Source organism: Tiliqua scincoides, chromosome 4 (assembly GCF_035046505.1).
Source record: "Tiliqua scincoides isolate rTilSci1 chromosome 4, rTilSci1.hap2, whole genome shotgun sequence".
Taxonomy (NCBI): Eukaryota; Metazoa; Chordata; class Lepidosauria; order Squamata; family Scincidae; genus Tiliqua; species Tiliqua scincoides.
The window spans coordinates 97,778,754-97,922,932 of NC_089824.1; the positions used below are offsets into that span (position 1 = coordinate 97,778,754).

The 144,179-nt window shown below is 42.8% G+C and overlaps 1 protein-coding gene across 1 annotated transcript; it reads right to left on the bottom strand.

Moving 5' to 3' along the window:
- Positions 1-1,840: 1,840 nt before the first annotated feature.
- On the bottom strand, positions 1,841-44,117 carry LPCAT1 (lysophosphatidylcholine acyltransferase 1). Its single transcript, XM_066626160.1, has 14 exons — positions 44,037-44,117; positions 27,950-28,092; positions 23,308-23,522; positions 20,350-20,462; positions 18,119-18,179; positions 13,471-13,529; positions 12,775-12,809; positions 12,058-12,112; positions 11,826-11,908; positions 9,726-9,851; positions 8,222-8,375; positions 5,837-5,935; positions 3,945-4,083; positions 1,841-2,412 (listed from the first exon to the last, which is right to left on the bottom strand). The coding sequence occupies exons 2-14, from the start codon at positions 28,081-28,083 to the stop codon at positions 2,228-2,230; spliced, it is 1,458 nt and encodes a 485-aa protein (XP_066482257.1). The 5' UTR covers positions 28,084-28,092; positions 44,037-44,117; the 3' UTR covers positions 1,841-2,227.
- Positions 44,118-144,179: the final 100,062 nt, after the last annotated feature.

Genomic DNA, 144,179 nt, shown 5'->3' on the forward strand with positions numbered 1-144,179 from the left:
TCCTATACATGTCTACTCAGATGCAAGTCCCATTATAGTCAATGGGGCTTGCTCACAGGTAAGTGTGAATAGGATTGCAGCATCAGTTTTTTTTTTTTAAATAAAGAAGCTTTCTTCCCTCATGTTACTGTAACATTAGGTCAGGTCACCCGAGGGCTGACTACTTTGTAGCATAGGAAGAGTCCTGCATGGTGTATATGGGATAGAGGAGTGACAGGAAAAGGCAAAAGACACACAGGATGAAGGTGATGCACGGTAGGGCAGTTGGTTGTGAAGTCTGACATATGAAAGTCAAGAGCAGAGTGAAGGATCTTGTGGAAGTGAGGTATGATCAAGAGGAAGAGCAGGCATGTACTGAAGTAATGGTAAGTGTCAGACCAGGTAAGGGGGAAAACATCAGTTCTTACAAGGATTTGAAAGACAGTGGATGAAGTAAAACTGCCTCTTTATATGTAGTTTAAAGACTCTAGAACAAAAATATAGAGCATAAAATATGTACCATAAAACCCTAAGACACTTTTTGGCACTGGGACCCACTTTTTAAAATTGGAATCCACCTAGCTTTACAAGACTTTTTAAAAAAAGTTTCATTTTGCCAGCCACTCAAGCCTTTGTTTTTATCCTTTTCACTATGGCGGGAAAGGTGGGAACCAGTATCTGGAGCATTTGCTGAGCTCCTGGTTCATCAGATCAGGCCCATTCTGATGGTCTTGCAGCCTGGTGGTCTTGTGGGACAGAAATGCCTGTATAAATAAATATCTGTAAAATACTATCTAACCAAGTTTTTTTTGTTTAATGCACAATGAACTATAGAAAAAAGTCACAACACTATAGGTAAACACATATAAAGGACAATTTGAAGAAGTAGGATGACTTGAGAGACAGTGCCCTGGAATGAAAAACTATTACAAAGGCAAGAGATGGTACAAGAACAGTCTGGTATGATGGTCTGGTATGTTCAGAATTTTCTGGACATTTGGGCAGCAAAACTATGACCTTTGCGGATGCCTGAGAGGGAATATTTTCAATTTCTTACGCTTCAAAAAGTTTATTTTCTGTCTGCTCAGTCTATATTATGCAATATTGTGTTTCTGTGCAAAAAGCCATGTCTATTGAAGTCGCTTTTAAAATGCACCTTTTAAAACTATTCTCCTCCAGACAACACAATGGAACCATGACAGGAAAGAGGGAAATAGTTAGGGCTGTGTGTATTCTGTGATCATACCCAAGAGTGTAGAAATTAGGATTTAGTGCAGAATTCAGTGTCCTGAGAATTCTTTTTTTTTTTAAAAGCAAGTTTCTAGCCCTTAAGGCTGTGAAGATGTATCTAAAAGTAGACAGGTAACGAAATATCAAAACTCTTTCTTTGGCAGATAGGGCATAATCTGGATTTCCAGTGACAATTATTCCCAGTCCAACACAATTCTTTGCCCTTCCCCATGTTGAACAAAAACAGAATTATGAAAAACATACAACTGTACCTAATCTGTATGATTTATACCAATCTTGGATTTTTTTTTTTAGTGCAGAATTTGGATTACCCCTGGTGCCGAATTTAATATTTTTAGTTCACAGTGCACACACCCCTGGGAAAAACTCTCCTTCCACATTTTGATACTACCATGGACTGAAAGAAAAGAAAGTTATGTTACAAGGAAAATAATAAAAAAACAATTCTTATGTTAAAAATAGGTTTTTTTTTGCATATTTTTTCCTTGAACTTACTGAAAAGAAAACAAAAGGGCCAAATTGAGCTTGCCTTGGTTAGAAGACCAGTGCCAAAAGTCAGTAGTCAACAGACCTGTCTTCAGGTAAATAAGAAAAGCAAAACTTGTCCCAAAAAACAATTCCCTAAATAGGGATAACACTAATCACCGAAGTGCACTTGACACCATAGGAGCTACAGTATTCTTTATACATGCACACTTTGTAGGACATTTTGTACATGAAACTAAACAATGGTATATAAATATACAAGCATCTTCTTTGTAAGTACACAAATTAAAGTTCATTTACATTCTTTATTTTCCATGATGCTGATGGAAAAACTAAATCTTCCCAACAGGAAGCCTGAAGATGCTCATCAACGTGGTAAAATCTTACACTCATACACATTTTCCTCTCTCTCACCCCTCCTCCCCCTCCAGGTTATATCATTGTGTGAGTTTGAAGAACCCAACACAGGGCATACTCCTCTCACCAGAAGAGGATGGTGAAGTTGTTAATATTAATTCAGTTTCTTCTGTAGGCGATTTCTTCTGTCTCCAATCATTTCTGGGCTGAAGTCTGTACAGAAACCATTAGGAGCAGGAGGAGCTGGTGTCTCCAGACAACTTTCAGTATCAATTTGATCAGGATATAGATACTCTTCAGCGAAGTTTGGGTACATTTCAGCAAACTTGTGGAAATCATCTAGGAACATACAAGGATGAGTTACATTTTAATCACACAGAGTAACCAAATAAAACTTCCTCTTTTTTAGGTATGATTTTGAAATGATAATAAATTCTCTACCTTATTTTTCAGACTTTCTGCTTTCAGGAAACACTTACCATAATGACTTGCCTGCTAAGGAACTCCTGAGCATTGCAGAAGATTTCGGGAATATGTTGTAGTATGTACATTCAATTAATGTGGGGCACTGGTCAAACCTTTTAAACCTTGCTTTGAAAGTGGTTTTGCTTCCCTCTGGACACATACATTTTTATTTTGATCCACTGGTTTCTTCTTGTCAAGTTTTTAAAACAATTAAAAAATCTGCACAATCTGTACACACCACAAGTAGCAACCTATCTTTCAAACTGCCTTTTCTAGAAAAAAATCTCTCTCAAATGGGTGATTGCACAAGTGAGTTAGGGGCTCAAACCCATGCACGGTAAGACCTGGAAATATCTGATATGGCTTGGATTCAGATGCATCACTATATGAAATCTTGTGGGAAAATCTAATGTTAAATACTGTACAAAATCCAATCAGTTTAGGCAGAGAAATAAAAATGATAAAATAAACTCTTCCTATATACTCACTTGCTAGAATAGCATAGAGGCTAAGAATAGTGAGTCAGAATCCATGGCTCAGATCTCATCTTAGTCATTAACTCACTTGGTGAAACTCTCAATTTCAGCTTACCATTTACAATCCAAGGATAGGACTGGTCTACTCTGCAAGCCTGCTGTAAGGATTACTCAAATAATCGTTTGACCTTTCAAAATGACCAGTATAAATTTGTATCACCATTTTAGGTTACATTGAGAAGTAAATATATCTAAAGAGTTTGTGCATGGGATTTGGAATTTGTATCTCTCTTGAGTTCCTGCATTGTTCTTCTTTCCTTCACAGGTAAGTGCTTACATTAGACCACACACTATAGTTAAGAATGCAAATTCTAGTTACTAGTGATAATGATATGGGCTACGACTCATTTATTTTCTACATTTTTATACCACCCTTCCTCCAAGGAGCTCAGGGTAGTGTACATAGTTCCTCCTCTCCTGTTGTCCTCACAGCAATCCTGTGAGGTGTGAGGCTGGGGGGGGGGAGGGAGGGAGGGAGAGAGAGAGTGAGAGAGAGAGAGAGAGAGAGAGAGAGAGAGAGCGATTGGCCCAAGGTCACCCCGGAAGCTCCATGGCAGAGCATGGATTTGAACCTGGAAATTCTAATAAGACCAGCTCCCAAACCACTACACCATCCTGGCTCTCTACCCAATTCCAGTTATATGCCACATACAGTTGTTCCTGAAAGCCTATTACTGCAATACTATTCACAGCTTTGATAGCATCTAAAGTAATGAAGCACAGACTGAACAAGGCTGAGAACCTGTGGGCGCTGCATAATATTCAAGGGCAGCTGCTCACATTGTGCTCATCAGCATGAGAAATGCCTGATCCCCATGCCTAATGTTCCCCTTTGTCTATGAATTTTCAAAACCATTTCATGGGACTTACCATATGTGATTTTCCCCCTCTCACTGTTATCTATAGCTTTAAAAAGGTTTGATACATTAAGGCCTGAAACACCCATGGCAGTCTTCAGAATGCAAGTTAAGTCTTCTTCTCTAAGAGCTCCAGCTTCTGACTGATACATCTGAGTGGGGGAAAATGTAAACACATGATTGTTCTTTCAGCAAACCAACACTAATGTTAAAGTTAAATATAGACCTAAAGTCAGGTTCAATTTTCAAGACATGCAGTCCAACACCACACAGCTTCTCCTGCCCCCAGTCCTTTCCCTCCCTCCCTCTGCTGCAAAACAGAACTTTCACTTTCTTGACAGCAACCATGCTGGCATGCAGTTACCTCTTTTCCCTTTAGAATTAGTGAATGAAATTCATGAGAATGAATCATTTATTTACAGAACGTTTGTTACAAGTAGTGATCAAGAATTACAATAATGATACCAAATACCAGTTAAAGTATCACTGTTTCAATATTTGATAGTAGAGACTGACCAATCAGATTAACAGTCTGATGAATAAAAGATGTGTGACTTGCTGCTTTAATTCTAGTAAGGGAGGGAGGGAGTGTCTTCTGGCATGACATAATCTACAACTTTAGCATCACAACAGAGAGCTCTTAGGCCAAATAACCAGAATAAAGAGCATTTGGGTGTATGGTTAGCCATTTTCCCCCAATGATGCATATATGCAACAGGGGCCAAACGTGCACACCTGTGGGCCAGGCAAAAATAGGTTAACTAAGTATGCCTTTGAGTCTGTTGATTTACTGCCTGTGTTTTGTATTAGCTATGTTTTGATATGTGAATTGGGGTGTCCAAGTCAATTGCCTAAAAGATAAGGAACAAGTGTCTTCTCTCTCAGTTCCATCTTAACCCGTGGTTCCCAAACAGGGGGTCACAACCTCCCCAGAGCAGCAGAAAACACAGTGTTCCCCCTTAAAGGGAGTGGCAAGTTGGCAGTGAAAGCACTCTAGGGTTTGTAGCACAGTGACTACGGAAAAAAGGGGTTTCAAGACTTACCCATCTGTGGTGGCAGCAGGAGACACTGGAAAACCAGGGTTCTCCTTGCCACCAGGTAAATCCCGAAACCCCTTTTTTCCTTAGTTGAGATGGCAGCAGTGCAAACCTGGAAATGCTGCTGCCGCTGTCACTGCCAACTTGCCACCTCCCACTACTGGCCCCCGCATGCACTCAGTAGTTCCCTTACCTTTTGGTAAAGGTTGGAAACCACTGATCTAACCACTGAAGTTGCAGGAAAAAAGAAGGATGCATGGGAAATGTGAGTGCAGAAATAACCACTTGAACACTACTACCTGCATGGGGCATAGAGTAGACATGCAGTAGAAGCTTTTCTCATCTGGGTTGAACAGATTGTTGGCTAGACAAATGTTGAATCTTTCTATTAGACACAATAAAAACAAGCTTCCGAGCTCTGGAGCTCTGTTAAAACTCTGTTTTTTTAAAGTTGGCAGGACTGGAACTTGGGAGAGGCTCCTCCCACTGAACTGACCATGCACCATCATTTGCATAGCCCTGCCTCTGAAGCAAGTGGAAGTACTAAGCATGCCTAGGTTGCCTCAACTGAAAAAGGCGCTGTCGCCTGCACAGGCAGTAAGTTGCGTGACATCATGCTCCAACTGATTTACATAAACAGGGTACATCAGACCGCTGTATTTCACAGGCAAAAAAACCAGACATGAACAGACCTTTAGAAAAGTAGGCTTCACTGTAGAAGCTATAATTCAGTAGTGACTTCAAATTATTTACTACACAGTGACAAAGGTTGTACTGTTGGGTGCAATATCAATTTGCCAATTTCACAAAATCAAATTATATTTCTAAACCGCTTTAAGAAAAGTGTTTTAATAGAGTTGTTACTTGCCTTAAAAGCTAACTGTACTGTCTGTAATGTTTTGGATGGCCTACAGACTACTGACAAAGCAGTTACATATTCTCGTAAGTCAATAAGACCATCTTCTTTCTGTAAAGACAATCAAAGTTATGTTACCAGTGTCAAAGAAAATAGTCATTAAAAAAAAAGGAAAGCTTTGAGGCTTACACATAACAAAAACCTCAGGTGATGCTTTCTACAAACGGGTTCTCAAAGACTATGGTTAAAATTACGTTGGATTGTATTCCACCTCTGCCTTCCATGAATGAAAAGCACTTCTGTTCATGCAAATGATGAGGTGCAATCTTCATAGATCTCCCCTGAATTCCAGAGCCTTCTGTGTCCCACAGAACTTTACTCTGGAGGTTCCTGCCCTATAACACTTTTTCAGTGGTGCAGAGGGCTACTGAGTCAAGGGAGGGGGTTTGCTTCTGCATATCCCCTTGGAATACAACCCCTGCTGATATTCAGTTAAATTGGGGATAAACAATATTTTTTTGGACTTTTGAACACTCCACATAATTACAGTTGTTTGACAGAGCAGGAATTTAGAAAATGGTATTTGAAAGATGCAATATGACTTATTGATTGCCTCATCAATATAGGCAATGGATGGAATGGTGGAATGCCTCATCAAAGATAGGATCTCAAAACACATAGACGAACAGGCCTTGCTGAGGGAGAATCAGCATGGCTTCTGCAAAGGTAAGTCTTGCCTCATGAACCTTATAGAATTCTTTGAAAAGGTCAACAGGCATGTGGATGTGGGAGAACCCGTGGACATTATATATCTGGACTTTCAGAAGGCATTCGACACGGTCCCTCACCAAAGGCTACTGAAAAAACTCCACAGTCAGGGAATTAGAGGACAGGTCCTCTCATGGATTGAGAACTGGTTGAAGGCCAGGAAACAGAGAGTGGGTGTCAATGGGCAATTTTCACAATTGAGAGAGGTGAAAAGCGGTGTGCCCCAAGGATCTGTCCTGGGACCGGTGCTTTTCAACCTCTTCATAAATGACCTGGAGACAGGTTGAGCAGTGAGGTTGTAAAGTTTGCGGACGACACCAAACTTTTCCGAGTGGTGAAGACCAGAAGTGACTGTGAGGAGCTCCAGAAGGATCTCTCCAGACTGGCAGAATGGGCAACAAAATGGCAGATGCGCTTCAATGTCAGTAAGTGTAAAGTCATGCACATTGGGGCAAAAAATCAAAACTTTAGATATAGGCTGATGGGTTTTGAGCTGTCTGTGACAGATCAGGAGAGAGATCTTGGGGTGGTGGTGGACAGGTCGATGAAAGTGTCGACCCAATGTGCGGCGGCAGTGAAGAAGGCCAATTCTATGCTTGGGATCATTAGGAAGGGTATTGAGAACAAAACAGCTAATATTATAATGCTGTTGTACAAATCTATGGTAAGGCCACACCTGGAGTATTGTGTCCAGTTCTGGTTGCCATATCTCAAAAAAGACATAGTGGAAATGGAAAAGGTGCAAAAGAGAGCGACTAAGATGATTACGGGGCTGGGGCACCTTCCTTATGAGGAAAGGCTACGGTGTTTGGGGCTCTTCAGCCTAGAAAAGAGACGTCTGAACGGGGACATGATTGAGACATACAAAATTATGCAGGGGATGGACAGAGTGGATAGGGAGATGCTCTTTACACTCTCACATAACACCAGAACCAGGGGACATCCACTAAAATTGAGTGTTGGGAGAGTTAGAACAGACAAAATAAAATATTTCATTACTCAGCGTGTGGTTGGTCTGTGGAACTCCTTGCCACAGGATGTGGTGATGGCGTCTAGCCTGGATGCCTTTAAAAGGGGATTGGACAAGTTTCTGGAAGAAAAATCCATTACGGGGTACAAGCCATGATGTGTATGCGCAACCTCCTGATTTTAGAAATGGGTTATGTCAGAATGCCAGATGCAAGGGAGGGCACCAGGATGAGGTCTCTTCTTATCTGGTGTGCTCCCTGGGGCATTTGGTGGGCCACTGTGAGATACAGGAAGCTGGACTAGATGGGCCTATGCCCTGATCCAGTGGGGCTGTTCTTATGTTCTTATTAAAAATGTTAATGGAACTACAATAGCAACTATTTTCTGCTGCAGAAGAGTTCTGATGCTACCTTTCATTGTAGTAAAGATGGTGATCAGATAAAATGCATCACTGAAACCTACAGAACACTAAAGGCACAAATATCAGAGCTTTGGAAAGAAATAGTCACACTTCTAGACATCGTTGCTTATAATACAGAACAGGCAATTTTTTCATTAGAGTTACATTAACCACACTCACAGTTGCAGAAGCAGCCTAGGGTTTAAATCAAGTAATAAACACAGTTTCAACCTTGCTAACTAGTTGCATTTCTTACTTACCTCATCAAAAAGTGCAAACATGTTTCCCAACGTGTTTGAAACTGGAACTTCCAAGTATTCAGCAAACTCCTTGAGACTGACCCTTTTCCCTTTCATTTTCTTAGCATTTTCTGAATATACATCAAGCTCTTTTTCAAGTTTTTCTGGCTTTAACCTAAGAACAAAAAAGAGGGATGTTACCAGCATGCACATTTCTGTTTGAAAGTAAGCCCCTTTTGAGGAGGACCTCTCCACTAACTATTCTTTGCACTGGTTAAAAACTGAGTTTCATGAGTAACTTCAATTTCAAATTAAACAGTTCATTTGCACAGCTCACCTCTCACAGATGTAGAGAATAGCAAGGTAAGAACCATTTCTCCCATTTGCTGATTTGCCTCCTATGGTAGAACATTCTAACAGTGAGAGGCCAAAGAGATCCTGGCACTCTCTTTGGCCTCTCAGTGTTAGAATATTCCACCACAGGAGGCAAATCAGAAATGGTGCTTCTCTGACTGCAACTCTCCTCCCACTCAAAAAAGGAGCTGATGACAGAGCACTAACCTGCTAAAAGTTTGGATGCTGTACAGAGAGATACAGAGAGCAGCCACTGCAAAATCAGGATAAAAAAAGTCAGAAGCTGCCTCAAACAAAAAGATCTTCTGTATGCATCTGAAAGCCAATGCAGATAAAACTGATATTTTTTAGGAAGTCATTTTATAGGTGGAGTGCCATCAGGAAGAAGGCCCTCTCTCTAATCAAGGCACACCCGATTTCTGTCAGTGGTGGGTAAGAGAGATCTTAAAACATGAAGATGTTAATATGAACAGAGGTGGTCCTTAAGGTAACTAAAACCTAGGCCAGTGCTTCCTGAACTTACTGGTTCTGTGATGACCTGAATGCTCCAGCAGCAGTACAAAACTCCTGGAAGCAACTGCCGATGACATCACCACCAGTTACTTCCAGGTTCAGAGACAATGCATGCCGCTTCAAACAGTAAGGAGGTCAGGGTGGGCAGGTGGTCTTATGTCAGCATGAAGTTTTCGTCAAGCCTCCTGCCACTGTTTGTAGTGGTGTGGCACGGTCTCCCTGCCAGGTTGTGGGCATCCTGAGATGCTGCTGTTCGTTGTGATGCCCTGGAAGCTTCACCTCACAGATTGGGGACCACTGCTCTAGGACATTTAGGACTTTAAAATCAACACAATGTATTAAACTTGGCAGTACACCGGCAGTCAATGGAGCCGCAACAAATGATATGCTACATATGGTTTCTTGTGGATAGTAACCTGGCTGTTGCATTCTGAACCAAGGGAAAATGCTAAACCATTTTCAGAGGCAGTAGAGTGCATCACAGTAATCCAATCTGGATGCAATGAATCTGTGGATTGAAAAGCAATCCAAAACACTAAGTGGTAGCTTTTGTTTCCTTGCCCCAGACTGTTTTACTTCTTGAACTGTGATTTTATAAAGTTACAATGCTTTTAAATTATTCAGTTGTCAATTTTTACACTTTTAATAATCTACTCACCCAAGACTTCTCACAAGTTTTGCAAATTCTAAGAGAGAAGTGTTTGAAGGGAGGCGGAGTTGTCCTTCAGCCAAAGCTAGCTGGCAGTCTTCAAAGGTATAGTCTGTTACTGAAACTCCCAAGGCCCTTATAAAGAAATAAAGAAAGCAGTCATTTACACCACTACAACACATGTTACATATACCTAACATATTTAATATATTTATTCAATTTAACATATTTAAAATATTTAATATAAATAAATCGTTAAAATATTTAATATACATACATGAATAACTTTACACACACACATAGCATATAAAAGGGACAATTGCTTTTAAGGGACAAAATCTAAAGCAAGTTTCCACCAAGGCTATTCCAAAGTTAAGGTTATGGTACAGCAGGGCATTTCAAAAGTAGCTTCCATGCACTGAAAAACTGGGTGTGGGGGAAAAGGAGCCAAGAGTAGCAAGAGAAATGCATCCACCCATCTAGGGGCATACCGAAAATCACCATGCCTCTTTTCAGAACATATAAATGTATTTAAAATGTGGTGTCCAAAATTGAACACAGTATTCCAAGTGACGTCTGACTAGAGTAGAATAGAGTAGAACATTGATTTTCATGATTGGGAATTCTCTATATATAATGGTGATTGCCATTACATAGCTCTTTTTTTTTTTTTTTTAAAGCTGAATCACATTGCTGGTTAAGTGTTCCAGGGTGATAGCAATCCTGAGCTTTTAGCAAACTGCAAATTTGGTAAGCATCTCTCTATGTTTTCATCCAGGTCATTTATAATAATGGTCCAAGAAGGACCTGTAGCACCTCACTTGACACTTCTCTCCAGACTGAAGAAGAGCCATTTATTAGCACTTGTTGGGAACAGTTCTTCAACCCACCGAACAGTAGTACCATCCAGCCCACTTTTTACCATTTCATCCACAAGGTTATCAAGGGAGACGGTTAACTTTTTTTCAGAAAACTAAATAGGTCTACACCAGCAATCCCCATGACCTATTAGATGAGACACTCTATCAAAAAGGTGAGATTAATCTAGTACAGTATTCCTCAACGTTTTTCTTCTGCCGTACCACTTCACATGGTTCACCTAGTCAAAGTACCACCAGAAGTAAGTGGCAGAAGTTACTTCTGGGTTGGGAAGCCAGATGCAATGCAACAAACACCAGTAAGAGGCCCAGGGAGGACGGGAGGGCTTTTTTGAGAACTGAAAAGCATGCTTGGAGCCTCCTTCTGCTTTGTTGTGTCATGTTCCTGGTTTCGCTGCCAGGCGGCAGGTGGCCAGGGGTCCTGCAAGTACCATCGGACACCACCTCAAGTACCACTGGTGGTATCCATACCACTGGTTGAGAAACACTGCTCTAGCATGACTCTTTTGTGATAAACTCATGTTGGCTCCTAGAATCACCCCATTGTTTCTAAGCACTTACAGCTTAATAATATATTCCAAGATTTATTCAAGAATTGACATGAAAGATGACTAGACTGTAGGTTCCTGAATTCTCTCTTTTTAAAGGTAGGGACAACACTTGTTTGTCTCCAGTACTCTGGAACCTCAGCTTTTCTCCAAGAATTCTCAAAAATTTCAGTGGCTCCAATTTCAGAGAGTGGATCACATCTGTGTGCTCTTTCAATGTTCTGGAGTGTAAATCATCTGGTTCTGGAAACCTATATTCATTCAAAGTAACTACCAGTAGATGTTTCCTTATCTCTTTATCTATTTTGAGCTGTGATTCTCCAACTTTTCAGAGCCAGAATGTCACAGCCACTATAAATGTCTTAACTGAAGCCATTTATTGCTAGCCATTTATCACTGAAGGCGTTGCAACTGTAGCAGAGCGGCAAGATGAGATCAGCTTCTTCAGATCATGAAGGAGGAATGGGTTTGTGAGGTGGTGATGAGCTGAACTGACAAAATTACCAAACACTGTGCCCCTCAACATTTCAAAGGCATTTTTTTTACATATTGACATTACAGTAGGGTAAGAGAAAGAACTTTCTACAATACGTCATACTTGTATAATATACGAAGGCACTTAAAAATGGGTAGGAAAAAAAGCAGACACTACCACTGAGTCACAGAAGTGACAGCTAACTTACTTTGCCATTATACGTCTCACATTATTTGCATACAAAGATGGGTTTTTCCTTTCTTCTTCAGAAGGTACGTATACAGGTAGAAACTGCAAGGAGAAAAATTTTGACAGCTTTTTAACATAACTTTTTCATCATGTGGGACATATACCCATGTTGCTTTTATGGTAAAAAAGGACCAAATCACATGTTGTTATAATCATGTATAACCCTGCATGTTTTTAACAAAAATACTAACCTCAATTTCCACAAAATTATGAAACTGACATAAGGTAAGCCACAGAATTTCCAACCTTTAAAAAAAACAAAAAAAAATATTTTAACCTATAAGAATAGAGTGTGTTATGAATCCTGCAACCAACATTTTATTAAGAATGCAAACCAAAGAACTTTTATACATTATTACTTCTGCAAAGTCTGTCGGATAACACTTATTCCAAAATTTAATATTAAAAATGGTGTGCCACAAAAAACATTATATATGCTGCAAATATGTATATGGATACTTTAATCACATTTGAAATTGTACGGAAGGAGACAAAGAAAACAAAATGCTCAAATACCTCCCAATGCTATTGCTATTTCAACCACTTGGGAATTACCACTCAAAAAGAACAGATAAGGTAACAAAAATTGAAAAGTCAATTATTGTCAGGCCAACCTATTCCCTCCGCTGAAGTGGGGTTGTGTAAAGCTATTCTACAAGAATAGGCAACAAATAAGAACTTATTCAGTCCTGGCTAATTATTTTTCCAGTTCTCCAGGAAAATAATCTGAGAATTGTGAAAAAGGCATAATTTCACAAATTGGTCTTTACAAATGCTATTATCACCACTTAACCCCACATGGTCCAAAATTAATCTTGCTTTTGAGCAGTTTTGCTGTTTATCATTACGCTAAACTGTATAACAAAATAATAAGAGCAATGAAATAGAGTAATTGGTTGCCAACTTACGCTCCTGGACCTTGCCATGTCCATGTAATTGTATCCTACAAAAAAAAAAAAGTAAGTGGTAACCATTTCCACTGTATAACAGTCAACATGTTAAAACTTCACAAAAATAGCATCACTTTAATAAGTCTGACACTAAGTACGAACAAAAATTGAGCTATGAAAGTGCTTTGTCTATTACTGCACTCTGCTGTGCATAGAGATGTAAGAGAAAAAAAGTAGGTGAATTTTTTTTCAGATTAGCATATAAGCTAGGAATTCCTTTAGCTACACTGAGAAGGAAATTCTCAGTGCCCTCTAGTGACACAGATGCAGCATTTCAAATATAGGAATAAGAGTACAACTTCACATGCACAGTAGTGAATGTTGCTACTTTAGAAAGATACTACTAAATAAAGATTGCATTTTCTAAGGAGACACACATTCCTGGTTGCTATGGGAAATCGCTCAGCTGACTCAAAGTGTGTAAAGAAGGAAAACAAAAACTCCCAGTTCAACGTTCTGTCCCATAAACAGTTTCTGCTTGCTTTGTGCTGGAGCGCTGATCTTTCTTATGAGATAACTGTCATGTTCCAAGCTTTAGTCATTAGATTAAAAAACAGGTAGTGTGAATTTTTCTGTTCTGCTTTTCAAAAGACTGACTGATTCTCAGTTTATTAGTTAATAGCTATGTCCCACGTACTTAGGGTGGAAACTTACCAGTTTGTTTGGATAACGTAAAATCACTGGCTGGACAGGTACTCCAGGGATAAATGCTCCTACATAATACACAATACATTAATACATTACAATACATAACACTTTCTAATTATAAACTATTATTATTTTATGTGAGCAATTGAGGTGTTGCTTGTGTTGTATATGTAGCAGTTTATTTTTTAACTGATGCGCTCTGAAGTTAATTTGCAAGTGGCCAACACCTATTTTTCTTGCCTCAAAAGAGTTTTCTTTTTAAATAGAAACAATTTGCCTTGTAACCTCTGTTGTATATTAGAAGTCTAGACATAAAAGCCAATAATTGGTGAAAGTGATCTACACTGTTATTGCTAATGCAGCTGAAACAGACAGCATGTGACGAAACACAGTGGTAACATCAACACAAATCTCTCACTTAGAACTAGAAGACCATCACCACTGAACCAACTAACATTTCTCCTATCTTTATCCACAGAGTTTCAGCTACAGTTGAAAAATTCAAAATCTTTCTGAAACACATCCTACATCTATGCCACTATTTTTACCTTTGTTCATAGTTTTCTGTTCAGAAACAGTATTTTCTAGCTCTTCTAGGCTGGAATGTTAACCTCTCCAACCATGTCAAACTATTTTGTCAAGGCTCCAATAAAAAAAAGTCCATCAGGATTTTTGTTCTAATGCTGAACAGCAACCTTGTCTCCCAACCCCTGTTCAGCAGATACTACTGACAATGGCATCCATTGTTTACTCACGGATGAGTGAAACCTGTTGAACCAGAAAGCTAAGTCTAGGGCCCTTTCACTATAGAGTCCACAAACTCTTTTGCTCTCCATACTCTGGCATTGGGGAAAGTTACACAAAACTAAGTTACCCAGGGAAGGTCCATGAAATGCAGACTTACTGTTGAATGTAGGCAGCTTGTCATAAAAAACTAGATTAGACATGCAAGCAATTTAAGGTAATTTTTTCTAGAAGCCTATGTCCTAGCAGCACTAGAAATTCTATTCCACAAAAGGTCAAATTCACCAATTACTGATTATTAAAATGCTAACAAAACTCTCATTACTGAGGTTCAGAATGAATGTACAATTTTTAAAACAAGTTTTATTTATCCAAGTTGTTACTCTTGGATGCTTTTGCTCACTATTCTCACTGACATCTCCTATTATGAAGAATTCTGATTTTCCCTTATTTTGGACCCTTCTAACCCTCCAGAGGCTTCTGAAATCTCCGCATCCTAAAAAGGTTGTCAAGCCATCCTGCTGCAGTAGTGATTGTCCTGAGATGCTTCCTTAAAATTCTTTGTAAGGTCCACCCTCCACCAATACTTGCTCTATAGTGCTTCCTTTTCACCTGGAGACTGGAGGATCAAGGTCAGGTTGAACTGACCAGGTGATCTGTCTTGTGCCAGGAGGGTCTCTGATCCTGGCAAGAGTAGACACTCATCCTCTACTCCCTTTGTTCCTTAAACTAGTGCAGGAAGAGGGTTTACTTTTTGCTTCCTCTTCCTCTCCTTGGGGACAGACTCCCAATACTTCTACTCTCCCCTCCAGAGACTTCCACAGATCCCTCAGCAATACATTTTCTTCTCATCACATGTAAAGACTTGCCTTTAAATTTCTTTAATTGCCATTGCATGAGCTCTGAGCTCCTCCCTAGCACATGCATCAAGTGGTCTGATGCCCTACCAACAGGAAAGCTGGCTTGAGACACCATGCAAGAAGCAAGGGTTCCTCACTCAGCCTTTTTGTTTCCACCGCTAGCAAAATACTGGACCCCCTCTGAAATCAGTGCCATGACAGAATGCCCATATAGCCAAGTAGACTAGTTTTTTTGTGGATTTGCTGTCATCCTTTCTGGCTCCCACCCTTCCAAAAGTCTTTGCCAGCCAACTTGCTAGGATAGGTATGTGACAGTTGACTGGACAGGTAGTAGTACCATCAGATGGACCTTTGATCTCATCAACCCTAGGTTTAATATTGCACACAAGTATGCTCAAAAATGTTGCTCTGGTTCATCACAGAAAGCAGCAGCTGCTTTGGGAAAGACATATCTGTACAATACATGAGCACAGGACTTGAAACAATGCAACTAGGGTATGGACTCAGACACATTAGGAATTTGTTTCATTTTTGCCTTGTCTTTTAGCCTCTATGCCAGCCTTTGCCACCTATCTTTGATTTTTTTTCTCCCTATATTCAGTGATCAGTGACTTCTAAAGCTAAAGAAGCTAAAGTTCACAGGGAAGCAGGTTAGCCACACTTCTAAGACCATCACACTCCACTTCTGTTTGCCTTTTAAGGCAACTCTCCTGGATTTTAGACCTCTTTGTTAACCTGGGAGGGAGCTTTCCTAATCTCTTTCTGTCTGGTCTTCCTAGCTTGGATGGTGGCAATGAAGAAATTGCTATTTTCCTCGTAGATCTCGGTGCTATTTTCCACAGTTTCTCCGTAGAACAGAGGGCAGAGAGTAGGGTGACAGTTGCTACCTACCATCCACTGCACTTGTTTTGCTCTTTCGTTTTCACATTTCTAAATATAAAAGCCTGTTCTGCTACAACAAGATAATTGTATTCCCAAGAAACCTTGTGTTATCAAAAATCATGTTATAAAAACAATTCTCTCAATGAGAAAAACGGAATGGAGTTTCAAACTCGCATTTCCTATCACCACCAGCACAGCACTGCTTACACATTCTTACCACCTTTATCACCCACTGTTAAGAAGGCAGAAAAAGCACAAAATAAACATGAATTGCAGTTTACAACAGCCAAAGGTGAACAAAGAATGTGACACCACCTGAGCAGCCAATTCTACACAACAGCTGTGTGTTCCTATGAAGCATGCACAAGAGCTTTGCTCCCACTCACAATCACACTATAGTATAGCCAATAGTGTATTGCATTAGACAAATTGTGTTCTCCGTGTTATTGACTGCACTATATTCAAATTGCATTATTTTAAAAAAATGTGCTATAGAAGAAATACCTGTATATGACTCCACACAAGGTCTAAATATTTTGGCTGATCTTAGTACCCAAGCCAAGGGGCTGGAACTGATTTTGGCAGTATCCTCTGGGGTAGGCAAGCAGAATCACAAAAATAAAACCCATCCTCCAGCTAGGGGGAATAATGCACCTCTTCCAATCTTGGCTCCAAGACTGGGAGATATCCTAGGGTCCTCATGCTCCAAAGGCCATTTGAACATCTACCATGCCAACTATGACAAGTGAAATTGTAGAAGACTGCATGGGATAGCATCAGCATGAAATTATTTGGCTTGAAAATGGAATTGCATTCATCCAATTAGGATATATCAGGGCAAGGGCAATACAGTACACAGTTGTCATCCTGGGGATACAGATTACAGATGCTTCCTTATTTACAAACATTAAACTTATCAATGTTTACCTCAAGAACACTTTCAGCCCCAGCTTCTGGTCTGCAACCCTGCTGCTGAGTTCAGAAACTGCTTAGGAGCATTCCCAGCAGCCTGTAGCGCAACTGACAGCATTCTCAGTGAAACTGACAGCACCCCAGTGATTCCCACAAGTTGGGATTGAAACTGACAGCACTGACAGCTTCCCAAGTGAAATGGACAAGGGAAAGGGGCAAGCCCCAGCAGCCCCTCCTCTCTGGGTGCTATGGACATGCCTTATGGCACTTTTTTGACACCCAGCGCTGGAGTTCAGCATCGGTGCTCAGGGAGCTTAGGATAGGGCCCTAAGTAAGACTTCTAGAATATTCAATTCCATAAGAAATGTTCAGTCTTTTGAGTTAATGGCATTAATCTTCAGAAGTGATTACATCACTATAGCAACATTTTAAGTTTGAATGTTTTAGGCCAGATTATATGCTCATATGGCCACTTATGCTGGTAACAGATAAACACACATATTATTTACAGTATGACCCATCTTGAAACAGATCATTTCCATCCAGTTCTTGTACTGACTTGCAAACATGACAATGATGAAATACTGAATGTACTAATTATTTTCTCCTGAACCAAACAGGTATAACTGTGTGTTTCTTAGATGGTAAATCTTTCTGAGCACTTTTTGTTTTGTTTTTACAATGTGTCACCACTGTTCTCCTGGCCTAAATAGCAGTGTGCATGGCATTTTAGATGTCCTTTGCACATAAGACACACCCTTGATACATTTTTCACAGACTAAACAAATTAAAAAAGAAAGCAAATCTCAAAAAGAGAACATTTGCTTTTTGAAAATGTGTTTGACAATCCACACAACTAAAAATTACACTCTCAATTCTACAATATTTTGAATTAAGATTATTTAAGAGCAAGGTAATAATACAAAAGCTACTTTAAGTGTTACAGAAAAGAGTTTTTACTGTGGGGCTGGGCCATATTTTTATGTAACACTTAAGAGTTTTGAGCTTCTGAAAATACTCAGTAAAATGTGCCAGAGAGCCCTGGTTAACTGGGCATCTCCGCCTAACATTTGCAGACATACAAATATGCATGTGTAACGAAACAGACATACGTAAACCATGGCGAAATAAAACAAAGAGGCATTTGCTTTCCTCGTATTAAGTGACCCTGAATAATAGCAAATGATGAATTGCACATTTCAACACGTGATTGTACAAACATTGCAGAGAAAAGGAAGGAGGTACATCATACCTACCAGGCTTAAAGGTAATTAGACAGGATCGATTAGTGCAGGTTCCTTCTGGGAATATCATTATCTTAAAAAGAAAGATAAACCTTCTATTAAAATAAATATTATAAAATTATTTAAGATTACTTACTTAAAATAATGTATTTCAAAATTAAATACTTTAAAATCTTTTTTAAAGGATATTTAAAAATAAAATTTAAGACACACATTTCAAAAGTTAGAATAACAAGAGCAGTAACAGCAGGTATTTATATATCACCTTTCTGGCCACTGGATTGCTCCTTTGGCTTTATTCAAGGCAGTTTACATGGGCGGGCTTTGTCTAAAACCCTGAAGGAGTGTTTACAATGAACAGAGAAGTTCTGTCTTTCAAGAACTGACTACATTTCAGGTGGATCTTCTCATAGTCTGGTCACATTCTGGCTGCCATCTCCTCCCACTGACAAAGAGCTTCAGAGCTGGCTTCTTTTGGCTCTCACCCAAAAGAACCTTGCTCAGCTTGTCAAGGTCTTGCCACTCCTGGGGCTTTCAGTGATCTTGAACAAGTGACCTTCAGATGATATCTTCTGGCATAACAGAAGCTCTACCCTCTAGACCAGACCTCCTGCCCAGATCAGACCTCCTGGGCAGGAGGTTTGGTCTAGACTAGAGGGTAGAGCTGCTGTTGAATTTGTAAAGTCTTCACATTTGCTTTCCCATAAAATGCCGCTAAACAAAATATTTATGACAGTCCTCTGATTTCAAGGATACTGCTGACGCACTCCACAAGTGGAAAATGATCTGTGAAAGAATGAGTAGAAAACTATCCAGGCAGCTTTGAAGTGAAGAGTTCTCATGTCTGGAATTGCAAACTCTGAGGATTAAAAGCCTTCCTAGCAGGCAAAGCAGCAAGCATTACAGAAAGCTTCTCTCCCATGCGTCATATTGAACAGGATAACTATTTTGTCCCCTATGAACTGAATACACTCATGAAGCAACCACTGCTCTGCCTACTTCCCCACTCACTGCCTTCTTATCCTTACCGCCATTTTATCATTACATGTAATTTCTAAGCCTTCTTTCTAGTCTAGTTGGCATCCTTCAGTCTCAGAAGACTATGGTATCGCACTCTGAATAGTGGTTCCGGAACAGTGTCCTCTCCAGTGCGCAAAGCCTGGGTAAGGTAGATATGGAGGATAGACTGTTACGCATGCAGCAAATCCCCCCTCTCCACGTTGCTGAAATGGTCCAATGGAAAGGCAGTGGCCAATACGGTTGGTTCCAGCGATGCAGGAGTTGCCAGAACATGACTGTGTTCAGCCATGAACTGCTTTAGGGACTCTGGCTCCGGATTTTGCCTCGAGGTTGACTCCTGAAGCCTTTTCCGTAACTGGATGTAGCCACAAGGCAGTGGAGGTTTGGGATCAGAGTTTTCATTCTCTCAGATGAGCTGCCTTCTCAGGCTAACCGAGTCCCATCTACCTGGTGGCTGTTTAGTCGACAAGTACAGCCAAACCGAGGGCCTATTCTTATCCCAAGCCCCCAGGGGAGAAGTTTTCTTTATTAAATGTTAATTTATATAAACATAATTTTTTTAACCTAACCTGCAAAAAACACTGAACTACATGTCCTCCTTCCTTGTGGATCCCCAAAAAACTGTCGTTAGGACTGCTGGACTAAGAGCCCAGTCCTATGGTTTTCTCCACCATAGCATGTAGCTGCACCAAAATAGGCTGTGTTGCATGCAACTGTGGGTGGGGAGGCAGATGGGGAGGCTTGGGAGGGGAAACAAATATTTTCCCTTACCCCTCCATAAACCTCCTGATAGCCAATGGGTTTCCTAGACCTGCACCAGTTTTTTATCTGGAGCAAGATCAAGGAGACAAAGGGGTGTGTTGCTGCTCTGCATGCTTTTGGAGCACTGTTTACAATGGCTGTAAAACGTTTACTACTGCCAGAATGCTACTTCTGGCAGTAATAGAGCCTACTGGGCCTATTTGTGTTATACAGCTAGACAATATTTTTTATGTTGGGGACACCAGTATTAAGGGAATAAGGGAGAACTGACAGGTACTAATGGAATATTATTATGAAAAATTCAGAACTCAGATGGAATTTTGAGCTATACTAGATGTGATATACAAAACATAGAGGCAAAAAAATATATATATTTCTGAACAGCTTCTCTTAGAATAAATAACAGATTATATTTTTTTACAGTCATAAATATCTTTAAATCATAAACATTTTACCAGTACCTGTGGCCATTTGCCATTAGATTGAGCTCGTCGTTTTATCTCCTCAACAGTTTTCCTGCGGGAATCCTGATCTGATCGAGATACAAATACGGGTCGAATGTATTTGATTAAAGCTGGAACGAAACACAGAAATGTTCATATTCCTAAGGACATGCATTTTTGTTATGTTAATCTAAACAATGGGTACTGAATCTTTTTTACTAACAGGAAAATCAGCAATGGCTTGTTTATAAACATATTTCAAAACGAAACAAAATGAAGTCTTTAGTATTAGCTACTTTCTTATAAACTGAAAAATGTCTCCAACAAAGAGAGTAAAAGAGCCCAGCTATTATTGATAAAGGTATCCATCTTTATATTGAAACTAAACATGAAAGCAACAGTTTAAGTAGTTATTTGTTCTTTCCCCCCTTCCCTTTTCATTTTCTATAATTGTTTCAGAGCCCAATACTGAACAGTGCGTGCTGGCGCACTGTTGCAAAGGTGCTGTAAGGGATGCTAGCCCAGTGCTGGGCTAGGGCTGGCCTCCGTCGTTCAGTGGTCGCATGGACTGCCGAGCCGTGGCACGGTAAGTTTTTCAAAAGGAAAAGATGAATCCATTTAGGCCACTACCCAGCAATATTAAAAATAATCAGCAATTCCATTCAAGCTAGAAGCGTCTTCAAAAAGTAGCCACTGTTAGTCAAACTCTACTAGAAAGTACCTGTCTGAAACCAGACATTTCCTGAACACCTATGAATGCTGTCTATTTAGTCAACCCCATAGGATTTGCTGCGTATTGTAACATGACAGGTACAAACCCACTTGGGAGTAAGAACCTTTTTCCCCACAACCATACTAATCTGTCAAGGTTATTTTAACTATACTATGCTGATATTATTTAGTTTGAAAACCTTGGATAGTACCTTGACATAAAGGAGGAACAACTTAGCTGGGAAATGTCCTTGTGTTATGAGCTGGGATTGGGGAAGAAGAGAACATGCTGGAAGAGTGGCAGGGGTTGCAGAAATTCTTTGTCAGATTAAGAAGTTACATTGTACATCCCTGACCTACTTGAAGTTAAATATGAGATGGGAGGGGTATTAAAGATTTCAAGTGTTATGAATAATTATGGGAAAGATATCCTACAGTAAAAAGAATGAAATTCATTTTCTTTGAACAGCCTAGTTCAGGACACCCAGCAACAGTTCTATCACTACCCCAAATAATAACCCAACTGACATTAGATATGTATGGAAATATTAGTTCTTTGTTGGACCCCTCTTTCTAAATACCTTTAACACACATAACAAGCGATCAAGACACCATTCCAACCCAAAGCATGGTCTTTCAGAATGAAATTCTGTAGCAACTACAGAGTAAAGACATAGAGGATTGTTTCACATGATCAACCATTGTTTATTTAGGGTTGGGAATGCAACCTTAAGTCTAATGAATAGGTACTCCTTTGCCTTATCTCTTCTACTGGTGTAGACAGAAATCTGATTTTTTTTTTAAATCATTACTGTGTGGCTTGTGTGAAGCTAGAAATTACAATTTAACTCTAGTTAATAACTAGGATGTGAAACAAAAGTTTGAAATTGCATACAAACCAGGATATTAAAACCACAATTCCTTGCTTCCAACAAGCTGTACTCTGCTTTAAGAAATCAAGAAGTACATGTGTCAACATGTAGTTTCAGTTCCAGCCAACCATAGTGAGCTGGTGTGAACCAATTCAGAATGAAAATCAAATAATTTTTTCAAAAAAAGGAGTTTCACCAATTAAAAAAAAGCAGGTTAAACACACAAAATCTACCCATTCACACACATGCATTCACCCTGAAAAACAAAAAATTAGGGCAATAGCTACTAGACAGAGGACTGGTTCAAATGATACCGTTCTTCATACGAGTACAATGAGAAATTTAAACTAGTATTTGGATGATGTGTGAAGGGATGGTTCGGATGAACCTCCCCTCCACGCAATGAAAAAAAGGTGAACTGGGAGAGGAGTGGGGAACATGCAATCTTGCTCCTCAAAGAAGATCTGGTTCAGAAAGTATCAGAAATGATAAAAAATTTAAAAAAGTAGAATTTTATTCTCTTTCTTCTCGCTTTTAAGCATTTTTTAATACAAACTTTTTGAAACCGAGACGCTAATTACGTGTTACATGCTATTGTACATAACAGACTCTGATAAACTTTTTCTAAAGCAAAAACACTTCAAGCGTATTTAAGTAGGAAGGAGAGAGAGAGAGAGAGAGAGAGAGAGAGAGAGAGAGAGAGAGAGAGAGAGAATACTTAATTCGTTCTTACTCCCCCCACCCCCCCGGGTTCAAAACAGCAGGCTAGAAAAGGGTTCTGCCTTGCCACATGTTCTTCACTCTCAGGTGACCCCATCCTGAAGCGGTTTTGCTTTAGAAAACAGACATTAAGGCATTGTTACATGCATTAGCAGATATACAGCTACTTTTCCCCTGATCGTATGCAGCTGGGAGGGGCGGCAGCGGCAGCACTGAAATCTGGAGCAGGGCCATGTTAGCGGTAAAGAATTAACTCCCTCTCCATTGGAGCCACAATTCAAATCCTCCCACTCCCCCACCATGTAAACCATTTAACAAAGGGGAGGGGGGAAGCATGCAACTTATACAAACATGCACGTAAAGTAATGCCTAGTTTCACCCTCAGGGTATCAGATTTGACTTTTGAGACTCCAGTTGCTGATCCCTGTTCATCAACAGTGTTAAAAAGAACCATCTTCTACACTTCAAGAGGTTCTTTAAAATATAATTCTTATTCTGTTCATTGCAAACAAAACTTTATTCAGTGTTCTCTCAAATTCATCCACTTCATATTAGCTTCTAGTTTAATTGGTAATGTATTTACAACTGTTTTTTTTTTCAATTATCACAACTATGTGCAATCATGATAACTTACGGTTGTGAATGTTAGTGGAAAATAAAGATAGAGACTTACTTCCCCACACAGGAATATCTTTGCTTTCTGCTTTCATAACAATGGAGGCCATTGTCATTGTTACAGGTATAGCATCAAAGTACGAGGAATGTGGAGCCAGAGTCAATATGGCTGCTTCGGTAGGCAATGCCTGTCTGCCCTTCACATTTATCCAATGGAATCCACCTGCAAGCCACATTGTTCTCATGATTACCTTCAGCAAGACATCCACAACCCTGAAAATAATTAGATACCACAGAACTATTAGCACAACACTGTCACTTTAAAATGGCACACTAATCACAAGAACCATTTCCTGGTTAACTGGAAAATAAGCGTCTAGCTTATTTTTGAAACTGAAACTAAATTTCTGAAACTATTTTCATGTTATGTTACACACTTACATTTAATTACATAGTATTGGTTTAACCCAGTGATCTTCAACCACTGTGCTGCAGCACACTGGCGTGCTGTGAATGCTTCACAGGTGTGCCATGGGAGTTTGAGGAAGGGTCATATTAGGGAATGTGAGCCCTGGCCAGCAGTACGGTGTGCCTTGTCAATCGACAAAAAACAGATGGTGTGCCTTTGACAATTTTACCGCATTCTCAGTGTGCCACGAGATGAAATACCGTAAACCAGCGGTACTTCTGAGTAGACCTGGTTAGGCTTGTGCCCTTAGTTATATTAATTAAATTAATTGTAACATAATAATGTAATTAAAAACTAGTAGTGTGCCTTAACAACTTTAGTACCTTGTCAGTGTGCCGTGAGCTGAAAAAGATTGAAAATGGCTGCTATAGATATTCGCCTATAGTATGCAAAATTTTTGGCAAGTAATCACCTCCAATTCTCACTTCGCCTTATCTCCTGGTCAATCAGAGGGCAGAGCCTTTCAACTCTGAAAAGTTTCCTCAAGCACCAGGCAGGCTACTGCAACTTTACTGGGAAATTCCAGCCAAAGTTAACCTTTTACTCTCCTTTCTTCGTTCCCTTTTGCAAATGCTGCTGCAGCCTGGTTCTGCTTTGCAAATACTTGCAAAGCAGGTCTGTTTTTTGAATCACCAGGATGGGATCCACTTGAAACAAAGTCCCGTTCAGTGCACCATTATTTAAGAATAACACCCATGGAAAGCAGTGGGTCTACTTCTGAGTAAAAAGGGTTGCAAATATATCTCATCTCTCTGCTGTGAATTGAATTGCACACTCTCAGTTATGTGTTATGGGTTGTATGCTGTACGTAGAGCTTCTGGCTTAACACACCAGACACCTTAAGGGTGGATTTGATTCATGGATCTCCTGCAGTGGTTCCCAACTTTTTTCACTTGCATATCCCTTGGCAGCCCATTTCCATAAATTGTACCCTTCATATTAGCAAAATGTTTGTAATAATACAAGCCCTCATCTCCAATCAGACTTCATGTATTCATCACATACTTTCTCTTTTCATCTGTTTGAAGAACAGAAGACTCTGCCTTTGCACTGTTTTGCACCAGAAGTGTGCTGAGAAATTCTGGCTGATTGATCATTTTCCATATTATGTTTCAGCTTTTTTACTGTGCTGGTTTTCAATCACTGATTCATGCATGAACTGATGACCAAAAACTAGCTATTGGTGGGGCTTTCACAGCCAACTAGCTACCTTCCTTCCTGTTTTGCTGGTCCTTGCAATACATTCCTGCCTTGCAAGGTATTCTGGAGCACAACCTGCCTTTTCTTGCCATTATTCCATTCTTTCTCAAGTACCCCTAAAGGTCCTGTTGAGTATCCCTGGGCGTACGTGAATACCAGGTTGGGAACCACTGCTTTACTAGTATGTTGTTTACAGTGCACTTACTCTGATAGTGTTTACAAAAAGGTGGTGAAGACCAGCATTTAAAAAGAATAAAAATGTATCTTATGATCTTTTACTATGTTTTAAATAAATTAGAGACTACAGTCCTTAGGTAACAATTAGTGGTAAGTTATTTTTCAGGATCTGGCCTCAGGTAAAATCAGACAAAACTGCAGTCAGACATACCCCCTAAGTTTAACCCCAACTTATTCAAGGGTCATAGAAAATTCCGTGATTGTTGGCTCAAAACCTGCCCTCGACTTATCAGTGGGATCGACTTATAGGCGGGTGTCTGCGGTAGGTTGAAAATTGCTGGTTTAAGCCATTTCAGCCCAACATTGCATAAATGCAACAGGGATCAAATGTGTATACCAGAGGACTGGGCAGAAATGCATTAACCTATCCTCTCAGAGACCCATAAGACAGATTATATCACAGTTTCCCCCCACCAGATCAGAAGGTTTCCCCAACAGAAGGTGGTGACAACATCACAAAAGAACAGGTTCCACTGCTTCTTTATTGCATGCAGCAAACAACCATGCTGCAGGAAAAGTTTAACAAAGCCATCTCCCCCATTTGCTGGTTTACTACATGAAAATTCTTTTCTCCAGGGAGGAGGTTTAACAAAAGTTATTCCCCACCCACAGTCTAAAGTTAAACAATCCAGAATTCTTTTACTTCAGCTTACAACTTTAGACTCAAACAACACGTTATGTTTACCATATGATGCAGTTAAGCATTTGTCTTTACTCATGTGTAACTGTCACATTAGATTGCAGTTCAGACTGGGGCTGCATTGTGCAACAGAGTATTGAACCCCTTTCCTCTGCACTGTTTTCCTGCAGCAAGTCATGGTCCTGAAGCAGCTATTTAAAAGTTAAAGTGCCTCCATCTCAATGCATTGGCCCCAATTCAAAGTGCAGCCTTAAGTAGCTGTTATATAGTGATCCTTTCTTGTTCCAAGATGTGCCTTTCTATCCTTATTGGTTGACTATTAAAAGTACCGAAACAAGGAATAGATTTTCCAATAATAATACCATTTCTACAACACTTCACATACATTGTTGTGTTTCAATCTCTACAAAATCTCTGCATGGTAGTTTAGTATTAATCATTATTATATTGTAGATGGGAAATGAAGTCACAAGAATGGCCAACTAGTGCCTTTGGCAGAAGTGAACTTCAAAACAGGACATTTCCTGGTTCATAGCTTAGCCACTATGATGTAATAGTAGGCTGTTTCTAATACTATACAGTATCTGAATTTATGAAGCTGTTGTCCATAACTATGAGAATATTCTAAGATGAAGACAATATTCAACCTTAGCTCTTCCCAGCCATGACCACAATTTTGGCTTTCTATAATTACAAAGAAAATTTACTTAACATTGTATGCCTATCTCTGAATGCCAGATGAAAAGGAATGGCAAAAGGATCCAGGTATCTTGTTGTCTTAAGTGCTCCCTAAGGCATCTGGTGGGCCACTGAGAGATAAAGGAAGCTGGAGGAGATGGACCTTTGGCCTGATCCAGCAAGGCTCTTATGTTCTTATGAATATGACCCAAGGCATTTTCCTTCTTTGTACTTATGAGCTCTTACATGCAAAAACCATTTAAAGTTTAAATGCTTAGTCCAACTAATGATTTGTCCAAAGCATAATTACCTTAAATTCCCATCAGTTTTGCTTCCTTACAATGCTACACTTTTGCAACTAATGAGTAGAGACAGCCTTTCTATTTACTAACACTGGTTTTAGTATTCAGTGTGCTATAATCTCCTTGCTAGTTTATATATGGCCTGAATTAGTAGTGCCTTCTTTTTTCTTTGCCCCTCAAAGCAAAGCTTTGATGAGGAGAAAAAGAAGCACACTGCTAAGGAAGTAATAGTAATCTTCATAATTTCTGATCATGGCTTAAGGAGCAATTCCCAAAGAATGAGGACATGTGAAGGGCTGGATTTCTCCTCTTTAAGACATGCCTGCTGAGGTACATGTCAGAAGCAGACATTAGCCAGCTTCCTTCCCTTTAATAGACCCCCAAGCCTGGCAGATCACTCCATGTAGAGAACAGAACCCTACTTCCTATATTTTTCAATGACGAATTCATGGGTGAGGATAGGCGACACTGATCAGCAATTCTCTTGCGTTTCTAGCCAATCAGATGTACCCTGCGTTAATCCTGGGATTATCATTGCACAGCACAACATGTAGAGATAACAAACATAAAATGTTCTAGAAGAAGCAGCACAGTCAAGATCTTGTAAACACTTCTGTCAACACATCTTTGGGTACCAAATAAAGCAGTTAAGCAGTTTATGCAAACAAAGATACAATCATAAAGAATCAGGACAGACTGAAACATACGTCAAGGAGCAAAAATAGAGTGTTAGTATCAAATGAAAGACATATTAACTCCCACTGGCTTCATCTTGTAATGAAAAGTTGCTATAGAAGGAGATAATCTTCAGTGGCAAATTGATGATGGGGAGTATATAGTTAACCCTTTCCCCACTGCGACTTCTCACCCGCCAGCAAATTTCTCCCTGTTGGGTATAAGGCATGTTTATTCTTGCAAACATGCCTAGAACCCCTGGAGGAAGGGAATTTCAGCAAAGAAACAGGCAGAAAAAGGGGTTAAGCATTGCCTCTTCCTTTAAAACCTGCAATGAAAAGCTAGTCTCTCCTGAATCTACCTTTTGCCACAGACATTGGCAATTAGTGCTTAAATATATATGTTTCTATGCAACAAGTAGTTTGTTCCTTAGAAAGAACAGTGCTTCAGGCACCACACTTCTGGGTACATTTCAGCAAACCAGTGAACAGGGACTTACTTTCGCCACCAGGAGAGGGGCTTTTCTAATTCTTTCTCAGCAGATCCCATTGAAGCGATGAATGCAAAAGGCCAGGCTAACAACATCATAAAAGCAGCAAAGAACAGTCGGATGGGGAACAGGGTCAAAGTCATGAAGGCAATCTGCAAAAACAGATAATTTGATTCTTTTTAGATTGTTTGGCAGAAAGATCCAAGTCATCCAAATAGTTACCTTTAACTTACAGCAATGCAAAACAATATTACGGTGAAGATATTAGCCACAGAAATTGCACACAGTAACCAGTGAGTTTCAAGTCTCCTATACTCAGCAAGGGCCCAGTCCTATCCAACTTTCCAGCACTGATGCAATCATGCCAATGGGATGTGTGCTGCAGCCTGTGGGTGAGGGACAGTCGTGCACACTTCCTCAAGGTAAGGGAACATTGTTCCCTTACGTTGGGGCACCATTATAGCTGCAACAGCACTGGAAAGTTGGATAGGATTGAGCCCAAAGCCAGGAAATATGCAACAAAATATCTGTGGTTCTGTTTGAGTTCTCAACACTGGTTTAGATAAAAAAAGCTATATTCTAAAGACAACTTTGTTAGTAAGAGCGACAACTGAAAGATTAACACTGGGCATAGGATACACAGTCAAATTATGTCAAAAGTAGCTTCCTAGTGTGGATCAAAAGAACCAGGACAGCAGTGCAGGCACACCCTTCATTTCATAAGGTTCAGTTCTAGAGAGAAGTAAGTTGCAGAGACACTCTGAAATGCACCTAAATTGAACAGCACTGCAACCATGTTTTCCATATACAGTTTTCCTAAGTATATACAAGTCACTCTGAGTGTGAAAAATTTCCAGGAGAGTGTTACTTAGGAAAATAAATATTAAGGAGGGGAAAGCCTCTCTTCAGAGCACTCACACATTTTGATCACTACTCTGATCAGGGATGGAAAATTTCAGCAGATTGGGGAGGGGGAACAAGGATGATCATGTAAGATAGCGAGGGGAATTGTGTACATTTCCCTGAGTTCTTTGGAGAAAGAGCAGGATAAAAATGCCAATAATCTTCTATTTAAGGGCTTTTTGTAGCCCTGGTGCTGAAGCTCTGGACCCCACATTACAAAAACATTATGTTTTAAAATGCATTTTTGTCTATAATATTACTATCCCTTCTGCATATATAAAGTAAATTTAAAATATACATTGTTGCTTGAACACTCATATGTATCAGAATCTGACAGAACTTTGTAGGAGTTTTCTTCATTCCTGGGGTGTTAGCAAAATTCTCTGCAGATTATATAGTAGCCTGTGCATCAATTTTAGCTGAGCATTCCTAGGTAAGACTATTTCTAGTGGGAGGAAATACTAATTCTCCTAAAGCCGATGGAACATTTGACACAGACTTAGGACAGTGAAAAGGAATTACAATTCTGAGATAAAGACAAAAAATAATCCAGGCTCTTCCACAAGTATCCCAATTCATATCAAATGTCATGATGAAGATGATGACTGAAAAGAACAGATCTTAAATGTAACAATTCCACATGTTATTGCTATAAATGAAATATGGGGCAAGTGCAAATATTTTGGAATTTGAATTTCATTTCTCAGTAATGAGAACCAGAAAAGTCCCCCCCCCATCTCTATTAGTTCCCAGAACATCAGAATTTGTGTTCTTGTTGGCAGATGTCATAAGAACATAAGAACAGTCCCACTGGATCAGGCCATAGACCCATCTAGTCCAGCTTCCTGTATCCCACAGCGGCCCACCAAATGCTCCAGGGAGCACACCAGATAACAAGAAACCTCATTCTGGTGCCCTCCCTTGCATCTGGCATTCTGACATAGCCCATTTCTAAAATCAGGAGGTTGCACGTGCACATCATGGCTTGTAACCCGTAATGGATTTTTCCTCCAGAAATTTGTCCAATCCCCTTTTAAAGGTGTCCAGGCCAGATTGGGGGGGAACAACAAAGGTCATCTCCTCAATGACCTGATTTTTCATACCATATTGTTATTCCTTGTTTCTTCTAAAGAGTTCACTGCAGCATCCATGATTTCATTTTAGTTTCACAACCACCCTGTATGGTAGGAGGAAAGATACTGGCTGATTCAAGGTCACTTACAACAGAATCCCCCTATGCCAAGTCCAGCACTATCCAGTACACCACACTAAGACATTAGGATGAAGAATACAAATATCAAATACGAAGTTGGTGGGGTTTGTAATTATCTTTCCATTCCATCACAGAAACATTATCTGTCAGAGTAACTCCATTTTTGGTTGTTGTCCGCAACCAGCCAAGAGTTAATTGCGCTAATAGCTTTTGTCAAGATAGATCACTCTTGAGGTAATCCCTGCTCCCAAGACTAATTCCAATTCAAGTTAAATTGCTAATGATACTGATGACATTCACCTATATGAGGTTTTGGTGAAGTTACTGTAAAACTGCAGCCAAAACAGAAATGCAGGGTGAAGTCTGGAATGATTCCCTGTTTGGATAAATTTCAAATTTCCTGGAAAAAAAAAAATCCCTCTGCACACACAGTATTTGTGGTTTGTAGCTTTTATGAAGACAATTTGTCTTCATGTCAATTTTAAGTACATCTAGTTGCACTAATCTTACTCTGACTACCCCAATAAGTTTTAACCAGTTTTAAAACTAGCAAAAAGATATATACCAATTGAAACCTGGTAGCAGAACCCACTGCAATCTCATTTAATTGCATTCTATGTCCAAATACAACAAAAACAGTAATACTTCCTTGTTCTAGAAAGTGTTTTCTATCCAGGAAGCAACCTTCCTAATATGAATACCAGATGGACAATCTGAAAGTAGATACAGCAGCAGCACTACAAATCATGTCTCTTTAGATTTTATCTAAAATCTAATACAAATTAATGTGCAAAGGTTATTTTTCCATTCCTGCATGGTTTTGATTTGACCTCTGTCCAGAAACATATTACAAAGACATTCTAGGCACAGGTCAGGACAGCAAGCTGTTTAAGTAAGCCACAATAGAGCCACATATTATTTTTTTAAAAGCTAGTGAATGTTTTTTTATATTTCTGATTTCTGTTTTCAGAAATGCAGGATCACATCCTCTGATCCTAATGTAATAGGCAGATACATTATAGACTTCTAGCTTGGAGGCATAAAAATGGATTCTATATAAATATTGCAGCACTGCTAAATAGGTGAATGATCAGTGTTGTAAGTCAGGGGTGCCCAAACCCTGGCCCTGGGGCCACTTGTGGCCCTCGAGGCCTCTCAACGCGGCCCTCAGGGAGCCCCCAGTCTCTAATGAGCCTCTGGCCCTCTGGAGATTTGTTGGGCCTACACTGGCCCGATGTAACTGCTCTTAGCAGGAGGGCAATTGTTTGACCTCTTGCATGAGCTGTGGGATGAGGGCTTCCTCCACTGCTTATTGTTTCATGTCTGTGATGCAGTAGCAGCAGCAAAGGAAAGGCCAGCCTTGCTTTGTGCAAGGCCTTTTATAGGCCTTGAGCTATTTCAAAACCTTCATTCATTCATATGAGTTCATCTTTAATATATCCATTTATGTAAACTTATGTAAATTTATTCAAATTTTACATGTAAATTAATTCTTTTTTCCCCCGGACCCCAACACAGTGTCAGACGGATGATGTGGCCCTCCTGCCAAAAACTTTGGACATTCCTGTTTTAAGTAAACAGAATTTTTAAGGACTCAAGAATCCAGAAGGAGAAAATACAAACACACCCTCTTCTGCTATAACACAGTGATACAATGAAGTTAGGATTGGGCTGTAAAAATAGTAACACTCAGAAACTAGTGGGGAAAACCAGATGGATATTATAAAGAATGCTCATTAAAAACCTTTTGATATTTGTCTCTGCCTGAAGAACTGGAGCAAATGCAATTTTTATATCCTAAGTTTTGGCAGAAGACAATGGACCATATTGAATGCTCAAGATAAGCTTCAGGAGCTTGAAGCACATAGGTAATGTAGCCATCTGCTTCTATATCCACAGTGGCCAGAACAGTATTTTTAAGTAGACGATCAATGATCAGTTATTCCACAAATAACTAGGAGTTATGCTAGGCTAGAACCTGAGAATAGAGTCCACAGAGCTGGACACTTCCATTGTGAGACTGCCAGTGACAGAGAGAATGGGACATCCAGGATTTGTGTAGCAAACAAAAGAACCTTGGCTGAGGCTCCTGGGGTGTATCAGCCTGTTTTTGTAGTATGGAATTCCATTGTTTAAAGCACGATCTCCGACACTCTTTCTCTCGATACCGAGCTAAACAAACGCATCGGTAAAGCAGCTACCATGTTTTCCAGACTCACAAAGAGAGTCTGGTCCAACAAGAAGCTGACGGAACATACCAAGATCCAGGTCTACAGAGCTTGCGTCCTGAGTATACTTCTGTACTGCAGCGAGTCATGGACTCTCTGCTCACAACAGGAGAGGAAACTGAATGCTTTCCACATGCGCTGCCTCCGACGTATTCTCGGCATCACCTGGCAGGACAAAGTTCCAAACAACACAGTCCTGGAACGAGCTGGAATCCCTAGCATGTATGCACTACTGAAACAGAGACGCCTGCGTTGGCTCGGTCATGTCGTGAGAATGGATGATGGCCGGATCCCAAAGGATCTCCTCTATGGAGAACTCGTGCAAGGAAAGCGCCCTACAGGTGGACCACAGCTGCGATACAAGGACATCTGCAAGAGGGATCTGAAGGCCTTAGGAGTGGACCTCAACAAGTGGGAAACTCTGGCCTCTGAGCGGCCCGCTTGGAGGCAGGCTGTGCAACATGGCCTTTCCCAGTTTGAAGAGACACTTGGCCAACAGTCTGAGGCTAAGAGGCAAAGAAGGAAGGCCCATAGCCAGGGAGACAGGCCAGGGACAGACTGCACTTGTTCCCAGTGTGGAAGGGATTGTCACTCCCGAATCGGCCTTTTCAGCCACACTAGACACTGTTCCAGAACCACCTTTCAGAGCGCGATACCATAATCTTTCGAGACTGAAGGTTGCCAACTAAAGCAGGGGTCTCCAGACTTTTTGGCCAGAGGGCCGCATCAAATATCTGGCATGGTGTGGAGGGCCAGAAAAATTTTTTAAATATAAAATTTAAATAAATAAATTAGAGATGGAACTTAGTTGAGTGAATAAATGAATGAATGGGCTCATTCAATCAATCTCTTAGAACATCTTCCAGACACAATCAGAGCACAGTTCTGGTCATGTTCAGCTGAGTGAGCCAGAGGCTTTCAGGAGACAAGAGGTTGGCCGTGGGCTGGAAAGAGGTTGGCTGCTGGCCACATCTGGCCCCCGGGCTGGGGTTTGGAGACCCCTGGTTTAAAGTAAGTGCAATGATAATCAGATAAATTTTGACATTATTATCTTGTATTATCTTCCAGTACAAGACCATAAGCTTAGCAAGAGTGCCAAACATGTATACAAACATGCAGCATTTTATTCTCTTACAGAGTAAGAGCTTTCACTCTCTTACTGGGGTGTATGTTCATTTTACTCATGACGTTCTGAAATGCAGCACCCAAGAGAATTAGGTTGGCAAGGTGAGGGAACGTATTTCCCTCACCTTGCCCAAAGTAAGTCACCTTGTCACTAAGTTAAAGATATGTGCATAAGCACATTCAACAAGTAAACAATTGTATGTCCATCATCGTACAAACAATGATCTGAATTACTCCAGTAACAAAAACACACTTGGTTCAACATAGATTGTTTAAAAACACAGTACAGCACAATAATTTAGAATCTGAAGAAAGAGTTTGGAATAAGATAAAGATCATTAACAAGAAGCTAAGCTTTCAGAAGTGATTTGGGGTTAAGGATCATGTTACCTGATTGAACAAGGTCAAGGAATCTGTTTCACAAGCTCTATTTGTTTCAATATTTATGCCAAAGAACTACTTGAAGGATTAATTTGCCCAACATTAAGCAGCATTAAAATGCTGTTTTACTGGAACATACAAACACAGATATTGAAAGAATGAAAACTAAGTGGGAACTTTCAAAGATAAAATAAGAAAGCAATGAAAAGTAATGCTGGAAGAATGTACCAGTTTAAGTACTACATAATGCACTTATCTGTAAACCTCAGGAAGAAATACCAAACAATTCTACTTTTTACACACAATCAAAACTACACCATACAATTTAATGTGACAAAAATTAGAATGTGCGTAGTATGTACTCAGTTGAATCCAATGGTTTCCCTTTGTCTGACAGGAGGAACTTTCACTAGAGGAAGGAAACCACTGACTCCAACTCACTAGGCTTAATGGTAATACGTTACGTTAAAGTTATTTTAAGAAACTATACTTTTATTCATGACATTGTACATACAATTGCCCCAAGTTGCTTAGAACGAGAAAAATAAAACAATCTTCATGTTGAGACAATAAATAAGTCTAATGCACACAGGATCTTCTACAAGTCTTTGAAACTCAGAATTCTGTCTGAACAGTGGTATCTAATAGCATCATACAAGCCTTTGAATTTTATGCTAGCAAACAAGTCTTTCAAACTGACAAATATGAAACAAGCCTTAGCTTTTTTCAGTGCAACTGACTCTGTTAATAAGGGGCTGTTCCTAAATTCTAAATACTGTACATCTGATTTCTTCACTTTTCTTAATACTGCTCCTTTTTTAGTATTAAAAAGCCCTAAAACTTTGCAGACAGAATTTAAAAAAAATTCTCTCAAGCAATGAAAAAATCCTAAATGGTGCTCTCAAGCACCCTGTAAGATGACTTAGCGCCCAATCCCATCCAACTTTCCAGCAGCCTCAAAGCAGCCCCGAGGTAAGGGAACAAATATTACCATATCTTGAGAAGGCCTCTGTGACTGCCTCCCCACCACAGGATGCCTTGCACATCCTATTGGCACAGCTGCACCAGCACTAGAAAATTGGATAGGATTGGGCCCTTAGCTCAGGACTGCCTTATCCCAAAGGGGGAATAAGGTTCCCACTGGTTAGGAATTATCAGTGAAATTGTTAATGTGTTACAGATTTTTTCGATATCTCAACTCATACCTTCCCCCACTTTAAATTTCTGTGTTTTTCTCCTTCTTTGATTGCTATCAGCAAATAATTGCCAGTCAGTGCATTCAGTGTTTATGAATTCAAGCAGAGTTCTTTTACAACTTTAAGCCCGGAGAACATTCACATCTAAAATATGTAAACCATGAGTGATTGTACATGTACATATCGACCTATTCCCAGATTCAGCACACCAGCTCATAGGTACATTAACATATTAATTTTGATCACATTATATTTTTAAGATGTGCATCTTTCTGTGCACTTATGCAGCTTGAATAGCATAACATGAAACAGCCTAGATTTAAACCCTAGAGAGAGGGTTTAAATTGGAGTTAAATTTGATAAGAGTTTGTCACTGCTGCTGGTACTGGCAGACAGTCTTATGAAATCAAAATAGATATTGCAACTGTGGGTCATTCATTAAGAAAAAATTAAAACGTATTGAAAACCAGTATGACGATCAGTGTCTAAGACTGAGGTAGGTGTTTGGCTATACTCATTATTGGGGATGCAGAAAAACATTCCCGTCCAAAATATTTTTGATATTTTGTTTTTTAAAGCACACCCACAATTGCAGGTCAAAATGTAACAATCCTAGCATGTTTCTGCCCCATGGCTGAAGCCTCACCCTCATCCCATGGCTAGCATAAAGGCTTGTGTTGCTACAGCTTTAAGAGTACCCTGTCCTTCTGTGAACAAGTAATACAGATTGGCCCTGCTTTCATAAACTATAATTAAAAGTCCTTGCTACAGCTGGTGCAGGGCTGCATCACTATTATGAACTCAAGGCCATTCTGGTGTTTTTTACAACTGGCTGAAAGGGACCAATTGGTTCCCTGCTTCACTCTTCCCCACCTTTATTAAAGAGTGCACCATACTATTGAGAGGGCCCGGAAGAGAGAGGACACTTTAGCCAGGCCTCTAGGGGTAGAGTAGGCTGCAAGCCCATTACCATGACTCACAAGGTATAGCAGTTGGACATGAATGCATTTGCCTGGCTGCTGTTTTCTGATATTTGTATAAGTATTTAATTTTTTGGTAGGATTTTGAAAATTCTGATAGTTTTTCAAAAGATAGCATGTTTTATACACAGGTATTTAAGATTCTCATATACAGTCAATTCTCATTCTGCGCCGGGGTTAGGTTCCTGGAAATCCAGTGGATACCAAATCCACAATTACTGAATCATTGCTCTTTTGGAATCAACTGGGTTAGGGAAAGAGGTGGCTAATCTGGTCAGGAATGCCAGCAGTGGATAGATTCAGAATGGCCACCACAGATGGCTGAGAACAGGAAGCACATGGTGCGAGCTCACACTTTGTTCCCTATGGATAAGTGAATCTAACTGAGTAACAAGGATTGACTGTAACTTTTAGATTGACTTTTGACAGGACTGAGTATTTTATAAAATTCTGAATATGTTGTATTTTTAAAGCACGGTTTACAATTTTGATTAATTCATCCAACATCCAATTATAAACCAACCATAGGGTCAGGATCTCAATGAACTTGGGGCTGAAACCAGATAGCTGGAGTACAGCCAATACTGTACGGCTCCAGTCGTGTTCAGAGTCCCAGCGGGCCAGAAAACAGCAGAGTTCATTATCCACGGTTTTTGGTATTTGCAGGGGTTCCAGGAATGGATTCCCTGTGGATATAGAGGCACCACCTGTATAACAGAATGAATTGCAACAACTGACATAAGTTGTGCCAGGACTACTCAGATACCTTTTAAGATAACAGTTGGTATTCTAGGTATCAGTTGCCACTGGTAACTGATTTAAGAATTAAATATTCCATGAGAAATCATTCCCTACACAGGAATAAAAATACAGTTATTGTTGGTACAACTGAAAACGAAAGAAAAGCAGCCAGAACGTAGGCTTTGTTTTATACATGGACTAATCAATGCAGCATATTTTCAAGAAAACATATGGGATATAGAGACCAATTTCTGTAAAATGGAGGTCACTTTGAGAGATGATCTGGAGACTGGGAGTTTAAGATTGGAAGCTTGGAACTGTGAGCTGTACACATAGCAGCCCATATTAAGATTCTGCCAGATGAAGCAAAGAACATGCTCAATCCGTTACTTTTACATATATGGACTTCACACTTTATGGAGAATTTTTTTGGGGGAGGGGATTGCTACTAACTGAACAAAGATTGGCTCTGGTAATTATTGCTTTCCAAGTTTACAAACTCAGATCTCTAAAACACAACCACATTGGAACTAGGTAATACATGGCATCTACAGGGTTTATTTTTTTGATCAGCGGTCTCCAAACTGCAGAACGCAGTGCAGACGGAAAAGCTTCCCCAGCGTGAACTGAGCATTCTGTCTGCCTACCTTGCTGCTCATCTCCCCCAAACTGTGCTCAAGCCAGCTGCATCTGCCTGGAAAACTGGGTGCACAGGCTGCTGGGGTAACAGAACCTGGAAGCGGCTGGCTAGAACACAGTTCAGGAGTAATTACACACTGGGTAAAGAAATATTTTCTTCTGTCTGTCCTAACTCTCCCAACACTCAACTTTAGTAGTAAAGTAAGAACGTACTGGGTACAAATTCATAAAGAGATACAGTTAATTCTAATACTAATATACAGGAGGTCTGGTCTAGAGGGTTGAGCCTCCATTTGCCTGAAGATAATATCCGAAGGTCGCCAGTTCGAAGCCACGGCACCGTGCGACCTTGAAGCAGCTGACAAGCTGAGCCGAGTTATTCCATCTGCTCTGAACGTGGGAGGATGGAGGCCAGAATGTGTGACCAGATCAAGAAAGAAACATCTGAGTGTTGTGGCTTCTTGAAAGATAGAAACCTTCTTTCAAATTGTAAAAATCCCTACGGGGATTTAAATTGCCTGCCCATGTAAACCGCCTTGAATAAAGTCCGAGGAGAAATCTGAGGACACAGAAAGGCGGTATAGAAATACCTGTATTGTATTGTATTGTATACAAATGAAACCAGAACTTTTTTGTTGGGTATGAAAAATGACGGTTATGGGAAAGAACTCTGAAATGTTACTTCTATATATGACAACAGCAGCGAGAATATGCACAACACTGGAATACGACAGAAATAACATCGGTTGAAGATTGGTGGATAAAGGTGCTGGATCTAACAGAAATGGACAAATTGATGACTTTACTTAAGGATAAGTCAGTGAATGTATTTTTGAATAATTGGAAGCCACTTATTTTTCTTGAGGAGAGAGAAAAGAATGATATAATGATTTGTGAATTTGAAGAATAAAAGCAATTACAATTAATAGACAAGAAGAGATCAGACGAATGTTAGACAAAGGGAGTAGAAAAAATACTTATAGGCTGAAAGAAAAGTCAGATATTATTATTAATTATTATTATTAACAGTATTTATATACCGCTTTTCAACTAAAAGTTCACAAAGCGGTTTACAAAGAAAAATCAAATAACTAAATGGCTCCCTGTCCCAAAAGGGCTCACAATCTAAAAAGATGCAAATGAATACCAGCAGACAGCCACTAGAACAGACAGTGCTGGGATGAGGTGGGCCAGTTACTCTCCCCCTGCTAAAAAAAGGAGCACCCACTTGAAAAAGTGCCCCTTACCCAATTAGCAGGGGTAATATTATGGTGATTGAATTAGATGCCTAAAGTTTGTATGAAATTATGATATACGGATTCACACTTGCATTAACTTATAGATAATTTTGCATGTTCAAGAATTTTTCGCTTATAGTTATTAATGTTTATTATGTTCAAGTTATTTGAGTGATTTGTTATTTGTTTAAATAAAAAAAATAAAATAAAATAAATCAGTGGGATTTAAGGGCACTTAACTTTAGCTGGATTATGCCCTTTAAATAACAGCAACATTCATTTGGAAACTAATAATCATTCTCCCTGTCTGCCAAGGATTCATCAGCAGAAGCCACAGATGAGAAACACAGTTGTCATCTTCTGATCAAGACTTATGAATCAAAGTGATTCAGCTAGATGAACACAAATGCACTTTAAGATTTAACAATTTTAGCTGGATACAGAAGTCATAATATCCAAATACCCGAAATGTCTTCTCTACAAACACAAGGCAATTATCTAGATCAGCCAATTATCTGAAACAAATCTTAACCTGTATCCCACCAACAATTACTTCCTTCACAAATAGTTGGTTACCACGCCCACTATGGCGTTATCCAACCCTTTTTTTGTCTTGCCCTTTCCTTTCCACACCTTTCCAATTCACAGCATGTTTTGATCAGGAGGGAGCTGTGGGGGGAGAGATATGATGTGAGTGGAAGGAAAGCTGTCCTTTGCAAATGGGCAATCCCCATGTGAGACTTATTCATTTTGACACTTGCATGCAAGAAAAATAAATTAGCTGCAACAACTACACAGACTAAATTACAAGGATACCTCACCACTGTGGCATGGTCATCTTCATAACATCTTGCTTTACTGGCTTGGTCCTCTTTTATAAGGTGGCTGCTGCTGTTCCTATGTTTTATTGTAATAGGGTTTTACTGTTAGTTTTTATATTGTTTTAATGTTTAGGGGTTTTAGCTGACTATGTAATTTGCTTTTAATTATGATTTTATGTTTTACTTGCACCCTTTTTGTAAGCCCCCGTGAGTCCCTTCAGGGAGAAAGGCGGGGTAAAAATACTGATAAGAAAATAAAATAAATAAGACGTGGAAAAATTCTTGACACCAGGTCACCAAAGCATTTTAAATATTTTTCTAGCCACATGTAGCATCTCTTTTAAAATCTGGATGTTATTGCCCAAGGATCTGAAATATTTTTTCCAACTGCGTACAGCCAAGCAGAGAGTTACTAGGTATCTATAGTAGAGAGAGTAACATTGCTTAGGTTAGAGAAGTTCTAGGTGCAAATGGAAATATTTAAGAAAACAGCCTAGTTATTTTAAATACTAGAAACGTGAAATCTAGAACTTATCTTCTGAACAGTTACAAAAGTCACAAAGTTAGTTTTACCTTAAGCTTGATAAATTTATGAACAGTATTGTAACAGGTGTAGTATTAGAGAATGGACCTAAGTATATGCATGCTGGGGACTCACAGTCTCCTGTGGGCCCATAAGAGACTATCTGTCCCATCACTGACTGCTGTGTGACTTACAGCAGCCAAGCTGTTAAGTATAAAAATTTAGAATCACACAATGACTCAAATTTTCTTAATATATGACAGAGCCAGGCTCTGCAATGCATACTGGCACTAGCATTGTATTATAGGATTAATTTTAAGCTGGTTCATGGTTCTTTTCTTTCCTTAGTGTTAAGTGTTGTCTTGTCTTCTGAAACATCATGAAAACTCAATAAAACTGGAATTTTTGAAGTCAAGCATTATAAATATGCCATGTTATTATGGACTTGATACTAATGGCCAAGGGCTGGGAAATCATCCCAAGCACTGAGGATCCAGTCTCTGGTTCCAGGAGATAACACCCTTTATATTATCCCTTGAGTCTACCTGAGAAACTCTGTATACTCCATACTTATATTCTGAGCACTGCAATCTGCCCTGTTCTCAGGGTGCACATCAAGGGAAAATTTCTTCGTAATTCTGGGAGCATCTTAGTTCTGGAGGAGGTTAAGAACCCCTGTATTATATGAATATATGCTCTACTTTCTTAAAATCATACACATGGCCTGCAATGAGCAAAAGATTTATGCAATATGGAAAAAGAGAAGTGAAACAGAAAGCTGCAATACTATAAAGGAGATTAGGCAAAGTTATACTGGACAATCAGCAAGGTTATTAATTAAATAAATGTACAATGTTACATTTAAGAAGTTAGTAAAAATATTCATATTCATCAAGAAGCACACACTTTAGATATAATATAATATAAATGTAAACTATATTATCTAGTTGTAAATTAACACGCTTTAGTGATAAGATTAACCAACTGGTATGCATAGTTGTTTAGAAATGACAAAGCAGTAAAACTTGCTTTAAATCACCTTAACTGCAATAAATCCACCTGGGCTGTAATTGTACATCAAGTATTTTGAGAATTCTGAAGTACTGGACAAAGTTACGAACTGGCAGCAACAAGCTAAAGGAATAGTTTATACACATCATTACATGGAAGACAGAGTCGTGGGGCATCTTAAAAACTTAAAACATTTATTTTAACTTAAGCTTTAGTGGACTACAGACCACTCCATCAAAGGCTTCTGATCCAGTCCACAAAAGCTTATTCTAGAAAAAAAACCATGTTAAGTCTTTAGGATGTCACAAAACTCCTTGTTTTTTATGCTGCACTAACATGGCTGTGCCTCTGGAAATTATTAGGTGTGTTAACATATGGTTCCAGGTTATGTCTGAAGGAAGGTAGGGAAACAATTCAGTTGAAGCAAAGCAGATTGGTGTATAATCAACATTTGCATGACAATGTTCTGAACATCTTGTTTGCAGTCCTGAGTCCCAGAAATAAATAAACAACAAAATATATAAACAGACAGTCAACAATGGTTTGCTATAGTACTGTATTAATACTGCTTCGAAATTAGGAAAGGGAAAGAACCCACCTAGAAAGGAGATGACTTAAGAATAAACTTTGCAATATATGCTCAAACATGTTTATAACCACAAATTAGTCCACCTTGGCTGAGATCCAGCAGGTCTCTTGTGCAAGCAAAGGCACTTCTCACTCAGCTTGGCCTCAGATTTTTGCCAATCTCTGCTCTGACTGCAGTAACTATGCCTCATTCTATTGTGCTTTTTGGGGTACAAGCAGCTCCATGTCAAGTACCAGTTTAGTACTTATGTGCAGGAGGAATATCCCACTGCACAGGTGGAGTTGCTTCCGTGTATACTTCTGTGCATTCAGTGCTGTGCATGGATTATGGTACAATACAGAAAATAAAGCAGTAAGCAACTTAGGGTGCGATCCTAACCCCTTATGTCAGCGTTTTCCAGCACTGACTTAAGGGTAATACAGCTCTGAGGAAAGGGAACAAACATTCCCTTACTTTGAGGAGTACTCTGTGAGTGACACCCAACTGCAGGATGCAGCACACGTCCCATTGGCACTGCTATGCCAGTGCTGGAAAGCACTGACATAAGGGGTTAGGATTGCGCCCTTAAGCAAACACAAGTTTTGGATCACTAGCCAGCCATTATTTGTGGTTACTACTGAACCCGTTCCTCCCCCTGTACTCTGTGGCACATCCAGGGAGTCAAAGAAGATGCAATATTTTCTCTTGTTTGTGTTGAAGTTTATCGTGCTGTTTCTTCTACATTGCTGTTCAGTCCTTAAGTCATGTCTGACTCTTGTGACCCAATGGACCACAGCACCCCAGGCCCCCCTGTCTACCACTAACTTCCGGAGTGTGCCCAAATTCATCTTCATTGCCTCCATGACACTATCTAACCATCTCATCCTCTGCTGTCCCCGTCTCTTTTGCCTTCAATTTTTCCCAGCATCAGGATCTTCTCTAAAGAGTCCTCCCTTCTCATGAGATGTCCAAAGTATTTAAGTTTCAGCTTCTACATACCCTAGCACAAATGAGAACATCACCAGGGCAATTATCAGAAAGGGTGGGCAGTTACCACTGGTGATTATCAGGTTATCCTAACCAACTTTCCAGCACTGATCCAGCCACAATGTAGCCTCAAGGTAAGAGAACAAGTGTTCCCTTAGCTTGAGGAGGCCTCCGTGACTGCCCCTCCACTACAGAATATGGTGCATACCCCACTGATACCGCTGCATTGGTATGGGAAAGTTAAATAGGATTGGGCTGTTTGTTTTGGGAGTTCTAGGTGTTCCAAACCTTTAATTTCATGGGTAATTCTGGTCAGCCAGCAGAAATGAATATATATATATATATATATATATATATATATATATATATATATATATATATATATATTAATATATATATTCATAGCGAGAGAGAGAGAGTTCCATTTTTCACAAAATTAATTGTTTAGAAAAACATCAAACCAGGAAGTGTAACTAAGAACTGCACTGAAAGCATGCAAGACTTTTGCTCAAATCTTCCCTGTTCTTCAATAAACTAAAGACTTAAGAAACCAGAAGGCCAATTAAACCAAACATAAGATAATTACTTATTCATGCAATGGACAATTTGTGTACAAAATTCAGTGCCGCCCAGAAGTTAACATGTCTAAAGAAGAGGGCTCAGGTAAGAGGCACTTTATTTGAAGTGAGTTCTCCTCTTTTATTTAGCAAGGGAAAAGTAACTAGTCCTCCTCACCCCAGCAGTGAAAAGTGGCTGTGTGCTGGTGTTGTTTTGCATCTTTTTTGATTGTGAGCCCTTTTGGGACAGGGAGCCATGAGTTATTTCATTTTCTCTGTAAACCACTTTGTGAACTTTTCCTTGAAAAGCGGTATATCAATAAGGATGATAATGACGGTGTGCAGCCGAGATTCAAATGCACTGTCAAAGACAGGATGTAAATATGCAAAATAAATCAAGGGCACAAGGGAGAATGTGAGATGGTTTCCGTCACCCTTCAGGAGCAGATGTGGGAACCACCGGAGCCTTTTCAGGTGCACACTCAAGATCGCACGCAATCCTAAGCGCACTTAATGCTCCAATCAGTGGGCCTTCCTTCTGGGTCCTCTTCGTGAGGACTGATCTCTGGCTTCCAACCACCAGGCGCACTAAGGGGGCTGGCTGTGTGCTCCCTGCTTCTGATGGGTCCCGGCGCTTGGAAGGCTGCAGCTCACCTGGGTCCTGTTCGGTAGGGGCAGGGGGGTGCGATCTGCGCCGGGGAGGCTCTCGCGCGAACACACACACAGGACCACCCCCCACACACCACAGCGCCTGCTGGAGATCTTGCGCGTGCCTTTTACGCACAGTTCCTGTCAAGCGCGCGCAGGCAGAGACTGTCAGGCTAGCCACGGCTTCCTGAGAGCAAGCCCCATCGAACCCAACAGCAGACATGCAGAGGACATGCGCCCACGCAACCCCATGGCGGAGGGAGCTGGGGAGGGGGGTGCAGTGGGCGGGGGGGCGCGCCCTCCCGCCTCTCGGGCACCCAGACACGCACACACCCACCTTGGCTTTCTGCAGGGCGCTGAAGCGCAGCTGGTGCACGAAGGGGCTCCGCACGGGTGGGGGGGCCGGCCCCCGCCCTTCCTCCCTCCCGCCCTCGCCTCCGCCCGGGGCGCAGCATCCTCGGCCCTTCAGCCTCATGGTGGGGATGGAGGCGAAGGCGAGCGGGCAGCAAAATGGGCGCGCGCCGCTGAGAGGCGCGCGCGCGAAGAGGGGGCGAAAGGGAGCAAGAGGAGGCACTGGGGGGAGGGAGAAGCGGAGGGGAAATGCCTGGAAAGGGGCAGGAGAGTCCTGCGCTGCGGCTGGCCAACTAGGCCGAGCAGGGCCACCGCAGACGCTGCTGGTGGAGGAGGAGATGGAGAAGGAGGAGGGTGCCCAGGCAGCGCTCGCCCGCTTGGTCTCCCTGAGCCGGCAGGGAGAGGAGGAGGAGGATGCGCGGCTCTAGCAGACGCTGCTGCCAGCCCTGGGCTCCCGGCTTCAGCCCCGCCCTCGGCTGCGCGCCTGCGCATTGGCAGCAGTGATGCGAGAGCCGAGATGGCGGGGTCGAGGGGAGGAAGAGGAGGCGAGACCCTCTGGGCGCGTCGGAGCCAGTGGGCGGGCAGAGGAAGGGGGGGGTGGGATACACTCACACACACAGGGCTGGCTGGTGGCCCACGAGGCGTCCCCTCAGAGGGGAGGCCTCTTTCCCAGCAGCAGCCACCCATAGATCGCACGACAGCCCAGCAGTTTGGCCACAGGCTCCGCAACAAGCAGGGCAGTCCTCTTGGGTTGGACCCCCAAGCCAGGTTCAGAAGAAGGCCCAGCAAGGATGGATGAGCACCTGCAGGCAGAGCTGATATTCCCCCCCCCCCCATCACCACCTGAAGCATTTCCTCGCCTCCCACCAGGGCTTCTGAGAGGAATTTTGTCAGGGGGTACAAAGTTTCTTCTGGGCCCCTTCCCAAAGGGGGAGGGGCGCAATGGGGGCAGGCAGAAGGGGGGCAAAATAGGGCGGGGGAGGGTGCTGACAGCCACCATAGTCTTTGGAGCTCAGGTCTTCTTGATGCAGAGCCCAGGCCTACCCAACCATGCGGCATTAGCAGCTAGATAAAGTAATATGGAAAACCAAACACACTCCTAAGTCTCTTTGAAATATAGAAAATCATTGCAAAAAATTAGCATCTTTATCTTTGGGTTCACACTAGATTGGACAGTGCCAAAATGAACTTCAGCAGCTTTCGCCCTGCAGCTGTGCCCGAGCATGGCAAGTGAGCGACACCAAAGAGCGACTATAGCAGGTCAGGTTCCTCCCAGATTTGATATTGTGTTGGGGAGGGTCATGGACGCATTCCTAGGCCTGGTGTGTATGGCTTTCAGCAGCAGTTGCCACTGCATGCCTGTGGTTGTGCCCCCAGCATCATGCGCAGGCTGCAAATTCAGGTGAGATAGGAAAATGTAAGATCCCAGGAACTTACTGGGCCTCCTCCTTTGACTCTTGGGCCCCCCTTTTGACCCTGGGCCGGGGTACAAATTACCCCCTTTACCCCCCTCTCCTAGGCCCTGCCTCCCACAGCCCTCCTTTCATGTCCTTTCCAGGACTTTGTATGCAGGTGTTCTGAAAGCCACTGAGAAACTGAGCATCATTTCTTGATACTGCCTTTGCACCCAAATTAAACAGGCATAGCAACAGATCTAGCTGTAGCCGTACATTTTGTGTGTTCATTAGTTGTTCTGATCGCCATTGCAGTTTGGTGTCTTGGTTGGGGGGGGCACGAGGGTCAATACAATGCCAGATGCAGGGGAGTGGCAGGGAGACGCAAGTGTCTTGTGCACTCGCGTGCTCCCTGAGGGCACAGTCCTATTCATTTTTCCAGCACTGGTGCAACCACAATGCAGCCCCCTGATAAGGGAACAAATGTTCCCATACCTTGAGGAGGCCTCTATGACTGCCTCCTCACTACAGGATGCAGTGCATGCCCCATTGGCACAGCTGCACTGGCACTGGAAAAGTGGATAGGATTGGGCCCTGAGTCATCTGGTGGGCTACTAGAAGATACAGGAAGCTGGACTAGATGGGCCCTGGGCCTGATCCAGCAGGACTCTTCTTGTGTTCTTATGTTCATCTTCCAGAATTTCCAAACCCTTTTGCAAACCTGCCAAAGATGTGTTGTAAAAAAGGAACAATGAAAAGAATGGTTTTTCTTTTCCGTACACATGTTTCGTATCCCATGACTAGTTATCAAACTATTTATTCTATTGGGCTGCCCCACTGGGCAAGCATTCCACCAGTGCTGACTGCCTTACAGCAATCGTCCAATAGTTCTTGGAAGCATGTGCTGCTATAGCGCTGGCAGGAAGGCCAGAGCCTTCCTGCAAGTGCCCGCAGATCCACCTGGACCCACCAAGGCATGTAAGGACCCAATCATATCCATGCAGTGCATGCCCACCACAAGATGCAGTTGGCACAGCTGCACTGGCACTGGAAAATTGGATAGGATAGGGCGCTAAGTTGGCAGAGAGGCAGGGCAGGGTGTGGGAGGGCAGAAGAGGGAGGCAAAGTAGCAGGGGATGGATTGGATCTGGAAAGGGAGCAGGTTCAGTGGCCTGAGTCAATACAGACTTGAGCCAGTGATTTCACTGCAGCTGGTCCAAGTAGAGCCTCCTCAGCTGCGGAGGCTTACCCCCGGATAAAGCAACAATTCTTCCTTTATCTAGAGAAGAACCTCTGTGACTGTCACCCCCTGCAGGATGCAGCAGTACTAGCCTTTTTGGCACCACTGCATTGGTGGGGGAGGGATGGATAGGACTGGGTTCTGACAGCCCAATCCTGAGCTGCCCAGGGTGCGGGGCTGTGGCGGTGCTGAAAATGGCTGCCGCTGCATCCTACACACTTTGGGCAGCCAACAGTGTCTCCTCAGGGGAAGGGAACTTTTGTCCCCTTACCCCGACTGCTCAATTCACTGGCAAAGAAAATGTCAGTGGTGAATCAAGTGCCTCCATATCGGGCGGTGAGCAAACGTGACAGGATTGGGCTCTGAGTCAATTTTTTTGCTATCTCCCATTCCCATTTTTTTTCTCCACCCCCCATCGTATAATGGTCTAATTGCTTCTCTGGCAGGTTTCCTGCTTCAGACATATTTGACATACAGTGTTGATGGGTTTAAAAATGTGATTGGCTTCTTGTGCATGGTGCAAGTATTCTTCATGTAGTGATTGGGTTGTAGGTTCGGAAGACACAAGCCAAAGATCTGCTTGTACAGTATTTGTTTGCCAGTCTGCCATTCTTTCCCTGCTTTTTGATATGCTGTTAATATGTTTCAAAGCTGCTTCTGTTTCAGTTTTTCTTTCTAGCCACGGTGAAAATAATATCAGAAAAATTTGTTTTTATGTCTATTTTTTTAGATGCAGACATGCCAAAGGAACAATTCACACATTGAAGGATATATGGATATCTGAGTTGTACGTCATACATCTGCATGCCCCCCAAAACACATGCAAGGCAGCGTCATACAGATGTTGCATATAAGAATAGTTAGCATGTATGAACAAAAATCATTTATGGAGATAGTCATATCTGATTTCGAGTTGACCACCAACATAGCCAGGAAATGAAATTGTGAGGTTATCATTGTTGCTCCATTAATGAATTAGTAATGAAGAATACCATTTGAGAATTTCATCTCCTATATTCATTCTATCTTGATTCCTAGATTATGCTCAACCATATACCGCAACTTTGTATCTGCTCCTTCAGTTTTTTTTTTTCTATACATTTTCTATACAAAAATGCCATCACCTACAGCATGATCTGTAAACCAGGTAACTGAGAAATACATTAACCGGTGTGATGTAGTGAATTGTGGTTGCTTCAAGGATTTCACAATTTCTCTGTGAAAATTCCAGTCTTCTAGTTCAAGAGCTCTTTATCTGAAAATTTGGCCAGATGCCCTGGATCTCTTCCACTGGTATACTGGACACCCTGGTCTCTTCTACTGGCACAGTGTTACAAATCATCCTGTTCTTTTCATCTGTTTTGCTGATGAACAGATATAAAAAGTTATGTCATTCTTCCTAGCACAACATTTGAAATATTTTCCCTAAGAAAAGAAAGTTAAGCATAATTATTATAATTCCTCTGTTGTAGCTTTAAACTATTTGGGCAGTTGTCCTTGAAGACTCTTAGCAGAGCATATGGGTCAGAAGCTGATTGTTGAAACTTGCAAGTAATTAATTAATAGAAACATTTATAGTTGACCTTTCCATTTTAAAAATCCACAAGGTAGCTAACGATAGTTAAAATCCAGTATGATCTATAAAAACCACAACAAAACTGCATGATAAAAATTAGGAAGAGTTTGTCAAGAACAACTTATTAACAGCAGGAATTAATATACATTCACATCAGAGTACAAAGCATGCTTGAACAACATATGAAGAGCCCTGCCAGACCAGGTGAAAGGCCAATCTAGTCCAACTTCTCATAGTGAGATACATAGTGATCTGCCAGATGCCTCAGGGAGCACACCAGACAACAGGATACCTGCATAGTGTTGCCATTCCTTTGCACCTGGCATTCTGAGGTAACCAACTTCTAAAACCAGGAAGTTGTACAATGTTCATCATGGTTTGTAACCTGTGTGTCTTTCAAAAATTTGTTAAATCCCCTTTTAAAGGCATCCAGGCCAGATGCTTTTCTTGCATGGGATCATCCAGATGCCATCACCACATTCTGTGGGAAGGAGTTCCACAGATTACACACTGGGAAAAGAAATATTTTCTTTTGTCTGTTCTAACTCTCTTGACACTCAGTTTTAGTGGATGTCCCCTGGTCCTTGGGTTGTATGAGAGGAAAAAGAACATCCCTTTATCCATCCTTTGCATAATTTTGTATGTATCAATCATGTCCCCCCTCAGGCACCTTTTTTCTAGACTGAAGAGCCCCAAGCGCTCTAGCTTGTTATCATAAGGGAGGTACCCCAGCCCAGTTAGTTGTCTTGGCCAATCATGTAATGGACCACAGGAAAGAAGTGAGGCACATTGAGAGAGAGAGAGAGAGAGTTCTACAAAGTTGGCACCACAGCTGAAAAGGCCCAAATATGTAGAGGCATGCAGAGCAAGACCTCTGAGGAAGATCATACTGTGCAGATAATCTCATAGGAAAAAGTAATTTTGCTTCAGTATTCTTCATTTATTTACTTCTGCTCTGTTACTAATCAGTCTACAAGTAACTGAAGGAAATCAGTCACATGAAGTAGGGTGGAGGCCATAAACTATAGGAATCAAGGGGAATAATCTGATAATATAAACCACTGTGTATGTGTGGTGGCTCCTAGGGCAGGGGTGGCCAACCTTTCAAATTTAGGGCTCCTGGACCTTTAACAATTGTGTAGAGCAGGGAATTTCAGTATGTGCAGCTTGTCCCTGTTCTAGGGGCACTGGGTGCAATGTTGGCACAGCAATAGGTACTGCTGTTTTCTTGGTAGTCCTATAAATTACAGTTTCATTGAACAATAGGTCTACTTGGTGCCAAAGGGCTTTGATTAGTTGCTGCATTCTTTGCATGACACTTAGAGCCCAATCCTACCCTTCACTATCTTCTACTATGTAGCAGTGCTGATGGAGCACATACTGCATGCAGTGGTGGGTAGGGTGACCAAATGGCTTGGGAGAGGGAAGTAAAAAATTTTCTTACCTCCCAGTAGGCTGCCTGATCACCAATGTGTCTTCTCAGACCCATGCCAGCTATTTTGCTGGCATAAGTCTGAGGAGAGGCGGGGCATGTTTGGCTGAAAAAACAGGGATAGCATCTTGGCGCAGATTGCTGCCACTAGGATCCACTCCCTCCATACCATGAGCTGCCCCGTCTTTCCCACTCCGCACCCCAAACCTAAACCATCCACATTATCTGCTCCATTGTGGACTGTGTCTGTGAGTGGCAGGTGCGCAGAGCTTCTGGCCATTTCTGCTGGCAGTTTCAATGATCACAATGATGGAGCAACACTTGTGCCACTGTTAGAGAATTTACAGCTACGGATCAAAAAATCTGCTGCTGCAGGCTGTCTGTAGGATTGGGCCATTAGAAAGCTTTCTGGGTGACCCCTAGAGTTGAACAATGGGAGTTCACAGGTTTGAATGGGATTGCATTTTTCAATGAAAAATGGAGCAGCATTCCAGTACTGTACACCACTTTAGGGCAAATCTACTCATGCAAAGAAATGACGTGATGTAGACTTCTTGGGGCTTTTCATCACTTCAGTCTGAAAGCAGGATCCCTCTTGTTTGAATTCAAATGTTTGTATAGCGCCTTGGTTTTTTGTTTTGAGGGGAAAAAATTCTTATTCTCCATGTGAACGTGCAATGCTGTTTTAAACACTCTCTTCCAACACAAGTGCAGTCTAACCTCATTTTGGTTTCTGGCTGGCATTTCTGGTAACTAGGCAGGACTTTGCTCTGTAAGGGGGCCATGTCATGCTGAATTCTTAGGAGAAGTCCTGCTAATTAAGGGCCATAATGGGGAAGGAAGGCTATAGTACTGTGGGCATCTGTGTCTCTCCTTTCCTTTAAAGTCTTGCAAATTTTGATATCCCATCCTGATAGATCTTTGCTGCAAGAACAAGTCCTGTTGCATAATAAATTAAGACTGCAATCCTAACCACACTTTCCTGAGAGTAAGTCCCATTGAACAAAATAGGATTTACTTCTGAGTAGACCTGGATAGGCTTGTGCCCTAAATTTCAAGTTGCCCAGTGGCTAGGCTACTGGACAGTCTTTTCAGAATCCTATGCCAATAAGAATGCAATCCTAACCCACTTTCTAGCACCAACATAACTAGGTGATGCAGCTCCGAGATAAGGGAACAAACATTTCCTTACTTTGAGGAGGCTTCCGTGAGTGACATGTAAGTGCAGCATGCAGCACATGTCTCATTGGCACCTCTATGCCAGTGCTGGAAAGTTGGTTAGAATTTGGGCCTAAGTCTCTCTCATCAACAACTTGAGCCTGGGTGCAGCGCACACCCTGCCATGCCTTTTGTCCCTCAGGAACTTCTCCAACTGGAAGAAGTTTGCCCCTGGAAGGACACACTCAAGCCCAAAAAATTATGCTGCATACCAAAAGAGAAGCTCCAAACTTCTGTCTATCCAGAAATGGTTTTGTTCCCTTTGTGCACTGCCCCTGCTCCAGAAACAGAACTTTGTCACTTCTCCATCTCTTGGAGGTATCCACACTGAGCATTTTTGTGAGTTCCGAAGCCTCCAGAAGTGTTCATGCTTATGTTTTGAGGCTTTTTTTCCCCCATAGAAGCCTCCTCCATTTTGGGCCACCTCTTTCCCCAATACAGGTGTCCTTGCTGAGTGTTTTTCTTCATCTTGCCGTTAGCCAAGGTGGCCACCCTGCTGTCATTTTGAGGTTTTCTTCCTTATTGAGACCCCCCCCCCTCCATTTTGATGGTGCTCTCTTCCCTGCTGAAAGCCTCCATATTTTGCTTGGCAATGCTGTGCTATGGTCAGGAAACTCTTGCTGAGCCCTCTTGCTCTGATAGTTGCCCTTACCCTTGGAGGAGCTACTTTTTTAGCTCAATGGAGCGCCTTTTTGCTGAATTTTTCTCCCCTGGAACTGTGCAGCCCTGCCCTTGCTGCTTAGATGGACTTTGTACTCAAAACCTACCCAGCAGTCTAGGATTGATAATGTCCTGTCCCCCTTTGATCCTCATAACAGTTCCCCTCTCTCCTCTACGTGTATTTCAGTTGCAACCATTTGAAGCTCTGTAACTGATCTCCTAAGCAAAGTAACTGAAAGTAAATGTGCCTTTTTCTTGTTTGCTACTCTATATTTAATAAACTATCTTCTTTTGAAAAGCTCAGTCTTGTGGGTACTGGTACTCGTAGTTTTGAATTATTTTTGAAGCACTAATTTTGAAGCATTTTGTGGTTGTTTGTGCCGCTCACCTTTGTCAACGATTCCAAAACTGTCAGACACTGCTGAATTTGACTTCTCACTTTAGATATATTGTTAATTCCCTCACTTTGGTTAAATTTGAGTTATTGGGTGTATGTGTGTGTGTGTGGGCATGACACGTGTGTGTGTGTGTGTGTGTGTGTGTGTGTGTGTGTGAATGAGCTGTGTTAGCAGCAGTGCTACCTGCACACACAAAAGTAGCATTATAGAGAAATTTTCTCCCTGGGTAGGGAGGCATTTACAGGTATATAGGGGAAAATGCTCACATACATTCCCATTCATTGTTTGAAATCTGTCCTAGTATGTTATTTTGCTGCATGTGAAGATCACCCCCAAAATGGAACCTTAAGTTTGGGCCACCTGTGATTTGAAGTTAGTATATTTAACACGTTTAGTGATGGCTGAACTGGAAATATTATTGTATACGTACATACATACATACATACATACATACATACATACATACATACATAAGACCTTTATTGGCATAGATAATGGAAATACGAAACAACAAACATTAAACATTCAGAACACACACACAATAAAATAAAATAAAACACTCGAAATCATCCAATACCCCTCCCCCCATTCACCATAATATAGTGGAAGACCCAGAATTCCGTCCTGCCAGAATCCCAGAAACAAAGTTGGCAACCTTGTCAAGAGAGTCAGTTTCCTCTATGGAAAGAAGAGTTTGTAATTTAAATGAATCCTCCTAGCCCTGCATTTTGTTCAGCAGTGGAGCCAGATAGATCTTACGAAGGGTATCATGGAGTGGGCAGTAAAAAAATATATGATGTAATGTTTCCACACAATTCCTGTCACAGGTACATCTTCTTTCTGAGTAGGGAATGCCACAAAACCTGCCCGCTAGCAGAGCTGATGGAAAGGCATTGCATCTCGCAAGGGAGAATGCTCTGCGAACCTGTGGGCACTGCAGATGATAAAGGAAAGAAGCCGGCTTCCCAAAGCTGACTGGGATGTGCAGATGGAGAGGGGAGCAAATGGTGTTAGCTGCACAGAGTAGCTCCTGACACTCAATATCGAGCAATCTATTATTGTATAGTTGTAGACAAAAATCCAGTTCACGAGGCTTTAAAGCAAGTCTGGATATCATGCAATAGTACTTCAGATGCTACAATACTGGACTGCATGATAAGACTTTTTCCCATCTCTGACTATTACGTAATTGGGAATTATGCAAACTTTAGAAATAACAGTACATGTGCCTGTGCATTCAGCTCTTAATTATGAAGTGTCTTTTTCAGTTAGGCAAGAAGAGGAGATGGGAGTATCCATACTTGATGTCTGAACCTCAAGCAATTTTCTTCCCAAAGTAAACATATTTTGTTGAAACTGCATACTTCTGGATGTGAGTACTGTACTTCAGAGAAATGAAGTATCACTTATCTTAGGGAACAGTGGGTGCTGCAAATCCAAGATGATGACGCTTGATCCCTTTAGATCATTATACGTAACAGAACCTCTTGCTTGTTGCAGACTCTGGTTTACTAGCTCACCTCAGCTTCTTCATATAGTCTTTGTGAGAATAAGGCTGCAATCCAATCCACATTTTCCTGGGCTATGGGCGCACTTTCCACAAGTCCCATTGGCTATGATGGGGCTTACTTCTGAGTAGACATGTATAGGATTGGGCTCTAAATGTATAGGAATTGTAAAGCACTTTGTATACTAAAAAACGATAATAAATCTTTAATTAGTTGCATCTTGTGTGCCTGTCAGACAGAAAGGTGATTAGAACATTTTAGAAAGAAGAAGAAAGATGGGCAAACAGCCATATCCTAGCCAAATCCCTGCACAGTGATGCAGTGGTGTCCGTGTGGCTTCTGCTGTATACTGCGGGGGATTTTTTGGCTGCTGGAGGTCTCTTCAGAGTATGGGAATATTTGTCCCCCTGCCCTGCAGTACGTTCCAGAAGCTGCAATGGGTAAACTTGGACCCGTCCCAGCCAAATTGCTTGTGCAGGCCCACGTTGATCCGTACAGGCAGATTAGGCCCAGGACCAGGCTTTGGATATGGCGCTCTGTCACTGCTGAACCCACATCCCTCCTGAGCCTGATACGCCTACCCCCACCCCCATTGCTGCCCCATTGCACCCTCCCACCACCACCAGAAGCCTTGAGGGTGGCTGTTTCCATTGCCCTTTGCAATCTGTTTCCCTGGGGTGGGGCTGGGTTTCCCCCAGCCCTAACACCCTGCACACAAAAAAAACCAATTAAATTTATAATAATTTGATAAGATTTGTTAGGTTTTTTATTTATAGAGATGATTTGCAGGTTGCTGCTTTTGTGCCGGCTGTGGCTGCAGATGATCCATTCTCTGCCTTGCCTGGTGGTATGTGGGGAAGAGCTCGCTCAGTGAGACACTGGAAGTGATCAAAGGCTATCTTTTTTTCCGACCCGGAGATCTTGTGGACCACTTCACAGAGTCTCGTGGACCACCTGTGGTCCATGGACCATGGATTGGGAACCAGTGTTCTAAATGTATATGTTATTGTTGGGGAGTTGCCCATCTGACTCATGGAAGTGTGAACATATATGCCCTATGGACTCCATGTTTTATTTTTAATCACTTTTTTAGTCTGCTGTTTTTCCAAGGAATTCAGGAATGAGTTTTCCTCATTTCCCCTTTCAGTTAGATTAACCTGAGAAACAGTGGCAGTATCAAAAAGACACCCATGAACTTTTTAAACAGGGGTTTAAACCCAGGTCTCCCCAGACTAACACTTGAGCTGCTATGCCATGACGACATTCTTTTTAATAATGTAAAGAGTTCCATTTGGTTTAATTTATTTGTTTTAGCCTTTGGCTGTAACAAAAAGATAACCACAAGGAGAGTTGTTCAACACAATATATAAAATTAATGAACCACTAAGCAGTTCTAACATACATTCTAACAATCCATATGTATGTATCACAGTAATTCTGCCCATGCTTCGAATGCATCCAGATTACAGTCCATAATGTGTAAATCAGAATAATTTGGCCATTGCTCTGCAATGGTCAGAGCAAAAATAACCACAGCATAAGTATTCTCCTTTGTTTTATTGGTCACAAGGAGTTCCGTTTTCTGCAGTGTTCACAAGTGTACATTTGTTTCGGAACAAATGAAAAAATGAATGGAGTCCATTCTGTTCAGTTTTTATTTGTTACAAAACAAATGCACAGGGTTCCCAACTGAAGCAAACAGCAGAACTATCATTTGTTTTGTTCAGGACCCCCATTTGTTTTCATAATGAGTGTTTGTGGGGGGGGGGGTTACCTGTAATGTTGCAGAGAGATGGGCTTCCCCCTCCTCTTTCTTTTAGCGATCAAATCTGACAAGGAGTGGCAGGGTTCCTTTCAGTGGCTACCTGCTGGTGGTTGCAGTATTTCCACCAGAATGCCCCAGGTATGGCACATGGGATATTTTAGGGGGGGGGGGAGAATGTTGGGTGGCAGTCACCATTTTCCCCCCAGAATTCCCTGAAATGGTGCAGTGTCCAGAGAATTCTTGGGAGGAAATGATGCTTTCTCGGAGGCATCCCCCAAAAGGAGATTCGCCACTACTTTAAAAAGTTTAATGATTAAAAGAAAGGAGGGGGGAGCCTGCAACTGTTCTTGCTACAGGTGGGTCCTGTCCCAAGCCTCCTAAATAGAGGTGTGAATAGGGCAAAGCCTGAGGGGCACCTGCCCCAGGCACTACACCAAGGAGGGGGGCGCATGACTGCCCCAGTTTCAGAGGAAGTGCTGGTGGCTTCATACCCCCCCCCCCCCGTTCCTTCTCCTTCAAAGGGGAACCTCCACAGGAGAAGGAATGGGACTTCGAAGCTACAGTAGCTAGTGAACCTGGAAGTGAAGTCACAATGCCATGTGATGTTGTACTGTCACGGCCTCAGACACTGGGACAGTGTGCTATGCCTCTGCTCCTAAATATAAAAATGAATGGGCATAATGAAAATGACTAAAATAAAACTGAATATGAGTGTTATTTTAAATGAATGAAAACAAAATGAAGTCTTTAATAACAAAATATATGGTACAGAGATGGTCTCAGAGATGCCACAAATAATATATATACGAGGACAAATATCTTCAACTTCATCCTCCCATTTAATGCAGTGATGTGAGTCATATTTTGATGTTGCCAGTCTGCAATCACAGGAGGAATTTGCTGAAAGTTCAACGAAGTTAAGGGCCTTAACCTAAAGCTTTCCTTAGAGCAAATCTACAGCCCAACCCTACCTAACTAACTCCCCTGTCAGTGCATCTATGCTAATGGAGCACACGCTGCATCCTATGGGTGGAAGAAGTCACAGAGGTCTCCTCAAGGTAAGGATATATTTGTTCCCTTATCCTGTGGCAAGCCTTTACTGCACCAATGGATGAGATGAAATGCCATTTTGCTGGCATAAATCCAAAGAGAGTAAGGGGAAAAGGATTGGCTAGGGCTGTGTTTCTCAAACTGTGGTCAGGACCAACCAGATGGGTCCCCATTCATTTCAGTATTTTATTTTTACTATATTAGACTTGATGCTACCATGGGATGTGACTGCATTTGGGGAAAGATTACATATGTACTTTGAACAGGCTACTATGTATATGCTTTTAACAATGAAAGTAAATGGGATTTACACCTGGGTAAGTGTGGGTAGATTTGCAGCCTTGGATTGTTAAAAAAAAATTTCCTGCTTGATGATGTCACTTCCGGTCATGACATCACTTCCAGTGGGCCCTGACAGATTCTCATTCTAAAAAGTGGGTCCCAGTGCTAACAGTTTGAAAACCACTGTGCTAGGACACTGGTGCAAGTTGCTGCTGCAAGTATCTACTCCTCCCTCCCCCGTTCTGCCTCCTGTCTACCCCCACCCACCCATTCCCCTTTTCCCCTCCCCATTCCTCCCACAGTTCACCCCTATGCCAGCTTATCTGCTGTCCCATGTATAGCCAGTTGTTATAGTGAGCGGCATTGCTACCATTTGTGGGAACGTTTCTGAAATGACTGTGGGCAGAGTGCATAGTGTGCTGCCATATGGCCATTTATGACAGTGGAACCTCTGTTCCACTGGCATAAAACCTAGTTAGGATTGGGCTGTTTGGCTACAATCCTGTACATCAGTGGTTCTCACACATTTAGCACTGGGACCCACTTTTTAGAATGAGAATCTGTCAGGACCCACCAGAAGTGGTGCCATGACCAGAAGTGACATCATCGAGCAGGACAATTTTTAACAATCCTAGGCTGCAATCCTACCCACACCTACCCAGGAGTAAGTCCTATTTACTATCTGTTAAAAGAATATACATAGTAGCTTGTTAAAAGTACAGGCCTGTAACATTTCCCCAAATGCAATCACCTACCATGGTAGCATCAAGTCTAATATATTAAAAATAAAACATTAAAATGAATGGGGACCCACCTCAAATTTTCTTGCGATCACCTAGTGGGTCCTAACCCACAGTTTGAGAAACACTCAATATATTGCGAAGCATAATATACATGCGTTCGATGGAGTAGGTCCCATTGAACACAGTGTAACTTACTTCTGAGAAGATGTACATAGGACTGCATAGGACTGATCTGTTAGGCAGATTATCAAATAAATATTTTTTCTGGATAAGCTAAAGGGGGGTAAAAAGTTAAGCCAGAATCTTCTTGATTGCATCTTGTATCAGATATGCCTGCCTTGGTACACAACCAAGAAAGCTCCGTGAAGCAGTGGAAACTGAAAGTGGTTGCTGTATTGCATAAGGGCTTTCCAAATACCTTCTGTCTTTATTTTGCTGATAAGGAAGTTTGTAAAGGAAACCACCAAAAAACATAGCCCAGTAATGCTAGTTTCATCTTATCAGCTTTGTAGCTCTGCACTCTTCAGCTCATATCTATTGCTATAAACTGCTCTCTCTCTCAGGTATGCAAACCAGAAATAAATAATCTGAGAGCTAGGTCAAATGTTATAAATTGATAAATTCTGGAAGGAAACCAGTACTGCAGAAGGCTCATTCTTCTTTTCTACCTCTGATATAATGTCAAAAGTGAGACTCACAGACAGATTTCACCCATGGAAATAATTTGAGATAGGTTGGTGAACTCTGTAAATCCCACTTGAACACATGCACAGAACAGATGCAGCAAAATACAGGAACATTTTTGGGGGGGGGGGTGTAACATCTGAAGAGGCTTTTGGACTGATCTATTAATTGTCAGCAAAACGTGACTATCTAACATAGTGGTTCCCAAACTTTTTAGCATTGGGACCCACCTAAAAACAAAAAAAGCTTTACCAACCACTCAAGCCTCGGTGGCTATAAAGGTTATTTGGCCATACTGCTTCCCCCAAGTAGCAGATTGTTTAATCTTTATGCATATAGTCTAGTCTAATTGTCTAGTCCAGTCATCTACTCTAATTTCATGACCTACTCAGTTTCATGAGTAGGTCCAGTTTTGTGACCTACCAAGTCCAGTTTTGTGACCTACCAAAAATTGGGTTAGGATTCACTGGTGGGCCACAGACCCACAGTTTTGGAACCATTGATCTAACCTGTCAGCCATGACGATGGACATGAAGTGCTTGTTCAAGGAGTTGAAACCTTAAGGACTTGAGAATGTATCCCTTTCCTAATGGCTGATAATAAGAAGTACGTATATTGTCTCTGAATATGGAGGTTCTGTTTTTTTCGTAACCATTCATATACCTTTATTCCATGACTGTGTTAATGTTCTTGCAAAGCATTGTGGTACTGGCTATCACACTAGCTTGTAGCAATGAATGCTATCTATTAATTACTCATTGCATGCAGAAATAGTTCTTCTGCAGCATCTGCTGGCAAATCAAGTTCATTGCATGATCCTGTGTTCCAGCATTCTCAGAAGCAGAAGAAAAAAAGACTCTGCTCATGCACACCACACCTAATACTTTTTGGAAACCTCTATCATGTCTCTCCTTGTTCACATTTTTCCAAACACCAAAGACCAGTTTTCTTCCTAAGGAAAAATGCCAAAAAATAATACCCCTGTGTCATTCTCCCTGATTTCTCTATAATGTACCATATTATACCTGGAGGTATATATGTTATACCTGGAGATGCCTTGTCATTATGCTGGAAATTTCTTTGCTCTGCCAATGAAAACTCATGAAGTGGCCCAAGGGCAGAGAAACTACAAAAGAGATTCAGACATTATTATTTATTTAGGATATTTTAATCCTGACTTTGGCCTCCAAAGAGAGCCTCAAGGTGGCTCACATCAATTAAACTGTGCCATACAGTGATAAATGTTGTGGGGTGTTTTTGTAGGGACAGTGCCTGTTTCTTGGTATTTGTCCCTGGTAAACCACTTTCCCAAATTTGCCCCACTTTTCTCCTTTTGGAGATCCTGCGAGTTGCTAGAGCTGTCATTCTTCAGGGTTCTGCTCCCTTCCCAAGGTCTCCAGACAAGCTCTTCTGGCCTGCCTGGATCCCGGCACACACCAAGTGATGTAGTCACGCTGACTGACACCATCAGTGAGCACAATGAGGCCACCAGCGCATTCACTGACAACTGTGCATCCTATTCAAATTTCCAGTGAAAGTGCAGCTGTGCCAATGGGGTGTGCACTGCATCATGTGGTGGGGAGGTAGTTATAGAGTAGTAGTCCCTTATCCTCAAGATAAGGGAATGTTTGTTTCCTTGCTTCAGGGCCACATTGTGGCTGCACTGGTGCTGGAAAGTTGGATAGGATTGTGCCCTTAGTTGCCAGTGAGGGCAGGCAGTAGGAAGGACAAGGGAGTCTCAGCCATACACTACCAAAATAGGTGGAATCTGTCTGCTCTATAATGTCTTTACAGAGCTTCTGCTCACACACTCTATAACAGTCCTCTGAATTAGAAATAACCTTACAATACTTGTGTTTTAGATACTGGAGTAGATTTTGTTTGCCTGTTTACACGGATTGCCATGGGCATATACTATGCTGCATGTCTCTTGGTGTGTTGTTTTAGGTAGCATTCAGAGATCTGTTTGGTAAGAAGCTCTCTTGCGTTATAGTTCTTACCTCATACTTCCTCTTTCCTATCCACTGAATTCTTGAGTAGTCAAGGAAATTGACTTGCCCTAGCCAGCAAGGTACTCACTTTTCACATGATTAGCCAGAAACACAGGTGGTAGAGACAAATGAAGAGAGGGAGGCAGGTCTAGAACTCACATCAGCTACTCCACAAAGCTGTGCTCCAAACACCCCACCATAGCAGGAGACAGGCTAAGAGCAACCCACCTGGCATTTAACATGTTGCATCACCAGAAACAGGCACACCTGGCTGGGAGGTTGTAACAGATGAACCCTATCAGAGGGAGCACTGCCTGGGCCAATCACTGGGTTGGAGTGTGTCACAGGGAACCTACTGCAATGGCAGTATTCTATGCCCTATCATAGGAAAGTGGGTGGGGCAGGGTTAGGTAGGAAATGTGATTTTCTGCTGTCCTCTCCTTCCTTATAGTTCCTTATTGGCCTCACACCTACCTGTGCCAACTCTGTTGTACATGTAGTGCAGTGGTTCCCAAACTGTGAGTCATGGCTCCCTGGGGAGCTGGAGAAACCAGCCAGTGGACCTGTGGAATCCTCATGAAAAATCCATTGCCCTATGCAATGTAGAGAATTGTAGCCCTAATGGGGAGCTGCAGCCAATGGCCCAGTAGGTCAGGGGATCTGCCAGTTGAAAAAGTTTGGGAATCATTTGTCTGTTGTCCAAAGGGGGCTTTGGATATGGTGTATATCAAATCCCTCCCAGATCCCTCCTATGGCCCTCCTACATAATGCCGCAACCCCTGTTTTGGCCTCTTCACCAGCAGAGTTTTCAGATAAAACACCAATGTACACAATATGAAATGAAACTCACAGCCCAGTTCTAATGAACTTTCCAGTGCCAAATGCAGCCAAGCTAGCAGGGCATGTGCTGCATCCTGCTGTGGGTGTGGGCAGTTAAAGAGGCCTCCTCCAGGTAAGAGAACGGTTGACCACTTACCTTGGGGTTGCATTGAGGCTGTAGTGGCAGTGGAAAGTTGGTGAGGTTTGGGCTGTCAGTGCTGCACCCTAGGCAAAATATAAACCTTTTAAATAAGCAAACAAATAAAATATTCCTTTTATTACCATTAACATTGCTTCCGTGGGTCCTCCCCTTACAAATGTGCTCAGTCAGCTCAAATGCTCAAACAGAACTGCACAATCATGCTTTCCAATGGAGCCAGTTCACACATTCAGCTGACAGTAATCAAACTGAGCATAATCGAGTGATGAGCCATCAAGCAAGGATCAGCGGATTTGCCCTATCTCATTCCATTATTGTTCTGTGGGTTGGCTCTATCTCATGTCCCACTCTACTTTTCTTTAGATGTAATGAAGACGATGCATATAATTAATTCCAGAATTGGCATATGTGCAATTTGCTGCAGCTTTCAATTCTTTCTGGGTTTTTTTTAAATGGCTGAGATTACTTGCTATGAGTACGTATGTCCTCGACAGAAACATCACGCAAAATAGAATCTCCAAGCAATCATGCTCATCATTGCACCAGGCTTCCCTTTTTGCACTGTATTTTGTCAATGTGCACAAGCGCCTGTGTGCATCATCAATCTGATGGTGAACAAGAATGCAACTGAGTAGAAGGGGGGGAGAGCTGAGCATGCATGCTGCTCTGTACAAATTCTGGAAATCCAGAAAAAGAAAAGATGATCCTTAGAACGTCATCCATCCTGGATGGATCATGATCCATGGATCCTGGATCAAGATGGTTCTGTGATCAATCAGAACCCAAACATCCGAGGAGAAATATGGATGGGGAGAATGTTGTAAGTGTCCTAACAACATCTAATACATGGATATGTGTGAGCCAGCCCTCAGAGATGCTCATGCCAGAATAAACTGTAGAACTCCCACTCCCACCTTTTATACTGCTTGCAATACAATGCTGGTGCTGGGTTGCAGGGGCCCTTATGATGTACTGGGCCCTGACACTGCCATCACTATTGAGAAGTTAGAATCTGACCTGACCAGCTCTTTAGTGGATGGAAGCCCCCAGCTGATGCCCAATCTGACTGAACTTTTGAAGGCAGATGTGAGTGACCATGCAGTTTGAGAATGCATTTCAAAACATGATCGTTTTTTGGAAAGGTATGGCGAAGTGGACACACAGCAAGCCTATGCAGCCTGTGACTGAATGTAGCCTATTGGAGGTTCAAACTGTTACCCTGCACATCCCTGATCTTGGAAGCTAAGCAGGGTCAGGCCTGGTTAGTACTTGGATGGGAGACCGCCTGGGAATACCAGGTGCTGTAGGCTTATACCATAGTCTTTTGAGACTGAAGGTTGCCAACCAACCATGACTACAAAGAGGCAAGGGGAAGAATAACTTCACCTTATGTGCAGAAATGCATGTTAGAGCTCCAATATGTTTTATTTTATTAAGAAAAGCAGCTTGGAAAGAAGGTTTGATAGTGAACTGGTGGGTGGGTAGATGGGTGGGTGGAGAAGGCAAAAGGATGCTTAACCCTTTCTCTGTGTGTGGTTTCCCCAAATCACCTCTTCTTACCATAGGAAAAGTTTCAAATAGGGATGACCTGACCTGAAACATCACCTGCAGCAGGTGTGGGTCCTCCACCCCTATGCTAAACATGCACTCACTTTTTTTGGAAGTCAAGCACTTCCAGATTTCAAGGCAGTGCATGAGGGGCCCATACGTAGGGACAAGATTGCTTCACACCCAAGGAAGTGTGATGCAGAACCTGCTTCACACTCACTCCAGTGCATAGCCAATCATTCTGGGAGGGAGGGAGGGAGGGAGGTGGCGGCAGTGGGCAGGAGGTGGTGGTTTCAGGTGCGAGGACAGGCACCCCAAGTCTGCTGCCCCAAGGGCCCCTCATAAACTGCCCCCAGTGAAGCTGCTTCTAGTGGCTGCATGGAGAAGTCAGCCCTGGTTTCAAATGCATACTTATATAACATGTAGTTAGTGCTGTGTAAAGGAAGTTGGGGAGCAAGATGGGCAGAGCACCTAGCTGCTAGTGACTGACATCCCATTCCCTGTCCTCTGTTTCACATCCTTTACTGGGTAAACTGGGATTGGACTGGGGAAAAGGTCATCTTTGCTGCTACCACTCAAAGTCAGAAAGCCCTGAAAGGAAGAGGCTCCCTTGGAAAAGCCTCCCTTCCAAGTTAACAGGGCCCCCCAAATTCTTTTAAAAATAACCATGTTCTGCTGAACATGGAGAGTCTGGTGGATAGAACAACCTACTTCCTCCCTAGTGACCTGAGACAAGGCAGATAAGTAGTAAAAGAAGTTCATTAAAAGGCTGAACAATCAAAGTAATTGAAGGAAAAATGCAAGGGATAAAAACAAGGCTCTGATCAATTCGCACAGCAACATTGCAACTGTTTTCATCTTATGACACACTGGCAAGCACCAAATGGTCAAGGAACACCGTCTGTTTTTTTTTGACAATTGACAAGGTACACCATGCTGTTGGTGGGGGGCTTAAATTCCCCAATGGCCCTCCCAATAAATGAGCTTCCCCCAAACTCCTGTGGCACACCTGTGGATCGTTCACAGCACACCAATGTGCAGTGGCATACTGGTTGAATATCGCTAAACTAGCAAAAGGAAGGAAAGTGGGCAAGGCTGGCAAGGATGCTAAAAGGCAAGGGACAAATAAACACAAATCTTGACATGACTAACTGCAGTCCCTCCCCTACTTATGCTATCCAAGGGTCTTGGTTCTGGTACCTACACTTGTAGCAAACTGAGTAGGTGGGCACCCCATGGGGCATCAGAGGTTTCTAACATTGGACCTGGACAAATGCGCAAAGGAGTGTTTGAGAACATCCCTTTACATAGCCCATGGGCATGAACTAGGTTTTATCTGTAGGGTTGGGCAATGGGGTAGAGTTAACCAGCATTCCTGAACGTATCACTCTTGGAAAAGAGGTGTGCTCCATGGCCCAGTGAGTTGGCTCTAAGTCCAGTCCTTTGTTTTCTGATCCTCTGGGGAAGAAGAAAGTACTCAGATAATAAACAGCAACAAAGGATAATGGCTACTGCAGCTGACTTGGGCTGCAATCCAAGACACACTGGAGTGAGTTCCATGGAATACAATGGGACTTACTTCTGAGTAAGCATGGGTAGGTTTATACCCAAGTTTAACCTGGGTAGGTTTCCTTATATATATATAAGGAAATCAAAAATTTTCACCACACCGTGAAACTGCAAAAACAATGGGACAAGCCAAGATAAATTCAAGTTTGCTATAACATTTAAATAAACATTTCAGTAAAGATCTAAGATGAAACATTAAGGGTTTTTTTTTTAATCCTTAATAGCAAATCCTTAACTAAAACTGTCCAGAAGCCAGCCATTTGATTTGGAACTGGGTACACATAAATTGTAATTGGTCCTCCACTCAAAGGGCATGTGCTGACATTTAATTGGTTAAACACTCCACAAAGTAAATATGTGACCACTGCAGACCATATGCTGTATATATTCTTTTAAGGGCTACTTGAGAAAACCTGATTAGAAAGATGGAATGGATGCCCTACCCAGCAGTTGTCATGAGAGGAGAATTGCTGGCTCGAGTCATGAATTTGTCTAATGAATTAATTAATTCACTTCTGTACTGGACAAAACATTCAAATACCATACAGCAAGTGATTTGTAATCTTTTGTAAATATTGCAATAAATAGAGTATGTCACTTTTAACAACACCAACAACAACAAAAAAGCTTGTAGATGAATGGCGATATAACTTAATCATTTTTAATGTCTAAAAAAGAAATAATCAGATTTGCCCTCTTTGGCCTTTTGGGATACAAGAACCCATGTATCTAATTATCTGAACCCCAAGAACACAAAAGAATAACAAGTAGTGTGCTCATAAATCTGTTGGAATGACTCCTTGTTTTCTGATTACACTCAATTCCTGTTGCCGCCCAGCAATCATGTTTGTCCCGTGTTCATAGTAATTGCATGTGTCAAAGCTGAGGCCTTGTGTAAACTGCACCAAATGAATTACAATTTTAATTTAGAGAGATAACTGCATTTGCCCCTGCAGGCGGATTGCATCAGGTCACTATTATACAACTGAGTAAGAAAGGGAGGAGGGGGAGACCCTCCAGGGCTCTCCAGGTTAATAGTAAGTGGGAAATGTAATGAAGCCCACATCACAAAAGCTTTTTCTTTTAACAAGAGATTAATTTACAAACATGAAATGCATCGCACAATTTATAGGCTGAGTGTGTATAAGTGTCCAGGTGTACACATTAAAAATTTCTGTAATATTGCAAAGGTTGGATGAGCGAGAACCCATAGCTTGAAGTTAAAGTTGCAAACATTTGCTCAGAATACATACACCATTAGAAACATGTGCATGTTCAAATACAGATACAGAACAGTTGCTGTTGAACAAATAACAGGCTGCTGCTATTCTCTTCATATTACCATGGACAAAAGCTGAATGGAACACCTATGGCCCTGGATGAGAATGCACATTCCTATGAGCATCAAAAACATACCCAGCCATTTCAGTGGGGTCCAAATAGACTTCACAGTGAAGCTGAGAAGGTGCATTGAGTACACACATGCATCTACATAAGCTACACATGTATAAACCTGCTTTTGCATACAGATCTCCCTTCCTGGATCTGGAGGTGAACTTGGAAGTACATCCCATTGATTTCAGTAGAACTTGCTTTTGCATGATGAATGTAACTACTTGTTTAAAGAATTTATACCCAACCTTTCTTCTGGTAAGGGCAAGCCAGGTGGCTAAAATATAATAATGAAACATTCAAAACAATAAAAACAGGACAAACTATTTTATTATTTTGTTTTGAGACGTGCCCATGCAATAGTAAATGATTTATCAACACAATGCCCTTGCTTTCTCTTAATCTCGAATTCATTAAAAAGATTTCTCCACAATATGCATAAAGATACAATAAACATTAACAGGATGCAGCGAGATTGAACTAGAACAGTTACACTTTCTGCTTTGAAGAGGTGGTGTTTATGATGGTAGCAGCTGGGTTCCGCAATATGAATCAGCTAAGGGAATTTTACCACAGTAACCTAGCCATATGGGGCCTCTCATGCACAAGAATTGATACTGGAAAGCTGAGAGTAAGACAATGCAGGAAAGAGGATGCTGTTGGGCCTTTGGTCCAGTCCAACATGTTCTTATGTTCCTATTGCAATTTTGGAGTCTCTGAGGACAGTCTGATAATCTCTTTAGGGACCTTCAAAGGATAGCAAGTTGGTTTGTTTAGAAAAGTTGCTGTGAACTTGCTTGTTACAGTATGATACATTTTATTATTTTTGTGAACTGCTATGCAGTAGCATTCCCAGAGAAGGGGCACAGCGTTAAATTTTGCAGGCCCCTCAACATACAGTGTAAGCAGCCCGTCCCCCTCACCTTCGGAGCCATTCTGGGCAGTGAAAGCAACGTGAAGGTATCTCCTCTACTTTGCTCTCGGCACCCAAAATGGCTCCAAAAGTGAGGAGAAAGGGCCACTTACATAACGCATTGTGCTGCCTGCAAAACTTAGTGCTGTGCCCCCTCTCTGGGGATGCTAGTGCTGCTATGAGAACCATTTCTGGTTGGCAAGTTATTCTAATTAATCAATCAATCCTATGCATGCCTACTTAAAAGTAAGCCTCATTTAGTTCAACGGGCCTTGATGCAAGTGTATGTAGAATTGCAGCTTCAATCAATGTCATTCATGTGCTGTCTAGAGCAGTGATTTTCAACCTTTTTCATCTCATGGCCCACTGACAAGGCACTAAAATTGTCAAGGCACACCAGCTGTTTTTTGACAATTGACAAGGCACACCATGCAGTTGGGGGGAGGCTCACGTCCCCCAATGGCCCTACTAACAAATGATCCTCCCTCAAACTCCCGCGGCACACCTGCAGACCGTCCGTGGGACAGCAGTGTGCCACGGCACAGTGGTTGAAAATGGCTGGTCTAGAGTAACTACAAGTTACTAATAGCAGTTCATAACTTCATCACACTAATGAATGTAGTGAAGTGAAATGGGGGCAGGTCTACAATGCTCACTACTTCCTCCTGAATATTTGCCACTTCTGTCTAGCCTCTCTCTATGACTCTGCAACTTCTCTCCCAAATTTCCCTTCCACATAGTCCGCTCCACTACTTTCATTCTCCACTGATGCCACTGCTGTTTCTGTCTCTTCACTCATTAGCAGCGAAAGACAGAAGAGAAAATACAGGGGGCCCTCATTATCCACGGGAGTTCCGTTCTGGAGCCCCAGGAGGCTTCCTCAGGCCTCCCAATGCCTTATAAGGCATTAAAAATGTCACTTCCAGTTTTATTGTAAAACTGAAAGTTGTGCTTTTTTTGTATTTTTGGCCATTTCTGTGCTCCTGTCGGGCTCAGAGGTTGGAGGGAGGGTATTTCAGATCACTGAAATCTGCAGATGCTAAACTTGCAGATAATGCCAGCCCCCTCTGTACAAATCTTGATCATCTTTTCAAGACACTGCAGAAAGGGGGGCATGTATGAGAGCCAGGATGATGTAATGGTTCAGGAGTTCAGGACTGGGAAGATCCAGTTTCAAATCCCCACTCAGTCATGAAGCTTCCTGGGTGACTTTGGGCCAATCAGCCTCACCTACCTCACAGGCTTGTTGTGATGGCAAAAGGAGGGGAAGAACCATGTACACCACCCTGAGCTCCATAGTGGATGGGCGGTATAAACATGTGAAAAAAATAAAATAAATAATTGGGGTCTCCCAGCACTACCCATTCAGTAATGCTGTGGCTTCTGCCAATGCATCACTTTGCAGATCAGTAGCTGCAAGTACTGGGGGAGCTTAACCATCAGGCATCTGCCGGCCTTATGTTTGACACCTGTGGTTTAAATGAGGAAATGTGTTTTAAAAACAACAACCCTGAATTTGTCCATCACAGAATCCAGACCTCATATTATACAACATATTGCTACAGTTCCAGAAATCCCCTGTGAATGCGGAGAAGGCAAAATTAAATGACCCTCCTCCTCCATCTCATCTATAATCTCTCCTATATTAAACCAGTTGTTTAATTTTCCCCTGTACAAGTATTTACCCAGTAGCAGCAGAGTTCAACACCAAGTTTAACTCAGAGTTATAACAAAAATTTCTCAGCACGAATGAATTGCAACTTAGCTGTGAGATGTGTAATTAGGTAATAGTTTCCAAGCACATGTATGTTGAATGGATAACGTAGGGTGATTTTTTTCAGTTCTACATCTGAACAGTCTGATTAAAACAGAGCCGGTTCTCATGGAATTGTATGTTCATCTGGTCTAAAGAATTCTAAACCAATAAGTGATGTTTCTTCATATTTACACCAGCTTACATGTGAGAGGAATCTGATTCCTTGCTTCCCTGGACTAATCAGATGAACTCCTATTCCGGCTTCATCCTTCTTAATCCGACTTTGTTTTTGGGATTTTAAAGAACTTGCTTGCTGCCTATTAATTACTGCTTTCTAAAGTGTATCAGTCAAGAGAGCTAGACATCATTCCTTAGAGGCCAACTGCTATATCCCACTTTAATTATGGCTCTTAAGAAGTAAAGCAAATATTGGATCCTCATTCAAAGCTGTTTTAAAGCTTCCATAGGATTAAATGCCACTAGTCTTTCCATTGCACATGCCTGTTTTTCCTGTGTAGATCTTGAACACAGTGTGTATGCCATCCTTAAAATGAATAGAAACATTTGTCTTGATAATTATTTTCTAAATATGGAACTCAGTGACGGGTGTGTTTCTATAGATTCATCACATTTGTTTGAACTAAAAAAAGGAAAACATGATTTATGTATGCACAAACACAACAATATGTTCTAACAGTAAAGATGGAAGGGATTTTTTTAAATGCACACACTTAAGTCTGTGTGAGAGAATGTGTTTAAAAACAACCCTGAATTTGTCTGTTACAGAGTCCAGACCTCATGTTATACAACCTATTGCTACAGTTCTAGAAATCCCCTGTGATTGCTCAGAAGCTAAAATTAAATGCACATGTGGACTTGTTACTGATGGTAAATAAACTATATCTCAGTTTATAGAAAACTACAGTAAACTATATCTATAGTTTAACTATAAACTATATCTATGATCTCAGGAAAAAGACATTGCTCATGATTCAGAAAGCTAATTTACATGCTTTCTTTGGACTGTGCATATGCAATAGAGTTTTTGATAGATCACGCTCAAGTTGTCTGATGAGCAACCCAATCCTATTCCGCTAAGGGTGAAATCCTATCCTACGCTGTATCCAACGCAGGATAGGAGCACAAGGCAGCTCAGCCAGAGGCAAGGGGAAACTTTTGACCCCAATGGTCTCCTCAGACTTGTGCTACCTCCTGAGGTGGTGCAAGTCCAAGGAGAGCAGAGTGGCTTGAAGTCGCTCCAATCTCCCTGGGAACAGGGGTTGGGATTCGGCATAACTGCCGGATCCCAGTCCAGTCTCCCGCTCCCCACCCGCTTGCCCCGGGGCCGCCTACTGCCAGCCCCCCCCCAGGAATGCCTCCCTTCCGCCCACCCCAGAGCCCTGCATCTGCCCAGGCGGGCTGACGTAAAGCACACAGAGTAAGCCGCCATGGAGGCTTGAATTCGGCCTCCGTGTGTCTGTGCACCTCCGTGCGCTGACACAGCTTACTCCCGAGGAGGCGCAAATGTGCTTAACTGCACGTTTGTGACCCTCCTGGGACTTTAAGGCACATTTGTGACCCTTCTGGAACTCCTGGGACTCTCCAAGGGACTTGCGCCGGCCCAACTCATTCTCAGGATTGTGCCCTAAGTGTTCCACCAGCACTGACTGCCTTATGGCAGTCATAACCAATACTCTGACAGTGACTTTATGAATTGTTTAGTACTAGGTATCAACTTAATGTAGTTGATTTCAGTCTACAGCAGGAGTGTCCAAAGTTTTTGGCAGGAGGGCCACATTGTCTCTCTGACACTTTGTCGGGGGGGGGGGAAAGAATTAATTTACATTTAAAATTTGAATAAATTTACATACGTTTATATAAATGAATATATTAAAGATGAACGTATATGAATGAATGAAGTTCTTGCAATAGCTCAAGGCCTAGAAAAGGCCTTGCACAAAGCAAGGCTGGCCTTTCCTTTTCTGCCATTACTGCGTCACAGATGTGAAACAACAAGCAGTGGAGGGAGCCCTCATCCCACAGCTCACGCAAGAGGTCAAACAGTTGCCCTCATGCTGACAGCAGTTGCGTTGGGCCAGTGTGGGCTCCAACAAATCTCTGGAGGGCCAGAGGCTCATTGGAGACTGGGGGCTCCTTGAGGGCCACATTGAGAGGTCTCAAGGGCCGCAAGTGGCCTCAGGGCCGGTGTTTGGGCACCCCTGGTCTACAACCATTAGATATTTGACTTGAAAGGGAAGCTGCCATTAGTGGTCAATGACACTTTCTTTTCCAAAGCAAACAGCAGCTGTAGGGGATTTTTGGATCATGGTGGTCAAGACCATGATATGGTTTGCACATACACAGATTGGGGGTGGGGGGTTGATCCATGTCAAGACCATTGATTCCCTGGGGTAAGGAGAATCAATTCCTCTTGCTCTGGGCTGAACCGCAGCCAGCCCCAATCCTGCTCTGGATATAGGGCAGGCCAGCTGGCCTGCCTGTTCCAATATGGGTTAAAATTGGGCTGTGATTCTGTTTTTTAGGCTAGCACAGTTTGAGTCTCCTTCCCATTCATCTTATACATTTGCAAATAACTAAATGCTAAGAACACACAATGAGCCTCCAGTTTTGCTCCTCACAGGAAACTGATCCCAGAAAAGACTTCCTGTGGAACTTCCTGCTGCTCAGAGAAATGGAAAACAGAAAGTGTTACAATATTATATGGCAGATTACATGCCAAGTTAAGAAATGATCTGCTGGTGCTATTTCTTGATCAGGAATCATTCTTATATATACTGCTAGTAGCTTACATTCCAAACAGTGAACCAAGGTATCCTGTGAGTCATGTAAGCTTAGCAGAGGCTCTTCAGTGAGTGCAAATGGGGAACAATAGTACCTAAAAGTCAGCATGTATGAAGCCTATCCTTACTAGTATTCACCTGAAAAGTGTTCTAAGTGCACTCAATTTATGTGAGCCAATGACAAGGCCATAACTATGTGTGCTCTTGAATGTTTTCTAGAGACCTCTGCAAATCATGAGGCCTCCTCAGTTGACGAATCAATGTGGAAAGGATTTCCTGAGAGCAGGAAGTTTTGAAAACCACTGCCTTACATAACCTGCAGCCAGTAGCAGCTGCACTAGGCAACAAGTTTAGGGGGGCAACAAAGTGAGCTTGACACTTGTGGTCAAAATTGTGAAAATCTTGGTATGTACGAATAATATCGTCATGTTATATATCATTGGAAAGATGATTTAATGCTGAATGCAATGAAACAAACCACAGTGGAATAACTGTATTCTATCAAAAGTTATGGCCAATTAACCAGAAAACCAAGACACAACTGCCTTAAGGAACAAAAAGTGGATTTCTTTAACTCAAAACTGACCTATAAGACTGGTTGTTCTGAGAACCAATGAGATGTTAATATGATACAGCATGGAACCAATAAGGTGTTAATATGAGTCGGCTCTCATTTCCATGTATCATATATAGTTACCCCTGCTAACTGGGTAAAAAGGCACTTTTTGAAGTGGTGATCCTCTTATATTTAGCAGGGAGAGAATAACCGTCCCTCTTCACCCCAGCACAGTGTCTCTAACCAATAAGGGGCACAATTTTTATTCATTTACTTAATTAAATTTGATTTTGTTGTTGAGGGGGTGGGGCTACAAAATCTTCTTTGATCCCAGGTAGCAGATAGATTCCTTAGCTATGCCACTGGCTAGGGGGACGTGGCAGATCAAGTGGGTGGTGAACTGCTGGGGGGAGGAGGCAGGTTTCCTCCCAATTTGCACTTTTTAAAAAGCCTGGGCGTGATGTCACTTCCAGTTGTGACACCACTTCCGGGGCATCATTTTGAGCACCGGGCTACACGTTCATTAGCTATGCCACTGCCTATTATGATTTCTGTTCCTGTTTTGCAACAACATGAATGTCGGTAGCTCCTAAAACAAGCTCCAATGTTACCACGAAGTTTCTTAGTTCTTTCACTGCTTGCATCAATGATTCAAACTGCTTGCAGCCCAGCCATCATCTTGGCCTTTGTCATCTACAAATTTCAAAGACTTTTGTCATCAGTTTTGCCAACTCAGATAATATATACTGTATGTCCCATTCAGAAATCATTATGCTAGGAGGCTCCTTTTCAAGTGTCTTCTTTCCTTTTGAAGACTCAAAAACCCCTCGTCTTTTTCACAGAGATGTCTTTACAATCCCCACTTTTCATTACTTTGCACACCTCCACAAATGGAAAAGAACACATTAAATAAGTATGTTTAGTGCAGGTTTGACTTCCACTTAGTTGGGTCCCAAACTGCAGCCAAGAGAAATTAATGGCAGCCATTCGTTGTGCTTCATTTTAAAAAGGTGGCTTCAGTTAGTGAGTTAGGGACGCAACAGGAGTAGGGCACCCTCTAATACTGGTGACTCCAGTGTCAGGGTGGGAGCTGCATTTTGCCACCTTCCCAACTGTGTTCCTGAGAGCAGTGGTTTATTTTCCAACCAAGAAGTGAACAATTTTTCATTCAGAAAGCAATAAGTTGAGTTGCTGTAGTGAGGGGCTCTTACCTCCATGTAATGACTTTCTCTTTGCTACTGTAGTGGCGATGGCAATGTTTTTGCAGCTTTTGCTCCTCCCCAGGTTTGGTGCCTTTCCTAATTTCAGCAGCAACAGCATTCGCAGTGGCAGTAGTAGGCAGCAGGATTCAAGCCTGGCCCACACAACAGTTCTCAGAGACAGCTGCCCTCTCTCCATCCACAGAGGCAAGGAAGTTGGCAGGGGCTTCTAAAAGACAGCCTAAAGCACACCTCACCTTGCATGGCTGCACTCACATTTTGCTCTCACAGTAGTGTGGACAACTAATACTGAGATTTCTTATGTACTGGTCTGTGACCCTAATAAAAGATTCATTCATTCATTCATTCATACTGAGATTTCACACACAATGCCTATCGTTATGGGTGTGTGTGGGGGGGAGGTAGGTAGATAGGATAGGCAGGCTTGTATAATGCAAACCACCCTGGGTAGGTGCAGTGGGTGGAAGAGGGGGCACAGTCTCTGCCCCGTCTTTTGGGAGGTCCTTGGGCAGAAACCCTGTTGTGGGTCCCCTTTACATGTACCTGCTTGCTCATCAGCTTTCCCCCCTTACCTGCCCAGAAATTGGGCAGCAGACAGAGGAGGGTTGCTCCTGCTGCAAAAGAGAACTCCATCTGCTATGACTGCTGCTTCCCCACCGTTCACCTGGCAAGTGTCCCTGTGGTTTAACTCCTTTTTTGCAGCCAACATTTTGAAATCCCAAGATGCACCACTCCCCCCACTGCACTGGGGCTGGGCTATCTGGGGATGTTTAAATGGCACCTGGGAAGAGAGAAGAACTGCTACAACAGCTGCTCTACATCCCCTTCCCCTGTAAGGTATGGTGAGTCTTACAGGTGATGGGGAGAAGTGGTGACCACAGCAGTTACACAAGCAGCAGTGCAAAGAACTTTCCTGCATTTGCTGCCCAGAAATTGAGCAGGAAATAGAGGACAGTCCTTCATGCTGCTGCTGCCCCAGGTGGGTACTGTAGCCTGCAGGGATTGGCAACTGTAGGCTTTCAGGGAGGTCCGGGCTCTCAGCCAGTGTCCCATCTGGCCAACCTCTAATACCAGCTCTAGCGTAAAGGACCGATTGCTTGCCTTCAATTGTGAAGCCCCTGCCATTGGAGTTTGATGCCTTCATGTCAGAGGCATTACTCTGACATGTTGGCACAATTGGTTCATGCAGCATGTTTGGGAGACCTCTGCTATGAAGATCACTGCCAGGCTTGTGGTTATGAAGAAAGGGAAAACTTTATTGAATGAACCACTACATGATTAGATGTCATGACTATGTGGACCGACTTTTTTGTCCACATAGCACATTCAGTCATTTGAGCCCCCATCTGCAGTCTGGAGAGGTATAGCTCAGATCCATATTCACCATCCCAGAGAGAACCAGGTCTTGTGTAAATTCTAGTTACACGTACTCAAAAAGGAAAGCAAAAGACCTTCTTAGAAGGACCCATGTTTAGAACATTTAGGTGAACAATGACAGCATGCTTCACTGGAACTGTATGTGGAAGTGGAAGGCAATGCTTCTCAAAAGCTTAATATATGCTTTTGATTTCTTTGGGCTGTAGCCTGCCCCCACTTACCTGCCTCAGGAAATGGCGCTCCATGAGCACTTTTAATGAACACACAAAGAGGGGAAAAAAATCCAATTTAGGTCAAATGACATTTGTTTCAGGTGCTGTGTTTTTCAGGTTAAATTCCTTAGTAAGCCGTTGGTGTTTATTGCAATACCGAATTGATTGGGTCATGTAGGGCAGCCGGTACAAATAATGGCGTCATTCACAAAAGGGACGACAATTTGTTTCAACATGTTCTGAACTCCTACCAGTCCTTCAAATTCATGTGGAAGAGAAACAGGAGAGATTATCAGTTCCCCCTCCCCACCAGTTTTCTTTCCTATACGCCTTAAATAAACCCTGAGGCCAAAACCCACCTGACTGACAACTTGACTTGTGTTGTATGAACTTCTCTCTCTCTCTCTTTATATGTGTGTGTGTGTGTGTGTGTGTGTGTGTGTGTGAAACTGTACAGATCAAATCTGTACAGTTATATGTCAAGGCAGATGTGACCTCTGTGTGGGAAATGTTTACAGAATGCTATTAACTGTTTCATGGCAGGGATTCCATATGCACCTGCTATGCTATGAATTAAAAAAGCATAACAAGTACCCTTTACTTGAAATAGCAATCAAACCAGTTCTTGCATCCATCCCATTAATTCTCCAGCTGTGTGCCATGAGAAATAGAACAATTAGATTTTGAACAGTTCCTGTGAACCCAAGTGACCTGTCCTCAGAAGAAGTGGCCTGCCGCATCTCTGCATGAACTACTGCCCTGGTCTTGCTGCCTTCCAGTCAGGAGACAGGAGTACAACAGTGAGTCATGGGGCTGGGCTCCCCTGAAGCAGGTTCATTCTTACTCTTGCAGGCTCTCAAAGTAAATCATAAGCGTAAGAGAGAAGCATGCCTCTGAATTTTAATTCAGAGAAAAAAATGCGCCTCAGCTGTTAGAAATTTGCAAAAGACTGCACAATGTGTTATTGAGAGCTAGTATGGCATACTATCCAAGAGTCCAAGGTGTGAACCAGGAAATTTCTGATTAAGATCTTCCTCAATAATAGGCTCACTTCCCTCTATAGCAGAGGGAAGGCCGTAGTCTCTCAGCTTTTGCCTTCTTCACCTGATGACCCTTACCAGACTGTTGTAAGCTTGACTGAGGACATACATGTAAAGGGTTTTTCTTTAACACCTGTTTTTATTTATCTCAACCTCAACAAAGCTTTTCCTACAGTTAAATACAGTAGGAATCATTGCATAGTAGCAATAATAATAATAATAATTTTTTTTAAAAAAAACCAACCACCTTTCTGAAGTTTGCTGAAAGTTTACATATTGGTTCCAGTGTTGAATGCAATACTCCTTATTTCACTTAGAAATTCTGAGCATTTCCCCCCCATAATGAAACCTTACTCTAAGGGACAAACCAGATGTGAAGTGGAAGTTCTACAATGAGAATTCCTCACATTTTTTCCCCCCCAAAAGGATCTGGAGTGGGATTTGAATCAGGGTCATGTTTCAGGTGGGTGAGTTGACCCTTTGCCCCTTCCCCCAGGGGTGGCATGCCCCTTCCTCCAGACATGGCCAGGTTGGGCACTGGTTGAAGCACTGGGCCTCTGGGTCTCTATGACCATTAGAAGCTCTACCTGGCTGGGTTGACCCCTGAGCCTCCCAGTACTGGTGGCATAAGGTGGCTGAGAAACTCACAGCACTCTTGCACCCAGCATCTCATTAATGAATAGAAGCACCCCTTTCCCAGAAATACCTGCATCACTGCAGGGCCTCTAGGAGATGTTCCTATTTTCTGGTGAGGAGAGAGGAGCTGCCATCTGCTGTCACCTGCCCCACTGATAAGCTTGGGGAGGTGCAGGGACCGCCCAGTACCCTGGCACCAATGTTGCTTGCATCAATTCACCAACTAATTGGTAACTGGGCAAATGTAGGGCATGGTCTGAGGGCACACAGTATAGCCACTTTGCTGAAGTGAAGCAGGTCTAGGTTTGGTTAGTACCTGGATGGATGACCAATTGAGAACCTTATAGGCACTGTCTTGAGTTCCGCAAAGAAAGAAGGTGGGATATAAATGAAATTGCTACTTAGCAATAAGTATAGGTGTGATTTTTTTTGTGATAATGAAATAAAAACACACAACGCTTTCTGTGCTTCTCATTTTTGTAAAAAAAAATGAAAAAAGAAAAAAACCCCTCAAAATATGTGAAAAAACGAAATAGCTTCCTAACACCTCTACATACTAGTCACGATAGGCTGGCTGGGCTGGGGGGGGGGGTGCATGGGTAATGACTATGGGCCCAATCCTGTCCAATTTTCCAGGGCCGGTGCAGCAGTGCCAATGGGACATGCGCTGCATCCTTTGTTGGGGAGGCAGTCCCAGAAGCCTCCTCAAGGTAAGGGAACATTTGCTTCCTTACCTCTGGGTTGCATTGCGGCTGCACTAGTGCAGGAAGATTGGATAGGATTGGGCTGCCAGGCTGCATCTGCTGACACTATACTACCTATATCACCTAACTACTACACCTTTACAGCTATTATAATTTGTAATTATAATTTATAAAAATTTGCCCTTGTTTAAGTTTAAGAATTCCTCTAGCAATAAATCCCACTGAACCTGGTGGAAACATGAAAAGGATCAGACTATATGCCCACTTTCCCACCATTTAAAATTCAAGAACAATTAACAATCCACTACTAGATTCCTTCTGTCCTGTTCCCTCCCAAGCTTCTTTTCTGAAGAAAAAAAAAAAAATCCTCTTAGCAGCTCCCAAACAACTGTTCTGTGGTAACTGAAGGGCTGCCATTTTCTCATCTCCTTCAGTATTTTAAAAACTCTCCTAAACTTTCTGCTCCATGAGATATTTTCTTTCCTGCTGCTCAGACAAAGATAAGGGGGAGGGGTTTGAATTCCATGCCATGGGGTGGGGCAGAACCTTGATTTTTATGGTCCTAAGTGCCTGGGGCTTGGACTTAACCAGAATCACAGTAGCTGAGATAAATGTAGCATTTCTACTTTGTTCTTTCTTATTTAGCGCCTAAAATGAATAAGTGTTTTCATCAATTGTATACCTTCTGACGTAATTTTTAAGGCCCCAATCATATCTGCCGTCACCAGTGTCAAAGCAGCTGTGCCAAAAAGGTGCGCACTGTATCTGATGATGGAGGGGGGAACAATGACCCAAAGACATATAGGATGTAAAGAAAAACTTTATTTCCTCTGCAAAAGCTCCAGAGCTGTCTATGGACCTCCTTGAACATACACACCTATTTTGGTGACATATGCCCAAGGAGAGAAAAGGGGCAAGGGGGTTTAAAATGGAGGGGATAAGAACTGGCATGCGCCATAGCTACCAGATTCTCCCCTTCTGCCTCTTCCTTGCCCCCAGTTCCTCCCCCTTCCCTGCCCAGTACTCCCACTCCCCTCTCCCTGCCCACAACCTGCCCCCACTACTGACTTATGGTGCCAGGGGTCCAGAATAGCATTTCTCCTTCTCCCAGTCCTGGTAGTGCAACCAAAATAGGTAGGTACAACTGGGCGGGGATGGAACCGGGGGAGGGAATGGAACAGGAGGGTAGAGGGGAGATAGACTAGAGGAGGTATCGGTGGCACTCATGTGCACAAATATCCTAACCCAGTCTCCCTTACTGCCTCTGTGGCACAGCTCAGATAAAAAGCAGGTGTAGATCTAAGGAGTCCCATGGCGGTAACGGCAACTTTCCCCAAGGTAAGTGAGCAAACAGTCACTTATCATGAGGAGAACTTTCCAATCACCTCCCCTGCGGATACAGCACAAGCTCCATTGGTGCTGTTGCGTCAGTGGGGAGGGATTTGGATAGGATTGCGCTGTGTGTTTTTATGGCTCATGGTTTAATCTGACCTTATCCACAAAGTGACCTAAGGGGGCCTCTGCTGTCTCTGAACCCACAGGTGCAATATTAGGATAATAATACTGATTTCTTACAGGGTGGGTGTAAGAATAACAAATATAACCTCTGTGAAAGGTTTTGAACACTCAAAAGTGCTATTTAAATGCCAAGAATTGTGTATGTGTATGAGCCCTATTTCACATAAGTTGGCTGTCCTTGGTTGCAATGATTAGAATGGCTGAACTGTCAGGTGATACATACTTTTTTCAACTTCTTGCTTGGATTAAAAATTTGGGATAATCCCCCCCCCCCATTCAAGATAGCTTCTAGCCATTTTTAAGGTGGCAAAAACTCTTCTGCTACATCAGGCACAGTTAGGTTAAATGTTGATATTCTGTCTCGATAAAACTTGCAGGCGGTTGGCTACTGAAGGGATGTTGGGCTTGGCGGAACTTTGAAGGATGACAGCTGACAACTGTCTGCAGCTCTATCAACCAAACACTGCTTTATCTGACAAGAAGCCACATCCCTCGAGTCTTTTGATAAAGGGGTTTGCGGCATGTTAGAGAGCAGTCAAATAAGCTGTTCGGGAGGGATGCTCAAGGAGTGGGAATGGAAGGCAACTTGAGAGGCAGTTTGGTTGTTTGTGTACTGAAATGGTAGGGAACCCTTTAACTGTTGCGAGGTCAGAATTATTGATAAGACCTATACATATATTTGTTTTCGAAGTCAAAGCCATTTTGAATAATCAATCAAGGGTATAGTTATACAAAGACAAATGAGTATAGAACATGTAGTTTTGCAAAAAGAAAAGTGGCTTGTCTACTCCCCCCCCCCCCATACACATACAGCTAGAAACAGAAAAACATAGTAAGTGCAGGCTGCATTATGAAACTTCTGCAGAGATCTGAAAGTTCTAGCAGTGGCATCGCGGGGGGGTGTTGGGGGGGTGCGAGGTGCACTGAGTGATGTGCATGGGGGAGGTGACACCACTTGTGACCAAAATTGCGGTTTGTGGGAATAATACCATCCTGTTATATATCAATCGATGTGTAATTTCATGCAGAATCCAATGAAAGAAATCGTGTTGAAATATCTATGTTCTATCAAAAGGTATAGCAAAAAAACCAGTGGAGGTGGGGCGATAGTACATCACCATGCTCACTACTCAGGGTGTTGGCCTGCTCACTATATGGGAGGAGGTCCATCGTGGGGGTGACGTGCTGGCCTCTTGCACCGGATGACATACACCCTAGAGACGCCACTGAGTTCTAGCTTTGATTACTCAAAAGGTCCTGCATAGTTATTAGGTCAGCTGCGAATGTTTAATACTATTCTCTCACACAAGGCCTAGTATGGAGTGTGCAGGAGGGAGAACAGCATGTGAATGAGGTGGGTTAGTAAGCGATACAAGAATGGAAAAGGGAATGGGGGGAATGGACAAAGAAAAGATGCAAGTGAGTGAAAATATACCTGTGAATGGTCATGGGTCTTTCTAGTATTCGGGGGACGACGACGACGACAAAAGTTAAAGACCTCCCTCTTTTTGGAATCAGTTGTATACATTACTTTTTAAGTTCCTTGTCATTTGATTCTGTCTCTCTTGTAAGACAATAGTATACATGCAATCAGGAACATTGATTGCCAGGCTGTCTGTAGATTGTAATATAGATGTTTGAGGCCTTGTATTGGATTTCTGATATCAATTGAATTGCTGAGAGGTTGCATGGAATGTGGCAAAGCAAGCAGCAGCCCATCAGGCATTTGCCATCTCTGTGGACTTGCCGAGTCCATCGCCTGGTTTACATTTCAGTGAGTGGTTGATCAGCTGAATTGATTGTGACTTACTCAAGCTCCATGAACTGCAAAAGTATTTAGGAATCCTAACTTTCTTAAAATGAAATCAAAATACATTTATCAAGTACAGTTAGCAGGGAGGGTTACTTCAGGACTTCAGTCTTTCATTGGTTTTGAAAAACCACTACATCAGTCCAGTTCAGCCCAGTGTCAGAGGTTTGCCAAGTGCCACATCCCTTGGGCGGAGCGCCAGGCCAGGCCAGGCCAGGCCAACCCCTGAACTCGCAGTACAGGTGGTAGTGATAGCATACAGTTCTCCATCAGGGGGTGGGTGGGGGCACCATGAGGGCCTCAGCACAAAGCAATATTTACCCCAGGGGCAATAGCAGCCTGGTGTTAGCACTGATCCAATAAAGTTAAACAAGAGTCATTCAGTGCATAGAAGAAAATGTGGAATGGCTGCTCCTGATGCATAAAGATATGCGAACTGCCTTTTTAAAATGCAGCCTAAGAGTTTATGTGGAAAATGTTAGCAGAGCTGCGGGGGACGGACGGACACACCATTCACAGCAGTTCTGAGTTACACAAAATGCTTTCTATACATAGTACAAAATAGAAGTAAGAGAAGCAACAGGTCATGGGCAGGAAGATGTAACACAACAAGACAGGAAAAGAAACTAATGAGAAGTTAAAGTAGGAGAGAGTAATTTACAAGTATTTAAAACTAGGAACTGAATAAGCAACTGCTCACATAAGAACATAAGAACAGCTTAGCTGGACCACACCATAGGCCCATCTAGTCCAGCTTCCTGTATCTCACTGTGGCCCACCAAATGCCCCAGGGAGCACACATCCTGCACCCTGGGGCCCTCCCTTGCATCTGGCATTCTGGCATAACCCATTTCTAAAATCAGGAGATTGCACATACACATCATGGCTTGTAACCTGTGATGGATTTTTCCTCCAGAAATTTGTCCAATCCCGTTTTAAAGGCATCTAGGCCCAATGACATCACCACATCCTGTGACAAGGAGTTCCACAGACCAACTACACACTGAGTAAAGAAATATTTTCTTTTGTCTGTCCTAACTCTCCCAACACGAAATTTTAGTGGATGTCCCCTGGTGTGGATGTCCCACTCTATTGTTCCTGTGCATAATTTTGTATGTCCCAATCATGTCCCCCCTTGGGCGCCAGTTTTCTAGACTGAAGAGCCCCAAATGCTGTAGCCTTTCCTCATAAGGAAGGTGCCCCAGCCCAGTAATCATTTTAGTTGCTCTCTTTTGCACCTTTTCCATTTCCACTATGTCCTTTTTGAAATGTAGTGACCAGAGCTGGACGCAATACTCCAGGTGTGGCCCTACTGGTGAGGATGAACCCATACATTCACACCCTCTGTGACTGTACAATGTGAGATATTATTATTATTACTATTTTGTATATTTACATTCTGCCTTCGTTTGCAACTTAGTCGCACATTAACATCACCATCAACATCACAATTTATATACCAATTTTTCAACGAAAAGTTCACAAAGCGGTTTACAGAGAAAATCAAATAACTGATGCTCCCTGTCCGAAAAGGGCTCCCAATCTAAAAAGAAGCAAAAAGAACACCAGCAGACAGAAAAGACATTGCTGGGGTGAGGAGGACCAGTTACTCTCCCCCTGCTAAATAAATGAGGAGCACCCACTTGAAAAAGTGCCTCTTACCCAGTTAGCAGGGGTAAATAGGCCAAATGGAGTGTGTGTGACTGGCTCAGTCACCCATTGAACTTCATGGTGCAGCAGGGATTTTACCTCTGATCTCTCTGACCAAAGTCCAACACTTGTGGCTACATCTTTGCCTTTCCCTTTCCTGTCCTCTACTTTTACCATGCCTCTCCTTTCCATCACAATTTAGATTTTCAAGGGTTTGTCTTTTTTTTTGTGTGTGGCCACTATAAGAGTCATAATAATACAACCTCTTCTGAGTTGGGAAGCATGCCTGCTACTACCTGAGCCATCCTGAGTAGATTCATAGTTGAAAGTTAGTTCTTGGTTCATTTTTCTTACATAGATGTGGATACCCCTCCACACAAAAGTATGCAGGCCTCTTATCGCATCAAAGGGCAAGGATGAACAAAGCTTTGGGATGTGTCTCTCCATTTTGAAAACAAATTACACACTCCACTTGCCAAGTATGAAAAGTAGTAGTAGTAGTAGTAGTAGTAGTAGTAGTAGTAGTAATAATAATAATAATAATAATAATAATAATAATAATAATAATAATAATAATAATGGTATTTATAGACCACCTTTCTTGGTCGTCAGGTTTCTCCTCAGACTTTATTCAAGGCGGTTTACAAAGGCAGGCTGTTCTAAATCCCCATAGGGATTTTTTACAATTGAAGAAAGGTTCTATCTTTCAAGAAGCACAACATTTCAGATGGATCTTTCTGATCTGGTATCACATAGGTCATTGTTGGCGACCTTCAGTCTCGAAAGACTATGGTATCGCGCTCTGAATGATGGTTTTGGAACAGCGTCTAGTGTGGCTGAAAAGGCCGATTTGGGAGTGACAATCCCTTCCACACTGGGAGCAAGTGCAGTCTGTCCCTGGTCTGTCTCCCTGGCTATGGGCCTTCCTTCTTTGCCTCTTTGCCTCAGTCTGTTAGCCAAGTGTCTCTTCAAACTGGGAAAGGCCATGCTGCACAGCCTGCTTCCAAGCGGGCCGCTCAGAGGCCAGGGTTTCCCACCTGTTGAGGTCCACTCCTAAGGCCTTCAGATCCCTCTTGCAGAGGTCCTTGTATCGCATAGGTACATCATAGGTGATAGGGGCATCACAAAGGTATGCCACTATCAAACCTGACAAAATTCCAAAATCCTTGGAAAGTGTATTAGTACTTCAGAGTATTTTAAAGAGGACCTTACATGTTTTCTCCCTTGCATTTGCCAATCATGCTTGATGAGACAGGAATGTATCAGAGTACAAAATGTAAAGTGAGAAGAAACCCTTTGTAGATATGGTCAGTTTGCTTCTGAACTTCGGTCGTGGGCCTCAAGGCTTAAAAAGGAAATGAAAGGAAATCTGTTGCTAAGGTGTGCAGAGAAAGTCTTGTTTTGGGCATTTTATAAAATTATGATTTAAGATCTGGTGGTGCATGGCAGGGCTTTCTTGGCAGTGGCACCTTTGCCAAAAACACCCATCCTAGGGAGGCTGTTTAGGCCACCTTAACAGGTATGCTGTTAAAAAAATTATTTACTCAGGCATTTAACATTTTTCAAGTTTCAAACTAAAATTGAAAAATTTATTGAAACTTGGATTAATGGGTATAGATGTCTTGTTTTCTTCAGTAGCTTTTGTTTGATGCCATCAGTTTAATTGTTCCTTTTTTGCTTTACTGTTATGCATTTCTTTTTATCATCTTACTACAGAAATTGGTACATTTCATAAACAAGTTCAGTAACTAACAGCACAACCTAACTTGCACTGGAACAGTCAGGCCAAGAGGCCTGTGCTATATCCAGTGCAAGGTTGGGGCTGACTGTGGCTCAGCCTGAGGCAAGGGGAAATTTTTCCCCTTACCCCGTGTAAAGCAGCAGCAGCCCCAATGGGTCTACTTGGATCTGTACCACCTGACAAGGTGGCGCAGATCTGAGCAGCCTGGAGCTGCGCCATGTGGCCTGACAAGAGAGCTAGGATCTGGCATAACTGCTGGGTCCTGGCCCCACCTCTTGCTCCATGCCTGCCCGCCCCCAGGAACGCCTGCCACCCGCCCTCACCCCACTCCGGAATTTCTTCTTCCTGCCTCCCCTTCACCCTCTCCAGGCCTCTGTGCCAGCCAAGCTCTGTCAGAACGAACTCACCTGCTACTCCCGCCATAGAAGCTGGATCTGGCCTCCATGGGTTAGCGCACCTCTGTGTGCTGGTGCAACTTACTCCCACAGAGGTGCAAACATGCTGTACGGCACATTTGTGACCCTCCTGGGCTGGCGCAAGGGACTTGCACCAGCCCAGGGTGCAGTTACGTGTGTGCCCTAAATTAAATAGCTCCACAGACTGTAGTCCTTTTTCAAGGAAACTGTATCAGTGGAAAATTTTTTGGAAAGACAGCAGCTAAAAATATGCGGATTTAATATCTCATTTTCTCTCCCCACCCCTTGTCCATAGATACCCAGCTCAGAACATGAACGGATTCAAAATGGCTTGTCCTTGTCATGTCACCAAAAGGAGGAATTAGATTGGTATGACTTTGGCTGGTTGATCACTGTGAATGAGAGGTCAGGGACTTGACAAAAGAACACGAATGTTTCTTAATGCTTGTGGCTGGTTTTTTGAATGGATAATTGACCTGCTGGCATAAGTTTTGAGTCCAAAACTCTGCAGGGTGTGTGAAGAAACAAGACAGTCTGAACAGGGAGAAGGAGACAGAGATCTGAAGCATCCTTGGGTGATAGCGTTGCTGTCCCTGAGGACCCAGTGCCGGATTAGCAGCTGCACAGTCTGTTTATATCAATGTCTCTTTGCCTCCTCTGGCTCTGCTTGTACATTTGTAAATAAAGTCAATATTACAAAGCCACCATAGGGGTCCAGTGCTCTGTCATGCAAAAGAAACAAAACGCTGTAGATCACTCCTGGAATTTCTCACTGTGTGGGGGAGGAGCCCATAGCAGGATCTTAGCCTTTGGCAAGTATCAGGATACACATGGAAATTATACATTAGCAACCCACCACAGAGGCAAATGCAGTTCAAAAGTTTACCTCTACACCTTTCCTTTCATGGCAGCCCAATATGCTGAGAATTCTGCATTGTTCTTAGCAAACAAAGGGTGGAGCTGTTGCTTTGAGAATTGATTGTGATGCGTAGCTGGGGCTGACTAGAGCTCTTCTAGGTTTTAAACTACAGAGTAAGGGCTGTTGGAAGGAAGCTGTGGAGGCTGTCAAGGAAATACAGCCCACTCTTGGCACAATCCAAGCCCCACCAAAATCAACCCAAATAGTGCAAGAACAGGGCTGTACAGCTCCCATTCATTCCAGTGTGCTGGAGCACTTCCCACTGCATTGTGTCCTAGGGGTACAATTCTGTGTGCTGAACAGAGGAAAATACTGAACAGATTCTCATGATCGCTCTGTAGAGGGGATTAATTTTGCCATTTAAACAACTTCAGAAACACTCTACAACGTTTATTAAGAGATTGTCACCTAGAAAACACAAATACAGATTCTTCTATGCTTGGAAATGCTGACCCCTTCATTCGATGGATCTTATAACCCAATCCTATCCTTGAGATATGCCAGCATATGTCCATGTACACTGGCTCATCCACGGCCCCATCAGCCCCTGCCCACTGACAGATGCATCACAGATGCTGGCACTATGCAGTAAAAATGCTGCAATGATATAGCTCAGACATCACTCAGACACCAGTGCAATTCGGCCAGGAGAGAGGACAAAACAGGGAGGAGATGGGGGGGGGTTGAAATGGGAGGGATGCAGGATGGATTTGGGAGGGATGAGGAGGTCCTGGTGCAGGCCGTGTCCTAACCCTCCTTCAGACAATGGAACACCCCCAATGCCAGAAAAACACTATACCAATAAACAGAGCTAGTAGGAAGAGAAACTCCATAAGGAACAATGGGGAAAGGAAAAACAGCAGAAAATGGTGCCACTTGCCACCCCTCTGCCCCAACCACATTCCTACAATGGAGCACGACTTTGAAGCAGGTGCAGTTGTGAAGACATCACAATGGAATCTGCTTGGAGATTCCCTTGACTTCCGACGAGCGGACTTCCCTCAAATGAGGCTGGTTAGAAGGAGGTTGAAAGGGAAGGTAAAAAGAGTCCAGTTTCTACAGAGAGCATGGAGGTTGCTCAAATCAACAGTAATAGAGGCCTAGCGGAAGTGTATACCGCAAAGGAAGAAGGGCTCGACTAAGTCCAGGAGGGTGGCCGCCAGGCGAACCAGCCAAGTTAGAGAGGCCGTAAGAACATAAGAACTTTACCCCTGCTAATTGTACAAGAGGCACTTTTTCAAGTGGGTGCTCCTCTTTTTAGCAGGGGGAGAGTAACTGGCCCACCTCACCCCAGCAGTGTCTTTTCTAGTGGCTGTCTGCTGGTGTTTTGCATCTTTTAGATTGTGAGCCCTTTTGGGACAGGGAGCCATTTAGTTATTTGATTTTTCTCTGTAAACCGCTTTGTGAACTTTTAGTTGAAAAGCGGTATATAAATACTAACAACAACAACAACAACAACAACAACAACAACAACAACAGCTCCACTGGATCAGGCCATAGGCCCATCTAGTCCAGCTTCCTGTATCTCACAGTGGCCCACCAAATGCCCCAGGGAGCACACCAGATAACAAGAAACCTCATCCTTGTGCCCTCCCTTGCATCTGGCATTCTGACATACCCCATTTCTAAAATCAGGAGGTTGCACATGCACATCATGGCTTGTAACCTGTAATGGATTTTTCCTTCAGAAACTTGTCCAATCCCCTTTTAAAGGTGACCAGGCCAGACGCCATCACCACATCCTGTGGCAAGGAGTTCCAGAACCAGGGGACATCCACTAAAATTGAGTGTTGGGAGAGTTAGGTCAGACAAAAGAAAGATTTCTTTACTCAGTGTGTAGTTGGTCTGTGGAACTCCTTGCCACAGGATATGGTGATGGCATTTGGCCTGGATTCCTTTAAAAGGGAATTGGACATGTTTCCTGAGGAAAAATCCATTACAGGTTACAAGCCATGATGTGTGTGTGCAACCTCCTGATTTTAGAAATGGGATATGTCAGATGCAAGGGAGGGCACCAGGATGCAGCTCTCTTGTTATCTGGTGTGCTCCCTGGGGCATTTGGTAGGGCCGCTGTGAGATACTGGAAGCTGGACTAGATGGGCCTTTGGCCTTATCCAGTGGGGCTGTTCTTATGTTCTTATGAGACTGCTGAATATCTTTGAAAATACCGCTCAATACCTTTGAAAACAGTGACCTGTTTGATGTGGCAACAGGAAGAAAAACAGCTAAATAACTTTGAAAAAATGGGGATTGCTGGAGGCAGAAGAGGGAGAAGTTGAAGAATAAAGTCAGTGTGGCCAAGGCTAACTGGGCACAGAGAAGGCTGAGATTTTGTGAGGCAAAGGGAACTTTAATACTGTGCAGTGTTTCTCAAGCTGTGGGTCAGGACCCAATAGGTGGGTCATGAGCCAATTTCAGGTGGGTCTCCATTCATTTCAATATTTTATTTTTAATAGACTTGATGCTACCATGGTATATGACTACAATTCATGTTACAGATCTATACTTTAAACAGGCTACTATGTATATGCTTCTAACAATGATAGTAAATGGGACTTATTCCTGGATAAGTAAAAAAATTTCCTACTTGACGATGTCACTTCTGGTCATGATATCACTTCTGGTGGGTCGTGACATATTCTCAATCTAAAAAGTGTGTCCCAGTGCTAAACGTATGAGAACCACTGCTGCATGGGGAAAAGTGGGCCCTGAATGGAGGCAATTCCAACAACAGAATAACAAAACACAGCCACCTTTTACCACTACCATGTAGAAAAGAAGGGAGGGGAAGGTTAAAGCCCAGTTTGATCAAGGCCCCTAACAGCTGCCACCTGCTCACTTTAAGAAGCAAACACTGACTGAGGACCCAATTCTATACAATTTTGCACTGCTGATGCAACCATACCAATGGGGCATGTGCTGCAGCGCTGTAGTGGAGGGGCAGTTATGGAGGCCTCTTCAAGGTAAGGGGACATTTGTTCTCTTACCACAGGGCTGCATTGCAGCTGCATCGGCCCTGAAAAGTTGGATAGGATTGGGCTCTAAATCTTACAGTCTAACAGCCCAATTGTACCTGCTCTGCTCATCATTGTCGCACCTCTTCCACTGGCGCTGACTGCCAGAAAGCCAGTCAAAAAAGACGCTCCGGCAATGTGCTACTCAGCTACTTACTAGCCTTTTCTGAACAGGGAAGCATATGCCTGAACAGGGAGCCAGGGTTGTGAATTCTGGTGACCACACTTCCACGATTCATTCAGAGCCAACTAGAAACGATCTGCCCTAAGAAGGTCAGCAGTTGAGAGTTAATTCTCGGGTTATTGACAGGCAGTGAGAGGCTTTGTATAATGTGAGGGTCCCAAGGGGGCTACAGTGCATATCTATGTGTTCTTTGTGAAGGACTGTGGAGTCCTTGGGAAGTGTTGCCCTAACCATGATAATGTGTCCAAGTGCAGCATTTTACTTGTCCCCCATAGAAATAAATGGTATTCAAGGATACCATTGGGGTGGACTGAGACTACACTTGCCCTTGTGATCCCAGCCTCTGAGAAGAAAGTTGGCTTCCCTTCATCTGCTTAGCCCCAGCATATGTCTGGTATCTTAGTCCACTAAAATATGACAGAATACTGGACATTGGTGTTCTTATGGCATGCACATTAAAAGTTATTGCTTAGAATTACCAGTTTACTTTGATTTTTTTGTTTGTTATGAGATGTGAAAGTCAGAAATACAAGATAGTAAAAAAGTTTCTCTCTCTTGTATAAGACACACTCTGTTCTATATTCCATTGTTGTGAGAAGTTCAGTGAGCTTCAACCTGGAGCAGGGACTTTTCCACGATGGCACCAACCCAATGGAAGACATTCCTAAAGGACACTCATATGGGTCCCATCATTCTAAAATTTTAGACATTCAGCCATGACGTGGCTCTCTAAACAGGCTTTTAGTTCAAAGGGATTTGCAGCCCAATTCTAACACTGGATGTACCTCAGCAGGACATTGTCCTGCTGCTGTAAATCGACTATGCTGATGACGTGCATAGCATGCTACCAGCAGCCATTTTCAAGGGGATGGTTTATGGGTGGGAAGGAGGAGGAACAGGTGTGTTGAAGGAGGAACCAGGGGTGAGGAGAGGGAAGGAGGTGGTGGATCTGGTGGCAGTTGCACACACTAGAATCTTAACCCCTCTTTCCAAACCCTCCCAACGCTCCTTCCTTAGACATACTGCCTCAGACATGCATATCTCAGACTACACACCTCAGACATATCAAAATGGGTGACATATGTCTAAGGAGACCCATAGGTAGCCTGAAGGCTTATGTGTTGGTAAGTAAAAATGTTTTACTTTAGGTCTCCCATCCCCACCATAGCTGGCAGTGCATGCCTTTTTTGTGTGTCTGTATATGATAGCACATTGGGAGATAGGATTGAGCCCTTGATGTGGTAGGATATTCTTTTGTCTCTGCTAACTACATCTGGGGTTTTTTTTTTTTACTGCTGAATCTGTTATGAATTGTTTTAATGTTTTGGATTTTATTGGTTTAAGATTTTAATCATTTTTATTATCAACCAATAAACCAAAATAAAGAAAAGATGAACACACACATACGAATTGTATCCAATGAAGTCAGTCACAATAATATGAAAAAGTAATTGTGAAACACTGTTTCCTGTCTAAATATGGGTAATTCCATATAGCAAATACTAAATGGTGGTGTGATGTGTACAAACAAACATGTTATTTGAAACAGTGAAACAATATTACAGATCTTTTTGAACCAATCTGATATAGGCAGCGAATCTCATTTTTCCCAATAGGTGGCCACCGCTATTAATCATGGTTGCTATCAAAGGTTAAGAATAAGGACCCAGTCCTATCCAGGCACTATGCTGGTGGGTCTTGTGATCTGCCACTGCAATGCTGCTGGCACAGGAAGCTCTCTGCCATTCTGTGGGCTGCTGTTGCCAACACAAAGCTCTGGAGGCCACACCTGGGTGACACCAGCCCACAGAACCTTGGGTGTCACTGGTAAGTTGGTAGTGGGGGTGGATTGGGGAGGATTGGGGGAAGACAGGGGCAGGGAGTGGGCTGGGCTGTGGGCTGTTCAGGAGCAGGAGGGGGTGGATCTCAGCAGCAGCCTTGCATGTTAGACCCTATTCCCCCTTCCGGGCGGGGACCTGTCCCCAGAGTTTCTTCAGACTTATACCAGCAAAAGAGCTGAGGAGAAGTCCTACTGGAGACTAGGTGGCCCATGGAAAGGTGAGTAAAAATGTTCTTTGTGTATCTCTCCTGGACTGTCTGGTCCTAGTTTGGCCTATACAGCATGCAGCATGCATGCCTCTGGGATGGGGAGGGATAGGATTGGGTTGTAAGTTCAAGATCAACAACTTGTAAGGTATTCTGGAGCTCAGAATATTCTTTGAATCCCTCAGGGTGTTCTAATAAGTCATTTCAACAATATTGAGAACCTCCTAATTAAATACAATTTTTCATTCTCAAAATAGTATCAAGATAGTAGTTCTCACACATTTAGCATTGGGACCCACTTTTTAGAATGAGAATCTGTCAGGGCCCACTGGAAGTGATGTTGTGACCAGAAGTGACGTTATCAAGCAGGAAAATTTTTTTAACAATTCTAGACTGCAATCCTACCCACACTTACCCAAGAGTAAATCCCATTGACTAGCATTGTTAAAAGAATATACATAGTAGCTTGTTAAAAATACAGGTCTGTAACATTTCCCCCAATGCAGTCACATACCATGGGAGCATCAAGTTTAAAATATTCAAAATAAAATATTGAAATGAATGGGGACCACTTGAAATTGGCTCATGTCCCACCTAGTGGGTCCCGACCCACAGTGAGAAAACTGCCTTAATACTATTAAGACATTCACAACATTGTTAATAGTGGAATAAATTCAGATACTCTGTGGGGTGTTATATTCCACAGATTATCTGTCTCTAAAAATCAAACAAACAAAATCAAAGGGACCTAGATCAGTTTCAGTAGACTACTAGCAAATATCCTGAGTTATTGATCCTAAGCAGTAATACAGTTTGGTCACTTGTCCCATTTCCTTTTAATCAGACCAACCATGTCTTTTATACTTAATTATAGCAGTATAGACCTTACTTACAAACTCCTTACTTGAATTCCCTGTAATAATCTTCTGAAATGCCAATTTCTCCCATATTACTAGATATTCTGACAGAAGGGTTAAGATCACATTTCTGATATGAAAAAAAATGAGGTCTATACCTTTTCATCTTATATACAATTTCCTTATAAGACAGGCTGGCCTCTAATCAGTGTCATAATTGTCACCAAATAATTTTCCCTCCAGTCAGAAATATTCCCCACATTCCATCAAACTTTTCATTACAAAATGTCATGTTCATTGGTGTAAAGCCCCGGACAAAGCACTGGTTCATAATTATACCAAATATTCAGCATCTTGTTAAAAGCAGTAAGTTGATAATTCCACTCTTTCTTTTTCTGATTCCATATCTGATTCCAGATTTATTATCAAAGTTGATCCCTAATGAACTTATTTTATGGGTACTAATGACACCAATCTAACTGTTACAGCATAACATCTCTCACACTTAATCCATCTCTGGAGCATTTTTGGTTTGTCTGCCCAGATGATCTTCAAAATTGCCTTTTGCCATTTGCTCAAAATAGTGTAATCAACTGTTAAGGGATTATTGATGAAAAGAAATAGTATTCTAGGCAAAACATTCATTCTTATTATAGCTACTTATCCCATGCAAGATAAATGAAAAGGTAACCAATTTCTTAATTCTTTCTCTGCCTGAACAAATAAATGGACCCTAGTGGTTATTAACCAGGGGTTGCCAAACTTACTAAACTTAAGAGCCAGATAAGATAAACTTCAGATGTTTGAGAGCACCAAGGGAGATGTTTGATGGCCTCAATATTTAAGGTGCACTTAATTTTTTTTAAGCATTTAGAAATATAAATTCTTAAATATATTTACAGTGCAATCCTAACCTGCCCTGGAGCAGGCAGGCTGGCAGGCCTGTGCTGCATCCAAGGCGGGACTGGGGCTGAAAGCGGCTCAGCCTGGGGCGAGGGGAATTGCCTCCCCTTACCCTGGGTAAAGCCACAGCAGCCCCAATGGGGCTATGTGGATCTATGCCACCTCAAGAGGTAGCGCAAATCTGAGCAGCCCAGGACTGCCCTGGGCTGCCTGGGAATGTGGTTAGGATCCGGCATAACTGCTGGTTCCTGGCCCTGCCTCCCACTCTCCGTCTGCCCCCACGATCGCCTGCTGCCTGCCCTCTCCCTGTCCCAAAATGCCTCCCTCCTGCCTCTCCCCCCCTCCCCATGCCCCCCCGACCCCTGTGTTGGCCAAGCCTGGCTGAAGCAACGCACCCTCTCTCTGGGGCCCGCATTAGCACAGGGAGGCTGGTGCACATCCATGTGCCGGCCTATCACTAAGTGCTTTATGGCACTTTTGTGACAATCCTGGGCCGGCACAAGGGACTTGCATTGGCCCAAGGGCGTGTTAGGATTGTGTCCTTACTCACTCAAATAATCTTAAAGCTTGAAAATTTCTTACAGCACAATCCTAAGGGAAGAGTTTTCCCTTACCTTCAGCTGAGCCACTGTGGAGCCCTTTCTAGTGCTGGATACAGTGCAAGCATTCTGGCTTGCCTGTTCCAGTGTAAGATAGGATTGTGCCCTTAATTACCTTTTATATTAATTATGATGCAAAAATGTGAGCTCAGCCAACATATTTCCAAGAGCTGCACTTTATGTGTGAAAGAGCAGCATGTGGCTTGTGAGCCATAGTTTGGCCACCCCCCTTTTTTTAATTAATTTTTTTTAATTTTTCCAAAAACAAAAATTACAAACACACATAACGCATAATACAATACATACAATACATAGACACAATATTAGAGGGTGCAAGATATCATCACTATAACTAATAAATCATTACATATTTCCTAATCCAGCTCCTCTTCTACGTTAGCCTCTTAATATCATATATCATATCATATATAATATCATATATATATATATATATATATATATATATATATATATATATATATATATAATACATTCATCTAAGTACCCTTTCTTATACTTCTACAACTTTATTTTCAACCAAACATAAAATAATTTTCATTACTATACTATATCAGTTTCACTGTTGATCCAAGCTCTCTAAAAATCTGTCCATTTCCACCACATTCATTATTTTCTCTATTAATTCATCTTTCATTGGGATCTTCACATCTTTCCAACATATAAAATCCTCACAAAAATTAATATCATAATCCCATATCTAACATACTAAATTCTAACAACTTTTAATATCCTAATAATGACATATAATAATAATGACATACCCCTGCTAATTGGGTAAGAGGCACTTTTTCAAGTGGGTGCTCCTCTTTTTAGCAGGGGGAGAGTAACTGGCCCCCCTCATCCCAGCAGTGTCTTTTCTAGTGGCTGTCTGCTGGTATTCTTTTTGCATCTTTTTAGATTGTGAGACCTTTCGGGACAGGGAGCCATTAGTTATTTGATTTTTCTCTGTAAACCGCTTTGTGAACTTTTAGTTGAAAAGCGGTAGATAAATACTGTTAATAATTAATAATATATCATTTTTCTAACATCCAAAGTTACATAAACATATACGTAAACATCCAAAACAATATCACCTAAAATTAATTCTAATTCATTAAAATTATCCTCTAAAATTCTAACATCTAGCAATATCAAGCTAACTACAATTTTTATACATATCACCTATAAAGCTGATATAAATTATCATTGACATCTAATAAACTTTAATTTCTAACATACAAAATTAACTCATTACTGTCTTTCTTTTTATCTATTACCTTGTCTCCAACCTAAATATCCACAGGTCTGCCAAATCTCTTCTCTTCTCTAGACTTTAACTTTCCATCTTTTTTTTTTTCTAATGAATTTCACATGAATTCCTCTTAACAGATCACGGTTTAAGGTACTCGCTCTTCTTGCTAAATCAACATCTTGATGAGACATCTCCTTCACTTGATCATTCCAATCTTTGTCAGTTGGTTGAAGTATTTCTTCTTCATTCACTTGATCAATCCAATCTGCATCAATTAGTCAAAGTATTTCTTCTCCTTTCTGGTCTGGTGACTTTTGAGTCTTTATCTTCCAAGTTATCTCCATTAACATTGTCTCTTCCAATTGTTTGTTTTGTCTTATCTCCAGTGTTTTGGATTTATCTTTCATTTCTTTGCTCTTTTGTTGATCCTCTCCAGTTTGTTGCGTATTAGACTCATTTGTCTGTTGAGTTAAGATTTCCAGGCTAATTTGGATTTGTAAATATCGATTTGCTTGTTGCTTTCCCATTTCCAGTACTTTTTCCATAATCCTTTGTTTTTTCTCATGTGATTCAGATATAACATCTTTGAGTTGCACACTAAGATCATTTAGTTGTGTAGTTAATGCATCCAAACTAACTTGAACCTGCAGATATTGATTTGTTTGTTGCTGTCCCATCGCCACTAATTTCTCTATATTGTCTTGTATTCTCTGCTTCCATTCTTTCCCTTTCGTTTTCTCTTGTGTTAGTTTTCCCAAGATGGACTCCGGAGCAGAAGAGCTCCTAACTTTCGCTCCTTTTCCTGTCATCCTTTCTTCCTTCTTATAACTTCTTCTTACTTCACTTGTCAATTCCTGTTCTTGTAGTATCTTTTTTAGTCCACTAGATGTCCCTGATGTTCTTATTTCTGTTGTTTATATCTTATTTCTGTTATTTATATTTGTTTCTATGTCAACCGCATTCCTTTCCAGGAGATAATCAAAGGAATGTAAACAATCAACCACTTTTGCAAAACAAAAAAAACGCAAGTCTCCAGCTGCTCTCCACAGGCACTCCACAAGCTCTCCACAGGAAAACGAAACTGAACACTCCACAACAATAATTGTATTCCAAGACAGTTAATTTGTAATCCAACAAATTTTAGATTTATAAAGTTAGAGTTATGCACTCATATTTCCATAACAAGCTTGGCAGATCTCCTCCAAAGCTTCTTCTCACATTAACAAACAAATAAGCAGAGAAAGCCTACCCCTCCTTCCTCTTCTCCCAGGAGGGGGAAAGCCTGCCCTCCTTCTCTCTGGCAAAAGCTTAATCAGGCAGTCGGTTAGTCAATTAATGCCACACACACACAACGGAACAGCGCTCACTTGCTTCTTTTACGTAAATAAAAGAGGAGCACCCACTTGAAAAAGTGCCTCTTAACCAGTTCTAGAAAGTTCTTAACCAGGACTAGAAAGTCCTTCAACTCCAGGATCCTTTGAAGAGAACCCCACTGCCAGCCCTAGCACCCACAGAGAATTGGAAGAGCTAGCAGATCCAAAGAGTCTTCATCAAAACTGCAATAAATATCAAGACTCTTATCCAGGAGGATGCCCCATCTGGGAAGAGTGGGCAGTTTGGGATATCGTGGACTCTCACTGGCCCACTAATCCCTACCTCTACACCTTCCAAAATCTCCCTTGGAGCCCCAAGAGCAGAGAAACATCTGAGCAGAGGCCTAGACCAGAAACTGCAGTGCCTGACTAGAAGCCCAAGGCCTCTCGTCCCTGTGTTCTACTCTAGATGAGGAGGCAGAGACTGTGCCTGCTCTTCTACAGAAAGGGATGGGACCTGCAATAAAGCAAATATGTTGGGACTTAGCCACTGCTGATGTATCCCTTTATTATGGAGATAAGGTTCTAGCTTCAGTGAATTTCCTAGCTGGACAGCTCCTGTTTCTCTGGAAAACTTGTTTCTGGCCTACTGGGCAATTCACTGGCTTTGCATGTTTCTGAGAGTTGCCTTGTAGTGGTTGCCAGAATGATTTACTCTGCATTTGCCTGTTTCACTCTGCTAGGACAAAGATGAATGCAGCATATCACCTTCCAGGTATATCTTTAGAGGCAGCAAGGCCAAGTCCAACAAGCCAGAAAATACAGAGTTGTGCTTGATGTGGGTTTGGATGCTATCTTCTTTACAGGTTGACCAAAACTCATCCCAGCTCTTTTCAGTGGAAATCACTGTGGCCTTGTTGGAAATAAAACCATCCAACTTTTTTCCCTTCAAACTTCAAACAACGGACCGCAGACCATTGTGTTTGCTCCTCAGACTGTTCATTTAGGAGGCCTCATGGCCCCTCAAATACCCCATGCCCAGAGACTGGGGTAGAATTCTCTGAAGAATGAATTCTAAAGTTGCTAAAATTGCTACCAAGGGTCTCAAGTCAGGTGTGCCTTAACATTCTGCAGTCCCACATCTAACAGATCAGAATGAAATATAGAGACAGAGAGCCAAAGCAAAACATCTCAAGGGCAATTGATATTCAGTATAAGTGCTTATGTCAGAAGGCAAGATCCAAAGAAGCAATCCCCAAACAACATCTCTATTGTTGGCTGTAGAAGCATTCTTGGAAGAAAAGGAACATGTTTGTGAAGTTTTCTCATAGAGAATGAACATTCAGCATTATTTCAAAAAAATTTTAAGCACTTAATCGAATAACATAGTATTTTGTTCACTATTTGCTTTTCCTAAGGAACAATGTCATTGCTAAAGAAAGCAATATGGTTAAATCTTTCAGTGATCTAAATCCATTGAAAAATTCTTGCCTTTCCCGTTCTTTTCATGTTTGTGCAATTTCAGGCAGATAGTCATCAACTGCTTATCAGCTGGTTGACATCAGGTGAAAAGCCAGCCCTATATGTTTTATTTACATTAAAAGAAAATAGGATGTGGAATATCTCGGCAAGTTCCTGAGAGACCTATGAAACATATACCATAGGTTATGGAAGCACATCTAATTAGATTTGACAGTATAGCCTTCCTGTAGCATGCCTAGGGTATCCCCTCAAGAAATAGCTAGTTTCAAGATCAGCAGTCTTGAGTGAGCTTCTGAAAAAGGCTTTTCTCTCTCAACCTGCTACAAAGTGTCATTTTTCAAACAGTGGTGGGTTTGGCTGGGAGCATGTCAAATTCAAATGCCTGCTTGATCACAAAACCTGTCTTGGGAAAGTTGTGGCCTTTTAGCAGGGATGGGCAAATCAAGTGTGTCTGGACTTGATTCGAGCCATGAGTCCCCGCCCCCTACAACTCAACTTGAAAACAAGTCCTAATGGATGGACTTTCCGAGTCACCCAGAGCATTTTAGGTGACTCAAAAAAATTTGAGGCACAAGTCTTTCCCTTTAAAAAGCCAGCTGTGGCTCTGTGAAAGAAAACAGAGCTGTAGCAGGGCTGTGTGTGTGTCAGAATTCTCTTTAACCACTCTCCTAATGTCCCCATCCCATCTGTAAACAAGGTGGGAGGGGGTGGGATGAACTGCGTGAGAGCAGGGACAGAAGCGGCAAGAGGGAGGAGAGTCAGGTGCAGCAGCTAGGATGCTTAGCGGTATGACCCAATCCTTTTCAGCTGTACTCAGAAGCAGTCCCATTTGCTCCAGTTGTTCAATGAAGCTTCTTCCTCCCAAGTAACAACAGAGTTCAAAGGACCCATGCGGTTGGAAAACATGATCGCTATGAACTGCCTTCTCCCGGCTTCCCAGCCTCCTTTTCCCCCCTCCCTGGTTGTTCTGCCAATTCTAAGGCAAGAACCCCCTTGGGCTCCTCCTTCTGCCCTACCTCATCCAAAGAAAAAAATCAGATCGCCCATCCTCATACAAGAGAGCTCACTCCCGCCTCCCCACTTCTGCTAGGTGCAAAAGCAAAACATTAACCCTTCCCTGCCTCCTGCCTGGAACTTCCCTGCTGCTCGCCAGGTCTGAATGATGACCCCATGAGGTCTTCACACCACAAAAAAAGTAAGCCGGCCAGCACACCCAGATTCACAGAGACTTGAGTCTACATCCAGGCGGAGCAAGTGCTGAGTCAGTGACCTCAGACTCGAGTCAGTGCCCGAGTCACTGATGCAGGTGACTCAAGTCTGCATGAGTCAGCAAAAAACATATTGTGATTCAGATTCCCTGTCTTTCAGTCTAACATACCTCGATAGAGTTGGATCAAAGCAGAGGCACATCTATTTCAGCATTCTGTTTTCCACAGTGGTCCACCAGCTGCCTCTGGAAGCCAACAAGCAGGAGGGAAAGGCAGATTTCTCTCCTGCTTTTGCTCCTCTGTGACTGGTATTCAAAGGCATTCTGCTGCTTAACGGAAAGGACATCCTCAATAGACATGACTAGTAGCCATTCAAGGACCTGCTCACACTATTTGCTTATTATATTACTTTGTTTATTATATTACTGTACTTATGATATGGATCTACCAAACTACTAAAGATTTTGAAATCAGTTAAATAACTTGCTTTTGACTGATGAATGAATTAGAATCAACATTATCGTCTCTTGATACCAGTGACATTTCTGAAACAGGTTTTTCCCCCCCTAATCTTTAGAACAGTAAAAGCATTTCTAGTTTGAGACATCATCTGAAACACAGCCTAAGAGGAGAACACATAAGAGGAGCTTTCCAACACATAATACAGCATTGTGGGCTTCAATATTCCCCTCCATCCCCACTGTGTGCACAGAACTATTTGGGACAATGAAGGGAAAAAGGAAAAAGACATTGTGGCATTTCAAGTGTGCATCAGAAGCTTTGTGCAGGAATCGATGTTTGAATTGAGCTATAAGGTATTTTACAGTAATCTGATAGTTGAACTTCCCCACAGTCAGGGCTTCCGAGAGCAGGTTTGAGCCTTGGTGAAAATTTTTTTCAGGCTGTCCAGCAAGGGCAGACCAGCTAAAAATCTTCACACAGGACAAAAACATATGCATCATAGTCAAACCACATGCCTCCTTCCAGATCACCTGGCCCCAATCATTTGTAACATCTCCCCCCTTGTCACTGCCCACAGGACCAGATGATGATGATGATGATGATGATGATGATGATGATTAATAACAGTATTTATATACTGCTTTTCAACTAAAAGTTCACAAAGCGGTTTACAGAGAAAAATCAAATAACTAAATGGCTCCCTGTCCCAAAAGGGCTCACAATCTAAAAAGATGCAAAGGAATACCAGCAGACAGCCACTAGAACAGACAGTGCTGGGGTGAGGTGGGCCAATTACTCTCCCCCTGCTAAAAAAAAGGAGCACCCACTTGAAAAAGTGCCTCTTACTCAATTAGCAGGGGTAAAATTAGATTGGTAGTGCAAGCCATTGTGTGTGTACTCAGAAATAAGCTCCTTGAAGTTTAATGGGACTTACTGTCAGTGTGCAGAGGTGTGCACAGGATAGCAGTCTAAAGAGCTGCCATATTCTTTCAAAAAAAAAATGTCCTGGTAAATATAATCAGTGATCATTGAGACATATTGCCTGATTCTTCATTGACTGTGAAATAGAACACAGGAATTGTGCACTTGTGAACTGATTTCAGAGGAAGAGCAACAAAGTCAGAAAAAGCCCTGTGTAGGTATGAGGTTGCCTGTGGATGGTGACAAGGACATGAAGAGGCAGTGCTCCCATTATCATCTGCCCAGGGAGAGTCATCCTGAGAAGGGCTATGCTAATCATCAATCTCCCCTGCATGCAACGTCTCTGTTTAATAACTGATAGAGCATCTCAAAAGGGCCTTTGCTTCCCTCCCTCTTTGTTTAAAATAAAATATAATGGACCTGGACTTATCAGCGTCTCTAAATGCATTTTCTGTGCTTTATCCCTACTAAGGGATTTGGTCTATCCTCGTGAGTCTGTGCAGAATTGATTCTGAGCTCAGTATAATTTGATCCATCAATTTAACATTAAATTAATATGCAGAGAGGTCTCTTTTGTGAATAAAAAACCAGAAGGGAAACACTTATTAATTTAAAATTGACTTGAGAAATGGAATGAGGCTGCTTCTATTAGTATCTGCCATTGAGCTCAGCTCTTGCTTGGAGCCTTGCAACCACTCAGTGGGTACCAAAATATATCTATAGTCATCCAAAAAGGAAAGACTCGTGACCGTCTCCAAGTTGTCTAGAGGAATGTTGACATTCCAAAGTGAGAACCCCTCCAGATATTTCTAAAAATGGATGGGAAGATCATCCTAAAATTCATTGCTCGGTTTCATCTGGACTTTTGTTGAAAAGGATGCTGAGAACGCAGTCTTGTTTTTGAAACCACACTGATCGTAACCCTCCAGAGATGATACAATCTTTAGCAATGATGGCTCAGAGCTTTTAAGAAATAATGACACTAAAGGAAGTGAAAGGGATATACAAAGCTAGAGAAAGGTACTACCATATGCCCAGAATGTAGAAATGCTGTCATTTTATGCTTACACTTACACTTTTGTAAAGTTGCTATTTATTCCTTATGCATCACTATCAATATACAGTACTTGATATACCAGGGGTGGCCAACCTCTTTCCACTTTAGGGCTCCACTTTAACAATTGTGTTGAAGAAGGAATTTCAGCACATTCAGCTTGACATATCACAGATTATAAACTGTACCTGCTGAAATTCCCTCCTCTACACAAAAGAGCTGAAAGGTTGGCCACCCCTGTGATGCACCATAGAGTTTCACAAGCAGCAAAGGATAGGTACCCGCCCCAAGGAATTTACAATCTAATTGTTAATGGCGGCCATGGGGGAGGGGGACACAACATACAGTGAGGAGAGAGAAAGATAGAGGGGAGCAGAATAACAGGTAACAAGAAGTGAATGAAAGCAAGTGGACTTCCATGTGCTCCAATGCTCCCTTGCCTGAGAATATGTCCCGTTGAACTCAGTGAGGCTTTCTTAGACTTGCATAGATTTATACTGTTAGACTTTGTTTCAGTTGTGGATGAAGACTAAGGAATTAAACAAATAGAAAAATATTCAAAAGCTCTTGTAGTTGAATAAGATGGGCTAGACTCTGGCAATATATTTCATTGTATTGGTGCTCTAGAACAGAAGATGACTTTGCTTCTTAGAACTACAGTAGTGTAAGTTTGTTCTATAGGGAGAATACATTTCTGGTCCTTTGAGACCCACCATACTTGGTTTCACCCTTTTTGCTCAGCCTTGTTCATTCCACTGCCACCTGTTATTTCAGGAGCCTTTGATGAAATTGACCAGCAGAAGGTTCAAGGCAGGCCAGAAATAAACATATCATCAGCTAGTGGAATTCACAACAACAAGATGTGGCATTGACTACTAAAATGTCTTTTAAAAAACAGAAAAAATGATTCAATGTGCACCTCCGTCATATCCTTGTGTTGGGCTACAAAGCCCAATACAGAGCCTCTCAAGTCTGCAACAGCAAAATAACCAGCACAGACTTGAGGAGCCCTATTGTGGGTCTTGGGGCATTCCCTGGGGGAAGAGGACAAAAATCCCCTTCCCCTGAGGAGACCTCTGGTGGCCCCGGCAGTGCTGCTGGATGCAAAGTAGCCATTTTGGCACTGCTGCACCCAGCGCGGCTGTCGGGGATAGAACTGGGCTGCCCGTCAGTGACATGCCAGTAGGTCTGAGCAACAGAGGCAGGCAATGGCCCCCACTTGCTAATCTGCCATCTGTCTCAGTTCCCTTAAGAACATAAGAATAACCCCACTGGATCAGGCCATAGGCCCATCTAGTCCTGGAGGGTTAGGACATCCCTTTATGGATGGACTAGCCCTAAACGCCAAGCACACAATAAAAGCCCTACTGGATCCAGTATCTGGTCCCCCAGTGGTTCAGTGGTTCACCAGTGGTTCACCAGTTCCCGTACCTTTGTGAAACTAATAAATACAGGTTGAGACTAATTATTCGCGTGGGTTCCATTCCAAGCACTCACTTGGATGGCAAAAAACTCACTATAGCAAATCAATTTAAAAAATAAAGTTTCTTTGCTCCAGTGATTTAAAAACAGTCTTGATGATCCTTGTGATATAATATAAGAGTCATTAAGAAGACAATCCATCAATCAGTCCTCCTCCAAGCGCTTCACTCAAGCCCCTCCCTTCACCAATGCAAAGTGTGCTCAGGGGGAAGGGAGGGGTTGCCTGGAGAGAGAAGGATTGATGGATTGTCAGCCAGCTGCCCCCCCCTCTCATTAACGAGGCTATTGTTAAAGGACTGTTCAGTTTTTTAAACTGATTTTAAAGGGATGCATTTTTCCCGTTCTCCAGGGATCAGCACATTCCTTCTCATTTTCAGGGGCCATTCATGTTGAGTCAAATCAGTGTATAAAAAAATCCGTGTATAAATAGGCTGGACCTGTATATCTCTTTCTCACCACTGCTCCCCTAAAATAGGTAATCAAAGGCACACCACCGCCAAGCCTGGAGCCAGTGAACAGCCATCATGACTGCTATTAGCCAATGACAGGTTTCATGAATTTATTCAATCTCCTCCTAAAGCCATAGCTATTCTTGGTCAAGTTCCAGCACATTTGATCTGTTGAGTCATAATTTTGAACCCTGCTTTCCACAGTCATCGTGCAGTACCCTGGAGGCTATATCACTCTGCCTCTCAATAATGAGAAAAGATTTTTTTATATATTAGGGATGGAAGAGATGAGGCAGTGGATGCATTTGGAGAGATTTGTGGGTTCTGGGAAATCATTTGAGACATGAAGATGGCTTTGAGTCCACACTTTTTTGCTTCCACTGCTTGAAGATGTCATGTTGCTATCAAGCCATTTATCTGCATTCAGTCCACATACAGTCTTTGAAAAGGATGCTTGTACTTTGTACTCTAAAGAGGCTTTTTGACTCTAAATGGGTCTTTTGCTACCTCTGCAGGTATTGTTGTGTATGCAGGCAATTACATGAAACATAACTTCTCCCCACTTTATTCCCTTGCCTTTCCTAATAACCTGTATTTTAATTAAAAACAGCAATTTACAGTGCAGTTCATTTATAACAACATAATCCATGGTAATCGCAACGCAATAAATTTATGTTTTAAGTAAAATTTTAATGCTCTGAGCAGCTGGGTCTCTGAAGTGTGGAAATAGCTAACATTTTTCACTCGGTGCGATGCATCCTGTAGAAGGCACCACAGTTTAATTACAGAGACACCACAGCCAAGGGTTGGAGAGCTGAGTGATTATAATAGTAAAATGAGAAATGATTTGTTTGCAACTTGCAGTAAATCTAGGAACTATCAGTAAATCTAGTTCATCTAGAAAATATCTCCATAATAGGGAGGGATAATTTGTAATGAACTGGACAAAAACGCATCGAGTGATCGCTCAGACTATTTCAGAGAGGTGAAGCGCTCAATAAGGCACATGTGAAAAGTGATGGATTGCAGTCCAAACAAGCCTGACACATCAGACTGTAAACTAACATGATCTGTAAAGGAAATATGCTAGTGTGTTCCGATTTTCCTGTCCTCCTCTAGCTTAAAAGGGATCAACAGCCTTGTTTCAGCTGAACTAAAACCCAACAGTATGATTAATATCTGGATATTAGAAAACATAAACAAGTACCTGCTGGTCAGGCTAAAAGCCCACGTAATCCAGAGCCCTTATTCCAACACTGGCCAAGACATGGATGTGTAGTTTCCATCAACACCATTTTCTTCCTAACATCTCATGAACTCTTGTGATTTTTACCTCAGAAGCCTATCTCAACCTCAGTTCTTGTTCATTTCAAACAAATATTTGTTTCCATTAACTGCTTCCTTTCCTGTACCCAACAAGTTTAGACTGATTTTACCAACTCTCTTTCTGTTGTGGCTTCTACTTTTTTTCTGCATGTTCTAAAAGTATCTTTGGTAGTGCCTCATTCAAACTTGACAAGTGAGACACAAATCCACACTTTCAGTGAATTCCAATATTATTGGCACTTTTGCTAATCTGCACACTTGGCACAAGGGAACCTGGGTGGCTGGAGATGCTTCACATTTCCTTTCTTAAGTGACACAAATCTGAAGATTGACCCATGACAATGTGACGTTTCCATGGTTAAAGGCATATCAATTTCATGTCAAAAGCCTCTCTGTGGAAGAGATTCAAGAAAACCTGGCATCCAACTACTCTCCCTGGAGCAAAGCTGACATAAAATTGACATGCATCTAAGCTATGAACACGCAACATGGGAGAGCCTGTGGTGCTGATGTTCTTTTCCCCCTATACCACTGTGATCTCTGTTCACATGAGACTTTGCAGTTTCTAGAACAGTACAATCCTCCTCAGAACCCAACTGACCAGATACTATAGCAGGACAAAAACAATCTATACTTTGGACAATGACTTTATAATTAGATTAGGATTGTGCTGTCACAGCTTTGGGTTCAGTCGGTGCAGCTGTCTCTGCACCAGCGCAGAGTGTCACAAACAGGCATGTTCATGACAATTTGTGAGTTGCCAGCCCAGGCCCAACAGCCTATATTGTGGATAACAATAACTTTATCATAGGATTAGGATTCTGTCCCTGCACTGGCTCAGAGCATCACAAATAAAGGCGTATTCATTACAATGAGTGAGCTGGCGGCTCCAGCCCAATGGCCTGGTCAGCTTGCCAGTACCACATCCTGTCCCAGTGCTGGCTGGCTGGCACAGGTAAAGTTGTGCCAGGTGGCACAGGGGCTGGAAAAGGGTGTTTCAGAGGCAGAGAGGGCATTTCTGGGTGGGGGAGGGCAGAATGAAGGTAGGATTGCACCTGGGAGGGGATGGGATCAGCAGAGACCGCCCCCGCTATATCCTAATCCTTTCCTGGGCCAGGCAGCCCTGCATAGGGCCTCCCAGATCTGTACCAGCTGTATAGCTGGCACAGATCAGAGAAGTCCTATAGGGACAATATATAGCGAGGATAAAAAATGTCACGCCTATCTTTAAAAAGGGAAGAGGGGGGACCCGGGAAACTATAGGCCGGTCAGCCTAACATCCATACCGGGTAAGATGGTGGAATGCCTCATCAAAGATAGGATCTCAAAACACATAGATGAACAGGCCTTGCTGAGGGAGAATCAGCATGGCTTCTGTAAGGGTAAGTCTTGCCTCATGAACCTTATAGAATTCTTTGAAAAGGTCAACAGGCATGTGGACGTGGGAGAACCCGTGGTCATTATATATCTGGACTTTCAGAAGGCGTTTGACACGGTCCCTCACCAAAGGCTACTGAAAAAAACTCCACAGTCAGGGAATTAGAGGACAGGTCCTCTCCTGGATTGAGAACTGGTTGGAGGCCAGGAAGCAGAGAGTGGGTGTCAATGGGCAATTTTCACAATGGAGAGAGGTGAAAAGCGGTGTGCCCCAAGGATCTGTCCTGGGACCGGTGCTTTTCAACCTCTTCATAAATGACCTGGAGACAGGGGTGAGCAGTGAGGTTGCAAAGTTTGCGGATGACACCAAACTTTTCCGAGTGGTGAAGACCAGAAGTGATTGTGAGGAGCTCCAGAAGGATCTCTCCAGACTGGCAGAATGGGCAGCAAAATGGCAGATGCGCTTCAATGTCAGTAAGTGTAAAGTCATGCACATTGGAGCAAAAAATCAAAACTTTAGATATAGGCTGATGGGTTCTGAGCTATCTGTGACAGATCAGGAGAGAGATCTTGGGGTGGTGGTGGACAGGTCGATGAAAGTGTCGACCCAATGTGCAGCGGCAGTGAAGAAGGCCAATTCTATGCTTAGGATCATTAGGAAGGGTATTGAGAACAAAACGGCTAATATTATAATGCCATTGTACAAATCGATGGTAAGGCCGCACCTGGAGTATTGTGTCCAGTTCTGGTCACTGCATCTCAAAAAAGACATAGTGGAAATGGAAAAGGTGCAAAAGAGAGCGACTAAGATGATTACGGGGCTGGGGCACCTTCCTTATGAGGAAAGGCTACGGTGTTTGGGGCTCTTCAGCCTAGAAAAAAGACGCCTGAGGGGGGACATGATTGAGACATACAAAATTATGCGGGAGATGGACAGAGTGGATAGGGAGATGCTCTTTACACTCTCACATAACACCAGAACCCGGGGATATCCTCTAAAATTGAGTGTTGGGAGAGTTAGAACAGACAAAAGAAAATATTTCTTTACTCAGCGTGTGGTCGGTCTGTGGAACTCCTTGCCACAGGATGTGGTGATGGCGTCTAGCCTGGACGCCTTTAAAAGGGAATTGGACAAGTTTCTGGAGGAAAAATCCATTATGGGGTCAAGACATGATGTGTATGCGCAACGTCCTGATTTTAGAAATGGGTTATGTCAGAATGCCAGATGCAAGGGAGGGCACCAGGATGAGGTCTCTTGTTATCTGGTGTGCTCCCTGGGGCATTTGGTGGGCCGCTGTGAGATACAGGAAGCTGGACTAGATGGGCCTATGGCCTGATCCAGTGGGGCTGTTCTTATGTTCTTATGACAAATGGGGTGTTCCTTGGGATAAGGGGAAATATATCCCCTTACCCCAAGGAGACCTCCAGCCACTTTCTGAGTGGCATTGAATGCCAGCACAGAGTTGAGGAGCCCCATTGCCGGAAGAAAGTACTCTTCCCCAGAAAAGACCCAGTGACTCCACCAAGGATAGGATTGGGCTGCTCAGGCCCAATCCTAAGGTGCCTACTAGTGGCGTTGCAGCCCCAACGTTGGTGGTGGGTGTCGCAAAGATGCCATAAGGCATGTTGCTGCTGACTGGAAATACCCAATGCCAGCGGAGAGGCCCACACCAGTTGCTGCTGGGCCTCTATGCTGGCAGGGCATCAGCAAAGAGCAGCCTGTGGTAACTACCAGGTGGCAGAAAGTCTTTTTGGAGTGGGGGAAGGGCGGGGAGGTGGCAGAACTGGGCAGGGAGGGTGATTCCAAGGGTAGATCAGGCCCAGGATGGGGGGCAGAGATGGTGGCAAAGGCTGCCTCCAAATCCTATCCTCCTCTGGAGCAATGGAGCCTTACATGTGCCTCCTCTGTTCTGCGCCAGCTCAGCAGCTGGCATAGATCCAAGTAGACCCACCAGGGCCACTGGAATTTTACATTGGGTAAGGGAACCAATGTTCCCTTACCGCGAGGGTTCCTCTGGAGGCTGTCCTGGCCCTGCCGGATATAGCTGTTTTGGTGCCACTATACCACACAGTGCCAGGGCAGCACAGGATTTGGCTATTGCCCAGCAGGTGCTGAAGTCTCCCAGTGAAACAAATGGAGACCTTAATTTGGCAAGAACATGCAAGTTTTGCTACTTGTTGGGTTTACGATAACAGATCAAGTTAACAGATATGCCACTCACAAAATGTAGACAAGAATGATGTAGTCCTGTGAAAATGACAAAACATTAAACTTCAGTCCTCATAAGTAAAATTAAACAATGAATTAAAAATAAAACTTTTCTACTGATAGTTAAATAATTATACTTTGCATTTATATGGTATTTTCAGTATTCAAAACCCTTCAAATACATTATCTCAGCATTCCTTTCAATGAATGTAGATTCGGTCATTATTGTTATCTGCATATTGTGGGGAGAGGCCAAGAATGGCTTGCCAAAGACCATGTAATGAGTTCATGGGAGAGGTGAGATCTGAATCAGGGACTTCCTGAACTGACAGCTGGACTATACGACAGCAGAACAGCAGTTCCACTGTTGTAAATGGCCCATGTGGCAGCCATTCTGAAAAAAAATGGTGGCAATGTTGGAGAATTGTGGCCACTGTCAGCTACTGGATGGAATGCAGATTAGTGGATGGGTGGTGGGAGGAACAATGTGGGGAGGGGGAGGAATGGGGGGAGTGTCTGGGCAGAGAGGGGATGTGTAGGAGGCAAAATGGGGAGGGAGGGGCTGAATTCTGGGGGCACCAGCAAGTGCCAGGACCCTTTCCCCATTTGTTCCCCCTGCCCTTTCCTTTACTCTCTTTGGACTTGCTCCAGGAAAAACAGCTGGTGCAGATTTGAGGAGACTCATTGGGGCAGCGGCGGCTTACCTGAAGAAGGTCTCCAAGACTGCCTTCCCACAGGAAGCAGCTTGCTCTGTTGATGCAGCTACATCAGCCATGTGTGTGTGTGTGTGTGTGTGTGTGTGTGTGTGTGTGTGTGTGTGTGTATGATTTAGTTAGGATTGGGCTGTCAGTCTCATAGGACCAGTTCTATCCTCTACTACAGGGGTGCCCAAACCCCGGCCCGGGGGCCACTTGTGGCCCTCGAGGCCTTTCAATGCGGCCCTCAGGGAGTCCCCAGTCTCCAATGAGTCTCTGGCCCTCTGGAGATTTGTTGAAGCCTGCACTGGCCCAACGCAACTTCTCTCAGTGTGAGGGCGACTGTTTGACCTCTCCTGTGAGCTGTGGGATGAGAGCTCCCTCCATTGCTTGCTCTTTCACATCTGTGATGCAGCAGTGGCAGTGAAGGAAAGGCTGGCCTTGCTTTGTGCAAGGTCTTTTATAGGCCTTGAGCTATTGCAAGACCTTCATTCATTCATATAAGTTCATCTTTAATATATTCATTTATGTAAACTTATGTAAATTTATTCAAATTTTAAATGTAAATTAATCCCCCCCCGGCCCCTGACACAGTGTCAGAGAGCTGATGTGGCCCTCCTGCCAAAAACTTTGGACATCCCTGCTCTACTGTCTTCACACAATTCTGTTCCATTGCACACCCTGTACCATTTAAAAAAATAAAATTGAAATCCACCATTCTACATTTGAATAACATCTGGTTTGACCCTTAGCCACTATGTTACACTACCTAAAGGTCTGATTTGGTAAAACACAACTTTATTTAGGTACTGTTGATTCCAGTGGGAGAGATTCACATCTCCTGTTGCAGGCTTATTCAGAAGTCAATCCTAATCTGTTTAGTTGGGCTTACTCCAAAGTCAGTGTACATTGAATTGCAACCTTAATCACATGCTTGATCTCCCCCTTGAAATCAGTGAGTCTGAAGGTGTTTAAATTTTGGGCTGGATTGTACCCATTATTCTTCTAGTATTACTGGACCGAAATGTCTGGCTCTGTTCGCACAGCAGTGTACGAAATGCTTGAACTGGCTTTCCTTGGGGGAGAATCAGGGGCCCAGACATTAGCGTGTGTTGGTATTCTTTATTCAAATGAAAAGATACTGTCTGGAAAAGCTCTGCTTTGGGTGGTAGTGGGGGAGCATTCAGTTCTTTTATGTTATTACTGGCTTTTCAATTTTTACATTTGTCATTGATATATGTGGCATGAAAGTAGAAAAAAAAATAAAATGCATACATAACATAAAGGCTGAGTAAATATACATTAAGAAGAACTAAGCCATCAAGAGATTTTACTCTTATCTGCATTTGCAGGTTGGTTAGATTCATCAATGTATGTGCAACCAAACTCCATAATTCAATTCTTGTGCTGCGAGTGGAGGAGGGAGGCTTGGAGGTGACGCCCTGTATATTGTACAGTAAAATGTAGCAAAGTTGTTGTTTTTTAAAATTATTTTCAAACATCTGTTTAGCCATTGGGGCAAAGTAGCGGAACTAATTTTAAGGACATTTCCCAAACATTTATTTAGATAAAAGATTGATAACAGTAAAACTCTAAAACCAGCAGCGAGATAACTAGCTTTTATTAATGACCTGCCATACACCGTGGCCGGATAATTAAAGTTTTTTTTACACCCCAAAGGAAGAGACTGGACAAATTTATTTGATAGTTTGATAACCACGGGACACTGGTTGAAAACTATTGATATAATCAAGCTCATTCGATTTGCTCACGACAGACACTCCTATCAGTTAATTTCACCTGTGAATAGTTAATTATTCCCTGGTTGCATATGGTTGATCCATTAATAAAATTTGACTATGTCATAGGTTTTCCTTTCTTTTGTTGCCCTCCTGTGCACTTTATCTATGGCAATCTCTCCCCCTTCTTCCTGCAGTGGAAGACAGATGTTAGCGGTGCGGATATTTCGGCGGGGCTGCATTATAAATGGCATGCAGCAAGGATGAGGAACACTCTCTTCGCCTGAAAAGGACTGGGCCTGGGTACATAATGAAGGCACCGAAGCATGAATGATAAACATTTTGCATTTTCAAGCCTTGCTTAGGGAACGTGCTTGCCAAAAAGCTCACACTAACAGGAAGGGCCCCAGTATCACCGGTGCAGAAAACGCTTCTCACACAGGGAAGGCATCCATACGGCCACGCCTGGGCTTCCTGTTAGAATTCTATTTCCTCTTTTAGCCTGGACTTTTCAAACTGGGACGTTGCATTTGAGGATTAAACTATATCATGGTTTATCCTTGGGGTGGCTTTACTTTCTTCCATCCAAAGAAGTGCTGACTCATTTCATATTCTTTATCTGTCCTGATGTGGTTGAATGTTGTCTGTATATCAAAGGAAGTATGTGAGGTGCAGTCCTTTCCCATAAGTCCAAGAGAAGCGCACCATTACTTGCTTTGGGGGCAGAAGGGATCTCTGGTGGTCTTAGACTGGTGAGAGGGGGCACAGTTGCACTTTCTCAACACAGCTCAAGCCTATTTTTGACTATGCTTTGGAGGTGAGGATTGGCTGGTTGCTCAGCTACCAAATCCCAAGGGAAATAGTACTTTGAGCTAGGAGGAGGACATGGACCATGTCATTATTGATTCAGTCCCTGATGTGTTACAGAATGTTTATGAACATTCCAACTGATCACAATAATTTTATTATTTAATCAACACAGCCTAGAACAGGGGTATCAAACATACGGCCTGGGGGCCGGATGCGGCCCGCGGAAGCTTTTAGTCTGGCCCTCAGGTTCTCAGCTGCTGAGCAGTGCCAAGGTGTTACTGTTGAAAGGGCAGCCCACATGAAAATTTGGCTCTGCCATATCTTGCAATATGATCAAGTTTTGCATATTTTCTCTTCTGCCATTGGCAGCTAATGAGTTTCTAAGTGAAAAAAAAGTTCTTATTTTTGGTTGTGACCTGTTTAATGACATCACTTTCTGCCTAATGACATCACCTCTGGTCCTCAGCAGGCATCATGAATGCTATTCAGCCCACTGTATGAAATGAGTTTGATACCCCTGGTCTAGAACCTGATTGAGTTTTTGGTAGGAAGGGGCGCAGAGAAGAGGCAGTTCTATTACAACAGTCTCCAACTATTATCTTGATGTTGCCCTTACAATTAACTCAGTATGTTGAGCAACTTTGACAAAGGCTCTGTTGCTGTTCACAGGGAGTAGGTTAAGAGGGTCTTAGCTTGACCCGGAGTGGCTGAGATTGAGAACTGAGGTACATAACAGGGGAGGTGCCTTTCCACTGGGGGGCATGCTAGGGCATAATGGGGAGGCTACTTGAACAGTAATAGCCTATCTTTCCTCTACAGTCCATCATTTGGTAGCTGTTGGTTTTAAACTTTAGTTGGGGGAAGCCCAAGCAGCCCTGTGTAACACAGGGAGGTCCGGGAAGGGGGTTAGATCATGGCAGAGGCCTGATCTGCCCTGTTTCTGCCCTCCCTTGCCCAGAGATGCCCCTTCCAAAACCCCCTTCCACCACCTTCACCCAGCCCCTGTGCCACTTGGCGGCGTACTTACCTTTGCTGGCGGGCCTGGGACTGGGTGTGGCACTGCTGTGCTAGCACAGGTCACCCCACCAGCACGGCCGACTACTGAGTAGCCACAAATATGCTTTATGGCATATTTGCAACATTCTGGACCGGCAGACTAGCAAGTGCGTCAGCTGAACAACAGGTTAGGATTGCACTCTCATATATGTAGTGGAAGGCCTTAATTTCTGTATAATTGTTAATTATGTGAAGAACTGTCTTAATTGACAAGAATGTTCCAGGGGCACTTGCAAACCTGGCCCCTGTGCCTCCTGGGGCCAGGTTCGCATGATGCCCCCAAGTGTTACCGCTGCCCCCCACCTTTGCATGGGGGGGGCCTTCGGAGGGCTGGAGGAGGCAGCATGTGACCCCCCCTAGCCTCCAAAGAACTTCTGAGGCCTCTGGAAGTCCTAAAACCCCACTTTTGGTTTTGGGGTGAAAACTGGAAGTGATGTTTTAGGCCCTTAGAAGGGCCTAAAATGGGGGGGGGGAGGGCCTCTCCTGGTCCTCCAAAAGCCTTCAAAGGGCCTAAAACATCAACTTCCAAGTTTCTCCTGAAAACCAGAAATGGGATTTTAGGCCTTCTGGAGGTCTCAGTACAGGGCCTCCATGCAGGACATCACTGGGGGGGGGGGGAGGTGGATGGTGGTGTGGCACTGCCCCCTCCCCTGTGGCACCCAGGGCATTTGCATCCCTTCTTGCCTGGTATGCCAGTGCTATTTAGGCCAAGAATAATGTTCATAGTGCCTGCTGAGGGCTGGAAGTGACATCATTAAGCGGGAAGTGCTTAATGAGGGAAGTGCTCATTAAGCAGATGATGGCCAGAAATAAACATTTTGTTCTCACATAGAAACTTATTAGCTGCAAATGACAGAAAAGAAAATATGCAAATCTTGATTACACTTTCAAGATATAAGAAAACCCAATTATCATGTAGGCCACCTTTCCACCTGCGCCACTCTTGCCAAAGTAGCACTTCACAGCTCAGTCTGCTCTGCAAAGTGACTCCTCGGTTTTCACACATGGCCTTTCTCATTCTGAGGCCTTCTGGACTTGGCTCTTAAAGAACAACTTCATCAGGTCATGCATTTCTCCACCCTCTGCCCCTCAGTCAGCAACAAATAATGTGAAACAGGAATAAAGAAATATACAGTGTAATGACATCCCATCGTGTTTCCTGACACTACATTTTTCAGGGAGAAGAGCTTTGCACCTGGCCTGAATTAGTCTTTGTGTGTATAATTGATAAGTACTGAGTCATTGCTTCTAGCTATCTTAAAATATTGCCATTATTTCCTTGTTATTTCTGTTGCCCATGATAATTCTAATACCATAGTTCAGCAGTTTGCAAACTTCTCAGGGAGTTTGAAAACCGCTGAAAGTCCTTGTGGGGGCGGGGGGAAGGCAGCGGTGTGATCCCAGGATCATACCGCTCAAGGGGCTGCAGGGGCTTGGGTGCACTTACCAGAGCCTCCTGCAGCCTCCCAAGGGTGCAGGGAGCCCTGCGTGGCCATCTGCAGGGCTCCCTGAAGATGCAAAAGTGAAGTGATTGTGCTCCACTTTCGGTTTAGTGGAAGTGGAGCGTGATCACTCCACTTTCACTTCTAAAGCATTGGGGAGCCCTACAGGTAGTCGCTCAGGGCTCTTTGCACCCCCAAGCCTCTGCAGTCCCCTGAGCAGCCCGATCATGGGGATCGCTCTGCTGCCTCCTCCCTGCCTCCTGGCTGCCCCTGCTCCTTTAAGGGGGCAGAGGCCAGGGCCCACAGGATGGGGTGTTGTGATGCCCCAGTTTGAAAAGCCGTGCCATAGCTGCAATCAGATCATTAAAACTTCGTGCGGCATCTAACCTCAAGCTATTAATTTTACACTTTGCTCTGTTTTCTTGCTTTCTTCTGCAGGGTTCCAGTTTGTTGCAAGGTTGAACGGCAACTCAAGAATAACTCGGTACTCAGGAGTGAAGGTTTGCAGGCTCTTTTATTTCATTGCAAGCAATGGGCATCCCACGGGACTAGTGTCCAAAGCATGGGAGCCCCTTTTCAACAGTGTCAAGACTATTTATACAATTTTTGGCTCTTTGTCCTGAAATCTAGACTTCCCATTGTCTGAAATTTTACATCAGAGATGGGGCAAACACCTAATAGGTCACGGATAAGGTACAAGATACCTCATAGGTACATTTCAGGTTACACTTTGCACAAACATATTAAATTACAAAGTTTTCAAAAACCAGCAGGAAGCAGTATAACACCATTTATCCAGGGCTCAATGACCTGGTCATAATTCAAGCCAATTATACGATTGTTTTGACGAGGTCTAGAATAACATCATTAAAAGAGATGGCACAATGTGATCTGCCTGGCATTCTTTATCTTATCTGCATACCTTTCCTATGTGTTAGGATAAACACTAAGCAGCTGTGGGGCCTCTCTACAAAACTAAGGCTTTTGTCCTTTTAATAAAGAGGGTTTTAAAAGCTTTACTAAAAACAAGCAACTTTGGTTCCCTATGGCCTGCTTCTGGTGACTGTATGTCCCCTGTATGTGGGTTACAACCTGGGGCAAGGACTGCTTTGTCTTAATTCTGTCTGTGTGTGCTTTTTACTCTAAAAGCATAAGAGTATAGTTACAGAGTTTTCCTGATAGATACAGGTGTGTTTTAACTTTTGCCAAGTCTCTAGCCATTGCCTAGTACTGTTATCTTTTGGCTTTCCACACCTGTTGCTTTAACATAAACATGTGGGACCCAGTTTGCAAAGCCAAGGTTTTCTGTAACACAGCAAAGCAGCTTTTGGATCCTTTTAGAGTAGCCAATAATTCTTTGCTTTTGTGACCACTGTGGCCTTTACAGTTTGGGGTTACAGTTTGGGGGCAAGGGCTACCGTGTGTTAACATTGGCAAAACTTCAGTATCTGACTTCTATAGGATCAACTCTTCACTGCGATAAGGAAGTCTGCTAGGTGGTAACCTCACCTGACACAGGAATAACCGTCTTCCCATTGGTCACTGCTGCTGTGTGTTGTCTGCATGCTGCATGGATTGTGACTGGATGCTCATTGAATGGGCATTTCAGAGGCTGCCATTACTCCAGTATTTTTCCATACTGCATGCCTCATTCTGCCCTCTTTGCAAGAACATAAGAACAGCCCCACTGGATCAGGCCATAGGCCCATCTAGTCCAACTTCCTGTATTTCACAGCGGCCCCACCAAATGCCCCAGGGAGCACACCAGATAACAAGACACCTGCATTTTGGTGCTCTCCCCTGCATCTGACATAGCCCATTTCTAAAATCAGGAGGTTGCACATACACATCATGGCTGTAACCCATAATGGATTTTTCCTCCAGAAACTTGTCCAATCCCCTTTTAAAGGCATCCAGGCCAGATGCCATTACTACATCCTGTGGCAAGGAGTTCCACAGACCAACCACACGCTGAGTAAAGAAATATTTTCTTTTGTCTGACCTAACCCGCCCAACACTAAATTTTAGTGGATGTCCCCTGGTTCTGGTGTTATGTGAGAGTGTAAACAGTATCTCTCTATCCACTTTATCCTTCCCATGCATAATTTTGTATGTCTCAATCATGTCCCCCCTCAGGCGTCTCTTTTCTAGGCTGAAGAGCCCCAAACGCCATAGCCTTTCCTCTTAAGGAAGGTGCCCCAGCCCAGCAATAATCTTAGTTGCCCTCTTTTGCACCTTTTCCATTTCCACTATATCCTTTTTGAGATGCGGCGACCAGAACTGGACACAATACTCCAGGTGTGGCCTTACCATCGATTTGTACAATGGCATTATAATATTAGCCATTTTGTTCTCAATACGTTTTCTAATGATCCCAAGCATAGAATTGGCCTTCTTCACTGCTGCCGCACATTGGGTCGACAATTTCATCGACTTGTCCACCACTACCCCAAGATCTCTCTCTTAATCCGTCACAGACAGCTCAGACCCATTAGCCTATATGTGAAGTTTTGATTTTTTGCCCCAATGTGCTTGAATTACACTTACTTACACTAAAACGCATCTGCCATTTTGCTACCCATTCTGCCAGTTTGGAGAGATTCTTCTGGAGCTCCTCACAATCACTTCTGGTCTTCACCACTTGGAAAAGTTTGGTGTCATCTGCAAACTTTGCAACCTCACTGCTCAACCCTGTCTCCAGGTCATTTATGAAGAGGTTGAAGAGCACCAGTCCCAGGACAGATCCTTGGGGCACACCACTTTTCACCTCTCTCAATTGTGAAAATTGCCCATTGACACCCACTCTCTGTTTCCTGACCTTCAACCAGGTCTCAATCCAGGAGAGGACCTGTCCTCTAATTCCCTGACTGTGGAGTTTTTTCAGTAGCCTTTGGTGAGGGACCATGTCAAACGCCTTCTGAAAGTCCAGATATATAATGTCCACGGGTTCTCCCGCATCCACATGCCTGTTGACCTTTTCAAAGAATTCTAAAAGGTTTGTGAAGCAAGAAGCCTTACCCTTACAGAAGCCATGCTGATTCTCCCTCAGCAAGGCCTGTTCATCTATGTGTTTTGAGATTCTGTCTTTGATGAGGCATTCCACCATCTTAACCGGTATAGATGTTAGACTGACTGGCCTATAATTTCCCAGGTCTCCCCCTCTTTCCCTTTTTAAAGATAGGCGTGACATTTGCTATCCTCCAATCCTCTGGCACTGTGGCCGTTTTTAGGGACAAGTTGCATATTTTAGTCAAGAGATCAAGCAATCATTCCATTCTTCAGCTGAGCCAGGCAAAGACAGGGGGTCCTTTGCATTTCTAATTGCTGACTGCCTCTCTACAACAGTAAGAAAAGCTGTTTTTAAACCATAATTGTAAAGGGACACACAGCAGCGGACCTCCCCAGCTCCGTGCCGGGGGCAAAGGTCCACGATGGCATCCCCCTGTGGACTACTGTGCAAAAATCCGCCACCCCAACTCGCCTGAGGCTCATGGAGCCTTGCGCAACCCAGTAACACATCAGAGAAACCTCTCTGAGGTTCCTGATACTATAAACTATGCTTCTGGGAAACTGGAAGCACAGCTTCCACCCCCATCAGGCACCTCAGAGAGGCTTCCGTGGGGCCCTAGTGCCTCACACGTGGGGCTTTTGCCCCATAGGACATTATGGTAGATCCGCAACTGGGGACACTTTTTAATTTTTTTAAACTGATTTGATTTAACACATTTGATGGTATCAGCAGGGAGTCCCAGAATCAAATCCCTGTGGATGTTGAGGCAAGACCTTATTCCATTAGGAGCAACAGAGGGGCAAGAATCCTGGAAGTGGGTCTTTAAATCTATTTCTCCACGGTTTTTTATCCATGGATTTTTTTTATCCACTAGGGGTTCTGGAACTGATGATTATTCGATGCATAATTTCATGCAGAATGCAATGAAACAAACCATGTTGAAATATCTCTATTCTATAAAAAGTTATAGCCAAAAAACCAGTGTGTGGGCAGGGCAATGATGCATTACCACACCCATCACCTGGAGCATTGCCATACCCACTGCATGGCAGGAGATCCACCATGGAGGTGATGTGCTGGCCTCCCGCACAGGTGACACCAACTTTCGTGACACCGCTGGGGAAGGAGGATTATACACCTGGATTGCTACATGTAGCAGTCTGCTTCATCCAAGTTATGCAACTGTTGCTTTCTTCAAGATACTGAAAATGTTCAATATTTGTCTTTACAATATAACATTCTACTTTTTTTACAGTATCTCTTGTTTCACATACAGGTAGAGGTGTTGGAAAATGGTGTTTTTTATTTTCCTCGGCTCATTATGTTCAATAAGACATAGGCGGCAATCCTATGCACACTTTTCTGGGAGTAAGCGCCATTTACTATAATGGGACTTACTTCTGAGTAGACAGGCATAGATTGGGCTCTTAGGCGGCAATCGTATCTTACTCACTGGAAACGAACACTTCTACATATAGGAGTGTTCTTACGCAATTATTCGTCTCAGTGTAGTGGTGATCTTTGGTAATACGTACTAAGGGAGGTGAATTCTTACCTGGATCTGAGTGCCTTTTGCAGCTGGCTCTGCACATGCTCAGTGCACTGTTTTTAAATCAAAAATCACTCATGCATTCAGAGTCCTGACATTCAAAAAAACTCCCCCCCCCCGACTAGTGATAATGAGCAGAGGTGCCCTTAGTAATTGGAAGCTGTATAAGTAATGCTCAAAGTAATCCCTTGAGCTCATTGAGAACTGTGGTGGCACTGCCCCCTCGTGGGCAGATTCTTATCATGCGGGTAGGCAGGTCTGATACCGATTAATACCTGAAAAGGCATTATAGATATTATGTTCTTGTTCTCTTTACTGATACTCTACTGCAGGGGTGTCCAAACCCCGGCCCTGGGGCGGCCCTTGAGGACTCCCAATACAGCCCTCAGGGAGCCCCCAGTCTCCAATGAGCCTCTGGCCCTCTGGAGATTTGTTGGAGCCCACATTGGCCCGACGCAACTGCTTTCAGCGTGAGGGCAACAGTTTGACCTCTCTGTTTGACTGTTTGTGTGAGCTGTGGGACAAGTGCTCCCTCCACGGCTTGCTGCTTCATGTCTGTGATGCAGTAGTGGCAGTGAAGGAGAGGCTGGCCTTGCTTTATGCAAGGCCTTTTAATAGGCCTTGAGCTACCCTGCAAGACCTTCATTCATTCATTCATATAAGTTCCATCTTTAATATATTCATTTATGTAAATTTATTTAAATTTGAAATGTAAATTTATTCTTTTTCCCCCCAGCCCGGATACAGTGCCAGAGAGATGATGTGGCCCTCCTGCCAAAAACTTTGGACACCCCTGCTCTACTGCACTGTTTCTCAAACTGTGGGTTGGGACCGATTAGGTGGGTCGCGAGCCAATTTCAGGTGGGTCCCCATTAATTTCACCATTTTATTTTAATATATTAGACTTCATGCTACCATGGTATGTGACTGCATTTTGGGAAATGTTACAGACCTGTACTTTCAACAAGCTACTATATATACTCGTATTCTTTTGACAATGATACTCAATGGGACTCCTGGGTAAGTGTGGGTAGGATTGCAGCCTAGGATTGTTAAAAATGTTCCTGCTTGATGATGTCACTTCTGGCCACAACATCACTTCCGGTGGGTCCTGACAGATTCTCATTCTAAAAAGTGGGTCCCGGTGCTAAATGTGTGAGAACCACTACGTACTGGTAACATTTAACAGGCTTGAATTAAACTTTGGCAGTGATTCAGAAACAAAGCTTGCCATGTCATCACCATGCTACAATCGTGATTATAATAATTCAAACTAAAGCAGATAGCCATGGCTCAGGAATTCTGAAGGCCCAATCCAATGCAACTTTCCAGCACCAATGCAGCTGCAATTCAGCCCTGAGGTAAAGGAACAAATGTTCCCTTACTTTGCACCCCCCCCCCCACTGCAGGATGCAATGCATGCCCTGTTGGCACTGCTGCATCAGTGCTGGAAAGTTTGATAGGATTGGGCTCTACATTCTGGGTCAAGGCAGTAAGAGGGACAATGTGCTTCCTCTTGCTGTAGGCAGCCTAAAAGAAGAATGAATCTTATCAGAGGTTATCTGGCATAAAATGCCCATTTCTTCTATTTCTGCCATCAGTGCAAAAGGGGAAGGTGGGCTTCATGAGTGATGCTATGTGGGTAATTTTTAAAAGATCTGCATCATCCAACATCAGTATCATCTTTTATTTAGCTAGCGCTTGAAGTTACTAAGCACTGTACAAAATGTAATCAGAGTACAAGGCCCTCTCTGCAGCTTTGCAATCTAAAAATTAGAGGCACACAAGAGGAGGAAAAGGGAGAGATTAGGAAAGAGCAAAAAGGAAATGGGCCACTGAATGGAAGAAAATCATCTGGAGGAAAAACAGAAGGAAAGAGATGAGTTTTAAGAAGTTTTTAAACTACAGGCAAAGGTGGAGTAAGAGGACCATTAGGAAGAAGGCATTCCAAATGTGGTCATAAAGAGGAATTGAAACTGAGTGGGAGAGCAAGTGATAGCACCAGCTTCTCTTCTTGACTGGCTTTGTCTCCATGTCCCACCCACCCCCCGAACCTTTTTCCTTTCCTCTTCCTCTCTCTTTGAGACTCTTGTCTCTATCTTGTTGCATTTTCAGAAAGTAGCAATGCTAGTGGTTGTTCACCTTAATGCACATTTTCAGTCTTGACCAGTTGCTTCCAAGCCAAGCACTGAAGTACTTTCTCTTTGTCCATAGTGCTCGGTTGGCTGGTTGCGAGGCATGCAAATAGGTCTGAGATGATGATGAGGATTAGAAAAATGATTGCTGATGTCACAGAGGCACTAACGCATGAGTAAAACTGTTCAGGAAGAGAAATTGGCCTGACATTTCCAGAGGCATGTGACATTATTATATAATATAATTTTAAATGATTCAACAAGCATCGATATGGATAGTTTTTAGTAACAAATAGGCAACTCCATTGGCACTGTACAATGTACATGTAGAATAAAAGCCCACATCAGACATTTAGGTTTCAGTCCTATAGCAACCTTCAGTCCAAGAAGGTTTTTTCCCCCTATGGAAAAGACTGATGTAAGTGAGCAGGTTGTTAAGAGATTGGGATCTTCCGTTTCTCTACAAGATGTATTAACCTCTGCTGTAACTTCCTGTTCTGTACAATTCTTCTTTTGATCTATTAGCAGAATATCCATCAAGCCGATGTATCGGACTAAAAAGGTGGGGACGCATTAATCCTAGCCCTTGTCATTAGGCATTTAAGTGTAACATTATCCATCCCGTGTGTGTTTTGTCAGACAGCCCTGATTCAGGATACACGGGTTCATTCTCTACTTATCACTCAGGATAAGTATCATTATCATTCAGCCCAGTGCTTCTTGTACTTGAACTGCAACCCTGACCTAAACACTCAGCATAATCTTGCTGTGTAAAGATAGTAGGCATTTCCTGTGCTTGGACAAAGGGAGCCTGACGCTTTGGGTCAACTTGCACTCTTACAAATTCTCAAGATGAGGCGGGGGGAGAAAAAAAAGTTCTCCGATTCAGTGGTGGTGTTGAAGAAAGTGATGACAGAGACTTCTGAACTCCAAAGCCAGCGTTAATGGAAAAGTGAGCGAGCCGTTAAAAGTGACATTGCTACTGGTCTGAAAGTCACGACATCCTTCAACAATACTGCTACTATGCTATTAAATAAACTGCCTGAAATGCATTTTTCTATGACAGGGAAGTTTATATTGGAAACATGAAATCGCAAACAATAGAATTCCCATTATATGGTTTTCTGAAAACTTACCGCAAGTCATCCAGATTCGCTGTGGCCCTCTAGGGTCATTGTAAGGACATTTTCACTTGTAACATAAAAACAGTTCCATCACATCTGCAATTTCTTATGTTATTTATTTTCTCTAGTTGCACTTTTCCACCAAGGAGCTCAAGGTTGCTTATGTGTGGCCAACCCTGCTTAATTTCAACAGTTGAACATAATGTGCCTGTATATCATTCTCTGAAGAATGCAGTATAAGCCTATCTTGGCTACAACAGCTGATTTCAAAATGGCTCCCCCCCCCCAAATCAACATATGTGCAGGTGAATGGCCTGAGGGTGCTTTCAGTGTCACATGTGGAGGGATGATGACACTTTATCTAGTTTTTGTTTATCAGGACAAACATTGATTACCACTGTGACATAACAAAACTATCCCTTTACTGACAAGGGAGAAAAATCTGATGGGGGGTGGGTGGCTGTCATGTGACAGTTATATCCAGAATGGAAAGTGAGAGTATAACTTCCAATTTGAGACGTTAAACCCAGTTTGGGAGGGATGATGAGGCTTCACAGGGAGGAACAACAACAGTATTTATATACCGCTTTTCAACAAAAAGTTCACAAAGCGGTTTACAGAGAAAAATCAAATAACTAATGGCTTCCTGTCCCAAAAGGGCTCACAGTCTAAAAAGATGAAAAAAGAATACCAGCAGACAGCCACTAAAAAAGACACTGCTGGGGTGAGGTGGGCCAGTTACTCTCAACCTACTACATAAAAGAGGACCTAAGACCTATTTAAGGGATTTCTTCCTGCAGGAGAATTAAAACATGAAAGGTAAATAGGAGTTCTCTCATTGGCTGTGTTGACTGTTTTATCCTACCACTGCTATCCTTGTAAACATGGATATTGTTCTTCACTAGGAATGCACAGCAGATACTTCTGCAGTGGGGTGGTCTTCAGAGTTCCAGGAGTGACCTCAGAGTGGAATTCCCTGCTCCATACTGGTCCTTCACAAAGGGAGGGGATGGTATTCCCTGCTATGACAGAGGCACTGTTCATCAAAGAAGTGGGGAAATCTTTATCTGCTGATTCTCCAAGATGGAAAGGTTGCAATAGCTCCATTCTTTACTTCCAGCTTCTTTTTCAGCATCTACTAGTACTACTAAAGCTAGTAACTAGAAAAGGACAGGGCTCACTTAAGCTGCTCGACTTCCCAAGGTGAAGATTAAGTGTCTGGTGGCCATAACTATCTCTTGTGGCAGTAAATTCCATCAAGGAATTTTGCATTGTGGGAAGAAATACTTTCCCTTGCTTGTACTGAATCTCCTGCCTATGAATTGCATTGAGTGAACTTGAATGCTAGTATTAAGAAAGAAAGAAAAACATCTCAATGTACAGTACTCCCACACCATGTCTACTTTTATAAACTTCATACAGTGTTTCTCAAACTGTGTCAGGACTCACTAGGTGGTTGCAAGCCAATTTCCGTTGGGTCCCCATTCATTTCAATATTTAATTTTTAATATATTAGACTTGATGCTACTATGGTATTATGTGACCGCATTTGGGGAAATGTGACACATCTATACTTTTAACAGGCTACTATATATATGCTTTTAACAATGATAGTAAGTGGGACTTACTCCTGGGTAAGTGTGGGTAGGATTGCAGCCTAGGATTATTAAAAATTTTTCCTGCTTGATGATGTCACTTCCGCTGATGACATCACTTCTGGTGGGTCCTGACAGATTCTAATTTTAAAAAGTGGGTCCTGGTGCTAAATGCTTGAGAACCAATGCTCTATCATGTTGTCACCCCCCCCCCCCAGCTTAGTCACCTTTATTCTAAACAGTCCCCAACTCTTTAGTCCTGTAGGGAAGGTACTTCAGCTTCCTGATCATTTTGGTTGTCCTTTTCTGCATCTTTACTAACTCTTCAATATGAGATGGGGGGGTCCTCTGGAACCAAGCACAGGATTCCATGAAGGGACACACAATTTATTTATGTCAGAGCATTTTTGACAGGGGTCATTTGGGCAACGTGAAGTGTCTAGGCCCTGCCAGCTTTTGTGAGCATAACTCTGTTTTAAACAGAGTGGGGTATGAAACTGTAGTAGGCAATAAGAATTGAAATATCCTCACTTGACATTTTGAAAACAAAATAGAGAACCTAGATCTTGCTCAAAATGTGCATCCATGGACCTACTATATCATAAAGTAGGAGTCAACAACCTTCTTCCACATAAAGCATTGGGTCCATCAATAGTCAGAACACATGCACATTCAATGAACATGCAAGAAGATCAGATACGCATAGCTCTATGTGCATAACATTTGATACAAATACCTCTATGGCCTCCAAATTAGGCCATAGAGCTAAGAAAATAGAGATAGGCAGGATGCAGAGAGATGCATGCCCAGACAGAGAATGACACTTAAGGGAGGTTTCTACCTTGGTCAGTTTACACTAGAAGCCTTACAGAGATAGAATTACAAACTTGCATTCTTTTTTAGGACCACAGTGGGCCAACTGGATATATCTTTTTGGGACTACAGGCTGAATTTGATTCTGCGTGGTGGGTTCGATCCGATCTGTGGGCCGTAGTTTACCTATCCCAGTTATAAAGCATTCACATTTTTTTATAGTGGGTGCCATGGATTTTTTTTTCTCCATCAAGACTTCTAAATATCCCCAAAGTGTCTGGGACTAAGTAGATTTTGTTGGTGTAATTCCCTTTTGTCCCGTATCAGTAATCTGCACTTGGCAGCATACGAAACTCTGATGGCTGGACCAAATTTTGTGTTCAATAAAAGATAACATGAGAGATCATTAGAGCTCTGATGTCAGATTAAATGTATTTTCGTGTACAAGAGTGAAGTCCCTTCAGTAACCTTTGCAATTTACTTTGTCTCACAGAGAACAATATTTTCCCTGCAGACCTCAACACAAAGGGCCATTACAAAATGTGATTCATATTTCATATGTTCAGAAATGGTCGGCGCAAATTACAAATGGAGGCTTTATTGCAGTATTTATGTTCTGTTACCAACAAGATATGTATAAGTAATAATATGCATCCCTAGGCTCCCAGCCTACACAGCTTACGTTTATTAGTTACTTATACTTTGCGGTTAAACACCAGGAAAGTTATGTTACTTTCTCTAGAAACATAGAAAAGTGAATCAGCAAAAAGCCCAATAAACCTAAAACAAGCTGATGTTTCTGAGATTTCCTGACTGTTGAAGAATGTGGTCTACCTTATTCACTGCCGCAACAGTGATGGGCTCTCATAAAATATTTCCCATTTATTAATCTATCAATCCATTCATTTATATACTTTTGTCTTAAGACCCTTTTGCAGCTCTCTGAGACAGGAGTATGCATGCCTACTCAGAAGCCCCATAATGGTCAATGGGCTTACTCTCAGGTAAGTGTAGATAAAATTGCAGCACCAGGAAGGAACTCACCATAAGGAGTAAGAGGAGGACATGGCACTTTAAGGGCGCAATCCTAACCCACTTTCCAGCACTGACATAAGGACAATGCAGCTCCTATGTAAGGAAACAAACATTCACTTTCTTTGAGGAGGGCTCCATGAGTGCCCCCCAACTGCAGGATGCAGCAAACATCCTATTGGCACTACCATGCCAGTGCTGGACAGTGGGTTAGGATTTGGGCCTAAGTTAGTCCCTATTATGGCCAGTTTGCTAGTCTACAATGTGTAATTGTATTGGGTTGTAGGACTGCCAGTTATTGAAAGACAAAATTCAGGTTCCTGGGTGAGGAAGAACCTGTCAGAGCAGGGTCTGAGTTGAAACCTAGTTGTTGGGGCACATCCAAGTTTGGTTCAGATATTAAGGTATGTCCAGAGTTCTGAGTTTGTTCAGGGTGGAGCTTAGCACAAAATGTACCTGCTTATCTAAGGATAGTTGCAAAAAGATTGGCCAGTGACCTTGCCTTTTACATTTCTGTCCTGAAAGTAAACTAATAAACCAAAAGCCAGACAAAAATGACCAAGAATCCATTAGCACCTCAAAGTTCTGGAGACCCTGAGGAAAGTCTTACACTGTGTTCCCCTAGTTTTCCACTGCCCACCCTGATGGTGTACTGGGTATGATTGCCGCCACTAGTACTTAGGGTTAGGTGGGTCAGGTGGAATCTTGGATGGCCACAGGCTCTTGGCCAGTGCCCAGTCTGGCTGAACCTGGATGCCATCCATGCTCTGGTAACTGGCCATGCTTACTGAGCCCCAGTGTGAATGGAGAGTATGACAACCCCTCCAGCTTGTTGGGGAGATCAGTAGTAGTAAGCAAGCTACCATTCCAGAATAATGTAATTCCCACCATTTCTAATCATCTAACTGAAGAAGTCTTGATAAGATTCCAAGGAACTTCATAGTTCCTTAGAAAAAAAAGTCTGAAAATTGATATTCTTTGATAACAGCTGGCAAATGTTTGTCTTCCCCCGCCCAAATATGAGGGTAATTCTTTGTTAATACAATAAAAAGACAGTCATTTGGATTTGAGGATTCTGAACTGTCTCAGGCATGATGAAGGAAGCAAACTATGGACAGAAGAAGAATGGAAGTTAAGCAAAGCTGACTCCGTGACAACTGTGATCATATGCTTTCCCTGCAAAACAATTATAAATTCAGCCCAGCAGACATCTGATGCTGCAATATTAATTGCAGCTCACATTCACTGGTGACTCCTGTCACAGTATTTTTCCTTTATGCAGGTAAGTCACCTGTCAAGAACCACAGTGATGCCACCCTTCCCAGAATGAACTAATTAATAGTGCTGCAGAAAAAGAACAGCAGATTGTCACTTAATGTGTATCTTGAACAGAACAGACGCTGGAGACAAAAGCTGTGGTCAGGCAACATGGTGAGTATAATGAAGATGTGAAGTTGGGATTAAGCCCCCAGGTCCTGCCCTTCCACCTCAGTAAACTCACCAGAATTTCTAACAGATTCTGTGTGCATACATTCTGTACATATGTAGAGTCTGTCCATGTGAGCTGTACCTCTGTGCAGAAATTATAGTGAATGTTTAGAAGTGTGAGGCCAGGCCAGGGGACATGAATCTCACCCTTTAGCATATGTTCATTGTATACACCATGCTATCATGTGAACTCTAGAGAGCCAGTTCATAAGAACATAAGAGCCCTGCTGGATCAGGCCAAAGGCCCATCTAGTCCAGCTTCCTGTATCTCACAGTGGCCCACCAAATGCTTCAGGGAACACACAAGCAGGGCCTAGGAGAGAGGGGTAAAGGGGGTAATTTGTACCTTTGGCCCAGGAGCCAAAGGAGAGGGCCCAGAAATTTCCTGGGCTCTTACATTTTCTTATCTACTCAGACTTGTTGCTTGCATGGGATGCTGGGGACACTACCACGAGTGTGCAGCTGCAGCTACTGCCAAGCCATATATGCTGGGTCAGGAAATGCATACATGATGCTCCTTAACACAGTGTCAAATCTGGGAGGCAACTGGCTTGCTACAGTAGCTCTTTGGCTTGTGGGATCCACTTAGCATGAAGGAGCATATAGGAGTTCAGGGACACAGTTGTGGGACTACAGAAGGATGTTTTGGGGCATGCAGGACATTCCATTCTAGAGTGAGCCTAAATATGATTATGCTAATTTTCTGCATGATTTTCTATATTTAAAAGATTTTAGAGAGACTTAGGAGTGTGTCTGATTCTCCATGTTACTGTATCTAACTGCCAATGACACCTGGGTGGGTAGACCTGGGCTCCAAAGATTTATCCAGCTGTCTCCAACCAACCTGTTTTGCCCCCCCACCCCATTCTGCTCTCCCGTCACACCCTCCCCCACTCTGTTTGACCCCTCCCCCTTTACAAAGGGGCCACAAGAAACTTCGTATCCCCTGATAAAATTCCTCTCAGTGGGCGTGCACACAAGACAACAGACACAATCTGCGTCATGGTGCCCTCCCCTGCATCTGGCAATCAGAGGCAGCCTGCCTCTAAAACCAAGAGCTTGCACATACATACTATGACTTGTAACCCATAATGACGTGTAATCCATATGAGGTTCATGTCATGTGCAGGAATAACATGGTACACTTGGCCTGCATCTTATGTGAGGGTTATGTTCCAGAGTTTGAACCTAAATCCAAAATCGTATATACTCAAAATTAATCGCAATTGAAAATCTCTTACAGACAAAAATATGTACTGTCTCTTTAAAAAACTGTGAGTGGCACATGAGAACTGAGACCTGTGGAGGGAACAACAGTTTCATTCTCCCCTCTCAGGATCACTCTCTGGGGCATGTATTTAGCAAGTGGAATGGCAGGCAGCATTGCATCCATGGTTTACATTCTTGTTTAAGGAGAACTTCTTTCTCCAGAAGAAATTCCTTATGTTGGATGAAGGGAACCTTTGGATACAACTAATAACCTCAAAATTATCCCTTACTGATATCATCATGAAATTGAAATCTAGGAATAAAATCAACCTGCATATTAAAATTAAGAGATAAAACAGGGGTGAGATATATGAGGCTATATATGGGCTGGGAATATGCTTATAAGGTGTCCTATTTACCAAGATATAACATTATGTTTGATGAATTTCCATGTTAAAAACAAATCTTTTTTTTAATAAGAGAAGTGCAGTTAATTATAATAGCCTGCCTGTGAGGGCTGTTGTAAAGATTACTGATTTTAAAAGGCTGCAGTAAAAGGAGACTCCAGGATGGGTCTGGAGTCTCCAGCAATCAGCATCAATATCAGGAGACTACTGAAAGAAATCCTGGAGATTTCAGCAGGGCCTCCTGGAATGTCAACATTGCATCACGTTGAAAAGAAAAATTTCCAAGTATAACTTACAGTCAGAGTTGGCAATCCAATTGTAACATGCTTTGTGCATGTTGGAAAAAGAGCAGTAAATTGAAAAAGGACTAGAGTAGGAATTGTAGAAGAAATATGTGAAAAAGACTTGTTCTTGGGAAAAGTCTACTGAAATGAGAAGTATAACATCAGAGAAGCCTGCTTGAGAAACATGCAACAGAAGCAGCTTCCATTACCAGGAACTTCCTCCCCACCCCCACCAGATCCTACCCAAGAAAGTTGCCCCAGTAGTTTCAGGACAGTTCTATAATATTAAATCCTCGTGCACACGGAACTTGAGAAGAGCTATTTTTACATATTACATCTGATTAATAAGGTATGAATGGGCTCAGGCAACCCCTGATTTTGACATGTTTATACTGTAGTTGATTGCAGAGACTCTTTTTGAAGCACAGTGAAAAATATAACCTTCATAGGATTGTAGAATATTAGAATTGGAAGATTCCAATATTAGAATTGGAATTGAAAACTGAACGCTTTCCACATGCGCTGCCTCCGACGCATTCTCGGCATCACCTGGCAGGACAAAGTTCCTAACAACACAGTCCTGGAATGTGCTGGAATCCCTAGCATGTATGCACTGCTGAAACAGAGACGCCTGCGTTGGCTCGGTCATGTCGTGAGAATGGATGATGGCCGAATCCCAAAGGATCTCCTCTATGGAGAACTCGTGCAAGGAAAGCGCCCTACAGGTAGACCACAGCTGCGATACAAGGACATCTGCAAGAGGGATCTGAAGGCCTTAGGAGTGGACCTCAACAAGTGGGAAACCCTGGCCTCTGAGCGGCCTGTTTGGAGGCAGGCTGTGCAGCATGGCCTTTCCCAGTTTGAAGAGACACTTGGGCAACAGTCTGAGGCAAAGAAGGAAGGCCCATAGCCAGGGAGACAGACCAGGGACAGACTGCACTTGCTCCTGGTGTGGAAGGGATTGTCACTCCCGGATTGGCCTTTTCAGCCACACTAGACGCTGTGCCAGAACCACCTTTCAGAGCGCGATACCATAGCCTTTCGAGACTGAAGGTTGCCAATATATATATCAAAATTGGAAGATACATTGGCGATCATTCACAGTTCAGTGCAACTGCTACAGGTTTCCTGACAGTTGGAAGTCAAGCCACTGCTTGAATACTTCCACCAGGGAGAGCCCTCTACCACACAAGACAGACTGTTCCAGTGCTGGGCATCTCTTACAGTTAGGAAATTCTTCCTCATGTTGACTCTAAATCTACTTCCCTGAGTTTCACCCCATTGGTTGGTCCTGCTCTTGGGAACCACAGACAGCAAGTTTTCCCCTTCTTCTGTTTTACAGCCCTTCAGATACTTTAGGAAAGTTATAATCTCTCCCCCTAGGCTGCAATCCTGTAGAGCAGCTGTTTGTCTCTGAAGTAGCAATGTGCAGGAAGTCACTAGTCCAGTGGTTCTCACACATTTAGCACCGGGACCCACTTTTTAGAATGAGAATCTGTCAGGACCCACTGGAAGTGATGTCATGACTGGAAATGACACCATCAAGCAGGGAAATTTTTCACAATCCTAGGCTGCAATCCTACCCACACTTACCCAGGAGTAAGTTCCATTTACTACTATTGTTAAAAGAATAAACATAACAATTCTTTTAACAATAAAAGAATATATATAGTAGCTTGTTTAAAAGTATAGATCTGTAACATTTCCCCAAATGCAGCCTTTGTCTTTGGAGCCCAGGTCTATCAGTCTTCCCAATGCAGAGCTCAGCTCTACCTGCCTGCCCAGTGTTGACAGCTAGATACAGTAATACAGAAAACCAAACACATTCTCCTCAAAAATCTTTCAAATATAGAAAATCATTGCAGGAGGTTAGTATCATTGTATTTAGGCTCACACTAGAATGGAAAGTGTCCTGTGTACACCAAAACTGACTTCTGTAGCAGCTGCAGTCAGCTGTGTCACCGAGTTCCTATACACTCCTTCATGGTTAGCAGACCCACAAGCCAAAGAGCTGGTCAGTTTCCTCCCAGATGTGACTCTGGTGTGTATGACTCCTGGCAGTAGTTGCCGCCATGTGCCCATGGTAATGCCCCCAGCATCTCATATGGGCAGTGAGTCGGGGTGAGATTAGAAAATGTAAGATCCCAGGAAATTTCTGGGCCCCCTCCTTTGGTTCCTGGGCCTCCTTTCTGACCCTGGGCCTGGGTACAAATTACCCCCCTCTCCTAGGCCCTGACTTCTGGCTATGGATTTGGGAAATACATGTTAATGTGACACTATAGTCTTGTGAGCTGCAATGGATTTCTCATAAATCTAAACTGACCATGAATATCAAAGCTGTAGACATGGCATTATGTCCACTATCTACAGTATATTCACAGAAAAGATATCACCCTATTTGGGATAATAATGGCAAGTCTCATCTTCAGCATATTAACTGCTCTTGAAATGAACGGAGCTGTGTACAAGCTCTAGAAATAAATGGGAGTCTTTGTTTCCCAGTGCGAGTAAGACTTGGTTTGCTAACGATATGCTTCTCCATTAAGAAGAAATGTGTGAGCAGACTGCCTGCCTTACTCCGTTTCCTTAACACATTATACCGCTCGGCTTGCCATCCTGAAATGGTTCCCCTTTTTGTAGCACTGTGGGCAATCTGAATGAGAAAAACTGACTGAATGGTCATCTTTGGGAATCACCCAATAATAGTTTGGGCAAATCGGTTTCGAGTTAGAAAAATTAATACCCCTCACCTGTCATTTTCATACAGTCCAATACTAACCATCTTTCCAGCACCAATGCAGCACTAAGGTAAGGGAACAAGCAATCTCTTGCCTTGAGGAAGCCTCTGTGACTGTACCCCCACCTCAAGACGCAATGCATCCTGTTGGCAAGGCTGCATTGGGGCTAGGATTGGACTGTTAGTCTTGTAGCTTTAACTGAACGCATATGATGCTGTCCTCTACCATCTTTGGCCACCCTCTTTTAAGAAATATATGAAGTTAGGTTATGAATAGGCTAAAAAGATGCCTCTGAACATGCGTGGAACACCTTCCTCTCCCCACCGAGCAACTGTCCCCTGCCTTTGAATGCTAACACCTCTCTTAGAAATGAGGCACTCCCCACATCTCCTTTGACAATGGTCTGAGGACACATTCCCAAATACTATCCTGAGATTATAAAGATAATAGTTTACAGTTGCACTCGGTCTCGCATCTATACCTGATCATATCCACTCACTTTCACTGCTGGAAGATTATACATTTGCCAGCACAATAAAATTAAAACCAATAATTTATCAGATTGCTCCAGACATTTGCAAATGTTTCAGATGTACATGCAGTGGTTAATTGTGATAACACTGACTTGCCTTAAGAGTTCCATATTGGCTACAGTGCATAAACTGACACTTGCCCCACTAACTGTTTTTTCAAGTGGTGCTGTTTTGCCAAATTCCCTTTCTAAACTTGGCCTAGTGAACATATGCCCACTTTAAGCTAATTAGTCCTCCTGGCTCAAATATGGCTAGCTCTAGCTGCATACAAAACTAATGCTCCACCCCAGCACCAATGGGAAGGTAGCCAGTAGGTAGCTTGCCTGTGGGGCTGCAGAGGTACTCCTTCTTCAGTCAGCAGCTTCTTCGGCCGCAGCAGCCTCCAGCAGTTTCTATTCAGTAGGTCAGTTTGCCAGTCAGTCTGTCCGTCAGTCTGTCCACTAGCCAGTTTGTTAGTCAGTTAGCTTGTCCATTAGTCAGACCACCAGTTTGTTAGTCTGTCCATCATTAAGTCAGTTTAATACTCTCTCCTTCCTCCCTCCAAGCTTTCCTCCTTCTACTACCCCACAAAACTCTCCCTCGTCCAGGTGCTGCTTTTATCCCTGAGGGCCTTGTTGCCTCTAAGTGGCTGCAGCTGTGCAACACACTCACACAGTGTTTCTCAAACTGTGAGTCCCCATTCATATCAATGTTTTATTTTTAATATATTAGACTAGATGCTAGACTTTTAATATATTAGACTTGATGCATACCATGGTATGTGACTCCATTTGGGGAAATGCTACAGACCTGTACTTTTAACAAGTTACTCTGTATATTCTTTTAATAATGATAATAAATGGGACTTACTCCTGGGTAAGTGTGGGTAGGATTGCAACCTAGGATTGTTAAAAATTGTCCTGCTTGATGATGTCACTTCTGGTCATGACAGCACTTCAGGTGGGTCCTGACAGATTCTCATTCTAAAAAGTGGGTCCTGGTGCTAAATGTGTGAGAACCACTGCACTATAATCTAAGGCCCTGGTGCTAACCCCATGCTTCCAGAACCATCAGAGCAAGGGCCCATTGTTGACACCACACCCTGTCTCCTCAAGGGATCTTTCATGTTTAAGGGATTGTTAGTTCCCTTACCCCAGGATAACCCTCAGCAATAGGAATATCTAGTGCAGTGGCAGCAGGTGACACAGAAGTGCCTCATTGTAGCCCATGGAAAAGCACTGCACCTACCCTGCCTGCTTACACCTGAGGAGGCTGTCCTTACACCTGCTTTCTCAGGTGTAAGGAGAACCTCCTCAGGTGCAAGTGGGCAGGGCAACTGCTGTGCTTTTCCATGGGCTACGATGGGGTGGTTCTGCCTCATCTGCCCTGCATGTCCCTGGTCAGCAGCCACTATGGGCCAACCTGGACGTGTTCCAGCTTGATTGCTGACGCAAGTCTGAGTTGAACTGGAAAGGCAGATCAGGCCAGGAAGGGGGTCAGGATTCAGCATGCGCCACCACTGAACCCGTCCCCTCTGGCCTGATTCACCCTCCTCTTCACCCCATCACTGCCCCATTCCACTCTCCCCTGCCCTGTTCCACTCCCTGTGCTGCCTTACCTGCTCTGGCAGGTCTTTGGCTGTCTGCTGGCATGTGGGAGACTGCTCCAGCCTCCCCGCTGGCGGCCTGGCAGCGCATGCTGGCAGAGGCTGCTTTGCGACTGTCATAAAGCAACCTCCATCACCGCAATGCATGATACGCCACTGCCCGGCCAGCATAGGACTGGGTCGAAACTCACTCTAAGGCAGATTCCTATGAGATTCCGATGGCCCTGTTTTCGGATTACATCAGGTATCTGCAATATTCATTTGTTTTCCATTTGCAGCAAAACATATGCAGTGCTTCTCTTTATTATGTGCCAAAGGAAATGGGAATAATTGAATCTTCCCCTCTCGCTCCAGTGCTGCTGCTGCTTTCCTGATTTGCAGCTTGGGTCCATTTAGAAGCAAACTTAGCAGAATGCACACCTTCAGTGGGCACTGTGAAGATGCCATCATTTGCATTTGTAACTTTACATTCCTCTGAGCCTGCAGAAAGACAACCTTTTTTCATACATACTGTCGACTAAAGTGAAATCCAACAGACCAACACAGATGCAAATTTAATGTCAGTTTGAAAAAAAATCTGTGTTTTACTTTATAAGTAATTAATCTTTCTGCACAAGTTTTTTTTTTTCAATTGTGGGCAGAAATCAAAATTATGTGCCTTGTTAATTTTTAACGGTGCAGTATTTAGATTCAAAAAGTGCATTAGTCATTTTGACTGTGTTTAATATTTCAGAGGAGGTTGTTCTTCAAGGAAACAAATCATTGGTAATGAAAAACAATGTGCTACTTGTAACTACTTTGTGCGGCCACTTTTGAAACATGCAACCTTTCCTTCTTGAGCATCACTACAAATTCTATCACTGTAATCTGGAAACAATGTAAGAGAATGTTCACAACTCCAGTTGTGATTCACTCCACTTTAATTCAATGATTACAGTATGGATTATTGGGTTTCTTGTCACTTCAGAAATAATTGGAGCAGCAGGCCTTTGAAAGAACATGTTAAGTGGGTTGAAGCGGGCAGGAGGTCTGGTCTAGACAGTAGAGCCTCCATTTGCCTGAAGATTAACATCCACAAGGTCGCCAGTTCGAGGCCACCGGCACCGTGCGACCTTGAAGCAGCTGGCAAGCTGCAGCTGAGCTGTTCCATCTGCTCGGAGCGTGGGAGGATGGAGGCCAGAATGTTAAACCAGATCGGAGTGTAACACCTTGAATATGTAGTGGTTCTTGAAAGAAAGAACCTTCTTTCAATTTGTAAAAATCCCTGCGTGGATTTAATAAGCCTGCCTATGTAAACCGCCTTGAATAAAGTCTTGAATAAAGACCAAGAAAGGCGGTATATAAATACTGTATATTATTATTATTATTATTGAATTATCATTGCCAGCTAAGGAGACCCCCCCCCCCATCAACTCATATATGGGCATAAGGTACAGCCTTCTGCTGAGTCAGAACCTTGGTCCATCTTGCTCAACATGGTCTGCACCAAATGTCACAGTGGCTCTTCAGTGTTTTCGAGAGGTCTTTGTCAGCCCTATCTGAAAAGACCAGAGATCAAACCCAGGATTTTCTGTGTGCATAGCATGTGCTCTGCCATCAAGCTACCCAGCCCCAGCCAATCATGTAGCAATTAGTCACAAGTCACAACTGGTGAAGGAGTGGCTGCAGCTCAGTCGACGTCTGATTTGAAAGCCAAGATAGACACAGGCGAGGGTGCTGAATCATCTCTGTGCCTATTGCTTAGGCACTGTCCCTCTCCCCAAGTGTTATTCACCCAGCTTGGGTCACCTCTGGTATCAGTGCTCAGTTGAAGAGAGAAGCACTCAGAGGGAAAAGCGGAGCTGGTAGGAGATAAACCACAGGCCGGGTTCTGCAATCTTCCCTCATGTGCCCCTTCTGATGTTAAAATAAGCTTCCCCCTTCCCTCTTTCAGTGTAATTGCAACATTTCTGTGTTTAAAGACATGGAAATACTGCCACCCTGTCTAGTTTGGGGTTGACAATAGCCTTCACTTGCTTTACAGTGTTTTCAGAGTCATTCCAAGACAGCAGCATTTCAATGTCATCTTTATGATCATCTTGTGTCAGTCTCTACAGCTTATGTTATTATATGTACAACCCCCCCCCCCCATCTTCGGTATATGAAGCAACCCCTATTCCCCTTCTGGGGGGGGGGGCAACCATTAGGCGAACTGAGGTGGTTACCTCAGGTGGTACCCACCTCTGCCCCCTCAGTTTTCTTCTCAGCTCCCCCCCCCCCACTGAATTGGAAAAGAAAGGGGATGGAAAGGAAGAGGAAAGGTGGAGGAGAAGAGAGTGGTGGATTAGAGTGACTGTTGTGTTGGATGCTTCCTTGTTTGGTGGACACTCTTTCTCTGAAGAGTGGCACCCAGACAGAGAAAGAAATACAGCACAGCCAGCGCGGGTCCATCCACAAGGCTAACTGAAGCAGTCACCTCAGGCAGCAGATTGGTATGTGGGGTACCGACCTCTGTCCTCTTACATGCCTCCACTGCTCCTCCTTCTCCTTTCACTCCTGAAACTGAAAATGGAAAAGAGGGAAAGGTGGAAAGAGGAAATGCAGAGGATAGATCTGGAGCAGTGGTTCTCACACATTTAACACCAGGACCCACTTTTTAGAATGAGAATGTGTCAGGACCCATCGGAAGTGATGTCATGACCGGAAGTGACGTCATCCAGCCAGAACAACTTTGACAATCCTAGGCTGCAATCCTACCCACATTTACCCTGAAGTGAGTTCCACTTAATAACATTTTACAAGCATATCCATAGTAGCCCGTTAAAACTACAGTTCCCCAAATGCAGTCACATAACATGGCAGCATCAAGTCTAATGCATTAAAAATAAAATATTGAAATGAATGGGGACCCACCTGAAATGGGCTTGCGACCCACCTAGTGGGTCCTGACCCACCATTTGAGAAACACGGACCTAGAGCATTAGAAATTGGGTGGAGCAGAGACTGGCACTTACGGGGCAAAGGTGGGGCAGCATTTGGCATGCCACCTTAGGTGTTAAGAGATCTTGGGCTGACCATGAGCATAGCTTCTATTCCCGACACCTTGAGATTCTTGCAATGTGCCTGCATGTGCCTACCTGAAAGAGTTAGACTTTTGATACATGAGCATCTTTTCACATAAAGTAAGAGTACGGAGCAACTTCTTGTCTGCCTGTGATTACAGCATGCCTATTAGTAATGTTACACGATAAACAAGGTGCCAGTTGCGGAATACCTATAAAGAACTGATCAGCAGTGGCACACTCCCACTTCTCTTTGTGTCAGGCGTGAATCATAAATGGGGGGAAAGTAGTGAGATATTTCATACTAAACATAACACCAAGGTATACAAATAACAAACATTAAAGAAGAAACATTGCACTGGCTGAAGATTAAGGAATAATGCTGACCATGCTGGCAGTTAAGGCCTTTTCAACCGAGAATAATCTTTTTCACTTGAGACAGAGGTGCAAGAGAGCCTAATTCTCTGGGTTGTAGAAGGAATAGGCTCAGGCACTCCTTCACAATTTATTACTCATATTGCTCTCATGCTCTGGTGTGACTGCTTCTTACAGGTCCCTGATTTGCTTAAAGAAAACCTCAGGGGAGCAAGAGCCCAAACCTATGCATGTCTCCTCAGAAGTAAGTCCCATTATAGTCAATGGGGCTTACTCCCAGGAAAGTGTGGATATGATTGTAGCCTTAGGGCCAAATCCTATCCAGCTTTCTAGCCCTGGTGTAGCCATGCCAATGGAGTTTGTGCTGCATCCAGTGGTGGGTGGGAGGGTAGTTATGAAGTCCTCCACAAGGTAAGGGAACATTTATTCCCTTACCTAGGGGCTGCACTGGACTGGGCCCTTAGTGTGCAAAGAATTAGGCATAGCTTGATTTAAGATCCTGAGGGCCATGAGTCAACTCAAACTGAAGGCCCACTGTGACTAAGATTCTCTCCGATTCTGCGGCAAATTACCATGAAAACTAAACAGAGCCTCCAAATTCAAGGGCAGTATATCTCAGACTTCCAGAAGCTACAAAGCAAGAAATACAGCAGTGCTGTTGCCTATTTGGAGCTTTCCAAAGACACCTGGCCGACTGCTAAGACTCAAAGGTGGCCTGCATGATCTTATAGTCTGGCCCAGGGGTCTCCAAACTCCAGCCCAGGGGCCAGATGTGGCCTGTGGCGAGCCTTTAGTCCCAAAAGCCTCTGGCCCACTTGACTGAACACAACCAGAGCTGTGCTCTGGTTGCATCCAGAGGGTGTTCTGAGGGCCGGGGAGGCTGCATACAGCCTCCCTGGACCTCAGAACACCTTCTAACAGCCTAAAAACATCACTTCCTGGTTTTCCCAAAACTGGAAGTAACTTTATTGTGCCCTCTGAAGGCCTTAGAAGGCTTTCTGACTCTCAGGGAGGCCTCCATTTGGGGTTCCATATGTGCTTTATTTTGTGGTTTGCATTGGTGCTTGGAAAAATCCTTGAAATTTGAGCCCATTCATTTATTTATTAATTTGTTTAAGTTCCATCACTAATGAATTTATTTAAATTTTATATTTAAAAAAATTCTTTTTTCTGGCCCTCAACACCATGCCAGATATTTGATGTGGCCCTCTGGCTGAAAAGTTTGGAGACCCCCTGGTCTGGCCCAGCAGGTCTTCTTCATAGGTCCATATAATGTGCATTAATTGCCCTTCTGCACAGCCCAGCCCAGCCCCCCTCTGCTTGCCCACCTTCTCAAAGATTATCTTAGCTGGGATCTCTTTGCAGATGATTTTCCTCACATGGCTGAGCCACTTGGACTTTGCTGTTCTCATTGGCCATCTCTGTGCTGCCCCACTCAGCCCCTGGTGCCCTCTACAGTTTGCCCCTCACCTCTTCAGCATTCCACCAATTCCGGCCTTCTCGGGTGAGTGAGTGACCCACCAGTTTGTGGAATGTAGCTCACTAGCATTCACCCTATTGGCTTTCTTTCCTGTCCATTGTTCTTTTCCCACTTTTCTCCCCATTTCCCAACCAAAGCAAATCAAGCAGAGTAACCATGGCCACCCTAAGTGTGTCCACTGCAGCATTAGAAACTCAGGGGCATGCTGTGTAAGCAGTTGCAAAGAAATCAAGCAAACAGGAAATTGCTGCAGTGCTTTCTTTGTTGTAATTTAAATGTTTTTCAAAAATATATGGTGACACTGTATGTGCCACTTAGGAAGTGCCATGTGCTACTAGTGGCACAAGTGCCACAGTTTGGCCATCCCTGTTCTATCATGTGAGCCCCAGGCTTAGAGTCTCAAGTGATACAGTACAAGCTTTTCAACTCTGAGTCCTTTCGGGAAAGTTAGACTTGCTACAGGATTTTGTCCGAGGCGGCAATTCCCAAACTCTCCAGGTGTTTGGGAGCCGCAGTAAGCCTTTGCAGGGGAGGGGGGAATGCAGCAATGCAATCCCCATGATCATGACACTGCCAGGGGTGACATGGGCTTCATGCTGTTTACTAGCAGCAGCAACAGCCTCCCAAGGGTGTGGGGAGCCCTGTGAAAGCCTCTGCAGGGTTCCTCAAACTTTGGAAGATGTTAAAATAAAGATCAGGACCCACTTCTAGTTTTTGATCCCGAAACTGGCAGTGGGTCATGATCTTTATTTTTATATTTTCCTGGCTTGGGGAGCCCCCCAAGAGGCTGCTGAAGTCACTGTCCTTGCTGGCAGCAGTGTGAGCCTGGAGATCACGTTGCTGCATTCCCCCCTCCCCACTTCTTATAGGGGCAAAGAAAGAGCTCTTTAGGTTGGGACATTGTGATGCCCCAGTTTGAGAATCTCTGGTCTAATGTGAAATTTCAAATGGTTTGGAGGTTCCTTTTGAGAAAACCATCTGAGGAGTTTCAGATGAGTTCAAAAAGGGGTTTTGACAGAAGATGAGAAATTCCTCTGGGTGGATTCACACATTCATAAGTTGCCCTAACCCCAAAATGGATCAGTTGGTTGCCCCTCATCCAAAGCCAAAAAGAACATGCCTCTCTTCTTCCTATTCAGGATATCTTGCCTCAGGGCTTCTGGAGCCAGTCATCATCTAAAGAATTCTGTAAGTTCAAGATCTTGGGTCCAAACTTGGGGTGTTTGGAAGTCCTCTGCAAATTAACTTTAGTTGTGCAAGTCCAGGGAGCAAAATCACCCCCACACTCTCAAATGTTTCTGAGAGATTACAAAATTAGGACGTGTGATGAAAATAAAGTGTTTTGAAGCCACTGGAATGTAGTCTTCTAAACACAATTAAAAATTAAATGAATTATACTGTGTGGTGGATTGCTAATTTAATGCATTTCTTTGTTCCTCCTGAAGGAGGATTGATGTTTTGGTTGTGAATGACAAGCTTTTCTTAAAGGAGAATCACAATGACAAGAGAAAGTAGATGCCACAGACTTGTAATCACTCATAAGACACAATGTACCATTTCCCGCCTTCTCTGCAGCAAGAATGGCGAGGAAATCGTATAGAGCAGGCTCTGCAAATTGTTTTCGGTGACAGAAGTTAATTCTAAACTAAGTATTCCCTGAAACAGGAACAGAGAAAACATTTTTACATGTCTATCATTTGTCCTTAGAGGACACAAAACAAATATGTTTTATAAAGCTTGACACTGGTATTATTCTATGTAGCCTCCGGCTATATGCTTTTCTTTCCCGGTTTGTAGAATTGAAGGGATAAGAAAACAGCTTCACATTAAGAGGAACACAGTGTACAGGTTAATCATACCATGCAGAAATCAAAACGCTGCCAACAAAAGAATGGAGTGCAAGTGGCAAGGGAGAAGGGGAAAAAATAAAAATAAAAATAAAATAAAGAAGATTGCGAGGGGAGCTGCGGGATGCTAATGCCTCGGTTGCATTTCTGACATGCGCTCTTTAATGAATCATTCATGCAGCTGTATAGAGATGTTTTTACTACTGTGAACAGGAAATACTTGTAAAAATTTCATTGCTAGAAAGTTAATTCCAGCACTTCTTAATCAAGGAATCCACTAACTGGGGCAAGGAGAGAGATTCAAAAGGATGCTTAAATTTTTAAAATGGGAGACAATTAAACAGCTGAATCAGGCAGGAAAATCTAACAAATGCAATAATGCCTTAAGAGCTAAGAGTCATTGCTAAGTCAATCTTTCAAGAGTCCTCCGTCTTCAATAATCCTCTTTCGAATCCACACAAATGGGAGTATTTTTAATAGTCTGTTTTGTCATTAAATCCAATATTCTGTAAAACAAAACAACACAACAGTAATTCAATTGCACACGCCTTGAACTCTTCGTTGTTATAAGTTCAGAAAGACTGAATCACTAATCTGCAGCTCCATATGGATAATCTGAGTTTCCTACTCTACAGTTAGGGCTGCAACCCTGTGCTCACTTGCTTGAGAGTAAGGGCTGAATCCTCTCCAACTTTCCAGCACCAGTGCAGTTGCAATGCAGCCCAGGGGTAAGAGAACAAATGTTCTCATACCTTGAGGAGGCCTCTGTGACTGCCTCCCCAACAGAAGAAGCAGTGCATACCCCACTGACATAGCAGCACCGGCACTGGAAAATTGGATAGGATTAGGCCCATAGTCAACTACATCCATAAGAACATAAGAATAGCCCCACTGGATCAGGCCATAGGCCCATCTAGTCCAGCTTCCTGTATCTCACAGCGGCCCACCAAATGCCCCAGGGAGCACACCAGATAACAAGAGACCTCATCCTGGTGCCCGCCCCTGCATCTGGCATTCTGACATAACCCATTTCTAAAATAATCATTACAAACCCAGCCCAGTAATCATCTTAGTCGCTCTCTTTTGCACCTTTTCCATTTCCACTATGTCTTTTTTGAGATGTGGCGACCAGAACTGGACACATTACTCCAGGTGTGGCCTTACCATAGATTTGTACAACGGCATTATAATACTAGCCGTTTTGTTCTCAATACCCTTCCTAATGATCCCAAGCATAGAATTGGCCTTCTTCACTGCCGCCGCACATTGGGTCGACACTTTCATCGACCTGTCCACCACCACCCCAAGATCTCTCTCCTGATCTGTCACAGACAGCTCAGAACCCATCAGCCTATATCTAAAGTTTTGATTTTTTGCCCCAATGTGCATGACTTTACACTTCAGCCACTTCTCTGCTCAACCCTGTCTCCAGGTCATTTATGAAGAGGTTGAAAAGCACCGGTCCCAGGACAGATCCTTGGGGCACACCACCTTTCACCTCTCTCCATTGTGAAAATTGCCCATTGACACCCACTCTCTGCTTCCTGGCCTCCAACCAGTTCTCAATCCACAAGAGGACCTGTCCTCTAATTCCCTGTGGAGTTTTTTCAGTAGCCTTTGGTGAGGGACCATGTCAAACGCCTTCTGAAAGTCCAAATATATAATGTCCATGGGTTCTCCCGCATCCACATGCCTGTTGGCCTTTTCAAAGAATTCTATAAGGTTCGTGAGGCAAGACTTACCCTTACAGAAGCCATCCAGTAGGATCTACTTCTGCATAAACATGCATACGACTGGGTTGCACATGAAAGTTTTAAGTATAGTACTGTACAGCATTTCTAGATCTGTTCCGCTGAATGGAAGGGCTTAGTAGTATTGTTTTCACATTATATCGTATAATCACTATATGGTTGTTTTTTTTTTTAAATTTCCAGTTTTACTGTTGGAGTAATGACACAGACTTCAGTTCTCTTGACTGCACTTGAGTAATCTCCAGACCAGTGGTTCCCAAAGTAGAGTTCATGACCCAGACAAGAGTCACGTAGATGTTTCTGAGAGTTGCAGGAAGCGGTGTAAGCTGTAATTGAAGCCCTGTGAAACTTCCTACTAGTGTTCCAGGACTTGGCAATGGCATCATCGCTGAGTGCTCCAGAGCACTATTATTATTAACACGTACCAATTCCTTTTGTTGCCATTCTGACAGAGACATGTTTTATGGATCCTGCATACACAAATCCAATTTGGAAAGCAAGACTTTGGAGACTCAGGGTTATTTTTATCTATATTCCACTTTTCTTCCATCACAGATCTCAGGAAAGTATACATAGGGTTCCTACATGACTGCCCATTCAAGGACTGACCAGAGCAAGGTGGCTGCATCATGTGACCTCAGACCATGCCTGGAAGCTTATTCCTTGGGTTAAAGTGTGAAAGTTGTTGATATACATCTATGATAAATTTTTTTTCAGTTTTTTGTGGGGGTGGAGGGGATTTGTCCTCCATCATTTGCTCTAAGTTTTCAGAATGGGAGAAATTCATAAATATAAATAAATACATTTACTAGCCAATCTTAGGATACCTTGTGTAGTGTAGGGACAGAGTATGTGAAGTGTGAGCAGAGAAGGTTCCAAGTCTCATCTCAACCTTGGAATTGCTTGGTGGGCTTAGGCCAGATATTTTCTCTTACCTTCTGTCATTTCTGCCCAGCAAAACTGTGATAGAGTAAAAATACTGACACTTGGTTATGGAATTCTAGAAGATTTTACAGAGGTAACGAATGCAAAGCACTTTGACCACTCAATAAGCCCTACATAAATGTAGAGTATTATTGATTATAGGTTAGAGCCATTTCTGAACTAATTCCAGAATTGAGTTCCTGATATCTCCAGTAAAAAGGATTTCAAGTAGTGAGAAAAACCTTTGCATAAGATTGTGGAGCTGGGCAGCCCAATCCTGAGCTGCCTGGGGCTCATGACTACTGCCGCATCCTGTGCGCCCTTTAAAAAAAAAAAAAAAAGGCAACTGTCAGCGGCACCTCGGGAGAAGGGGACTTCCATCCCTTTTCCCAGGGTAAGTGCAGTAGCCCCACAATAGGGTTACTCGATTCATTGCCAACCCAAAGGACAGCAGTGAATCAAGTGTCTTTGTGCTGGGCAGTGAGCCCAACATGGAGGCTTTGGATCTGGCGGAGCGCTCCACTGGTTCAGCCTCCCTCCCTCCCAACTCCCTCCCCCGATACGCCTCCTCCCCGTCCTCTCCCTGTCCTCAGCTCACCTCTCCCCTCTCCGGAACACCTCCTCCCAGCCTCCCCCCACGCCATCTCTCAGCTGCTTGTTGGTCTGTGCGACTGCCAAGCAGTGGAGGTTGGCTGCCTGTCTGGCGGTTGCCAGCGCTGGGCTACCACTGGCTCTTGCCTGGTGGTAGGGTTTGCAAATGTGCCATATGGCACGATTGCGACAGTGTGCGCCAGTGGTGAGCAGGCACCCCGAGCCCAGAATTGGGCTCTAAATTATGCAAGAGAAGGTTTCTTCCAGTGTCTTTTCTCTGTTTTTAAGATTTTGAGTCCTTCAGGGACAGGGAACCATTAATTGGTTTATTTTACCATGTAAAATCACTTTTTGATCTACTCCTTCTGAAAAGCGGTATATATAAATATTCATCATCTTCATCATCAGACGTAACCCTCCCCGTCTTCTCTTTTAGCCAAATCATGTGCCCTTCCCCAGCCTTCTCAACCTGCCCGAAAGAGTAGATGGCTGTACCCCCCCTGCCCCCAGTAAATTGAGCAGTGTCTTGGAGAACTATTGCCATTTTTAACAGACAGTATTGGGCTAGATGGACTAGTGGTCTGACTTGGAAAAAAGATGCTTCATAACTGCAGAGCCCCTTATTATTCAAGCCTTGTTCTGAAGCAATGGCTGCCATTCTCAATGCACTTTCATCAGCGTAAGCCCCACTGAACTCAGTGGAACATAATTCTGAGAAGGGAAGTTTGCTGCATGTGTTCTTTGAGTAACAGTTTAAAACTTGGCCCCAAGTAAAACTAATGGTGACACACTCAGCAGACAGATGAAGCATGGTCACGTCTACAAGATGAATTATTTTGCCCCATGGGACCATTTTAAGGAAGTTTAATTCGATATTAAATATTTCAAATAAACCAACTTTCAATGATTTTTTAAAAAGTTTACCCTGGTGACCATGTGTATCTATGTGCAAGGTTTGACAAAACTGAACAACCTTTTTTTTTATTAAAGCAGCATAAAGTAGAATATATTTACATAATGCAATGATCCATGAAGGTTACCATAACATCAAGGGACCATATTAACCGGTTGAATGGAATTCATTAGAAATTAACTACCACTTAAATTAATTTTCCCACATTCACAAGGCTATAATGGCAGAAAAAGGAACCATCCATCAGCATGTACTGACAGGAGAGCTGTCACTGCTTTTATTTATAGGTGGATGTATTAACCCACCAAGCTGCTTTTCTGTACAAAAACTGTGCCTAGGTACTCATAAATTGCTACTTCCAAACCCCTTTCTATTAATAAGTAAGCCAGGTCTGGTTAAGCAGGAACTCATCCTTTCATAGTACATTCACTTTTAGCCAGACTTAGAAGTTTTATTTTCTGACACAAGTGCGTGTGCGCATTTGGACAAAATCCCAAGTTCAACAGTTCAGATTTTTTTTGGAGCCTTCTTAAATTAAAAAAAAAAAGAAAATAAGACATGTCTGTCGTAATGGGAACTGAGCTGAAACTCCTCGCTCTTTTTACACACATTGCAGGATGCACCAAAGGAAAACAAACCACCTTCCTCTTTTCAGCAGTTTTCAACAATCTTGAAAACATATGCATTCATTTGTTTAAATTTACCCTTGCTCTTGAGTTGCCTTTGTCCTTACTGATGTTTTTAGGTAGCAAATGCAATTAGTTGGGTTGATCTGCATGATTTTACTTACTGGTGTCTGGTTATACTGTCCTGTCAAATTTATGATCATGGTATCAGCCTGTTCACTGTGTGATCCCAGACTGAGTGGAATCATATACTGCAGGTGACTGATACAGAAAGTTGGTCAAAACAGAAACCAGGGGAAACAGTGGCACAAAACAATATATTCAAAAGGTGAATGCTTGCATAAATTGTTTCTCAGAAAAAATTTCTCCAACCACGACCACTAGTTTTGCTTCTGAAAATTGAAACCAGTGAATATTCAGCACAGTCCTGGTCAGAATACTACAGTGGAATCTCAAAAATACTGTACACCCTTGACGTTTTACCTCTAGTTGTCTTCCATA

What these genes read in the sequence shown, in the direction of transcription:
- LPCAT1 (XM_066626160.1), bottom strand. Translation starts at nt 28,083, where the DNA reads ATGACTTTGACCCTGTTCCCCATCCGACTGTTCTTTGCTGCTTTTATG. An exon ending in ATAATTTTGTGGAAATTGAG is followed by an intron (nt 11,909 to 12,057) that starts GTTAGTATTTTT and finishes TTCTCCTTGCAG; the next exon opens with TTTCTACCTGTATACGTACC. An exon ending in CAGTACAGTTAGCTTTTAAG is followed by an intron (nt 4,084 to 5,836) that starts GCAAGTAACAAC and finishes TCCCCCACTCAG; the next exon opens with ATGTATCAGTCAGAAGCTGG.